The 135,797-nt window shown below is 47.3% G+C and overlaps 21 protein-coding genes and 4 long non-coding RNA genes across 26 annotated transcripts in view; 12 read left to right on the top strand and 13 right to left on the bottom strand.

Annotated features, from left to right (window-relative positions):
• LOC142036375 (uncharacterized) overlaps nt 1–1,562 on the top strand; it is a 4,914-nt gene extending 3,352 nt beyond the window's left edge. Inside the window, exon 2 of the mRNA XM_075039505.1 lies at nt 1–1,562. This exon is cut by the window's left edge and continues 1,218 nt beyond it. The gene's annotated coding sequence lies outside the window, so the exon portion shown is untranslated.
• A 23,180-nt stretch (nt 1,563–24,742) lies between these two features.
• LOC142036373 (uncharacterized) lies at nt 24,743–26,148 on the bottom strand. The gene is made up of 2 exons (XR_012652142.1): nt 26,110–26,148; nt 24,743–25,590 (listed from the first exon to the last, which is right to left on the bottom strand). It is a non-coding gene; the product is annotated as an uncharacterized LOC142036373 (long non-coding RNA).
• Nucleotides 26,149–28,021: 1,873 nt separating this feature from the next.
• Nucleotides 28,022–29,658, top strand: LOC142036374 (uncharacterized). Its single transcript, XR_012652143.1, has 2 exons — nt 28,022–28,062; nt 28,811–29,658. It is a non-coding gene; the product is annotated as an uncharacterized LOC142036374 (long non-coding RNA).
• A 4,035-nt stretch (nt 29,659–33,693) lies between these two features.
• On the top strand, nt 33,694–37,019 carry LOC142036372 (uncharacterized). Its single transcript, XR_012652141.1, has 2 exons — nt 33,694–33,842; nt 35,711–37,019. It is a non-coding gene; the product is annotated as an uncharacterized LOC142036372 (long non-coding RNA).
• Nucleotides 37,020–47,893: 10,874 nt separating this feature from the next.
• LOC142036371 (feather keratin 4-like) lies at nt 47,894–49,327 on the bottom strand. Its single transcript, XM_075039503.1, has 2 exons — nt 49,296–49,327; nt 47,894–48,761 (listed from the first exon to the last, which is right to left on the bottom strand). The coding sequence occupies exon 2, from the start codon at nt 48,739–48,741 to the stop codon at nt 48,379–48,381; it is 363 nt and encodes a 120-aa protein (XP_074895604.1). The 5' UTR covers nt 48,742–48,761; nt 49,296–49,327; the 3' UTR covers nt 47,894–48,378.
• A 13,303-nt stretch (nt 49,328–62,630) lies between these two features.
• On the bottom strand, nt 62,631–64,191 carry LOC142036213 (feather beta keratin-like). The gene is made up of 2 exons (XM_075039336.1): nt 64,090–64,191; nt 62,631–63,555 (listed from the first exon to the last, which is right to left on the bottom strand). Exons 1-2 carry the CDS (start codon nt 64,189–64,191, stop codon nt 63,205–63,207), a joined length of 453 nt encoding a protein of 150 aa, XP_074895437.1. The 3' UTR covers nt 62,631–63,204.
• Nucleotides 64,192–66,070: 1,879 nt separating this feature from the next.
• On the top strand, nt 66,071–66,400 carry LOC142036212 (feather beta keratin-like). The gene has a single exon (XM_075039335.1). It carries the CDS (start codon nt 66,071–66,073, stop codon nt 66,398–66,400), a length of 330 nt encoding a protein of 109 aa, XP_074895436.1.
• A 10,456-nt stretch (nt 66,401–76,856) lies between these two features.
• LOC142036370 (scale keratin-like) lies at nt 76,857–79,411 on the bottom strand. The gene is made up of 2 exons (XM_075039502.1): nt 79,165–79,411; nt 76,857–77,705 (listed from the first exon to the last, which is right to left on the bottom strand). Exons 1-2 carry the CDS (start codon nt 79,313–79,315, stop codon nt 77,287–77,289), a joined length of 570 nt encoding a protein of 189 aa, XP_074895603.1. The 5' UTR covers nt 79,316–79,411; the 3' UTR covers nt 76,857–77,286.
• Nucleotides 79,412–84,196: 4,785 nt separating this feature from the next.
• Nucleotides 84,197–86,342, bottom strand: LOC142036369 (scale keratin-like). Of its 2 annotated transcripts, none has more exons than XM_075039500.1 (2): nt 86,311–86,342; nt 84,197–85,013 (listed from the first exon to the last, which is right to left on the bottom strand). In XM_075039500.1, exon 2 carries the CDS (start codon nt 84,979–84,981, stop codon nt 84,475–84,477), a length of 507 nt encoding a protein of 168 aa, XP_074895601.1. In that variant the 5' UTR covers nt 84,982–85,013; nt 86,311–86,342; the 3' UTR covers nt 84,197–84,474. The 2 variants fall into 2 exon arrangements, with proteins under 2 accessions (XP_074895601.1, XP_074895602.1); XM_075039501.1 differs by having other exon boundaries at nt 84,197–85,001; nt 86,311–86,341.
• A 4,089-nt stretch (nt 86,343–90,431) lies between these two features.
• LOC142036211 (scale keratin-like) lies at nt 90,432–92,859 on the top strand. Its single transcript, XM_075039334.1, has 2 exons — nt 90,432–90,856; nt 92,784–92,859. Exons 1-2 carry the CDS (start codon nt 90,432–90,434, stop codon nt 92,857–92,859), a joined length of 501 nt encoding a protein of 166 aa, XP_074895435.1.
• Nucleotides 92,860–92,973: 114 nt separating this feature from the next.
• On the bottom strand, nt 92,974–93,393 carry LOC142036210 (scale keratin-like). Its single transcript, XM_075039333.1, has one exon. It carries the CDS (start codon nt 93,391–93,393, stop codon nt 92,974–92,976), a length of 420 nt encoding a protein of 139 aa, XP_074895434.1.
• A 3,016-nt stretch (nt 93,394–96,409) lies between these two features.
• Nucleotides 96,410–98,337, top strand: LOC142036367 (uncharacterized). The gene is made up of 2 exons (XR_012652140.1): nt 96,410–96,444; nt 98,150–98,337. It is a non-coding gene; the product is annotated as an uncharacterized LOC142036367 (long non-coding RNA).
• Nucleotides 98,338–101,121: 2,784 nt separating this feature from the next.
• On the bottom strand, nt 101,122–102,162 carry LOC142036366 (feather keratin 3-like). The gene is made up of 2 exons (XM_075039499.1): nt 102,051–102,162; nt 101,122–101,945 (listed from the first exon to the last, which is right to left on the bottom strand). The coding sequence occupies exon 2, from the start codon at nt 101,919–101,921 to the stop codon at nt 101,556–101,558; it is 366 nt and encodes a 121-aa protein (XP_074895600.1). The 5' UTR covers nt 101,922–101,945; nt 102,051–102,162; the 3' UTR covers nt 101,122–101,555.
• Nucleotides 102,163–103,294: 1,132 nt separating this feature from the next.
• LOC142036365 (feather keratin 3-like) lies at nt 103,295–104,432 on the top strand. Its single transcript, XM_075039498.1, has 2 exons — nt 103,295–103,324; nt 103,742–104,432. Exon 2 carries the CDS (start codon nt 103,763–103,765, stop codon nt 104,126–104,128), a length of 366 nt encoding a protein of 121 aa, XP_074895599.1. The 5' UTR covers nt 103,295–103,324; nt 103,742–103,762; the 3' UTR covers nt 104,129–104,432.
• Nucleotides 104,433–106,237: 1,805 nt separating this feature from the next.
• Nucleotides 106,238–107,288, bottom strand: LOC142036364 (feather keratin 3-like). The gene is made up of 2 exons (XM_075039497.1): nt 107,177–107,288; nt 106,238–107,071 (listed from the first exon to the last, which is right to left on the bottom strand). The coding sequence occupies exon 2, from the start codon at nt 107,045–107,047 to the stop codon at nt 106,682–106,684; it is 366 nt and encodes a 121-aa protein (XP_074895598.1). The 5' UTR covers nt 107,048–107,071; nt 107,177–107,288; the 3' UTR covers nt 106,238–106,681.
• Nucleotides 107,289–108,510: 1,222 nt separating this feature from the next.
• On the top strand, nt 108,511–109,558 carry LOC142036363 (uncharacterized). The gene has a single exon (XM_075039496.1). It carries the CDS (start codon nt 108,532–108,534, stop codon nt 109,252–109,254), a length of 723 nt encoding a protein of 240 aa, XP_074895597.1. The 5' UTR covers nt 108,511–108,531; the 3' UTR covers nt 109,255–109,558.
• Nucleotides 109,559–111,363: 1,805 nt separating this feature from the next.
• Nucleotides 111,364–112,427, bottom strand: LOC142036362 (feather keratin 3-like). The gene is made up of 2 exons (XM_075039495.1): nt 112,316–112,427; nt 111,364–112,197 (listed from the first exon to the last, which is right to left on the bottom strand). The coding sequence occupies exon 2, from the start codon at nt 112,171–112,173 to the stop codon at nt 111,808–111,810; it is 366 nt and encodes a 121-aa protein (XP_074895596.1). The 5' UTR covers nt 112,174–112,197; nt 112,316–112,427; the 3' UTR covers nt 111,364–111,807.
• Nucleotides 112,428–113,573: 1,146 nt separating this feature from the next.
• Nucleotides 113,574–114,697, top strand: LOC142036361 (feather keratin 3-like). The gene is made up of 2 exons (XM_075039494.1): nt 113,574–113,589; nt 114,007–114,697. The coding sequence occupies exon 2, from the start codon at nt 114,028–114,030 to the stop codon at nt 114,391–114,393; it is 366 nt and encodes a 121-aa protein (XP_074895595.1). The 5' UTR covers nt 113,574–113,589; nt 114,007–114,027; the 3' UTR covers nt 114,394–114,697.
• A 1,805-nt stretch (nt 114,698–116,502) lies between these two features.
• On the bottom strand, nt 116,503–117,553 carry LOC142036360 (feather keratin 3-like). The gene is made up of 2 exons (XM_075039492.1): nt 117,442–117,553; nt 116,503–117,336 (listed from the first exon to the last, which is right to left on the bottom strand). The coding sequence occupies exon 2, from the start codon at nt 117,310–117,312 to the stop codon at nt 116,947–116,949; it is 366 nt and encodes a 121-aa protein (XP_074895593.1). The 5' UTR covers nt 117,313–117,336; nt 117,442–117,553; the 3' UTR covers nt 116,503–116,946.
• Nucleotides 117,554–118,775: 1,222 nt separating this feature from the next.
• Nucleotides 118,776–119,823, top strand: LOC142036359 (uncharacterized). Its single transcript, XM_075039491.1, has one exon. The coding sequence runs from the start codon at nt 118,797–118,799 to the stop codon at nt 119,517–119,519; it is 723 nt and encodes a 240-aa protein (XP_074895592.1). The 5' UTR covers nt 118,776–118,796; the 3' UTR covers nt 119,520–119,823.
• A 1,805-nt stretch (nt 119,824–121,628) lies between these two features.
• On the bottom strand, nt 121,629–122,679 carry LOC142036358 (feather keratin 3-like). The gene is made up of 2 exons (XM_075039490.1): nt 122,568–122,679; nt 121,629–122,462 (listed from the first exon to the last, which is right to left on the bottom strand). The coding sequence occupies exon 2, from the start codon at nt 122,436–122,438 to the stop codon at nt 122,073–122,075; it is 366 nt and encodes a 121-aa protein (XP_074895591.1). The 5' UTR covers nt 122,439–122,462; nt 122,568–122,679; the 3' UTR covers nt 121,629–122,072.
• A 1,223-nt stretch (nt 122,680–123,902) lies between these two features.
• Nucleotides 123,903–124,949, top strand: LOC142036357 (uncharacterized). Its single transcript, XM_075039489.1, has one exon. It carries the CDS (start codon nt 123,923–123,925, stop codon nt 124,643–124,645), a length of 723 nt encoding a protein of 240 aa, XP_074895590.1. The 5' UTR covers nt 123,903–123,922; the 3' UTR covers nt 124,646–124,949.
• A 1,805-nt stretch (nt 124,950–126,754) lies between these two features.
• LOC142036356 (feather keratin 3-like) lies at nt 126,755–127,564 on the bottom strand. The gene has a single exon (XM_075039488.1). The coding sequence runs from the start codon at nt 127,562–127,564 to the stop codon at nt 127,199–127,201; it is 366 nt and encodes a 121-aa protein (XP_074895589.1). The 3' UTR covers nt 126,755–127,198.
• A 3,393-nt stretch (nt 127,565–130,957) lies between these two features.
• On the bottom strand, nt 130,958–132,491 carry LOC142036355 (uncharacterized). Its single transcript, XM_075039487.1, has one exon. The coding sequence runs from the start codon at nt 132,414–132,416 to the stop codon at nt 131,694–131,696; it is 723 nt and encodes a 240-aa protein (XP_074895588.1). The 5' UTR covers nt 132,417–132,491; the 3' UTR covers nt 130,958–131,693.
• A 1,168-nt stretch (nt 132,492–133,659) lies between these two features.
• Nucleotides 133,660–134,710, top strand: LOC142036354 (feather keratin 3-like). The gene is made up of 2 exons (XM_075039486.1): nt 133,660–133,771; nt 133,877–134,710. The coding sequence occupies exon 2, from the start codon at nt 133,901–133,903 to the stop codon at nt 134,264–134,266; it is 366 nt and encodes a 121-aa protein (XP_074895587.1). The 5' UTR covers nt 133,660–133,771; nt 133,877–133,900; the 3' UTR covers nt 134,267–134,710.
• Nucleotides 134,711–135,797: the final 1,087 nt, after the last annotated feature.

The raw sequence follows: 135,797 nt of genomic DNA, 5'->3' as shown, positions 1-135,797 counted from the left end.
GCTCAGGCTTTGAACTACAGTGTTCGCACCCCGAGAGGTTTTTACTGTTACTGGATCAATTATATTCACTGGTTGTACTGGTCATATTAAACTGAGGTTGCAGCTGGATTCCTGCTCTCTGTCTGACTTATTTTCCATTTTTTAAAACTGTTTCTAATACCTACTACCGGAAAAAACTATTCCCTGTTGTTATACCACTCTTTTGTGTAAAATAATGGCAGTAACCACGCTTTTAGGACTAGATTTACCATCTGTGGGAACAGATCTTGGTGTTGAAAAGTTATCCAGAGACATAGTAAAAGAAGCAGCGCAGGGTGGTATTTAGAAGAAGGCTTGATTTAAGTTATGAGACTCATTAGCAGCTCTCAGGCAGGAGTTTACTGTCTATCCAGGCTTAGCTTGGTTGCACCAGCATCGCAGGGGAGAACAGCCTGTTTGCATATGGGTCACACAGGAGCTTTCAGTCCTGCACCCCAGGACTAGGGCAAGCTTCCCCCAGGTGTCCCATGCTCTGCAATTTTTTCACTGGACAAACCACAGCTGAGCAGATTATGAAATGGGTTGTGTGGGATAGTCCCTGACATAGCAGGAGGGAGAGAGGATGCTGCAGAAGGTCTCTTGTGATGCTGTGACCCTGAGCTGGCCCTGCCTGCATTGGATGGGTGATCAGCATCAATAGTTTGTGGTTATAAAATTGCAGCCAGAGAGAAAACTAACTTTCAATTCCAGCTGTTCCTTGCCAATAGCATTTTTGTAGATAGCAGGAAATCGTGCTTGACCAATATTTTTATTTCCTAGGATATTTATGTAAGGGGCAAAGTCCCAAAGCACATGTCTTGGCACACCTGACCTACACCACAGTATCTCCCAGGAGGTGCTCCTGGGGAAGCACCAGGGAAGCAGAAGCTCTCTGCCACCATCCAGAGGTGCAGTGGGAGACCTGGCAGCTCTTCCCATCACTGCTTCTCTGCCTTGCTCTGCTCAGCCAGCTCCCTGGGCAAATCCCAGCAGGAAAACCCCCTCCTTTCTCCTTGGCTTCCTCTCCAGCGCCCCAAACAGACCGAACGGGATTTCTGTAGACTCTTTTTTCTAATAAAGTGATAGATTTGTCTGTGTCCTGGTTTCAGCTGTGATAGAGTTAATTGTCTTCCTAGTAGCTGGTATAGTGCTGTGTTTTGAGTTTGGTATGAGAAGAATGTTGATTACACACTGATGTTTTCAGTTGTTGCTAAGTAATGTTTAGTCTGAAGTCAAGGATTTTTCAGCTTCTCATGCCCAGCCAGCAAAAAGGCTGGAGGGGCACAAGAAGTTGGCACAGGACACAGCCAGGACAGCTGACCCAAACTGGCCAACAGGGTATTCCATACCGTGTGATGTCATGCCCAGTATATAAACTGGGGGGAGTTGGGGCTGGGGGGGGGATTGCCGCTCAGGGACTAACTAGGCATTGGTTGGTGGGTGGTGAGCAACTGCACTGTGCATCACTTGTATATTCCAATCCTTTTATTATTATTATTGTAATTTTATTATTGTTATCATTATTAGTTTCTTCTTTTCTGTTCTATTAAACTGTTCTTATCTCAACCTACGAGTTTTACTTTTTTTTCTCTGATTTTCTCCCCCGTCCCACTGTGTGTGGGAGAGTGAGTGAGCAGCTGCGTGGTGCATAGTTGCTGGCTGGGGTTAAACCACAACACCTGTAAAACCCAGCAACAGATGCTACCAGCTGTCCTCCAGGATTAGGAGGAGTCTTGCTCCCCGTGCAAATAGAGAATTCATTTTAACTTCTGGTAAATCATTAACCCTGGTGAATCAAATGAAAAAGAGAGGAAAGACCTAAGCAAGTAGCTCCCTCCTGACTACATCCCATGGGATCAATCACTTTCTGATACCAGGTCTATTAAAAACCTGGCTCCTCTCTACCCCTGCTCACCCTAGGCACCAGCATGGTCAGGACAGGCAGTGAGGTCTGGAGGTCTGCAGCCATTAGAGGGAGATGGAGGTTCACAATTAAGGCATGAAGGTTGCACAGCCAAGGCCCAGGGGAAGCTCTCCCACATGCATTTATCCCACTTGCATGGTTTAAAAGGCTCTGCTGATCTCAGTTGCTATTGGTCCCTAAAGGATCCAGACTCCCCTTCAGCTGGCATGGGGAAGATGGCACTGATCAGCAGAAAAGGGTTTCCTTTTAAAAATCTGAGCTTCTGTTGCTGTGTTTTTGCTCCTGATAAAGCAGTTACACTGACATGAGCATATAAAAACCTGATATCTCAAAGCAACCACTAAATGGTGCCTGAACTTTTACTGGCTCTCTGTATGAGGATGGTTTTTATGCTCTCTTGTTCCCTCTCTCCTCCTGCTACCTGCTTTGGCAGCAGACCCTGCTCTCCCTCATTGAATGGATTAGTAGGTGGGATCTGTTCCTGGAGAGGTCAAGAATACTGAAAAAAAAAAAAAAAAAAAAAAAAAAAAGGACCTGGTGCCCCAAAAGGTGATGTGAGGCAGTGCTGCATCCTTGTGGCGGTGACAGCCAACCGCAGGCTGGGCTGCCTAAACCAGAGCATAGCCAGTGGCAGAGAAAAGTGTTGATTCCCCTCCAGCTGGCATTCAGGAGGCCACATCCAGACTTCCATGTCCGGTTCTGGGTGCTCAGTACAAGAGCCATGGACAGCCAGGAGTGAGTCCGATGGAGGCTGCAGGGTGGTCAGTGTGCTGGGTGCAAGAAGAGGGAGGCTAGGAGAGCTGGGTATATTTACCCTGGAGAAGAAAACAGTGAAGGGACAGTTTTTCACTACCTTCACCCACCAAACAAGTGTTTAGAACAAAGATGGTCTCCACTCCGAGCTGGACAGTGACAGGGTGGGCTGCAAAGCAGCTGTTTCTTTTTTGGGCATACTTTGCACAGCCTTTCCACGCAACTGCTGTCCAAAGTGGTTCTGGTGCAGAATTCCCCAGCTGGACAAACTCCACATTGCCCATGTTATTAAGAGGCATAAGTTGTTTGGGGTTGTGTTTCTACTCCCATTTCCAAAGGTGGTTTTGTGCAGAAGGTGTCATAACTTCTAGAAATTAAATGGCAACCTTGCTGTCTTTTCTTCCCACAAGGAAGACTGGGAGGTGTAAATGAGTTTCTGGTTTGGGGTATTTGGATGCTTTGCAGGTAAAGTGGCATAGAAACAGGATTTTCCATTTTTACAGACACTTTTCTCATTTTTAAGGAAGAAGGGTATGATCAGAAATTGGTTCAGAAGTCACCAAGAGATCCATAAGCTCCCTGAAATTAGCAAAGAATATGAAATACAATTTTTAACATAAATTGCCAGCAATCTCTAGTAACAGAGCTCAATGAGGTTAGCCTCCATCATGAGCTATGAATTTGGGGCCTGACTTTTTGGATAACTTTGTGTGAACTTTTCATTGCCTTTTGTGGGAGGATGGGGAAAATAATCCCAACAATTAGAGACTGGTGAGGTGAGGTTTCCACACAACAGAGAATGTCAAAACATTTCAAAAATATTCATTACTGGTTTGTGCATGCAAAGTGTTTTATCATTATAATATTAATAATATGTTATCTGAAACAAACACCTTAGGGCTAATAGCAACTTTAGAATATGCATTTTTTGATGGAAGTGTCTTAGTTGTTCTCATAAACAGGATATTGTTTTCGAGCCTTGACAACTCAAGGCATTTTGCATTTTCATTAAAAAATGCATTTCTGTTTGCATTCAAAAGCAATCATGTCAAAGTGAGTTAAAAGGCAGCTTTGGCTGAGCCTGTGAGAGTTGAGCACGTGACTTTTAATTCTGAGAATCCACCTGAATCCTTGGGAAATCAGTGAGGCTCCACAAAATTCGGCAATTCCCGTACATCAGTAGCCACGTGATTAAAAATTTTTTGCCATAGTTAAGTTTCCCTTGATGCACTTTTAGCCCATGACTACTTCTGTTGTCCTCAGCAGGTGTAAATGGCAGCTAAATTCTTTCACCTTGACATCTACCTTTTATGTGCAGAAACTATTACTTTATCTCCTTCCAGTCTTCTCTTCGTAAGTGGGCATCCTTCAGAGGTTGTCTTTCTTAGCCTTCTGATCATGCATGGTGATTGAAGCCAGTTGGCAGCTGGTCAGTACCTAGAGTAGGAATGGGGATCCCCAAGCAGAATGACATCCTCCAGCTGGAGCTGTGACAACAGTCAGTGAAACAAAGGACAGGAAGCAAATAATGAAATCAGTTTCATTGTGAACAAAAATGGGATATGCGCGGTCTGCAAAATTCTATTCTCCACTCCTCCCTCCTCCAAACCACTTACAAGGATGAACCCTGTGGTCCCTCCAGCTAAATGTACAATGGATTTAGGGGAATGAATTAAAAACCCACACCTAGCAGCAGATATAGCCAATATGTCTGCAATACATCAGTTGCTATCTGTGAACCACTGCTCACATGGTCAATGTTCAAGTCAAAGCTGAACAAACTGGAGTGAGTTGCATCCCCATGTTAATAGAGACAGAAGTGGTAGAGTCACATCAGCAATTATACAGGTTTTTTATACCATAAAAATATAATACAAAGGGAACCCCACAGCATGTAACAGTATGTACCACAGAGAATTGAATAATACCAGTAAACAATGTTAAAATAATTATAGTAATTATAAGTGTTACACATGTGGGAAAAATTGTTTGGAAAATAATTAAGACCTCATGCACAAAGGTTGTCTCATCTTCCTGGAAGTTCAAGAAAGCATATAAAACTCAAAGGATTTAGGGCTCCTCTGGCTATTTCTCTTGAATTCTTCCTGGACGGCTGGTAAGTCCCATTCACCTCAATCTAGTTATACCGAGTAAAACATTGCTTTTACATGAGCTTGGGTTTAACAGCAAGCCACTCTGTGGTTTCTAAAAATATTAATGAGATTCTTTCTCAAAAAGTCTGCTAGAAATTATTTAGTTGTATACTTGGACCATGTGTAGCCTTAAAAATGTATCTATGGGGACTGGCATTCTTATTAAAAAAGGTAGTGCAATTTTGTTTTTATCTATTTACTGTATGGTATCCAACATAAAAGGCATTTTAAGCTCTATTCAGGTAGAGTTTAGATAACATTACCACAGAATGGTTTGGGTTGGAAGGCACCTTTAAAGGTCATCTAGTCCAACCGCCCTGCAATGAACAGGGACACCTCCCACTTGATCAGGTTGCTCAGTAACATTAATATTACTATTTTTTCATTAAAAAATTGGAGAAGACCTGAGATGTTCAAATTAATTTTCCAAAAGTTTTTATTCATAAATCAGCAAGTTTTAGTTTACAAAGGAATAAAAAAAGGACTAAAATCTTCTTGCCTCCTTCCTTTCCTGCCAGAATGATCAAGTTTGCATCCAAACCACAGCTAGAACAAAGAGTTCATTTCACTAAGAAGTGATGTGTCCCCAATTTTCAATTGGTCATTCATATGAGTCTGTCTGTTCATGGCTGAAGCCTCTCTCTTTGGGTTAAGACACCTTTATCATAGCACTACTAGGAAGGAGAAATTCTACAAGGAGAATTGTTTTCACACTCAATGACTTCATGATTTTTCTGATGAGAGCATCTGATGCTGAGTATTGACAGACATAAAAAGCTAGACAAGATAAGTAATGGGATCCCCCTTAACCTTTCCATCATAATCAGTGGACAGAAACAGGCATTTCACATGCATTATTTAAACACCTACCTCTGAATGAGCTTGACTGCACTCTGAAAGTGCCTGTTTTTCTCCAGGGACAAAAATAAAGTGGGTACTTTATAGGTAATCATCACGCAGTTTTTAACTTTGACAGATAAATCCCACAATATGTTTTTGTAATTAGTTCCAGTTGAATGACGTAAAAGATGGATTCAGGGTCTAGGCAAAAAGGTAGGCACCAAAAATCTCTATGATGTTCTTGGATCTGCCACAAATGGTCTCTGAAAACCATGTAGAGGTACCTGGAGGCAAGATTTTCCTAGGATCTCAGGGACTAGCAATGGAGAACAGCACCAAAATTGGGTCCTTCCACCTCCCGCACAGCAGTCTGCAGCTTGCAGAGCTGGGATAATGTTTCTTCCTCCCAGTCCTGCCTGACACGGACTTGTTAGTCTGCACAAACCTCTCAGGACACTGATACAGTGCCCAGCTCAATCTCATCAGAGGCATAGGAATCCTATTATGCATAATTACTCTAACAAGGGCTGGGCATTCTCTATCACCGAGACAAACAAATAATCCCAGGCAAGGCCATTCTCCAATACAGGCATATAAAATACCCATTCCTGTATGACCAGTGGCCTTATGGCACCACCAGTGGCTACGTTGAAGACACTGGCCACAGCTGCAGTACCTCTCCAGTTGTCCTTGGTGGCTGCTCAGACAGGATCTGTAACAGGGAGAGTGAGAAGAGGTACTGCATCGGGGCAGAGGTAGAAATGGCCCATGGGCAATGGATAGCAATGATAAAATGGGATGGAGGTTGGTTAAACTCAGAGGCCTAAGGGTCCTTTTTGGGAGGGTGGAGGCAGGGTGAGAAGGACTCAGGGCGATGGGGTGAGTGGAGCAAGGGGACAAGCCTGTACTGACCTGTGAGCTTCATTTCCTGAAGTCACAGGCACACATTGTCCCTGCTACAGCATCTACATTACCTGCACAGCCCCTATAACTAAAATACCCGAGCTGCACTCTTATCTACTTGCACCTTCTTCTCCACCACAACGTATCCCCAGCTGTGGCACATGCCTCACCCTCCCTACAAGGGTAACAGGAGAGAAGAGCAGGAGTCCCCCCCAAGGTGCAAGGGTCGGCGGGACGAAAGGCAGGGTGTGGGTTGCAAATGCTTTGAGAAACACACCTGTGGTCTCTTACATGCTGCAGGTTCGCCACCTTTTCTGCCAGATGTCCTTCGATGGGGAGCAGGATGCAGGATGGTGTTTCTACTCATGCAATGTGCAGTGCCCCCAGCCTCTTGCTGCCAGCTGCAATGACCCGTGTGTTATATCCTGTGGTGCCTCCAGGGTCATTATATACCCCCCTCCTGTCGTTGTGACATTCCCAGGGCCGATCCTCAGCATGTGCCCACAGGAGACAGTAGTCAGAAGTTCTGCAGCCCTGGAGGAAGGTGCACCAGCCCCACTGACATCTTTGAGAGCAGAAGTCCTGTGCTCAGAGCCACCTGCAGAGAGATTTGTCCCAAAACCACGGTGCTCCTATGTGTTTTCTTCCCACTGGATGCATCCTTGCAGTAGACCCGGCTACAGATGCTATCAACCATCTGAGAGTGAGAGGGAAGAGCATGCTCCAGAGAAAGAGAAGCCAGAAACTGAAAATACAGCAAATGAGGACAAAGAGATCTCGGAAGCATAACATAGTGATACCAATCCCAGTGACCAAGTCCAAAGGCCTTATAGAGTCCTACTGCCTCTCTAAACCAGACTTACTTATGTCACCTTTATGCTTTACCTTAAGTTCACAGGTTTTTTCCTCATGTACATTCTCCATCAGGCTATTAGAGTAATAAAATGCCCCCATCCTAATTTGTGTTAACCTGACCTCTGAAACACACAGCGTCTGATTCTCAAGAACAATTTGTTCTTTTTCCCATTGCTTTCCAGAAAAATAGAAGCAGCAGCTGTTTCAATAACACCACAAATGTGGTCAACTGAGACATGACAAACCTTTCACTGCTAGACCTAATTAGACTGGCCTTAGCATTTAAGAGAATTAGTCTCCAGGAAATTCACCTTTACTTTTGATAACTATATATATATACACACACACACACATCATTTGTTTCTGGCTTTCAGTTTCACTGCAGGAAGGAAGTCTGGGGGAAAAAGAAACAGATCCTTTATTTAAGAAAAGGGAAAAAAGTATTTGATTAAATGTATTACTTGCATATAGAAGTTAAGGCAGTATCTGAGTGACAAAATCCACGTCTGGAACTGTGCAGTTTAAGCTGTTATTTATTCTAGCAGTCTTGCCCTGTGCTTTCCCTTCCCATTAAAATAATTCTGCATTATCATGGTGGTTTTCTCATTTTCTTTCTCTTCTACTCTTGATTTTCAGGTTACCTACTAATAAAATTCAAATGGCAAAGATCAAACCCAAATCTGTCAGTCCTGCTCACCCATGAAGTGAGAAAATAAAGAACCCCCTCTTGCACTCCTCAGCTCTGTTCACATGCCTTTGCACAAGACAGTTTTATTTTCACTTTCATCTCACAGCTTTCACTTGTTCCTCATCCTGTTAAGTACAGCTTGTGGTTTTGAGAGTTCATGGCTTAATATGTCAGCTGAAAAGCAGCAAGTTGATGAAAAGGAATGACACCCTGAGAAATTTTTCTTATTATTTACTTCGGTTCAGGACCAGCCCCCCCCCCCCCAGCTATTGCCTGCTCCCCTCCTCCCCACTCTCAAATTCCAAGCTTCTATTCCTCTAAAGATTTCCACACATTTTAAGTGCAAGCATTGTCCTTTTGGTACCAAGAAGAATATTGCTGCAGTTATGATTGGGCACCTCTGCCAGTCTTTGCAAGCTAAAAGCCCAGTTCAACAGAAGTGAAATAAAATTCATAGGCAAACTTGTCCCTAAATCTGAAATGTGAAAGCTGGCTAAACTCTAATTGCCCATTGCTGGGCTGCTGAGTCTTGAGAACTGCTATTTATCCATTTGCCCTCACCTGTGGAGGCAGATGCCCATGAACATCAGGGTGTGCCCCTTATTCTGCAAGCAGCCCATGCAGCCCCATCCAGATGCAGCTGTTTTCCCAGAGACTTCTTCAAAGAGAAGAGGGATTGCAGAAAACTTTACAGGAATGTTAAAACATCATACAAAAACATGCTAAGCAGCCTGGACTCCTGCCAGTCTCCCTGGAAAGCTGCCAGCCTCTGAGAAGACAGTTTGCCCACGTGCCTGCTGCAGCCCCCCCAGGCTCTCACCTTCACTGTGATTTGCTGTCTGCTCGGCCAGCTCACCCAGACATCTGCCTGGGAGATGAGCAGCCCATACATGCTCCCTGCCCCCTGTAAATCCGCTCTTTCTAAAATGAGGCCCTCAAATATTTGGTGTAAATATATTTAATTTTTTCCCTTTACAGGATGAGAACTCCTGTAAATCTGCTTGTTTATCTTGCAGACATTAGCATGTGCCCTACTTTATTAATCTGATATGAAGATGTAATTACTATATTTTAGAAGATTAGCCTGTGAACTGTGTCTGGGTGTCACACCCTAGATAAGCTGGGAGGCAGGGCAGAGATAGAAGCTTTGTTGACTGCCTGGCTCACACAAAAAGTTTTGTGAAAAATCTGGTAATAAGGTCATCAGCAGGGTGGAGCTGTCAGGAACCTCCAGACCAGAAGACCCAGTCTTGACTCGTTATCTACCCCAGTCCAGCAGTTCAAGGAGTTTAACAATAATCTAGTTGCACAAGGGGATTCAGGAAGTGATTTTTCACCTGCTGAAGATGACTTGCAAATTACTCCTTTTATTAAAAAAAAATAAATTCATGTCTGAAAACCACTAACTTGGTTCTTCTTGAGAATGAAGCAGCTTGCACAAGATAATCCATCCTCCAAGAGCCTTGTTGAGGCTTTTCAGGGAAGAGCCATTAGCCTTCCAGCCTAGGAAGGTAGAGCTTGATCCCTTTTGGGGAAATTTGTGTATAATATCCATACTGTGCACCATAGTGCTCTGCTGTCTGAGGTGCAGGCATGTCATTTGGATCCATTCAGTGTGTATTGACACATCGCATTTTCAAAGAACCCTCAATATTCTCTACTCATCTGCCCAAGTCATATCTTCAGACACTGCATTAACAGCCTAGCAAAACCCTCAGTATTTCTGATAATACTGCATCTTTCTACCAATTTGGCCTTCACTCTTAGTCTTTCCAGCTTTGCCTGCCATTTAAAAATCTCCCACAAACACATTTCACCTGTTTCTTTCACACTGTTTTTTTCAGTGCTTTCCACCCAGACTGCCTTGCATGTGGGAGCCCAGCTGTTCCTCTACCCTTGCTGTTTCAGTCATTATAAAGGATGCCACATTTCATTGTCATCATAACATCCCACATCATCTTCTCACTGCTTCTTGCAGACCTTCTTTCTCTTTACACCTGCATGGCACAGACGTTTATCATCTTATTACAGGATAACTGATGCCCAAAAGCCACCTAACCTGTCTAAGGACACTGTACATAAGGGTGGATCTAAGACTTAGACACACCTAATTATTATTAGTCTTATTACTTATAACCTGTCATTATAATTCCAATATTGCATGCTAGCCAAATTTATGATGGGACCAGGGAGACCAAGACGTGGGACAGACACAGGAGAAGGGGCAGAGTGAATCCTGCATGAGATGCCCAGAAAAGGTGCTGGTGCAGGGCTTCTTTTACTGTTTAAATCCCTTTTCAAATCATGACATGAGTTACTGGGAGCAAGGTAGGAGTACGCTAGCCTTTGTGGCAGCTTTCTACTCAAGCTGAAGTTTTAACTTTGTTGACCCGAGTTGGAAGAAACAGTGCTATACAGGTATATGCAGCAGAAGAGGACCTAGCACCATAATTCAGATATTTCCTCTGGATAGCAGAATTCTGCTTTTCCTTTTGTGAGAAGAGCCTTCCCCGTCTCTAAGCTCAACTATAAATTCACTTAACAGGGTTCTGTACCACCAGATCAGCACCCTTTTAGTCTAATAGCCTTGAGTGAACTGAAAGCCAGCTGCCAGTTTTTCTTGCTGAGATTAGCAGGCTTAAGTAATAAACCAGAATGAAGATTTAATTAATAGCTTTATAATTAATAGATTATTAAATTGGATATTAGCACCACACCTCTGTGAGCCATGAGGTGATACAGGAATATGAATCCACTCCAGCAGTATCAACACATACCATGAATGCTAACAAAGTATTAAAAATGCATTATTTGCAAGGGTGGAACTTCCAAAGCACTCCACTCTAAATAACTCAAAACTTGGACTAACGAGCACCTGTCTTACTAAGAAAGGGGTCTATACACATCTCTACCATACTTGCATTTTAAGAAGACGTAGCTAACCCCACATCCCTTCCTCCCCTTTTGTCACAGGACAAAAGTGTTATTCCAGGCTGTCTTTGAATACACAATTGCCACTCCAGCAAACACACACTACTACATCCTTCTCACCTCTACAAACCTCTTGGTTCTTACTGAGGTCCTTCACCTCTTTTTGCAGCAATTCAGACATAGAGAAGAAGGTACAGTTCTTCTCCTCAGATCCTGGTTCTTATGGGGTGAGGTGGGGTGGGGCAGAGCTGGGCTGGGCTGATTTACGGAGCAACCCAGCAGCCTTATCAATGCTGCTGTATCAGCTTGTCCCACACCTGGGGACTTCAGATGACCCACTAGCCTTCAGAATCCTACAGCCCTGCTGCTGGTCAAGCAAGGTGCCTCTGACCTGGAAAACATGCTTGGGTGATGGGTATGTTGCGTGCAGACTGAGAGGTATACATTAGCCAGCTTCTATACAAAGTGAAATTATACACAGACATCCAAGATGTAGTTACACCTTGGGCTGCAATTTCACATACCCTCAGGTTTTATTGAGGAAAGCAGCACTCATATTAAAGAGCATTAGTTCTGTTTTGTTTTTTAAGATGAAAGATGCCTGGTAAGGTTGCAGTAGTGTAATTACTCCTGAGCTCCAAGCAAATCTCATTTAGTGGTGGGGGAGAATTCTTCAGCTTCAGAATTATTTGTGTGTATAATTATTTAATCCCCACCTTTTTGTTGGACTGTAGCTAGAAAATGTAACCAAACCTACCCATAAGAGAGGAAATCCATATAAAGAGAGAGCTGCATTTTGCCATTAAATACTTAGAGACTAGGTATTTGGGATGCAAATGGGACATGAGTAGACTGAGGTCACTGACTACAAATTCCCTTGGGATCAGGGTGAATTTTGCTGAAAGGGCATTAAGTGAGGAATGTGAAAAGGCAAAAAATTGAAGAAAGTCATCTTAGTGCCAGTGGCAACTGGAACACAGTGGTGGCTGAATACAGGGTGTCCATATCAGTTGAGTTTCTAAATTTCCAGTGCCCTCAAGGGACAGCTAGACAGTACTTTGAAAAGATGGCAGAACAGCTCAATTGATGAAATGCAAGCATTTATGGAAAGGTAAGTGAATGGATAGATTGCCAGGCTCCACCAAATGTGTTTGCTGACTGTAAGAGAAACTCAGATATGCATTTTCAGACACCCAAGTGTAGCTATCTCAATCTGGAACTGCATCTAACCCCTATGTCCTCCTTTCTCCTGTGCCAACCACGTAGTTACACAAACAAGCCCAACTTTCAGGCACAAAGACTTGTTCAGCTTTACTGAGTGACTGACAGGACAGGCAAGCAGTGGTTTTAGGTTCTAAGAAATGGTTACTGGAGAAGATTGTTATAAGATAAAGCCTGAGACATGGAAGGCAGATGTGGGTGTGATTTTAAGAAGAAATGAAGTTTGTTTGATTTTGGGAACTGGTGGAAACATCAGTTTTTCTGGAAAACCACAATACTATCATCAATCTAGAATCTTTTTCTTGTTTTTTTCTGTTGTCTTGTGCTGTGCTCAGCCCACAGTCATGAGGCATCCTATACTTAAAATAGCATAATCTGAGTAAATCATCTCCAACAGCTCCAAATACAGGGAGAGGAGTAGGCTGCCAACAAAAAAAAGATTTTTTTTTTTTCAACAGGGGTGAATAAAGGGAATCAAGTAAATGTAATGCACAACTTACAATGAATATAAAAATACAAAACTGAGATACTGCCGTGGTTTGAGCAATATAATAACACTGAATATACAAATAATGGAAGAGCAGACAGTGGTGATCTAGTTCTTTAGTTCCTTATTCCATCTTCAGTCTTGCAATTAGGCAATGAAAAAGCACTCGGCAATATTGACCCTCCAGTTTGAACGGTTTTGGAAATAGGTTTCCAGCTGACAGGTCTTAGACCACATTGGAAACCTATGCCAAAATGTGGTTATCCAGGATCCAAAGGAGCCTTAAATTTACACTCTTGCACAATGATTCCTGTATTTTAACCTATTTGTTTTGCTGCATGGTGGTGTTTGCTATTCTCTTACAAGCACTATCTGCCTGGAATTGCTATGATAAAATCTGTGGAAAAAAAAAAAAGGTTAAGGATAATGTTTTGCTACAATCTGTGATAATAATATAGGCTATTTCCTTTCAGACAAGAGAGCTTTAAGACCAATTTAGAAAATTATAGCATGGCACAGGTGAGAGCAATAACAATTAAACCAGCTTCCTCTTTAAGATTTAATCTTAGTATGCAAAGCAGCTGTGTAAGGAGTAGAGCACAGTACTGGGATTTCTAAAACTAGGAAATCAATAAAGCTGACAACAACAACATGATGCTAGAAAAAACAAGATGAGGAATCTTTCAAATAAGAAAGAATTACTTTATGTGAGGTGAGTTTAAATCTAAAGCTGTAAGCACCAAGTCTGGGATTCCTCAGCCAGGCCAGATTGCTGGTTTATGTAAGTGTGTTGCTCTGTATATGAAGTAACAAATTCTTTAGAGAAAAACACAAAATCTCTGGTGTTTTTTCTTCATATTTCCAAAGTATTTAGCTTTCAGCTGGTGAGGGAAGGGTATTTGTTTCTCTATCTTTAAAAGAATTCTTTGATGTAAGGTAGCTGAGGTTCAGGTGTGGTGAAAGGGGATGTTGGACCATTGCCAATTACTTTTTTGCATTTTTTATATTTTTAAAAGGATATCTGTAGAGTATGAGGGCTGACTACAGCTTGGGCTTGAAAGATTGTATCTGCTCTTATGGCTTTCTACCTTATGTAAAACATGAGTTCCCCTTACTTAAAGCTAGGGAAAAGCATCAGTTACAGAAAGCAAACTGTATGGATGGTCAAGCCAGTGTGATTTTCTGTAGTGTCTGTTAAGAAGCTGTGTTTTGAACAAGTTTTCTATACATTGGAAAACCTCAAAACCAATGAGGTCCTTACTAACTTTTAAAAAATATTTGGTTTGGTAACTCCTTTAAATTGCTTCAGCTGTCAATTGCTGTAATTATTAGTTACTTCTCGTGCCCACAGATTGTGTGAGTCATACTACTCTGTGTGGCTTGCTGTTGTATCTCTATTGTCTGCATATGTTCCTCTGGTCATTGTATTGATTTCATGGTCATGAAATGTAAACAAAATAATGTGTATTTTTTTTTGCTTTAGTTTTAATAATTTTCCATAAGAACATAGTTCAGAGGGTTTTTTCCTATGTAAATGTGATTATGTGCACCATAGTATAGGCATTTGTCAGGCCTTGTGAACTTATTCTAGCTGAGGTTATTGACCTGTTCTTCAGGTAACCTTTCCTCTGAATCCTGTAGTCCCACAGGTAGTGTATAGTGTTCCTCTCCTTGTATTGGCCTCCAATAAGCACACTCAGAAATGAAGAAATTGAATTTTCCTAGTTATTAGTAATTTTTTGGTGTTTATTCTGAAGGCACCTTGGAAGGGGATGATTCCTTGAAATGAGGAACTGATGATAAATTGTAAAAGCTTGGACAGGTGCCTCTCCTTAGCTGAATTTCTAACTGGATTATTGCACCTGATCCTAGTGCTCACAGGAAAGCCCATGAACCGCTTTGGTATCTCTTACTTTCTACTTACCTGGGACGTGGTATAGTCATGTAGGAGAACATCTGTCCAAAGGACAGTCCCAAGCCATAAACTCCAGTCCCAAAGCCCCTGGAGTGAGTACACAATGGCCATGGACACTAATGGCTATTTAATGTAAAAAGATTTCCTACCTTTAAAGAGGAAAAATCCAGAAGGCCACTGGTTATTACTACCTGAGATGAGAAATGATAAACTGGAATCCTATGCTTACTAGCAGCATGTAGTTTATCCATCTATGAGCTACCTTCACAAGTATTAGCAAGTATTTAAGGGAAAACCAACCTCAATTTATTGTGAGATTTTCAGCAAAAAGACAAAATGGGTGAAGTGCACGCATCATGCTGTGTGGGATTGGAAATTATCTAATAATCATAAGCTGTTATCAAACCAGTTGCAATAAAGGCAGGCATCACCAGGGGAAAACATTCTGTTTCACAAGATGTAGAGAATGGTTGCGTAAAGGTATCTCCCAATTTCTATTCTCTATGACAGCATATAAAAGTGCTCATAACTCAGGTCGCTGTAGCTGCCTCTGCTGACTTATTCTTCTTGGTGACTGGGTAAGTCTGATTTAACTGAATCAGTTCATAATTATAGATGTGGATTTATAGGTAGTGCTAATATGAGGTCATATATCCTACCCTATTTTAGGGTAGGACCTTATTCTCTAAAAACATTTTACTTGGAAACTCTAACTTGCAAACAGGGTGGATATAGGCATTGCCATGTGTGGAGGGGAAAAAATGAATCTGAGTTTCAAAAATGTGGATGATAGCAATTCCTAGGAATTGAACATCTATCTATGAAGTCAGGACACTCCAAAAACATTATCAGGATAGGACTGACTCCCAGACAGCAAAGGCAATGATGTGAGAAAAGGTCAGAGAGACATTCTTCCCAGAACTCATTTTGGGAATAAGCTACAGGGTAATGGAGCACTAGAGAGGAGTGGGAGTAGACTTAGAAGCCTCAACCCAGCCATTCATCTCACTTGATTGGTGACATCTGTAATGCATATGTCTACTTTAGAGTAGAAAGAATTGTGCCTTAGAAATGATGATTATTTTTTATTTTTTTTTTTAATCACTAACTCTCAAGTTTAGTGTAGATGACTCGAACATATGTATCTGCATCTGTTCAGATGAATACCATTCAACACATCTATACAACCCACCTTACTATAACAGTTTGTTCTTTCACTCCTCTGGCTGTAACTCCCAGGCTAGTGCACTGTCTGCCTTTCAGGTTGACTTGCCTTCTGGAAAGATGTCTTCCTATGGACAGATGCTTAGCTCCCGCTGTGCTCCGCCATGTGAAGTGAGATGCTCGCAACCACCTATTGACTGTTGGAATGAACCCTGTGTCACATCATGCGGAGATTCAAGAGCAATTGTGTACGCGCCACCTGTTGTCGTGACTTTCCCGGGACCCATTATCAGCTCGTGCCCTCAGGAAAGTTTTGTGGGAACTGCCATACCTGAAATTGAGGGTCAGATGGGCTCTGGAGGTGGAGAGATGGGCTCCGGAGGTGGAGGAATGGGCTCTGGCAGTTCCTGTGGTGGAGGCAGCTCCTATGGGATGGGCTCCCATGGTTCAGGTGGTTCTTATGGTGGCATGGGAGGGGGCTCATATGGTGGAGAGGGCTCGTGTGGTGGTGGAATCTCCCGTTTGGGAAGCTTTTACCGAAACTCATATTTTTCAGGATTTGGTAGAAATTATCTCCCCTTTTTTTCCAGAGGTTATTATAGGTATCGCTATGGAAACTATGGGCCATTTTAAATCTTCAAGAAAGAGTAATGACTGAAGGAACAATAAAATACAAACTAGTAGTTGACATATAGACCTGGAAATCAGACATGCCAAGCAGCCTCTGCTCCAGCTGATGTCAGTAGGAGCTGGGGTTGCTTGGGATCTTGTTGCGCTTTTTCTAAGGCTTATGATCCCAATGTTGCCTCACTTTGTCATTTGCTCATGTTATGTTTTGTTTTTTTCTGAACCTAAAGAGAGTAAAACAAGTAATGGGACTTGACTGTGAAAGTGTCCAGCTGAAGAAGAACGTTTTGTGAGCCCTGTGCTCCTCTGAATGACTGATTGATTGTAGTCCTTGTTGAAATGGAAATTACATTCTTTGTCTCTGCATTGCCTCATTCTGCAAGAATGTATTCCACTTTTTGTTTGTATTAAAGCCCTGTTGCATCATAGCACCGTCTTCTGGCTCTCATTTCACTGCAGTTTAATAGTTACAAACCAGTCTGAAAGAAGTTAACTTTGTGCATCAGTCGTTATACATTAATTGAGGGATATCATCAGAGAAGAATTAATTCCTCTGTATGGCCAGTGCAATTTGTCAGAAATTCTTGAATAAAGTATTTTTTCCCCTTTCTTATATATACCATGGTATACATACTAATAAATAGAACAGAATCATAGAATAATTTAGGTTGGAACAACCTCAGAGATGGTCTGGTACAGCTCCCACTCAAAACTAAGGTAACTTTGAAGCTAGGTCAGTTACTTGGGGTCATTACCAGTCATTCCCTGAATATCCCCGAGGAAATTGTTCTAAACCTCAGCAGGAGTTGAAATGACTGCACAGGTCCTGACTCCATCAGAAGGCAAAGTTGTGCTATGATTTATCTAGTCTTGTTGGTAAAATAGTTTATCTGATTACAGACTGCAAAGGGAAATGGGTTAAGCTAGATCTGACTACTGTGGGGAGGCAGGGCCAAGAGAAATGGGAAGAAGTTATTTGTATGCAGCTGAGAATCAGACTACAAGTCTTGCATTCTGTGATGTGCCTGGAAGTAAGCTGAGAAATTCACCCCAGCAGCTGTATCAATATTTTTCTTTAGGAGCCATTTCCATTGTGTTGCTGTTTGTGACAAGAGAGGGCTCGTGTGTAGGCTGAGCAAATGCTGCTGTGCCAAGCATAACATTAATTTCCTTCCTTTGATTATCTTAATCCTTGTGGTTTGTTAACTTAATTGAAGCATTTATGCAGTAAATGATCTGAGCTTGTTAAGCATCACCATGTGATCCCTCAGGCAAAAGCTAGATGGATGCCCTTGTGCGCTCTCAGAATTAAGGATCTGGCACAATCAGTGCCAGACCTGCCTGAGAAACAGATTTTTCCACCACAGCTTTGCATGTGGTTTTAAATATTTTTTTAAATTGATATCTTTTACACAGATCTCTAAGATAATATGTCTGCAAGCCCATTGATGAAACAGGTTTTTCAGTCAGAAAATCTTAGGCGAAATATTCAAATAGCTCTAGTCATATTGTGGGTTTATGCATGCAGTGTGCTGCACCACAACATTAACAGAATATTACTTGTATTATATCACCCAGTGGTAATGGCATTACTTTACAAGAAGCCTATCAAGCAAAGCGATGATGTTCTGCTAGTTGGATCATAATCTACAGACTTAAGGAATAATATATATTTTAATTGTTAAAAAAAGCAGGATTGCTTTTATTTGGGTATAAATCCTTTCTCCTAGTGCAGAACTGGTAATCTCTGCCACTTGAAGATATGTGCAGAGATGTGTGTACACACTGGGGTCCTAAAGTACCAAAGGAATTATTTAGCTGTTATGACTCTAGTTTTAGTCTCAGCTCAGGAATATCTGACTTTGCTCTAGTGTACTGCAGATAAGATTGTGGTAGCAATGCCCCAGCGATTTTCACTCTCATTACTCAGTGTTTCATTCCTCAGTCTATTGAGTAAGAACTGTGTGTGGGTGTAACTCTCCTTTGTAAATTGTGAGGCATCACCTTCATTGAAGTCACGTGTGTGTATAGTAGTTTATATAAACATTCCTGGCTCAGCCTCAAAATTGCTGACTGTGGTCCTCTTAATACTGTGTGAGTGCAACTGCATGAAGCTGAATGTAGGTACAATTACCACTCATCCTCTGCAAACCACATTATCCAAAATGTTCTCAAATTGAAATGAGTAGTCAGGAATGACTCCTTCCAGGGTCAGCCACTAAAATGTGTAGAAATACTTCCCTACACAGAAAGAACAGTGAGACTGGTGCTTTCATACAGCCACACATGAGGGTATTGAATTCTACTTCCCTTTACATACATGGAGCTCCACCTCCTATTTTGACACCCACTGAGTTCAATTTCACTACAACTAGTTTGTAAAGCAGAATGGAAGAAAAGGAAAACCAGAAAGCTAGTAATATGATTCAACAAGACTTTAATATGACATGAAATAAGTGCTACGGTATAGAATGGTGCAGTTCGTTGATGGTCTATTCTGTAGTCCCAAGGCAGCCAGACCATCATGTCAATGATAAAAGGCACTGCACATTACAAGGTAAAGCTGAAATCTTTGCAGCAAAGTCTCACTTGCAAATTCTGAAGCATTTCCATTCCACCAGAAAGGACATAGTACAAGACTAATAAGAATGTAAGGAGAGAAGCCATCATATGAAACTGCTATTGATCAATGATGAGGCATAATGTGGAAGAAAGAGGTGTGGGCCCAGTTTTCGGAGGTACTGAGCTAGGGTGACTCCCATTGATGCAATGGGCTTTCGCCATCTCTGAAAGCCAGCCCTGGCTCCGGATCTGGATCTTGCATTTTCATCTCCTAAGCTGTTGTGCGGGTATTCAGGCTGCCTTAGAATGAGCCACAGTTTCCAAGGCAGGAGCCACGGCTGCTGCTGTAGGACCTCCTGCTGTAACAGCCCCCCCATCCCTGAGGAGCCCCCAGAACTAAAGGAGGCCCCAGATCCAAAGGAACCTCCCATCCCATAGAACTCCTCAGAGCTGTATGGGGTCAAAGCACCGTATGGCTGGGGAAACAATGTTCCCACAATGCTCTCCTGAGAGCAGCTGCTGAGAGTTGGGCCTGGGAAGGTAAGGACGACTTACCTTCAAAGGTGGGGGGTACACCACGGCTCTGGAGTCCCCACACGATGCAACACAGGGGTCAATGCTTCTGCTGTAGACACATGGCTGTGTGCACATCACCCTACAGGCAGGCAAGCACTCAGAGCTAATGTTGTTCAACATCATTCTTGGGGAGCAGAGGTGAAGCTGGGAAAGACAACATGCAGTCAGGAAACCACCACAGTCAGGTGCCAACATGTTCCCAGTATGAGCCAGAAGCACCTTGTCCTTCTTCTCCAGCTGCTCATCAACTCCCAGTTGAACCCTCCCTCAGTTTCCTTTTTCCTTGCTATTTCCTTCCTGACTGACCCCTTTTACTGCTTCTCAGTTCTTCTTCATTTGTGCACCATCCATATATCTTATTCTTCTGAATCTCTCAAAAGATATTGCTCTTTTCCCTGGGACTAAATTACCTGATCCTTATACAATTACTTGTTCAGAAAAGTCCCATTCATTCTCTTGTCAAAGTAGACCTACAGGAAGATTTGTCTGTAACTTCAGAAAGTCTCCAGAGGAAAGTAACAGAATCTTCCTTGCTCTGTTCTTCCCTTTCCCCCAGATTTTCTAAGAATTCTTGCTAAATCTACTCTTCTCTTTACCTCAGCTTTTCTAAAATTGCTAGCATTTTGCAAGATAAAGTAAGTTTTAAGCATCCTATAGCTACAAAGAAGTGCAATGAAGTTAGACTTACCCTGTTGTCTTGTAGGAATAAGTCAGTGGACCTGGAAGAATAGAAGATTTCTTAGTTCTCTACCTTTCTATAGACTTTCTTAGACAACAGGAAGGATATGAGGTCATCCATTATTCACTAAATTCTTGTCACCAAGAAAAATGTACTCTTCTAAGCCTTGCAATTGTTTTCATTTCAATTCATAATTAGTGATCCATTTACAGCCCTACTTTGAGTGACATGCCTCCAACATGCAGCAGCTTCCTTTTGTCTCAAATATAATGGAAAAAATCCTTTTGGCATCATTCTGGTTCCAACTGAAACAGGAGATGATCTCTATGTTTACTTCTCTTTAATGGCTTTAAGGAAGGTGGCTTACTGATGCGTCAGTCCCACAATTTATTTGTAAGCCTTAGATTCAGGTATAATACCTCCCAAAAGGAATCATCCAACCCACCTTGGATGGGGGGGTCAGCATTCTTTGCAACCCCTCCTGTGTCTATTGACTGAATGGATGATACAGCACCATGGTAGAATCAGACCTCACAAATTATTCTTGAGCGCTGGCCGGGACAAGGCCCTGCAAAAAGTCTTTCAAAACACAGGTAAATGGGATTGAAGTAACACATGACATCTCCTTTAAGCTCTGAGCCCTCTGAGTAGTTTTACCCAAGTATGTGTCAAATTTCACTTTAGGATGTTATGCTTAGGGCCTTGTGATGAGTGTGCCAGTGGGGCCACTGCAGGGGCATAACCAAAGATCACCAGTTCTTTTTTCTCCAAGGTGGATCTCAAACTTACAAGTGAGGTTGAACTTCAAAATTATCTTATGTTGCTCTCATTAGGATCAGGCCATTCATGAAAGCAGACTTGCAGGATTGATCTTTCTGGGGGTCCCTTCTTGGTAAATCATTAGCAAAAAATAGTAAGCAGGCGTCAATCAGTTTCCATTGTAAATCCAGTGAGTCAGCAGAATGATATTGCATAGGAATTTGGCTATACAATTTCAACACAATAGAAAGCCCAAATTTATTATTCGAGAGTCATATTGTGTAGGTCTGTGGATCATTTACTAATTAGAAACTATGAAAATAATTACAGGTATTAGAGGAGTCAACCAGAAAGAAAACCCCATAGTTTGGTAAGTGCTAGAGATTTTATGAGATGCTTCACATCCCTAGAGCTGCTTGCAAAAAGGTATAAAAGCAGGAACATCTCAGGAGTCTCCTAAAAATTTCTCCTGGCTTTCCTGTCTTGGTGCTGTAGGTGAGTTTGATTTAAGCTAATAATTTTGTATCTGACATGTCTCTGTAGTGGTAGTTTTAAATGAGGACTCTTTCCCGTCTGTATTTTGTGATTTTGGCAATGAGGTAAGATGTCGCAGTGAAATCTTACTTTTCATAGAAGACTCACTGCAGTAACTTGTAGACAGTGGTAAGAATCAATTTTACATTTAAAAAAATTTAAGGGTTACTTTATTTTTTCTTACGTCTTTTAAAACTTGAGATGCAAATATAAAGCTAAACCCTACTGAATAAACAAAGTATTAGGCATCCTCCACAGGGGTAAAAGGGAGGAAGAAAAGGGATCACAGGACAGGAGGCCTTGAGGGAGGAATAGGAAGCATGAACAAGGTTCTAATCTGCCTACCTAACCCCACTGCTGTCATGTGTGATGGGCACCCATTGGCACCGGACTGTGGTGGTTTCCTGACTACATGTTGTCTTTCCCAGCTTCACACCAAACCCTGAGAACAATGTACTGCAACATCAGCTCCCGGTGCTTGCCTGCCTGTGAGATGACGTGGACGCAGCCATGTGCCTACACCAGCAGTCTTGAGCCCTGTGTGGTATCATGTGGGGACTCCAGAGCTGTGGTGTATGCCCCACCGGTTGTCCTCACCTTCCCGGGACCGATTCTCAGCAGCAGCTCTCAGGAGAGCGTTGTGGGAACGTCGTTTCCCCAGCCATATGGTGCTTTGACCCCATACAGCTCTGGGAGCTCCTATGAGATGGGGGGTTCCTTTGGTTCTGGGGGCATGTCAGGGATGGGAGGTTCCTTTGGATCTGGGGGCATGTCAGGGATGGGGGGTTCCTTTGGATCTGTGGGCTCCTTTGGTTCTGGGGGCTCCTCAGGGATGGGGAGCTGTTACAGCAGGAGGTCCTACAGCAGCAGCCGTGGCTCCTGCCTTGGAAACTGTGGCTCATTCTAAGGCAGCCTGAATACCCGCACAGCAGCTTAGGAGATGAAAATGCAAGATCCAGATCCGGAGCCAGGGCTGGCTTTCAGAGATGGCGAAAGCCCATTGCATCAATGGGAGTCACCCTAGCTCAGTACCTCCGAAAACTGGGCCCACACCTCTTTCTTGCATTTTTCACTTTGTCTATTATTAATGACAGCTTCTGTTAATCATCTCACAATGCTAGATCCCTTTTTTCATTGTGCCAATGTAAGAAAAAAAATAATAATTTGAAAGCCCTGACACAGAGATTGTCAATAAAACTGTGACAGGAGAAGAACAACCAGTGGAAAATGGACGCTTCATACGCAGTGAATGAGGTGCCCTTCCCTGGAACTGAGGAAATGTCTGCTTTGTGTTGTGTGCCATCTCATTCTGCAGTGTATTCCATTTCTTGTTTCTATTAAAATCTGCCTGCATCATCAAATTTTGTTCAGCTTTTCTTTCTCTGCAAGACTGTTTTAGTCCTATCCTTTGCACTAGCTCATTAGGCTTCCTAGAGCTGGTTACGTAGCCAGTGAGCAACAATTATGTGGTTTTATGGTAATATGATAGTAATTGTTTAAGTAATAAAGGTGTTGTGAAAGGGACAGTTGAATGAAGCATTCAAAATTTAAGCACACAAAACAGTTCAGCATTGCTTCTCCATAGGGCACAGAGGTTTCTGAAGCTGATGACTCAGTACTTTGTGCTGGTGTATAAACAGATAGCAAACAGAAGTCACTTGCCACAGACAACCCTCAGATAAAGCATTTTTCATCAGTGCAGCTGTTCCGTTTCATGTCAAATGAGGAATGAGATTTAAAATGCCACATGTACAAGACCTTTTCAGAAGAGGTCAGGCTGCTTAATATTATCTCTCTCTGGATGATGGGGAAAAGTGTAGAAAAAAAGAATTGTAAGGGAAGACTGGAAATTCATAAGGTTTTTTATTTTACACTCTGTGGTATAGCCCAACTCTTCACTTTTGAAGGAGTCTGTTTGTTCATCCATTCTGTCACCATATTTCATTTAGAATCTGTTTATAGGAATTATCGTGGTTCCCTGGAGATGTCTGAAGGTTCAGGCAACTTAAATATGTTATCAAGACTGGCTAAAGAATGCAAACCAATATAAAAATACATTTCTCTGGGGATTGTGAATGGTCACCAAAGAAAATCAACAATGTAAGCCTTACTTGATTTCTGAGATTTGTCACATTGAACTTGCAGTGTTAAATACCTGAAGACACTTAGGAATTTCTTTTGACTGTGGCCCCATCAAAGGGCTGCATTTATATGACAGCATAATGTGCTTTCATATCACAAGGGTGTGCAAGAGAGACTTTCATAAGTGATGAGTGATGCAAGACCAGAAATAATGCCTTGTGTTGTTGTTTTCCATAGCTATTGCTGGGAGTAGAAATGTAAAAAGACCAATGGTTGAGTCTCCAAGTCTATTGAATGCTAAAGATGTGTTAAAACCTGGCTCTACTCCATTTGATGTTACTTGGAAAACACATGAGGGAGATCAGGAACCAAAGAAAGATATTTTTTTTTTTTTTCCCTTGCTTCATGTTGAACTACAGAATTGTTCATGTTCAGAAAGTCAAAAAGGATGAACTGAAGCACAGGGACTATTAATAGAGCCAGAACACAGAATGTCCCTGTCATAGATTCCTGGTCCCACTTTGAAAAATCTAACTTTTATCTCTTTGTTAAAACTAAGGTGAAAATGGCAATAACAAAAGTTTTAATTGCCAGCTTTTCTGGAGATAAAAAACCCCCAGAATTTAGAGGATACTCACATGATTAAGCAATTCCTTAAGTTTCCCCATGTTTAAAGAAGTTAAGGAATTTTAATCTGTGATTTATTTAATGACTGTAGACAAGAAAATCATCAGCTCCAAGCAAAATGTTAATATGACTGAAGAAACAGGCTCAATTTGAAAACAATTAGATAATTTGTTTGCAATCATTATGTAGCTCCGCAGGTAGGAGGTATGATAATAACACGTGGTCAGGAAGCAGAGCTCCAGTTCAGTGGCATGAATCCTGAAATATGTCACAGGGTGCAATGTTTTCCACTGCTCCACATTCGTGCTGGCAGCTAAAGGGGACTGACAGTCTCTTAAACACAAGACAGAAAGTTTTCAGCTGTCAGCTGGCTTCCTGGCAACATGTTTCATAATCAAAGTAGTTTATAGGTGAAAATGTGAAAAAGAAAACATTAGGCAAACATACTGATGCAACATAGCTTTAATGACAGGGAAGCACAGGATACGTGGTGAAGAAAGTCACGCAGAGCACAAAGGACATTTCCCTGGGCTTTGGGAGGTGATGCAGCTCCACACATGCCAGCAAAGTCGATCACTTGGCCATCACCGGGTTGCAGCTTCCCCTGCCAGGCTAGCACAGCCCAGGGCTGCTGGAGCAGGAGACGTTGCCCCTTCAGAAACAACTGGAGCTACAGCTTCCTCCGCCAAATCTCCTGTAACTAGAGTAGCCCCCACCACTCTGAGAGCTCCCCCCACCAAAGCACCGGCCTCCTCCCAAGGAGCCCCCACCATAGGAGCTGCCTCCTCCACAGGAGCCCCCAAAGCCCCCACCATAGGAGCCAGAGCCAAAGGATCTTCCGCCTCTGTATGAGCTCCCAAATGACCTGCTTCCTCCATACGAGCCCCCAGAGCCAAATGAACTACCCCCTCCGTACGAGCCCCCCATCCCCAGGGAACTGCCCCCACCATATGAGCCACCCATCCCTAATGAACTGCTTCCTCCATATGAACCCCCAGAACCAAATGAACCCCCTGATTCAACAGAGCCCATTGGCCCCGAAAACCCCCCAATGGGTGATGGGAACGAGGTGCCCACGAAGCTCTCCTGAGGGCAGGAGCTGAGGATGGGGCCTGGGAAGGTGATGACCACAGGTGGTGCGTAGACCACAGCACGAGAGTCCCCACAGGAGGTGACGCAGGGCTGGCTCCAGGCATTAGCACATGGCTCTGGGCAGGTCACCTCGCAAGGTGAGGAGCATCTACTGCTCATGAGCTGGCCTCCTGAAGACATCTTTTGTGATGCAGACAAACCTGCAGCAGCAGATAAAACATAAGTACAATGCCCAAATGCCAGAGTGAAAAAAACTTGCTCTGACGTCTTTCACGAGCATGAAAAACGGGTGGAAGAAGAGCATTTATCTCTTTCATGCATTTTTCTGAACATGCATGCACTGACACTTGATACTTCCCAAAGTACTTTCTGCTGCTCTAGAAATACTGGTAATCATGGAGAGCAAAGCCAAACTCCATGTGTCTTGGGAAGCAGCTTATCTTCAAGATTTTTTTGGATTATAATACATGGCTCTGGAGCTAACTGACATTATTGAATTGATCCATGTTCCTGTGAATATCCAGTCTTATAATTAATCAACTGTGTCTACAAAGGCATACATTTAAATGACTATAAAAATTAATGTATAACAAAAGGCAAACAGCATTGCTTAGCAGAAAATGCTTACATTTTCTGCAGAAAAGTAAGTCAGTCCTCAGTTAAATAATGAAAATATTTTCCTAATGATTCATATAGAGAATGAAGGAGATCCAACTCACCAGGTCTGGAGAAGTGTAGATGAAGAGCTGTCGTTGACGAAACTGAAGCATTCAGAGCGCTCTTATATACCTCTTCAGACCACCAGTGGGATGTGAGCCATGCTTTGTGCAAGAGCTTCCTACGCACTGCCAGACTATGTTTTGCTGTATGCATTAGTTCTTTAATTGTTCTAATTGTTCTCTTAGGTGATGTGATCACAACTTTATTCTTAATTCCAAGTCATGTTACAAGCATTACACACCTTGTGTTTTGTTTTATACTTTGACCCTGACAAAGGGTCACCTGGCAGCTGATATTGTCCCTGGCCCTCACTGAAGTTGAAACTGGAATGAGTATAGATGCATGTGGGGGTTATATCAAGCTGATAAACAGGTTTCATACACAATATTCCACTTTTCTTCTTCAAAATCTCTGTTGCAAACAGTTAGGTGGTTAATAGAAGTGCTACTGCTTGCCAGTGGTGCTGAAATGTGAGAAACAGCAACAGTGCCCAGGGTTCTTCATGTAAATTGATATTTCTCAACCCAACTGTAGGAAACGAGGAAGATTCACATTAATTTAGGAGTTAACGAAGAATTGCTGACTAGCAAAACTGTCAAATCAAGGGCTGCCCACTGATGCCTGACAGAACTCGTTTGCCTTCTGATGCAAGATCTTAACCATATAAGCTCCCTGTGTTCTATTTTCTAATTGGGCTTGAAAACACCAGAAATCTCGTGACATAAATGATATAAACATGAAATAAAGATTATAATGGTATAAACATTAAACATAGAATGATAAGTAGAACAGGCTGAAACCCCAGCCATTTAGATTCTATAGACTGCAGTTGCTTTCCTCCCACAGCTATGACTGAGAGTCAAAATCTAGCATTACTTGAGTTTGCTTTGATATAGAAACAAAACATTTAAGTTGGGTGTTTGATATCACTGACACTAACCTGCATGATGTTTGTCTGTTATAACCGCAAAAATATTGATCACATCTAGTGTTCTCACTACAATTCTGATTATTGATAAAGGAAATTTTGCTTAGAGATATCTCTTCCTATTTATGCACTCTTATCTCTGTCTCCTAATATCTGAGGCTTTTAAGTACTAGTCCAGGAATACTGCTGTGGCTTTCTTGATAAAAATAGTCCTTGCCATTCTTAAGATGCTGTTATTTTGTTTTAGGTTAAATTGTCTTTATACACTCTACATGCATCCATTCCATGTCCAAAAAGACTATTTTTTTCTCAAATGATGCCTCCTGGACAACAGCAGCGTGTCTTGCTATAATACTGTAGGTGTCCTGAAATGTGACAAAAGGAGAAGGATGATAATAAAATTACTCCATGTTCTCACATGGTGCTTCCTTGCACTTACTTGGATGACAGTGGGCATTTGATTAAGCACTTTGGTAAGCAGTTACTTGGGTGGATGTTAAACAGGAAGAAAAAATGACCTCTCCCATCTGAGGAACTATAAATTTGCAGTTTTCCCAACTCTGTGCAATTCTCAATTTAAATGGAATCTGCTGCAGAACAAAAAATATTTCTCCTGACAATGCCAAACTGATGTTTTCATCTTGCTTACAGGAAAGACTGATGCCTTTACCTGGCTAAGTAAATGGAGCTCAATTCACTACCACTGCAATTCAAATGAGGTCAGGAGATGGCACTAGTCATAAAATGGATATAAAAACTATTTAAGGATTAAAGCAAGACAAAGGGCGTGTTGCGCATGTTGTATGATGTGGAGCTGATTTACTAATCATTATCAGTTATCAAAACAATTATTACAATTAGAAGTAGCTTATTCAGCAAAATGTTTTGCTGGCTAACTATTATGCCCCATGTACAGAAGTGTATTGCATATCGTGGTAGCAGTCTGAAGAGGTATATAAAAGCACTGCATTTCCTCTAGGTTCACCAACAACTTCTCTTCAGTCTGTTTTTTTCCGTGAGCCTGGTAAGTGCTTTTTCTTTTAAGTTTCTTTATACTAACTGGGATGTTGCTATCAGTGTTTAACTGGTGAATGTATTCTATGTCAGTACTCTGCAATGATCAGCAATATCAGTTTTGTTTTATTTCTTAAGCAGATAAGTTTTTTGTAGCCATTCAGCAGTAACCATTGATAGATGCAGGTCTTAAAATGTGAGGCTGTGTTCTTCCAAACCACAAAAGGAAAGTGTCAATTAAATCCTGTTAATTTAATAAGGAGGTTACAACTTAACAACATACAGCTTGGCATTTATTAAAATATGCGTGTATATACAGACACACGCTCACATATATGGCAAGAACCACTGTTGATTTCTGTTTATAACTACAGGGTCTGTCAAACCTGTTTCCAAAAGAACCCAATAGCTGAGATGAATAAATTAGTGATTTGTCCTTAACAGACTCGAAGTTAGTGGTGGAAGACAATAACATATGGTACCAGAATGAAGACAGGCTAAAGATGCTTTAGAAAGGTATATTCCTTACTGACTGCAAGAGAAGTTGTATCTGTGTCTATATTATTTAGCTTTAACCTCTCTGAAGAACAGTATTTCAGACTGGAGTAAGGCTAGATATCTCCACAAGAGTAGTTCTTGTATTTATAAGAAAATAATCCCTTCTATCAGGAAACATACAGCTTGTACCATCAAGGAGATTGCATAAAGGCACAGAGCTGCATATACATTTTACTTTTACTCCTTAACCCATGCTGCAGGTTTGTCTGCATCACAAAAGATGTCTTCAGGAGGCCAGCTCATGAGCAGTAGATGCTCCTCACCTTGCGAAGTGACCTGCCCAGAGCCATGTGCTAATGCCTGGAGCCAGCCCTGCGTCACCTCCTGTGGGGACTCTCGTGCTGTGATCTACCCACCGCCCGTGGTCATCACCTTCCCAGGCCCCATCCTCAGCTCCTGCCCTCAGGAGAGCTTCGTGGGCACCTCGTTCCCATCACCCATTGGGGGGTTTTCGGGGCCAATGGGCTCTGTTGAATCAGGGGGTTCATTTGGTTCTGGGGGTTCATATGGAGGAAGCAGTTCATTAGGGATGGGTGGCTCATATGGTGGGGGCAGTTCCCTGGGGATGGGGGGCTCGTACGGAGGGGGTAGTTCATTTGGCTCTGGGGGCTCGTATGGAGGAAGCAGGTCATTTGGGAGCTCATACAGAGGCGGAAGATCCTTTGGCTCTGGCTCCTATGGTGGGGGCTTTGGGGGCTCCTGTGGAGGAGGCAGCTCCTATGGTGGGGGCTCCTTGGGAGGAGGCCGGTGCTTTGGTGGGGGGAGCTCTCAGAGTGGTGGGGGCTACTCTAGTTACAGGAGATTTGGCGGAGGAAGCTGTAGCTCCAGTTGTTTCTGAAGGGGCAACGTCTCCTGCTCCAGCAGCCCTGGGCTGTGCTAGCCTGGCAGGGGAAGCTGCAACCCGGTGATGGCCAAGTGATCGACTTTGCTGGCATGTGTGGAGCTGCATCACCTCCCAAAGCCCAGGGAAATGTCCTTTGTGCTCTGCGTGACTTTCTTCACCACGTATCCTGTGCTTCCCTGTCATTAAAGCTATGTTGCATTCAAACTCAAATCTCTTTTTTTTTTTTCCCCTTGTAACTCTTGTTTTCAAGTAATCTTTTGGGTAATTCAGCAATAGCCCTGTGAAATCTGTGAGTGTCCTGGTGGAGAATCTGGCCTCTTTATCACACTGTCACATTGTGTTTAATGGGGGGAACACAAATTTTGCACCACATCCTTCAGTATTTGCTAGTAGTGTCACCTGGCATAGAATCAAACTAGTAAATCAGCTGACACCTTCCTAGAAATATGACCTAGCGGCAGACATGCTCCTCCTGAAAACAGGAACATACAATATCAGTTTTAATTAATTGTAACATAATAATTCTTTCATGTGAAGGGCTCTGGTTTTTAGATTTTTCTTAAAGAAACACTGAATATTTACATTTGTGTGCACACATGTCCTTCAGCTCTCTCTTAGTGCTCCCTGCTCCTCTTAATTGTTATGAAGATACTTCCCTGTAACATGACTCATCCTTATGAATCTTGTTGGTCTACTCTGCTGACTAACATGAAGCACATAGAGGCATCTGTGTAAAACCTAATGTGAATAAGAGACAAGACAAAAACAGAGATACAAAATTAAGACATATGATTTGCTGCTGTCTCTTCTATGCCTATGAAGGTCTGGAAGGCAATGGAGAGAAAAGCAAGGCAAAAGCAATAAGTCCTTACAGATTTCACCTGCCTAGTGAAAGCAACAGTGGCAGGAAGGTGAATCACAGATCTCTGCACAGATTTTGGGATCATGGAAAGAAAGTCTTTTGATGCCAAAAGGAGCTACACTAGCTAACTTGAAGCTAGGTCTATTGTGTTTATAAGAATTGTAGACAAATTTTTAATGTCAATATAGACATAAACTGTACAGTTTATTACATAATTGTATAGTCTTCAATATATTTTTTTAAAATTTAATCAGAAACCTTGTGATACATTCTTTTCTCTTGGCATGTGTGCACATAGGTTATCTTTCGCCACTATTTGTGGTATTCTATCAATTGGAATGAAAACATGGAAGCGACAAATTTTGAGACTGGGTGCTGGTGCCACATCGCACTTTAAGTCACAACAGATATTTTTTATTCTCGTGCCTACAGATTTTTTGGCCAGGAGGGACCTTCTGGACAATATGAGCCAGAAGATATTACCCAGTACTTTCTCTTAACTCCATAATTTCTCTTTAAACTATCATACACCTTTTGACTGAACACCCACTTTTGATTTAAAGTCAATAAGGAATCACTCATCTCTGCTAAATTATTCCTATAGTTAATTATAGTTATAATTAAATGCTTGCACGTTCTTCCTTCTCTAATTACAGTGTTTCCTAATTAGAGAAATCTCCCCCCACCGCCCTTGCGGTTACTTGCATTTGTTTAAATGTCTTCTTGGTCTTATTTCACAGAAACTATCCAGCACATTTGATTTGTTTATCTTAGAGAGGCTAATAAGAAGGAATCTAAAATCTTAAAACATTACTTCAAGCAGAACGGCAATAAAATCCCCATTATTCAGTGGAAGAACAGGAGATGAAGTCATCATCTTAAATTGCAATAAAGATGACTGAGATTAGTTTTAGGGAAAAATCCACCCCACTTTCCAATTGCAGGAGCAGCCAGGTGTTGACAGATTTGCAAGTAAGATGATGGAATCCCAGTACTGGAACACTTTTAAGAACAGATTAGACAATTTTTTTCCAGGAATAATTCAGAGGAGTCTGTAAGTTGGGCAACCTCACCAATTCTCTTCCACAATGATTTTCTAGAATTCTGGTTTTTTCCCAAATGATTTTTTTTTTTAAGTCTTTGGCATTGATCAGCACTGTTTTTGAAGAATTTTCACCTTCTAAAGCAATTCATATTCATTTCATTTAACTGTTCACAACAGCATTTGCTACTTCACCAGTTTGAAGTCTGAAATCTTTTACCAACAGCAATTGTACAATTAATTACTTATCACTGATTTTATACATGTAAATAAATAAATATGTATAAGAGAATAAATACATACATGCATGTGAAAGTTGGGCTCACTCAAAAGCTCCCTCTGGAGCTGCTCTGGCTAAGCAAGCTCATGCCAGGAGGGTGAGAGTGGCTCCTCCTGCAGCCCTGCTCCTGCCATGGGGCTTCGTGGGAAATGCTTCTGAGTCAGAAACATAGCAAAAAATGAACACCTGAAACTTGAAATGCCTCTTAGACAGCCAAATACAGGGCAAAAGCTATGGGAGGATGCTGCCATGAGACCTGAGCGTTAGCAAGAGTGCAGGAGGAGTCATGGCAAAAATTGCCTGGCAGGATTGGCACTGCTGAAGGGAGCTGGAGATGAATGCCAGCCACTCCACACTTTTCCAAAGCTGATAGAGGTTGATGTGTTGGGCTGCACCTATAAGAACAGCACCTGACAGATACTATTCAAATCAGCTCTCAGCAGCACGTCTCATCTTCCCTGCATAGCTCCAGAACAGTGGGTAAAAGTTAGGTGTGTGGCTCTGCTGGGTAGCAGTTCTGGTTGTCACCATGATCGTTGGACCTGCCAGCCCAAACAATGTGTACATGCACACATTGAACAGTTTCTGGGTTCATTTCCCCTCCCTCATTTCTGTGCATATACAGCATTTTTTGCTTATTATTGTTGCAACTCCTATGCTATCAATTATCTCTTGGAAGCAGAGTGATTTTGGAGGATCCTCTTGGCAAGAACACTTACTGGAAATGTTCTGAGGAAATGCTTTCAGGTAGTTTTGCAAACACCCACTAATGTTTTATATATCCAAAGTATTGTGGCGCTATGATGTTAATAACAGGCTGCCAGTATTAAACTCCACAGTATTGAATCATAGCGTCACTTTAAAATATACATGTCAGGGCCACCCATGTGATTCTCTGAATTAGGCAATGACAAACACCTTGGGAATTTGGATCCCTTTGTTTTTTTTCGATTAAAAGCCAGGTCTGCATTTGTTATCCTGATCACACTATTTAAAACAAGTTGGCCAAATATTCACGTTTCCAAATCAGGGCGTATTTGTTGATTTAGATAGTATTATACTTATCACCTGAGGGTTTGGGTCTGTGCTTCAAACATGGCAAGAATTGCTGCTTCATGACAGCAGGTCAAGTTGGGCAAAAATCGGTACTGTAACTCTCAATCCTCTGTATCACTGAAGCCCTCCTGAGCAATCTTAAATAAATCAGTTGCTCCTCTTTTTCCTGGCCCACTTGTATGTTAAACAGTGAATGACCATCTTTGCTTGCTTTGCCAAAGCATTGTTCACTTACCGTGAGTTTCCCACAGCACTCTTCTCCACGCTCATAAGTATTTTTCTGATGCAGCTGTAACCATAACCACTGTGAAAGGGACTCAGGATAGAGTGATTTATTCCAAACCAGACTGAGCAATTCCTGGATCCCTCTCACGATCCCACTTTAACCAAAATGAGCTTTCTCCCCCTATGTTTCTTTCTGGGCTTGGCCAGGGATCATACTGCAGAGGGGGAGACCTCTCATGCTAAACTGTGGCTATGGCTGCCAGACCAAGCCCTCACACTGTTTTATATTCTTGCCTTGGAAGAGACTGGAACATCGAATGAGGAGCCAGGCCACCACGGGCAATGCTGTACTCTGCTAGGAGTGTCTCTCCAAGGCAATCCTGACACTACAGTCATGCAGTGACTACAGTTTCTATAAACATGTCCTAACAAGCTTTAAACTAGCAAGCACACTTACTTCTAATACTAGGTTAGGCTCTTATGCATTCTTGGAGGTCATGATGTTAAGCAAGGAAAACAAACTCCTGTTTTCTAAGGAACTGCATGGATGAGTCCTGCAGAACCTCTGACCAGCTGCAGCACTGACAGGGCTCCAGTGCAAGCCTGAGTTCAGTCCCGAGGGCTGCCTTCGCACCGTCAGGGCTGCAAGAGAGGGTTTGATGCTTAAAACCATGAAATGAAAGGAATCCAGGGACAGGACTGTGCAAGTCACGTGCTGGTGAGAATAGGGTAATCAACACAAACAGTAAGCAAAACAATTACTGTAATTACATGTCAAATTTTGTTTGGGGAGTAATGGAACCTAACGCACAAATATGACGTTATTTTCTTGCATCAGCCTGGTGGTCCAGGAAGGTATATAAAACCATTCATGATTCAGAAACCTTCCAGCAGGTTCTCTTGACTTCTCCTCGGTGAACTGAGTAAGTTGGATTCTGATATAACTTCTTCTTCCTAAAAAAAAAGAAGTATCATTTTTGAAATATTTGTGTTTACCTCAGGGATGAATTTTGGATTAATATTCTTCGATTCTGTACAATATTGAGGAGTTTATTTTCATGAAAGAGTCATTTGCTAATTATTCATTCAGAGGCACTGATGGATTGAGGTTTAAAAATACATTTGAAATCTAGATAATATTAACAACATCTACTTCCATTACTTTATGGAAATTTAATGCATATAGCCTTTAGGTAACCTTAAAATATCTTAGCCAGCAGTATACATCTGGCAGTGGTTTTCTGACCTTGTGGCTTCCAATTTTTATCTAATCTTGGACAGAGGTATCATGTATAGATAGTGAGATAGGCCATATAAATAATGAGATAGTGAGATAGCTGCAGTCACCTTTCAGACTGGAGCCGGGTATTAGGACACAACGTCTCTGTGGATGTAGCCCTACAGAGTTCCTGGTGTGACTTTGGAAATGCCCCACCTGGGACCCTCTTGGGCACTCGCTATCAATCTGAATGGCCAGAGCTCTGCTAAATCGTCTGTCGGTACAGCTATGCAGAAGAAAAGGGAACCCAGAAAATGTCTACTTAAGGTGCATATTCCTTGGGAAGGTGTTTTGGGTGTTTTTGTTCTCTTTATGCAAAGCAGTGGTCTTATGCAAACATTCCACAGGCTATGTAAGAATATATTATGCCCTATAAATGCTTTGTACTTCAGATTATGTGTTCAGGTCTGTTTTTCAGCTCTTCATTTTCTCTGGCTTTATTTCTGCTGAGGGATTTGCAGGTCAAGTCAAGAACATAGAATTAATTGATGTAGTAGAATGAAAGAGTGGGAACCTGAAGGTGGTGTCTAGATTAGGGTTTAAGGTCAGAAGTTCAGGTGAATAATGAGTATTTTGGCATTGTGTCTAAAACAAAAAAAGAAAAAAAGATCCAAGAAAAATTGCTTGAGTCAAACTGAGCCCCACCCAGGCTTTTCTAATATGTAGCTCAGTTAGACAAAAAATAAGTAATCACCTTGTCTGAAACTGAAATATTCCATTTAATTTGAAACAACAGATTAACTAGCTCCTTCATGTGTTGCTTTGATTTGGAATTTGGATAAGTTTGGAATGACATCCTGAAATGTAGTTTTAAGACATTTTCCAAATTATCTTCCTACTCTTCAATTTATTTCAAAAGAAAGAAGGAAGGTGTAGAATTCAGTCCAGGTTTATGAACAGTTTTAATCCCTCTGAAATTTAAATTTAGGGGGTCTGCTTTCAGGTTTTTGCTGGCCTTCAGCTTTTTCCTTGTGATCTTGCAAAAGGATCTTATTTGTTGACTATTCTAAGCAAGCCTGATACTAAATATGGTGTATTAAAGCCACCTGCTACAAACAAACTGCACTAAAAACCATAGTACTTGGTATGCTTATGGAATCGACTCCCTCATGTACGACATAGGGATTATATACCTCTTTCTGCTCTTTGTCTGCTTAGCCCAGAGAATATGTAAATTTGATAGAGTAAAACCTCTCATGTGTTTTCCATTTCTACAACTCTTGGTGCTGTGTTATCCTAATTTTACTGAATTCCACCTCTGGAGTCCAAACTACATAGAAGAAAGCAGATGATATATAAGCAGTGGCCCTAAAGAGGTTGTTTGCTGTCTGCAGGAAGGAATTGGGTTCTGAAAGGCCCCAGAGGAGAAGAGCAAAGCAAAGCAGAACAGGTTGGATGTCAATCTATCTAACAACTTGTGTCTCTTCAGGGTTCTCCTTAGCTTAGCTCAAGTGTTGATCCTGTCCTACTGGCTCCTTTGGTTTTATATTTGCTGCTTCCTGTACCTTGCAGGTCTACAGCACAGCTCAAAGATGTCCTGCGAGAAAACTCTGTGCACCGAGCCATGCTCTGTCCCGTGTGACGTGAAATGCCCCGAGCCCCGTGCCACTGCCTGCAATGAGCCCTGTGTCATCACCTGCCCAGATTCCCGCGTGATTATATTCCCACCTCCTGTGGTTGTGACCTTGCCAGGACCCATCCTCACCACCTACCCGCAGGAAACTATTGTGGGCTCCACGGAGTCAGCCGAGCTGGCTGGCTCCTTAGAGTCGGCCGTGGGGATTGCTTCGGCGCAGAAGGGTGCTGAGTGCATAGAGCCTTGCATCGATCGGTGTGCCCCACAGCTCACGGCAAAGTGCGAGCCCCAGTGTGTTCCTCAGTGTGCTGCCCAGTGCGCTCCCCCGTGCGCTCCCCCGTGCGCTCCCCAGTGTGTGCCAGAGTGCTCCTACACCTATTCCACCCACTGGAAGCATCCTTGCCAGAGGGGCTTCTGTAAGAAGATCTAATCAGCTTGAAACAAACAATAGTCACGGGAAAAGAGCAAGCAAAGATGTGAAAGAATATGGCATGTGATTTAGAGGCATGGCTACTGGAGAGGGAAGCACCCCTGAAAACCAGGATCCTACATTGAATTCCTATATAGCACTTTAGCTTAGATTAATGCTTTCTTTATTCTTGTGGCTTTACATCTTATGTCTGCGCTTTTAACTTTCTCCACCCAGTTTGACATTGACCATGGTTTTAAAACAAAGCACACATAGGGATTTGACGGTCAGACTCAGCAAGAGTGAGGAAAGTGAACATGTCAATGAAATGTGTCACACTGGAATGGGTAATTGGTTTTAGCTTTTTTTATCTCTAGAAATATGCTCTTTCTAGTCTGCATTATTCTTTCTGCAAATGTTTACTCCACTTTGCATCTACATTAAAATGCTGCTGCATCAAACCATTGGCCTTCTGAATCTCCTTTTTCCTCTGCTACTTATTTGCAATGCTCTCTTGGTGACACTCAGCCTTGTATAGAGGAACAGAAGATGGCTTGGAGACTCTTCCTAGACCACTCAAAACATCATGCTCAGGTAAAATTAAGGATTTGGTTCTGCTCTGCAGGCCCTGTGTGAAAACGGTATGTCAGTTGTAAAATGCAGGTTGCAGTCTGGAAACCAGTGAGCAGAAGCCCCATTCACAGAGAAACATGGTTCTGCATTTTCTAGTTATATACCTCTAGATTATGGCAAAATGTGTATTTTTAGAGTATCCTGTTCTAACTCATAACCAGTCCTATTTGGAGGCCTTCTTTTCTATAAACAAACTGAACTGAGACAGGTTCAAGATATTCTTCATATTTCTGCATCAAAACTTTTCCAGCCTGCTTTTGCAAAGAACTCTTTTTCACATGTAAGTGTTAACAGTCGCATGTGGACCTGGAGCACCAGTTTCTTACTTGCTGCTGAATGTCCTGGTCAAAGCCGCAGGTACCTACGTCTCCCTGGCTGGTGCCAGCAGTGGATCCCTCTAGGTAGACGCCATTTAGGACATCAGGTGTGTCCTGCTGATGCCAAGCAATTTCAGATGCTGTTTTTATGCTAAAGATTATGTTAATTTCATTCTTCCATAATGGCTACGTACATATGTTTGCTTATTTAACTCACGGTCTTTTGGTGCCTAAGAAATACCATGTCATTCTTGCAATTATACCCACCCAGAAATATCCCAAGACTTCCGCAGAACAAAGGGAGTCAGGGTGCTTCACAAACATGCACTGATGTATTACACATATAAAGTGGTATGTTAATATAATGTTAATAGTATATTACTTGGGTTACATTCCCCAAGACTCTGTAATAACTCATTTGGAAAAAAAGGTCATGATTTCACACATGTTTATCTCCATATCTTCTCAGGATATTTTTTTCTAGTAAACTGATGATTTTCACTATAAAGTTGCTTTTCTTTTGTTTTACAATGATACCTTTGATGTCAAAGATCAAGACATAGGGCTGCTTCCAATCAGCCCAAGGTTAAGAGAGGGGCTCACAAAATACATTTGGACCCCTCATCTCAGTAGTTCCAGAAGCGCAAGTTCTCTCTCCAGGTGACCACATTTTAAAACAAGCTGGTTTTTTAACATTTAAAAAACCTAAACAAACTAGTTTTTATCCCTCTGTTGAGTAGAGTTTGGTAGTTCAAAGAGCTAAAAACCCAGCAGCCTAAGTGCTTTATTAGGGAAACCACTCAGATAGCAACCGTGTCAAGCCCCAAGCTATCAGGCTAGAAAAACTTAATGCTGCATGTTCACAACTAGCAACCTTGTCTCCCCAGCTCCCCATCACAAACCCAACTAATCCTAGAGGTTAAACAAATTGGGTATTTGAGGAGAGCGGTAAACACTGGAAAACAGGAAAACCTGATGTATTGGCTTTGTGTGGCAAGGTTTTGGTAGCAGGGGGGTTACAGGGGTGGCTTCAGTAAGAAGCTGCTGGAAGCTTCCCCTGTGTTCGAGAGAGAGCCCATACCAGCCGGCTCTAAGACGGATCTGCCGCTGGCCAAGGCCGAGCCAACCAGCAATAGTGGTAACGCCTCTGTGATAACCTTTTTAAAAAGGAAAAAAGTTGGGACAGATGAAAATGGCAGCCAGAGAGAGGAGTGAGAACATGTAAGAGAAACAACCCCGCAGACACCAAGGTCAGTGAAGAAGGAGGGGGAGGAGATGCTCCAGGCACTGGAGCAGATTCCCCTGCAGCCCGTGGTGAAGACCATGGTGAGGCAGGCTGCCCCCCTGCAGTCCATGGAGGTCCATGGTAGAGCAGATATCCACCTGCAGCCCGGGGAGGACCCCACACCGGAGCAGGTGGGTGCCCGAGGGAGGCTGTGACCCTGTGGGAAGCCCACACTGGAGCAGGTTCCTGGCAGGACCTGCGGATCTGTGGAGAGAGGAGCCCACGGAGCAGGTTTTCTGGCAGGACTTGTGACTCCCTGGGGGACCCACGCTGGAGCAGTGTGCTCCTGAAGGACTGCACACCATGGAAAGGACCCACGCTGGAGCAGTTCGTGAAGAACTGTAGCCCATGGGAAGGACCCACGTTGGAGAAGTTCGTGGAGGACTGTCTCCCGTGGGTGGGACCCCACGCTGGAGCTGGGGAAGAGTGTGATGAGCCCTCCCTCTGAGGAGGATGAAGCGGCAGAAAATAACGTGTGATGACCGTAAACCCCATCCCTGTCCCCCTGTGCCGCTGGGGGGGTTTGGTAGAGAATCCGGGAGTGAAGTTGTGCCCAGGAAGAAGGGAGGGGTGGAGGGAAGGTGTTCTGAGATTTGGTTTTATTTCTCATTGCCCTACTCTGGTTGATTTGTAATAAATTGAGTTAATTTTCCCCAAGCTGAGTCTGTTTTTCCCGTGATGGTAACTGGTGAATGATCTCTCCTGTCCTTATCGCGACCCACAAGCTCTTTGTTATATTTTCTGTCCCCTGTCCAGCTGAGGAGGGGGAGTGATAGAACAGCTTTGATGCGCACCTGGCGTCCAGCCAGGGTTAACCCATCACACCTGAGCAATAAACCAGATCTAGATAAACCACCAAAGCTACCATTGCAAAGATACTTGGCAACAGCCAGGGACCCATCTTTCCATGTCTGGGAAAGTCTGATGGGGCAATTAATAAATGTCTCCATCAGAGGATTTGGAGGTTCCTCTTCATTCCCAGGTCCCTTCCCAGCCTGGGGGGAGGTGCTCTGGGGCAGGCTGGTCTCTCCAGCGGGGAAGGGGGCAAGGTTTGTGGGGCTGCAGAACCCCGCTGGGATGCAGGTCTGGTTGCCCAGCTCCGTGCTGGGGCTGCTGCCCTCCTCTGGAATCAGCTCAGGCTGACTCAGACGCTGATGTGAAGGCAACTCAGCAGGGACTGCAAAACCTATCTGCAAGTCTAGGTGCATGCTCCAGGCAGTCTAGGTACGTGCTCCTGGCCAGGGTCATCATGAACCAGACATTAAAGTGGCCTGGGTTGTTTTCTGGAGCCCTTGCTACCAATCGCAATCCCAGGAGAGCTGCTGGTATGCCACGGCCTCTGCAAAGTCTTCGTCAATGCCTGTTGATGAAGATCAGCCCAGTGATAAGCCTGTGCCAGACCCTTCCCTTAATCTCTTTTTCTGTATACACCATGAGACAGTTCCAAGTCTGCTGCCTATCACTTTCCCAGCTGTTTTGCTTTTCATCACTTTTTTGGCATCGCTAATGTTTTAGGGAAAGTAAGTAATCATTATGTCACTTTTTATAGAAAAGATAATTGCTGCCCTAAAGCTAAATGACTTGCTTCCATGGAGAAGCTTGGATCAGACTCAGCTGTTGCTATCTTTTGAAAAGTCTGATATGAATTATAGTATTTCCTAAACACCATGGCTACGTTTTAATGTTTGTCTGCCCTGATATAAATGAAATAACAGACAGTTTGGACCTGGCAGCAAGAAAAAACTAGAGAAGTAAAGAAAAAAAAGATTGTTGGGAGGAGAATTGATTCAAATTTACAGTTGAGGTAGGGATGCTCAGTAAGTGACAAACTTTCAAAACAGCTTTTTAATGATGAAATCTTTGGAAAGTCTGGGCCCTGTGGATCTGTGTGGGGCCCCACAAAAGCCCCATGGGGTGAGCACAGAAGCCTTCACCTTCATGTTACTCCTCTTCAAGGTTATCTGGCCCTGAGCAATGCACTTGGTTACCCGTGCCTATGTTTATTCTTTAGAATAGCTGTAATAAAATGCAACACAAAGGCCAATACTATGAATGTATTAAAAAGATTGGCAAGTATCAACAATTATTCCATTCTGAGCAAACAACATTTTCAAAGCAGTTAGGAATGTTTCACCACACATTTGGGCAAGTACAGTGCTCACAATGCCATATCCATCATCAAGATTTAATCTTTGCACATGAATCAGCCCTGCAAATCTTCAAGGCAATACTCTTTCGTTTCCAAAACCTGAGTCAGTAAGGCATGCTAATAAACCAAAAGATACTATTTTGCAAAGGTAATGCATAGGAGGTAGATCCTCCCATGATGCAAGTTACTATTCCCTCCCTGTAACAATTCTATGTCAGCCTACAATAGTTAACTACCAGGCTCTAAAGTGGCATAAACAATATATGTATGCCAAATAAGAAAGCTAGAGAGACCTGACTTGAAAATATTCTTTCAAACATGCACATCTGGAGCTGAACACCACCCAAAACCATATCTAAACACAACAAGTTCCGTACATGTGGATCAAACCCTATTTGTGGATGGAGAAAAAGACGGTGTAATTAACACGGAGAAGCCAAGATGGTGACAAAGTTCACGGTGATGGTGGCTGCACTTAATCGGAAAAGGTCAGGATGGAGCTCTGCCCTGGAATTACTCATCACTCTTTGCTATAAAGAATATTTGTGTTTCTACACTTAATCCACTCCTGTTTTTCTCTTTGTTGACCAGTTTGCTGCCAGTGCATCAAAACGACCTCTAGATTATGATGAGTCACTACAAAGATCCCTGGAGCAACAGCCTGGGAAAGTCTTGGGCTTGCTCAGAACAGGCATTTCAGGAGATGTTAACAATGATGGTTCTCTAACTGTGGTGACGTGCAGGGTTATTACCATCCTGGTAATTGCTGGAGTAAGACACCCCAGTGTTGACTAATCATTTTTCTTTAAAACATAACACAAGTGATGTTTCCCCAAGGACGTTATGACTGAAAGCCTTAGAATTGGTGGTCACATTGTCAGTTAAACCAAAACTTTTTGACTTTGTTTTGGGGTCTTTTTTTTCAACTCCATGGGCCAAGCCCTCACCTAGGCATGCAGCTGAGAGGGTGGCTATGGCCAGGAGCCAGCACTGGGGTGGAAGAAGCTGCACTGCATGTCGCTGCTGCCTGGAGGATGCTTCAATGTTGTACTTTGCTTTTCTCTAGCACTTTGGGAGGGTGTGCCAGGGTGTTTGCTTCTCTGATACTGTGGTGTTCTTGAAACTCAGCTAGGAAGCCCATTTAGCTTCCTGGGAATGAGATGAGGAATGGGAAAGAGCTGTGAGACAATCAGAGGCTGAAAGCTCCCCATAATGACAGCTTGGGATCAGTCCCAGTGGTGACTCTATTCGGTTCTAATTGATGGGTGTTTGGAGGACAATAAATATGTTATTACAGAATTCATCAGTTCTGGCTCTTAGGCTTTCTTTAGAAGCCTTTGGTGCTGCACACAATTGCAGCATCTAGCCTGAGCTGTGGGTGTATGCCAGGACATTCCTGGGGTCCTGAGCCAGGGGCTATGCACCAGTGTGCCCATCCTGTCCTTTCCAAGGCATGCAGGGGGTCAGGGAGGGGGAGCTGGTTTGGTCTGATATGGAAGGACAATGCACATGTTCCCCATTATAAAACCAACTTCAGTTTCCCCTGGCAGCAGTCAGCAAACCATCATCAAAACTACTGGAAACTCATCCCTAAAGTTGTATTTTCATGCTATAAATTACTCATTTGTTATTGCTGCTGACTCATAAGTGCTAGAGACCAAACCACTGACCAGAGGAAGCAGGACTGTTGAAGGGAAATGTTAGTAAAGGCACTGCTAATGCTGTTAAAGTCAGCTTTAAAAGGATTGGCATGAGCACTGTTTCTTAATAGCCACTGCTGTTTTTGCATCTATTAATTGTTAATGTAACTATCACTACTAGTTCTATAAATCTGTCTCCTGTAATTTTGCATGCTATTATTTTATGCTTATAGGAAGTAAACCCCCCAGGAAAGGCAATGTCTCATGGCCTGCATTTGTGCAGTATCTGTTCCTTTAGGTTGTCCAAGATAACTGGAGCATCTAACAATTACTGGAATTTACAGGCTACATAATAAGGTAACAAGTCCATAAGTGCTAATCTGGAATTTTCTTCTGATTCCCCAGAAAGGTGTCAACCATATTGAAGAGTGGTCAGGAATTCACTCACTCCTGTCCATTATTTTTACTGCTTTATCATTGCAGCTCCTTGCTGCATGTTTCAGGCTTACAGAGACTCAACTCTCTCTCCCCCAAAGAAGTCTTTCTGTGCTAAGTGAGACAAAATGTGGGAGGGATTTGCTTTAAGCACCTAATTTGGGGCTAAGCCAGACAGCTAGACTCCCTCTGTAGTCCAGTGAAAAGGAGGTTTTGGGACCTCCAATCTCTGGCTGCTCTTCTGCATTTTTGGAGGAATGTCCCACTCTCTCCACTGGCTGCAATGGCAAGTTTTAACCAGCTTGGCAGGTTTTAGGCCAACGAGTCACAGGTCCCTCAAAGCTTCTGCCCTTGCAAAGATCTCTGCCTGCTGTGGTGGATGATTTTGTTACTTCTCTTTTAATTTCTCAGGTGATCACCACAGGAATGAGCCCAGGGCAGTAGCTGTTCAACTTGGGTGCTTGTAATTGGTGATGTTAACACACTCCCTGCACAGCACATGGTACCTCACCATCCTTATCTACTTTAGGGCTGACTGAAGGCAGCATCCCCATGACGTAAGGATAAAGGGTGATAACAAACCCACAGTTGTCTTGGTTTGCAAAAATGACATGCTCACAGAGGCTTTGGTTGTGATAACCATGGTTATGAAGGTCTTGGCAGAGACCTTCCATTTTCCAGACACAAACTCTCCTGTCTTTTTCTCCCAGCCTTTGGATAAGGTCCATTGCCATGGTGGCTGTGAGTTGCACTGCTGACCCTGATGGGTGGGATAATACAGCTTTCTGAGCTGGCATTTTGCCATTTGGTTTGGCAGGATGAAGCAGAATGCCTTGCGTGTAGGCTGGGCAGCAGAAATATGCCTTGATGCAATTCATTCCTCTCCTGTGCTTGTTTACACCCTTAACAATTTAAGCCCTGTCCTTTATGGCATAGGTTATGATTAAATTATGTGGGATGGTTATGACGAAGCTCTAGGCAACACTTGCCTGGGTTGTTCTAATTTTTTTCACAGAATAAAGGACTTCAAAGCACCTCTGTGTGATTAACATGTTGTAGATACAGAGTTCTACTGTAATAAAATTAATGACATGTTGCTGCAGTTTTAGATCTTGATAATGAGTAATAGTTTCACTTTAAAACATGATCTTATTATCCTCCAAAGCAGACCCTTCATAGCTCTGCAGGTCGAGGTTATTTTCTTTGCCATAGAAGACAATTTTTTCCTCTGCTATACTAAAACCAAAGTCTTAAATTTATGAACCTACTGGTCTTTATATGGTGTAAATTTGCTCTGTCAATTGAAAAGATACCTAAGAGGATCACCCTCCATAAAATCTGGGCTTACATTGTTTAAAAAAGTTTGAAAACCAGCCTTGTGTGCTAAATTAAGGTCTCCTAATCAAACATATATAGTACAAATGATATAAGCCCTCCTTTTCCGGTGACAACTTTGCTTGTTATTTCATTGTGTAAAGAAGTTATAATTCTCCATAGAAATGGAGAGTCCACAGATTTATTTAGTCTCCAGCTCTGCTTCCAGCTGGAGGATTTGGATTTCTTCAACACATTGACCAAGGAATTTAAGCCGAAGTTTTCAAAATCTAATGAGGAATTTTGCACAATTTCTTTGAAAAGAAACGTTGTCAGCTACAGCTAGCGATCATGAAGAAGCCTCCGTCAGTCAGTTGTCAGATAGGTCACTGTATGGGGCTCAGAACTAACAGCTAACCCTAAGAAAGATAATTACAGCACTTGAAGGAATGATCCAAGCAACAACATCTGATTTGCAAGTAAATGAGATAATCACCCACAAATAGGTCTTCTAGCCTCCAGGTAGTTGGAGGAATTGTATAAAAGCACTTGCAGCTCAAGGCTGTTTACCCACTTCTCCTAACTTTCTCTTATCAGTAGATCAAGTGAGTCTGATAGGGCTTATTCTTTTGACTGTTACATCTTTAGTTTTGGCTTTGGTGTAAAGCTTTGTTACTCTCAGAATTGCTATAGCTGTCTGCTCTAAACAAGTGTCTACTGCAAGCAGCCTATTGTGGGCTTTTAATGTGGGACTTAGAGACCCATATGGGTTTTAGACACTTTGCATTGAGTAGGTGGGGGTGTAAATTCTCTCCTCTACTTTGTACAGTCTCACTATAGAAATACTTTGATACTGGAGGTTATTTTTTAGGATGGTTATTTAGCCAGATTCTCATCTAACCAAATGTTCATTCTTTCATATTCAGCTATGGAAGTTTAAAATTTTAACCCTTTTTCTCCTTTCACATGTACACAGATTCATGTCTTCTGTGAATGTTTAAGGTCTGGGCAGGTGGAAATACATGGAAAGACTCAGTTTTCAGAATAGGGCACAACTTTGTCCTAGCAAAAGAACTCCATAATTGAGTGCACCAGCACTGAATATTTTTTTTACAGAAAATTAAAAGAAACTAGAATATCTGTAAGTGAGAAAGCAGTAGGCTAGGCTGAGCCGAGGTCTAATCTCAAATAGCAGCTCCCCTTCTTTATAGAACAAGCCATTTTAGCTCCAGAACCTGTCTGTTGCCATTGACCATTTGCTATAGGGGGCTCCTTGACTGCAAATATTTATGTGAAAGGAGCTTCTTATTCTGTATTTAATCTATGACTTGAGGCAAGAAGATGCACTGCAGTCAGTGCCCTGAGGGACTCAGGAACTCACCTAATAAATACAGGACATCCCATCAGAGAGCTCCTGAGGACAGGCTTCTGCTTCTGCACTGGCTCCAGGCATGGCCACAGAAATGTCACACAGTTGTTGCTTAGTTAGTACTTCTGCTGAGCTCTGAAGTAGCCAGAATTTCTAACAGTATTTTAAAACAGAAAGAATCAGGTCTAGCTTGGAATTACGACAAAACTTGGGCGTTTTTTAGGCTGGCTTTTTACAGAAAGCAATCTATCCACAAGCCTTAGCAGAGCACCCAGCTGCCCTCCAAACTTCTCTGTCACTCATATCTTGTGTTCATCCCAGATGCAGGAAGGGACTGGTGGGTAACAGCCTTCACTGAGGAGCTGTGCACCAATTGCAAGGCTTCAGGTGTTATTCTGATCTCCTCCCTGTGTTTCAGACTTATCTGCTTTCCAGAGCGATGTCTTACTGCAGAGACCTATGCATACCATACGGCAGCCCATGTGAGGTGACCTACCCTCAGCCCTTGGCCAATGTCTGCAACAAGCTGTGCATGACATCCTGCGATGACTCCAGAGCTGTCACCTACTCACTACCCATTGTCCTGACTTTCCTGGGACTGATTCCGAGCTCTTGCCCACAGGAAAGCATCATGGGCAGCTGTGGACAACACAGCATTGGCTGCCCATTTGGTTCTGGGGGCTGTCTTGGTTACAGGGGCTATAGAAATGGTGTTGGCTTAAGGGGCTCCTCAAATGGTTATGGGGGTGCATGTAATTACAGCAGGCCTTACAATTCTGGATACTTATCACTGGGAAGGGGAATTTGTAGCCCATATTCTTACTGCTGGTATAGCACCTACAGCTGAGGAAGCTGTAGGCCATGCTAAATACTTCATGGGAGTTCACTGCACAGAGCAACCAGGATGTGGAAAACACAGCAGAAAATCATGAATGGGAAACTGAATCTAAGCCTGAGCAGAGCTGAGAGCTCACTGCTCTGACTGAAGCCAGCAGGAGCTGTGAGCTCTCAGCAGTGCCCCAAAAAACAGGCATACAGGTAGAGCTGGGCAAACTGTATAATTACACACACACACATGCAGATGAAGAAAAAATAATAAAATTAGTCAGGGTCCAGCAAAGAAAAAGAATTTTTCAAGGAACAAGGAGAAAAAAAAAAAAATCTACCCGGAAAACAATTCCTTTCAAAATCTCAACTTTTAAATTTTAAAGCAGAGAGTAAAAGCAATTTTTTAGAGACATGTCAAACAGTTCATAATGTTTTAAACCACTTTTCCTTTTCAAAACTCTTCTTTTCTCCCCACTTTAGCTGAAGATTTTCATTGCCCTAAAGCTCCATCTACAAATAAATTTGCTATTTATTAGAAAAATATAAGCAGCTCAACATATAAGAATATTTTCCCTTTTACACTTTAGGTTTTTGACATCTTCTGTTTATACTTTCCCACCTATGTATTTATTGCACTGTTTCTGGGGATAGGCTGGGTGTTCAGCTACAAAAAAAGATCTGTGCACTGCAAGTATTGAGGTGTCCTCAATACCCTTGAGGTTAAACCATGTTCAGTTTAATGTGTCATAGGAATTTGTACTTTGTTTTGTGGCCTTTCACTATGATACAAGAGTAATGGATACCTCATTTGCCTTAGTATTTCTGCTTTAAAATGAATATATTATAAAGAGGTAGAAATAGGACATATAACTCAACTTATACAGCTGCAATAAGGAAAGCAGAAATTCTCATTCCAAATGCATGATTTAATATCACAAACTTTGTGATATAAAGGGTCCTGAAGCGTCTGTCTTTATTTGCTGTGTTATTGCAACTGTTAGCTCTGCTTCTCATGCCCATTAAAAGCCATATTGCATAACACCGACCTGGTGTTCATTCCACCCCAGTTTTCCACTTACGTCTGTTTCAATGAAACGACTTCTCTTCCTTCTGAGCTCCCTTATTTCTCTTCCAGATGATACAGTAAGTTTCCAGTAGTCACCAAAAGGCAGTTTTCTTTCAGTCACAAGGACCTGGTTGCATTAGAAATAAGAGTTTTGGCCCTTCAGTTTCAGCACAAAGAGAATGCTCTTAATAGCCAGAGAAAATTATGCTGTGTACATACCCACAGCACACTGCACACACCACTGCTTCTGCGTTGTTTGGGTCCAGCTCCATGCAGAAGCTGAAGCCAGGACTTTCCCTGGCTAGAAATGGAAATCTATTCCTAGTACTGGCATTTGCAATTAGCAGAAGACTTTAAGCAGCAAATACACTTTTAAAATGTAGCAAAGATAACTGAGGGCAACTGCTTTCTCTTTTTAAGCTAGTGGGAGGGTGAAGATAACCTCTGATCCAACAGTCTAGCATGATTGTTTGATCCCACTCCTTTCACCACAAATCCTTACAAAAGATTTGAGGGATGTCCACATCTTGTGGATAAGTGGACAACACACATCTTGGCCTTTGCTGTTGATTAATACTCAGAGGAGCCCAGGTCTCAAAAGAAACATCATTTTAGCATCATTGTCCAATAGTTTTAAGCTGAAGAGAAAAAGAAACCAGAAGGCAAATGTTGTGATGCAATATAAGCTTTAATTGAAACAGGACAAGGACTTCATAGCAGCAGAATATAACAATCCAGAGAGTACGGAGTACATTTGCAGTACATTACAATCAAACTGGAGCTTTGGGAAGTTTTTTTCCACTGTACCTCAAAAGCCATGAAACATCAGTCCATATCAGAGGCCAGAATATACAGGATCTAATTTGCACTGATGTTTAGGCTTCTATAAACCACTTGAATTTAAACTAAGCATTTTCTATATTTCTCAAGGAAACAGCCCCTCAAACAAAGAGTTGGGATTTTGTTAGCAGATACCTAATCCAACAGGAAGGGAAATACAGTGTCTGGGCTTGTTTCTCAGGATGGCTGCGTGTGCCCAGCTCTTGAGCACCCCGCTGCAGCCTGATATGATATCCCTCTGAAAGCCATGTCCCTCTCCTCACTGGTGGACTGAGACTTTGCTCTAGTCCTTGCTGGGTCCAGGGAATCCCTGTGGGGCTTAGCAGGGCCCACAGCTCCCACGACGGTAAGTTGTGTACTTGCGGGAATAGCAGGGGTAGGAGTACCTGCCACCCAGGTAGGCACCGGACCCGAAGGAGCTCTGAACATTCAAGGAGCTCCCATAGCCAAAGGAGCTGCCTATCTCCATTGGGGCTGAGGTGCCCACGAAGCTCTCCTGAGGGCAGGAGCTGAGGATGGGGCCTGGAAAGACGATAGACACAGGCGGTGGGTAGACCACGGCACGGGAGTCCCCACAGGAGGTGACACAGGGCTGGCTCCAGGCGTTGGCATATGGCGTGGGGCAGCTTACGTCGCAGGGTGAGTAGCTGCCATAGTTGCAGGCCTGCATGTAGGAAGACATCTTTCTGGCTGGAAGTAAGCCTGAAACACACAGGGTGAGGAGAGCATGAATCAGGGGTGACAGTGCAGGTGCATTTGCAAAGGGGAGCCCTCATGTATTCAAACCATACAATATTCAGAAGGTTCCTCTTCTATAGCTAAGTATAAAGTGTGATTGTAATTCATATGCAGAAATAATGAAGATTAGATAACCTGTTAGAAGTCAGCCAAGCCTCCTTAAGGACAGATGATAATTAACCTAGCAATATTTATTTAAAACTGTTCTTAAAACTAATGTCTTCATTTGCAAAACATTCCTAGGTATAAATAAAATCATTAAGCATTCTTTCTCCAAAACATGCAAACACCTTTTGAAGCCCCATTCTCTCTATATATAAATCCCATACCCTCCAAAGCCTGCCAAGCTCAAAGAAGTTATAGAATCATTTCTTATGAAAATAACATTCTTCCAATAATAGGCAAAGACATATTAAGTGCTCAGACATAAGTATGTTAAAACTCTTATTAAAGTGGCTTTTAAACTCATAGAACAGATTTAGCTGAAGTCAGACTTACTCAGTTCACCACCAAGGAGAAGCCAAGAAGAGTGGTTTGAAGAGCTCTGTGCTCCAAGCACTTTTATACGGTTCCTCAGAGCAGCTCCAGGGTCTGAGCCATGCTTTGGGCATGCAGTCCTTCCTGGTTACAAAACAAACTTTCCTGCATTTGTCATGTCAATGGGTGGAGGAATCTTTGCATATTGTTTGCTGTTAAGCAATTATTAGTTGAATAGTACCACATCTGTGTTGCAGCCTACAGAAATCTTCTATCTCAAAATAGGGATAGTATTCACCCTTAGTTTCTTTCTACTGATTGCAGAAATTAGCTTCCTTCTTCCTCTTGTCCAAGCTTCAAAGCACATAGATCAGTAGAACAGAGGATTGTTGATTTGACAAAACAGACTTTAAAAAAAAAAAATAAATTGATTTTGTCATGCTTGGTGTAAAGGTTTTCAAACCTTTTAGTTGCAAAGGGAGATGAAACTTAGAGACCTTTATACCACCTTGGCAAGATACCTTTCTGGTCCCTTTTTATCCCCACTCTCTTTTTCCTCAATAGGTGGAGGGAAAAAAAAGAAAATAAAAAAATCTATAGACCACAGCCCTCGGGTGCTTCAGTTATGGTGATCATCCTGTTCACAGCTACAGAGAAGCAGCTCTGTGATACAAGGGCTTTTGTAATGTTAGTAGTGAGTTTCTACAGCCTGTTTTGAAGGGGTGGTGGAGAGAGGGGGACTTACAGGCTGTAGAAGTCTTCTTATCCCACTTCATTCATGGTGAATATTATTATATATTGCCCTAGTTAAAAACAATATGAAAAAGGGCAAGAAAACCCTTGCTTAGAAATGCTAGGAAGGAATTAGCCTCATGCACAAGTTACTCTGAACAGTACCGCTTTTAACAACTCCTTTGTTCTGAAACATCATGTTGGACCCTTTCAGACAGTGGATCCTGGTCTAGCTATGTACAGGAGTTTGCAATAAATAAATTTACAATTGGAAAATTGTATCCAGCTCCTCACCTGATGTAACAGACCACAGATGAAAGTGAGTGGTCAAATGCTGGGGTCCTCCTGCACCTATGTATAAATTTGATGATCTTAAAGGATTTATATGTTAAATGCTTACAGCATTTAGTAATTGGAGAGCTGCATTAGATTACATATGATGATTCCCCCTTGACAGGAAAACTCATTTAAGGAACCATATCCCTGCCCTACTGTGAGCTGTAATCTGCCCTCCTGTGGATTTATCAGGCAGGATGGAAATGCTTGGTTTTCTTTGCTATTTATTATAAACAGAGACATTACCCTGGTCTTGCTCCTGAACCTGCCAAGGAAACTACAACATGGAAAATAGAAAATAACATCAAGTGTAGACTCAGGGCAAGGTAAAGATGTCCCAGTTAAGGCACAGTGGTCTGGAGCAGATTTCCAGCATAACCTTTGCCAAGAATTTGGGGAGAGGTTTTTCAACGCCCTAGTTGTCCTGTGTGCATAGGGGCAAGGACAACCTGCCCTCTGCACTTGCTGCAGGAGGCTCCTCCCAGTGGGTATAATAATCCTTCCTTTCACCATACCTAAAACTAGTTGGTTTCGTTTATTGGTTCCTGACAGCAGTGACTGTCTGAGCCCTCTATTTTCATGGTATCTGGGTGCCAACCTCATTTAGATAAGCTAAAGAGATAATACAATTATAATTATAAATAATAACACTAACAAGTACAAGGCATGCCTGAGATCTCCTCCCAGAGGCTCACTTAATTGCCAAGAGACTTTTGGTAAATTATTTGGCCTCTGCTTTAATCATCTCTTCTAGAAATCATCAGTAGTCATTTCCCATTTCATGTGGGTGTTATACAGGGTTGCACAGAACAGTATTTTACCTGCTGGGAAAAATACTTAATATAGCACAAAACTGCAAATGGGAAAGGTTAACTTGGAGGCAGAAGAAATCAGATGAAAATTTGGCTGTAGTGTGCACCCAGAATATGCAGTGATCCATGAGATCAGTTTAAATGAAATGAGTTTCATGGGCAAACCCCCAAAACCCCAGTATCTGTCAGACCTGGAATGCAGTAGCGGGGAGTCCTTACCTTACCCTTACTCTCCAAGTGTTGCAACACACTTTCCTTGGTCCCATGACATACCCTGGAATTAAATCCTTAAAAAGCCAAATGGATGACAGTCAAGGTTGCCAATGCAACACTAATGGTCATCTGAGTTAGGGCATATTCTCAAAGGGATGATGGAAGAATGAGTGATGGTGAAGGATGTCTATAATCCAGACATCTACAATTATTTTCTTTCTGTGTTTATAAGGCAGATACTACCCCATGGAAATGACTGTGAAAAGTGACCATCTGCAAGTCTTTAAGATGCACACTGTATAATACATACTCATGCTGCCATGACACTTGAGGGTCTGAGGAGCATGCAGGGCTTTGCTGACTTCTAGCAGGTTATCTAATCTTCATTATTTCTGCATATAAATTCCAACCATACTTTATACTTAGCTATAGAAGAGTAACTTTCTGAATATTGTATGGAGGGCAGGTCTATACCAGGCATAGGTCTCCTGAGCTGAGTGACCAGTTACCCTTCTAAAAGGAAAGAAATGACCAGGTGGTGACAGACCTGTGCTAATTACTTTTCCTCCAAACTAGGCACTTCTGAATCATTATCTTCTTTTCTTCATCCTCACCCAACAGTCTTCTTCCTCCTCAGACTCTGGAAATGGTCTCAGTCTATGGAGCCCTTTTTAACTCCTTCCCTGGAAATCACATTTGCTTTGTGATCACGCCAGTTTAGTTGCCGCTCATTTTAATACTCCCATCCTCATTTCTCAATCTTAGTCTTTTCTTTTTATATCTCAAGAGAATGCAAAATCTTTGTTTTTTCACTGCTTTATACACAACCACTCATTTTTACAACACACAAACGCATTGGGTAATTTTTATTGTTGATTTCTTGATGGGATTATTAAAAGACTGAGGCTAACTAATGCACTCAGCCACACTTTTTGATCCAGTGGGAGAGCTGGGAGGAGCACTCAGCACACCAAATCCTCATTCTTCTATCTCCTGCACTGTGACACTAAGTCAAGAACCATTGTTTGGAGAACTGTAAGAAACAAAATAGGAGATTGTCCAGCTCCAAGGCACTGACAACCTAAATACACATCTCCAAGACATAATGGGAGAAAAAATTCTGTCTAGGCAACACAGAAGAAAAACTCATTTACAGGAAATTAAGACTGTGCAATCAGTACCCTTGAACATAACTGACCCAGACTTTCTAGCATGTCTCAGTCCAGAAAAATAATAGGACAGGGACATGGTGGCTAACACAGGTTGCTAAGATTTAATCATATTATTTCTGCATTTCTGTTTCCAAATACAGTAAATAATGCATGTTGATGTATGAAATCTTTAGGATTAGTAAAGGCTATTCCCTAAGTCAAGGCTGATCATCAAGACAATGCTTCTGCCTTGTTTCTAAGCCCAGATACATTAGCTGAGAGCTGGATATTAATTTTTATGTTTCATATGTAAAAATTAAGACCTGTCATTAAACAGGGCACAAGCTAGTACTCTGTTTTGCAGTGCTCAGTTCTGGGTATTGTGAAAGTATTTCCCGTCATGACAATTTGTACCTAACAGTCTAACGCTGAAGATGGACTTTGAATTTAAAAAGAAGGATTTACAATCACTGTTTCCAAAACTCAAATTTTCTTTGTCTCTGAATGAATTGCTAGAAAAAGCAAAAAAGTTAAACTGAAATAGTAATAGAAGGTTCAGACAGACTACTGTGGCTTTGGGCAAAGGTCTGAGACCTTGATCTCCAGCTCTGACTTAGTATTTATAACACTGTGAAAGACAAGCAAACACCAATATATGGCCAATTCATACAGAGATACTGGTTAAATTATAAGACAACAACATAATCTGAAAAATTAATTTGCAGATTCATAGCAAAGTCCTGATCTTCCTCTGTCCCCAATAAAGTCAGAGTTATAATGAAGATGGAAATTGTACACCCCCGCCTGTTTGACATCCAAGATATCTAGGGGCTATGAAGTAGATGTAAAACCATCTGAGGTGGAGTTTCGCAGTTAGGAGAAACAATATGCACAACAATTGCCTCGATTGAGTGACATGCATAAAAGTGCATTTGAGTACAAATGAGGGCAAGAATGGTTCACTTCCCCAGGGCAAACTGAGAAACTGTATAAAAGCACCTGTAGCCCAGAGTCTTCAAACCACTTCTCTTGGAGTCTCATTTCCCTTCTGCTGTTCAACCAAGTCAGTCATGTTTCTTGTGGGGCAGGGGAGGGTTTGAACTAACATGTCAGTTCAATTTACTTCTAAGAAATTCAGATAAGGAGTGTTGTAAGAACTATTTCAAGACATGAAACAGAGTAATAGGAAATAGAGTAAAATGCATTTTGTCTTTCTCACCTTTAATTCTAAACAGATTTACCTGTGGCACTCACCCTCTGAATGTGTTCCTTCACTGTCACTGGTTTGAATACATGAGGGCTCCCCTTTGCAAATGCACCTGCACTGTCACCCCTGACTCATGCTCTCCCCACCCTGTGTGTTTCAGGCTTACTTCCAGCCAGAAAGATGTCTTCCAATGGACAGGCCTGTGATGTGAGCTGCCCCGCGCCATACGCCAATGCCTGGAGCCAGCCCTGTGTCACCTCCTGTGGGGACTCCTGTGCCATGATCTACCCACTGCCTGTGTCTATCGTCTTCCCAGGCCCCGTCCTCAGCTCCTGCCCTCAGGAGAGCTTCGTGGGCACCTCAGCTCCAATGGAGATAGGCAGCTCCTTTGGCTATGGGCGCTCCTTGGATGCCCAGAGCTCCTTCGGGTCCGGTGCCTACCTGGGTGGCAGGTACTCCTACCCCTGCTATTCCCACAACTGTGGGATACACTGCCCTGCTAAGCCCTGCAAGGTTTTCCTGGATGGCAAAACCCAGAAGAAACAAGTACAAATTCACAACCTGAGTGACAGGAGGAGCATGGCTTTCAGAGAGGCAGCAAGAGTCCTCAGGAGCCAGGCATGCTCATCCATCCTGAGAAACAAGCCCAGACACTGTATTTCCCACTTGTATTAGATCTCTGCTCACAATGTTCTGGCTCTGTGTTCAACCTCTTTTTACTTTGTTTTCCTGTAGATTTAATTTTATTTCTCTGTATTGTTTCCTACAGTATTGCTGTAGTCTGATAAAACCCATATATCAGTTCCATTAAAATCCTTTCGGCATCACAATATCATGTTTTCTGCTTTTATTTGTATGATTTCTAAATCTATAGCGCACTGATGCTAAAATAATCCTCGATGACTAGTCTTTTGCATTAATTAAGGTGTTAAAAGGAAATCCCAGACCTTGATACAGACCCTAAATGTTTCATAGCCATGGATGTTATACAAGTACTATGTTTTTGCTGTGTTTGATAGCCTTAGGATCCAAAAGAAAATCTGATGCAGGCACATACATAGTGAACTCTACCTCAGCCCCCTATTTCCTGCATTATGGTGCTGCAAATGCAACCATCCATGTGAGCATGGTGAGCCTCAATACCTCACAAGCAAGTGAAGCATCTGTGGAGCCTTTCCTTAGGCCACCTGGCAACAATTATGTCCAAGCCACCATCCCATTTCTCCCAGCACATCCCAGAAGTACATGGGAAAGAAAAGGAAATGAGGGTCAGGCACAGCTACAAAAAAATCAGGGGTAAGGGGAGCCTGGAAGGCGTGGGCATACTTCAGGATTCAGTGTACAGCAAAAGGATATCTATTCACTCCTTGCCACAAGCAGCTCACAGAGGCCTTTTCCCCTGAACAGAGAAATATATGCATCCTGAGACAGCAAGCCTGATGAAGATTACTGACTTCTTCCTCTCCCGAAATGACAGTCAAAATCTCTGATGGTCCGACTTACGCAGTCTTGAAAATGCTGTTTTCCACATGCTGAGGGGCATGAACTCCTGGCTTACCTGGATTTAACTAACCACATTGTTGCCATACTCATCAGCCAAGACAAAAATCACAAGCTGCAGTGGGCTGCAGCTGTGTTTTAAGTTGGTCAGCACACAACAAATCCTTGGAGGCCCAAGACAGCAATGCTGAGTGTAGTGCACTACACAGATCCTGGATAGAGTGGTAGAATTCCAGCATCTTCTCAAACAGGTTTGTCAGACCTGTTGTCCAAACACACCCAGGCCGCTATCCTGGGGCATACGTGCCATTGTGATGGGTAGCCAAACATAGGCAAATGGGATGAACATCTGTCTGTCTCTTGGACACCAGCCACAGAGCAAATCCCACTGGGAAGTGTTCTGAGCACAGCCTTGCTGGGACCTCACCCTGCACAAAGCCAGCAGCCGGGCGGGTGCAGGTGTGGCTTCTCCCGGCCTGAGACTACGTGGTTAAGAATGCAGCTCTCACTTTAAAAGACAGCATTTTCACAACACCCCTGTGGTCTAGGTGGTTGTTACAGGAAAGACAGTTGAGACATCAGAGCAAAGTGTTTGTCTTTGCATCAGTTTCTGATTCAGAGGAAGAGCTGGGAAGGAAAATACAGGTTTGTCTATTCCTGCCATTGTTACGGTTAGAATTTGGGTGGGTTTTGCTTTCAGCAGCAGGTCCTGCCCTCACAGGCCAGCAGAAAGGCAGAAAACCTGTCTCCATCCAGAAGAAATAAAATAAATGTGGAAGGAAAAATAGTGGGCCATGCAATTTTACGGAAGGGTCACAAAGGTCAAGCAGAAGCTGCTGATGCACCTAAACATTGCATGCATCAGGTCTCACTCACGGGAGATGATCTGTTAGCATTAAGTCCACAAGGACCACTTAAGAGAGCAAGACATTCTTTCAGGATGAAGCCAGAAGAAAAGAGCAAAGCAGATCATTTAAAATCCCAACAGTCTGCACCTCAATCACCTTCCTGCCCTGTGCTAATTCTGTTTCTTTTGTTCTTCACTGTTTATTTTTCTACCCTGCATTTCCTTTAAATATTTTGATGAAATCAGTGAAAGAGATAAATGCAGTGGGATTAAGAAAAATAAACAGAGAACATGGGGTATTTATGCAGGGATATCAGTTTTCCTCCTGCCAGTCCACAAAACCACAGCTCAGTAGAGGGCAGGGACAGGACTGTGGCCACTGACTCCCAGCTTAGATTTACTTACTGCAGCTGAGCCACTCTGGCACTTTGCAGATGTAAATAGTATTTCCTGTTGTATAAGCCTTAGCCATCTTTCCATGAAACCTCTGGAGAAACAGCACTTAGATGCACATTTTGATACAGTCTTCCTTGTTCATGTCTCAGCGTCAGCTGAAGATCTGCAAGTGGAGCTGTTACAAGTCTATGACATGGGTCAGACATCTCATCTCTGATGTCTCTGACATTTTCTTTTTTCCCCAGACCGACCCTAAATGGTTACAAACCACCTGTGCACACCTAACACCCCTGAATTGCCTCTGATTCGTCTGAATGGAGTATGGATGTTAAGCAAATGGTTAAACAAGAAGTCTGATAATGTTACACTTCAAAATGGCCATATAGAAATCCTTCCTTCTCCATACACGTAGAAAATTCAGGGGTGGTGCAAATTGTCAGACAGCTGGTAAAGTCTGCTGAGGATACTCACAACCTTGCACTGAAGCTGAACCTACAAAACTGAGGTCACCTACAGCAAAATGCTTTCAGTTTTAGGAATTATGAAACTCTTTAAAGATTATGCATAAAGATTGACCCATGTGAAAATAAGAGTAATAGGGTACCCTGAGCAATCTTCTGCTGTCATAGAAGTCCCTGCCTAATAATTTTTAAACATGTTTTCACAGATTATTTCAAGTTGAAAAGGCAGAAAAGCCTTCCCAGGAGATAGACTCATGTCGAACTCTTACAAGAATCATGGTTTTAGCAGAATATACAGTTAACAACTAAAGCTGTTCTTCTATCTGCATTTCAATATTTGGGAAACTATTGAGTAAATTTAATCTTAGCTAAGTTAGCAGAGGTCATATCACAAGAGGAGCGTCCAGAAAAAAAAAATTGACATTTGAGCACTGTTTTCCACTTTCTTAAACTCCTTGTGTATATGAAGCAACCTTGCTCATGAGGACCTGCTGCTTTACCAACTGATATTTGTTGCATATGCAGCTCATCTTGATGATGCAAAAAATTTTCTGACTTATCCTAATTACTATGGTGTTCCCTGCTTCATCATGGCGTTGCACAATGCTACATCTCATGGTTCATTTCCTTTCAAAACTTCAATGACCAGGTCCTTCCTGGTATCAATCCACTCCCTTTGTTGGTATTGGGTGGAAATGAATCAAGCTCCTTTTCTGTGATTGTTTGACTTTAACATCCTTCTCCATCTTAAGTAGTATTAGGCACCTGGCTTCATTGTCCATGATACCACAGTAATGTCTAATGGACTTTACTGCTGTAATTCATTACTTGCTGAGAGTCTGTGAGCTGAATCCTTTGCATCCCCCCAGATAACTGACCACTGTCAATCTGACTGATTGCTGTGTTGATCAAGGAGTCAATCCCTGATGGCCATCGGGTAGCTGCTACATAAAGTTTTGCCTTGGAGAATCCTGTTAGAGGGCAGTGATAATAAACAAAGATGGAATTTCCCCTCTCTGCATGTCTCCTGTACTGTATGTGTTACAGGAAAAGTTGAGGGCTAAGGCATTTTTTGGTTTCTCAGGACCACTGAGACCCTCCTTAAAGACATCTTCTAGAATAATCATTGATTTTTCTTACTCAAATTGAGATATCTTGAACAAATCCTGATTCCCTCCTGGAAAGTACTCTGTGCCACTGGCTTCTGAAAACAAGGCTGCCTGTGGCCAAGAATACAGATATTGCCCAGTTCTGAAAATACTAATATTGAGACTTGGAGTGAAGATGTGCACTGGAGAGACAGCTAGATGCAAAGTTACTGAGTTGGAGTGTTTTAGGAAAACATTGCTGAAACCATTACAGAGAGCATAATATAAACTGAGACAGACCAGCTAAATTCAGTGGGATCACATTCAGTTGGAGCAGATGAGGGTCTTGCACCAAGTTTGGAAATAATTTTGTCCAAAAGTACACACAGAGCTAATTGTAAAGCAAAGATGAGGGCGGGCGGGGGGGGGGGGGGGGGGAGAGGAATAAACAGCAGCTCTTAGCAGAGTCTGAGCAAAGGCTCTCTTCAAACCATGCATTGCCCTTTGCTCTGGCTGTTCAGGTGACAAGATCTGTACAAGAAATGCATACAGGTCTGAAGTGCAGTTTAAAGTCAGCAGCATTTCTAGTATGCATTAACCAAATGCTCATTTTCTGCTTTACAGTGAATTGTCACAGATTTGCTGGCTTGTCAGTGCCAGCACATCAGACCCTGATTGAGCAGCTGAAGTGGGGATGTGAAGCAGGAAAAATAAGTAGACTTACACCCTGGAGCCTCAAGGTTAATAGTTACAGTCTGTCTCCCATCTCCAAGTGGAGTTTAAAATATAAAAGATATCAAATATAATGCAGTTGTCAACCAGATGGTTTTAACTTAACTCATTACTGCAGAAGGGTAAAGCCTGGGCATTGTTTCAGAGAGGCTGAAATCTGATGAATCTGAACCTGATCAAGTAGTTTAGAGGGATGATGTAGTAAGATGTAAAGGAAAGCTGGGAATTGCCCAATAACTGCAAACAGTGAGCAAAATGATTATATGCTGTGAGGTGTTACGTGTAATCACTTCTGTCTTGAATCTAATCAAACATCATGTGCAAATGGTGCCTCAGATCCTCCAGGCTATCCAAGCAGCAGTATAAAAACACACACTGCTCACATCTCTCCCAACAGCTTCTCCTGACTTCTCCTCTGGGACCTGAGTAAGTTTCTAATTCTTTGTTCCTTTTTGATACACTCTTTTAATGATAATTCTGAATCCTACATAAATGCCTGCTGTGGCACTAATGGGGCCAGTTTCTCTCTAAAAGCAGCTCACTGATCCCGTAGAGAGCTTGGGGCTGGTATTATCCAGCTTCCTGAGGGACTACTACAGTCCTTACTAAATGCTTCAAGGATTTGCGACTTTTAGCTCTTAAAGCTAGTACAGAAAGGAGCTGCAACCTTATCTTGGCTTTAGTAGAGGCTGAAGCTCAGTTTTGAAGCCCTGTGTAACAGATGGTCCTAAATCTTTATTGCTGTAATGCTTATTGGTTTTAATTTGGAATTACCTCATCACCTCACTGGCTTGATAAAAAGATCCAATTCTAACAAAACCTACATTGTGCCTTTGAGTAGTCCTGTGCTGAACTCATATATGCACAGCTACTTCCCTTGCTGTACAACCAACAATTTGATCAAAGGTTTACAAGTTGGTAGTCCTAAAACACTGACAGCTGGAATTGGGTAGATATAACCAGGGGAACAACCACTTCAGGTGTGCCTATAAATCCTGTCCTACAGGTTAACTACCAAGAAAATGGGGCTGGGCGAGATGGCCATTGGTCTCATGAAGTACAGATATGTTTGTGCTCCTTGCAAAAGAACACAACTGAAGCTTACAGTGTAGCTCTTTGGAGATGTTCTGGCACATTATGTATAGACATGTCAACAAGGTAGGTTGTTTGATGTCCATGGGAAGGTTAGGAAATGTTGAGAGTTTGGCAAGGGCAAAAGATAAATACAACTCAAACAGTGTGACTAAAAGGTGGAAGAGAGAGCCAGGAACTATGAAGCCACATCAAGGCCAGGTTGGATGGGGCTTTGTGCAACCTAATCTAGTGAAAGGTGTCCCAGCCCATGGCAGGGGGGTTGGACTACACGATCTTTAAGGTTCCTTCCAACCCAAACCATTCTATGATCATCTCTGTTCAGGAAGCCACTCAGGTGGGTAGCTTCCTCATCAGATATGCCTGAGTGCCTGAAGGTAAATATCTGACCTACCGTTGAATTGCTTTATGCATAGTCTTCTGTCTTCCTGTGTTTCAGATCCACTACAGGACAATGTCCTCCTACAGACAGCTGTGCAGCTACCAGTGCACCACACCATGCGAGGTGGCCTGCCCACAGCCCATCGCCAATGCCTGGAATGAGCCCTGTGTCACATCATGTGGTGACTCCAGGGCAGTGGTCTACCCACCTCCTGTTGTCCTCACTTTTCCTGGGCCAATTCTCAGCTCCTGCCCTCAAGAAAGTGTAGTGGGATCCTCAGCACCAGCTCCTATTGGGACCTCACTTGGCTATGGGGGTTCTTATGGCTACAGAGGTTCTTTTGCTTATGGGGCATCACAGGAAAGCAAGTTCTCATACCCTTATTGCTCTCAGACATTCAGTAGTTATCGCTTTAGAAGGTGTGAGCCCTGCCAAACCCAGCAGGAGTATACTTGCACCAAGAGCAGTCAGGATACTGAATGCAAGATCCAAACTCAAGAGTAAGATGGGGTTTTAAGATGGTGACATAAAAAGGCTGATTCTTGCTAACACTTTATGTTGTATTTGTGCTTGTACCTGCATATGTACTTCTCCTTTCTTAGCTATGAATGTGTTCTTCTATTCTTCTCAGTCCAAATTTTCAAATGATTAATACTCCTTCTACATTCAATCTAATAACATTATACAAGAAGCATAACAGGAAAGTTTGTATACTGTGATTTCTCCCACTTGACACTGCCTGATGTCAATCAAGAGTTATGTTAACAGATGAAAACTGGACTGCATCATCAAACTTACAGCTACAAAAGAAGAAAAGAACACTGTACTTGAAATGAAATTTCCTGAAACAAGAAACCTCATTTGTAAAAGCCTCAAATTCCTCATTTTCTGTATGATCATATTTTGCTTTTGTAAACTTTCCTCCTCTATCACCCATTAAAAAAATCACACTGCATCATAATTTTAGCATTCTGGTTTTGCTTTCTGTCTGTTTTTATGAAACAGCACAATTGAGAGATTCTCCTGTGCAGTGTTGGTGCTTCCATCCTAGTTAAGCCCTGTAGCAAGAGATGAGTGAAGACCTTAACTAATCAAAACCACCCTGTTAGTCCTCTGTTCAGCAATGAGTTTTCCCATGTTGTATGCCTGCTTTAGACCTTGTACTGCACCAATTTGCACTGCTAGGAAATTACTGGAGACAGAAAACAATACAGGGAATGGAAGGGAGGCTTACCATTATTTTTATGGCGACACATACATGCAGGAAGTAAAACATAGGACACTTACTGGAAAGTCACAGCTAGCCAAACACACCTGCAACAGCATACAGCACAGGTAACATCCAGCTGTCTACAGAAGGACATAGCTGGCTATATCTTCATTGCATATTCAATCCTCCCCATTTACTTGTACTTAAAACACTATATGATGATCCAGAATTCCAGAGAGGTGCTGAGAAGAAAGACTAGGTGCTCTGCAGTACTATGCTAAATAGGGTTAATGCAACAGTGAGCAACAGCTGAGGGGCTACTTGGCTAATTGCTCTATTTACCTCGAAGCAATTTTTTATTGCTTCCAGCTGGTCCCTGAGCACTGCTGGATCACTGCTCCCTATTTATTGAGAACTGTCTAGCTCTATTTTCCTTTATTACATTCTTCTTCTGGTTATTTTCTGGTTGCTCTTTGAAATGTGACTCTGCTGACCTTCTGTAGGCTCCAATTTCTGCTTCCCTGTTTCTTAGGATTCTGCCAGGAGGCTCCTTTACTTTGCACAGTAATAAGAAGTTAAGCTAGCAAAAGATATCTGCTCTTGGGCATTTATGATCCCAGCTGAGGCAGTTTTATGATCTTAGAAAGCTAGATATGAAAGTACAGAGTAAGAAGGCAGATTCAAGTTTCCTATATCTCAGACTGGGGTTTCATCACTAGCTAATTTTCTGTCTCTGAATGTCTCTGGGAAGTTCCCTTTGCTGCTGTGCATTGTCTAACATTCTCTTTACTTCTCTGTGTCATATAGAATTATACCATAACCTTTTTTTTTTTTTTATGGTATATGGCATTACAATAGCTCTAGTAAAAAGCCCATGGAAATGTAGGGGAAGTAGGGATGAGCTATTAAAACACTTTTGGAGTGGCTATTTAGTACTTCACACTGGTCTTGAATATTTTATCTAAGGGTTGGGCAGTTCTCACAACTGCTCCCTTGTAAAGATTAAATCAGGCACACAGGCAAGCTCTGCATGTTCTAAGCAGAGTTTCCTGATGAATGAATCGATGGGCATTATATAAACACTGTCTGTAAGAGCATAACACTCATCTACAGATCTCTAAGATAAGGGGATGGTTTGCAGAGGCTGCATTACCACGAAACAGAGAAGAAAGCAAACAGGTAATGTTATTTGGAGGCATTCATAACTGTTTATTGAGAGCAAAAAGTGTACATTTTAAGCAAAGTAAAAGAAAAACACAAGATCGACTTCAGTGTTTTAAAAAAGGACCAACTTAATAGTCTGCATCAAACTGATTTATTTTCAGTATATTGTTCTGCTTTCTTGGTTAAAGTTTCAAATGGACTGGACAAATCACAGTGCAAGGTGACATCTGTGGGTCTTTGCTGTTAGACATATGGGTATCGATATAAACTACTAAAGAAAAAAATTCATGGTCCCAAACAAACAAAACCATACATGGACCAGTTTTGAAGTGACACTACTGCTTTAGTGCTCTAACAGTGAGAAACAATTTTTGCATAATCGGTAATTTGGTTTCTAAGAATGGAAAACACACATTTTGAGAAAACTGACATTAAAAAAAAATAGAACATAAGAAGGACAAGCAGAAGAGCAGTTCCCATGGGTGCTGAGCAGCACCCATAGGTTCCCACTGCTTCAGAGAGCTGTGCTCCACAATTCAGTTGCACATCCAGGTCTTGCCATCAGTTCCCTCGCTGTTTCTCTTGGCATCCACACCTTCTGCCATGCTTAGCATGGCCCACAGCCCCCATAGCGCTGGCTCCAGAGCTGGCTGGAGGAGGAGGAGGAGGACAAGGAGCCCCCATAGATAAGGGAGCCCTGCAGGCCCATGGGGCGGCCCAGCCCCAGTGGGGCTGAGCTGCCCACAAAGCTCTCCTGAGGGCAGGAGCTGAGGATGGGGCCTGGGAAGGTGATGACCACGGGCGGTGGGTAGACCACGGCACGCGAGTCTCCGCAGGAGGTGACACAGGGCTGGTTGCAGGCGTTGGCGATGGGCTGCAGGCAGGCCATCTCGCAGGGTGGGGAGCAGCGGGAGCTGAGCTGCTGGCTGGAGGACATCCTTTGGGCAGGGAGGTGAACCTGCAACACACCGGGGAGCCTGAGTCAACCCACTGCTCATGAGCTGCTGCACAGACCACCCTGCTCTGCCTCGCCAGCAGCAGGGAGGGCTCATAGTGTGCCATATGCTGTTGCTCTGCTAAGGCTCGGGTGCTTTTTCTCTCTCTTTCTCTTCCCCCTTCCGTGCCCTCCTTCCTCCCTCCCAGGCATCTCCTCTGCACTCTCCCAGGCTCTCTGCATGCTGAGCACTGCTCAAGACAGCTGAGAAGCTGTACCCAGGTGCACCAGTCAGTTCACCCTGAGCCCAAGAGTAAAAACACCTGGATTGAGCCCCAACTTGGCTGAACCCCTCTGACCTGTTGTAGCAGCTGCAGTGCAGCTTGGACAGTTCTGCAGCTGCCCTGTTTGCCAGGGAGAATATCAAGGAAAAATTCTTCATGCAAAGCTAGGTACTGACACTATTGAGGTTCAGACTGCATGTGCAGGAGTTGGTTAAAAATAACACAAACCCACCGTACCTAAAGATAAAAGAGAGAATGAAGGGATCAGACTTACTTGGATCAATGAAGAGGAGAGGTGGGGACCTGTGATCTGAGGACTTCTGAGCAAGAAGCCCTTATATACCATCTCCTGGATTGCCTGGGGGTGTTGAGACATCCTTTGTGTTTCAGGTTTAGTTTGTTACAAAACACAACAATGCACATCACTCCCCAGACTTCTATGATAGTTTTATTCATCTTTGGAAAATGATTAGTTTCTTCCAACACCCTCTTGTTTCTTCCTTAAACTTCCTGAAGCAGTTTCACTTCCTGAAACATTTTGCTGATTTTACCAATGTGGCAAAAATGTTGGAGAACTACCTTATTTACGCAATTGCTCCACATAGGCAGTATTTTTCAAGCACACCTCAGTACCACAGGTAGTGCAATGCACTGTGGACTGATTTTCTTCTCTAAATCCCTGCTGATATTGAGCTGAAGCACTGTAGGGCTTATACTTGGAATAAAGATGGGAGATTTACTCCATCTGCCTTGTTCCTTGTCCCAGCTACACACTGCAGGTCTGATACAGCACACTAAAGCAGAGAGGTGATTTGTTTTATAAACTCTTGCAGGTCTTCCGTATTTTCTTTTGCCTCTGAACAGAAAACCACAACTACCCATTCCTTCCCATGTCCCTCTGAAGACTTCACACCACGGTACCAATACATGCAGGCTAGCACATCCTTCTGACTGCAGCAATATTATGATACTGTGTCTGATGTGAGGAAAATCCATCAATAACTATTAAAATAGTGAGGGTTTTTTTTTTACTTGGATGTGAATATACTAAAGCAAGACTATCCTTTAAAGCCACACAGGGGAGCGGGATGCTTTATCCTGTGTTACAGGACATCTGAGGTTGGGGTCTAGCCCCATGTGCTTCCTTTTGTTCTCAAGGAGAGACCCTACTGCAAGAGCAGACCCCAGGGGCTGTGGCTGAAAGTAAAGGGAGCTGAACACGAAAATCCTAACTCCTATGGGAGATGGCTGCAATGCCGCACCTCGCTTGGGTGTTTGCAGCGTCCTCAGTGATTCAGTGTCTCAACACTGACCTGTACCAGGACAGAAAAAGGATTAAAACTTTTGCATATTTCTTGATATTCCCAGAGAAAATTTAATAACAATCCCCAAGAAGGGGATATCCAGAATTAAAACATTGTAATGAACATAGAGTATGAAAACAACTTTGGAAACAGAAGCTTCAGTATCTGTAAGAAAAAACTTAAAATAAATTGACATACTGCAAACCTAGGGAAGTCAGTTGAGTGATTTCTAAAAAGGAAGAACCTGGGAGACACTAGAGGAAAACCTGGGGTGAGTAATACTTGTTAACAGTGAGGAAACTATTTGCATGAATGAGGAGTTGAGGAGTGACATGTAATCTGTGTGTTTGAGAGCTAATTAAGATCTTGTTCACGAAGTGTCATAGGCCAGTGGGCAGCCCAAGAAAGGGTATAAAAAGGACTCACAGCACAGCCAGCCTCAGACAGCTGCTCTTTACTTCTCATCTTTGGTGTCTTGAGTAAGTTTGAGCCTACTTAGTCTTTCTGACTTAAAGCATCACGCTTGAGTAGGTTTAGCTGAAGCTTTCAGAAAAACTCTGCTTGTCTTATGCCCCTTTTTCCTTAAAAATACAGGCCTTTCATAGGCTTTGGTAGATGTAGTGGGTTTTGCTGCGAAACCTGGCGATGGGTGATCTCCAGCTTGTTTGCCACAGGTCACTTTGGGGGTGGCCAGCTTGGGCAGTGCTCAGCATGCAGAGAGCCTGGGAGAGTGCAGAGGAGATGCCTGGGAGGGAGGAAGGAGGGCACGGAAGGGGGAAGAGAAAGAGAGAGAAAAAGCACCCGAGCCTTAGCAGAGCAACAGCATATGGCACACTATGAGCCCTCCCTGCTGCTGGCGAGGCAGAGCAGGGTGGTCTGTGCAGCAGCTCATGAGCAGTGGGTTGACTCAGGCTCCCCGGTGTGTTGCAGGTTCACCTCCCTGCCCAAAGGATGTCCTCCAGCCAGCAGCTCAGCTCCCGCTGCTCCCCACCCTGCGAGATGGCCTGCCTGCAGCCCATCGCCAACGCCTGCAACCAGCCCTGTGTCACCTCCTGCGGAGACTCGCGTGCCGTGGTCTACCCACCGCCCGTGGTCATCACCTTCCCAGGCCCCATCCTCAGCTCCTGCCCTCAGGAGAGCTTTGTGGGCAGCTCAGCCCCACTGGGGCTGGGCCGCCCCATGGGCCTGCAGGGCTCCCTTATCTATGGGGGCTCCTTGTCCTCCTCCTCCTCCTCCAGCCAGCTCTGGAGCCAGCGCTATGGGGGCTGTGGGCCATGCTAAGCATGGCAGAAGGTGTGGATGCCAAGAGAAACAGCGAGGGAACTGATGGCAAGACCTGGATGTGCAACTGAATTGTGGAGCACAGCTCTCTGAAGCAGTGGGAACCTATGGGTGCTGCTCAGCACCCATGGGAACTGCTCTTCTGCTTGTTCTTCTGATGCTTTTTGTGCTTGTGATGTTGTTGCTGTAAATCTGCACTGCTTTCTCAAAATGTGTGTTTTCCATTCTGACAATGTGGGTGAGAAATTGGTTCGTTTTGTCCTTTAGCCTCTCTGTGAACACATGTACTGGTTTTCTGTTTTCATGTTCAACCTAGAAGATGTAAAAAAAATTTTATCAGGGAAGTTACTTTGTTCTTCCATATGTTTAGGCTTTTGTGCTCAACAAAGCCTTCCTGCATGCTACAAAGCAGAACTTGGTTGGCAAAATTAGATTTGCCGTAGGGAAGAAAAAGCACCTTGTGTGAAACATTAATTCCTTGTTGACAAATTGCTTGTAATCAGGTCTGAGAAACTAGAAACATTCCTTAATTTTTTTTCTTTTACTGTAAATGCCATTTCTTGTTCCTAATAAAAATCATGCTGCATCCTAATAATAGCATTCCCTTTTTGTTTTATTCTAGCCTTTCTTCACACCTCTCTCCCTTACATTCCTTTATTAGCTGATGATTATAAATGCACCTACATGCATAGGGCCAGGATATGTCCTGTGCAATGCATAATTCTTCCTTCCCAGCAGCTGGAACCAGAATCAGCATCTTACATGGTTAACGCCATCATAAAAATGCCTTTGCACTGGGAAGTATCTGTGCTTCAGGACACTTCAAAGAATACATACGCACAGTGCTGTTATTAGGGTTAGAATATGCCAATATTTAGCATAGATATATTTTTATATTAAAATAAATATATCCACTTTACTTTTGTCCTCACTTTATATCTGTATTGTTGCTGTGCACAAGGAGCTGGCTGAACCTTGCACACTGTGTTTTGAAGAGAATACCAAAATCGTGTCTTTGGGACATGGGAATATAGCCTAGAAGTACTGTAATAGCAGACTGCATTAAGATGGCATCCTGTGCCTGATTAGGCTCTTAGGATTGTATACCATTTATATCAGATAAAAGAGTCTGCTGTTACACAGGCATATCATCGGAATAATACAAGCAACTCTGATATTTAAGGAAGAGTTTTAAAAAATCAAAGACTCCAAGAAAGGAACTGCTGGATACTGGAGAACCTCTCTGCTACCAAGGAAGCTGGGAACAGTTTGGTGTCATCTCAGAAAAAAAACAACCAACCCTCCCAAAGACACTTTCATCTTGACAACAATGCTATCTCAGGAGGTCCCAGATAGGCATCAGTAATTCTGATCCAGAAATGGCACCACGATTTTCAAGATAAGTTGAGGGTATGCCAACACTTCAGCTCAGAGACATGAATTCACCTTGTCTAGAGGTGTCTGACGTAACTGATTTACTCGGCTTGAGTCATGCTCTCAGCTAAGCCACAAGAGCACAGTGCTGAATCTTGTGTTATCCCTATGAATATTTATTTTATGGTCCCAGCTAGGTTTTGTGGCCATTTCAGCAACAGAGTTTAATGTGTCCACATCAACAGCAGTCATGCTTTTTGGCTTGAAGTATAGCCATACCAAGGCATAAATATTATTTTTTAAGAACTTAGAAATACTGTTCCTCAAACAGAAAATGCTAGTCAACCCCTCCTTGTTGGCAGTTACTAATTTTTCATTGCTATTCTCATGTGCTGTTATTTGACTCCTCCTAGGGTGTAGTAGACATGCCAGTACAACCTGGGTGTGCTATGTTAGCAGATGAGACAAATTCCACCCACACTGTATGAGATACACTCTTGGATGGTTGACTCCACAGCCATCCACCATGGGCTTGGAAGAATTGCACAGAAATACCTGGGCATAATAAGCAGAGTTTGGATTTCAATAACAAACTGAAATGAAGGATGTCCCTTTGCTATTCTTGATTGTGATGTTCGTCCAAGCTAGCCAGGAGGAGTTTTTAGTCACACTTGTAAAGAAATAATCCAAAATCAACGCATGGAAGTTTTTGCAGATACGTTTGAATGTCTTTTTTGATGGTGTTACAATAAAATTATGTGCTTGATATAGATAAAAATATTTTATGTTAATTTAGTAAATCAGTTTGATGATTGTTTGCTTACAATGGGTTCATTTGTGCCACAGCAGTACTGTGATTTGTCACATGAGGAATCTGTGCAAAGGTAGTCCATATGTCATGCTAACATGGCTTTTCATAGAGTTATTTGTCTCTGAATATTTTACTATACCATATTTGCACTGGCAAAAGTGGCTGTGAATTGTTTAAGTCAGTGAAACACATGCAACTTCCATTATATGGGAGGAAACATTAAGATGGCATCTGGATGTGGGTCTGTAAAATTACAAAAGCAAAGCATGTGGCTGTAACCCTGAACATCATGAATCAAAAGAAGCAGTTTGGGGTGTCAGCAGTATTGATACTAGTATGGGCTCCCTTTGCCCTTTCAGGAGGGTAGGATTGTTAGAAGAGGGTTGCATCTCCAAGAATTATGTGATTCATCTGTAGGTACATGTCATCACTGTCATCACCTGCTTCCAATCAAAGTGAAACCAGGTGTGGTTTGGGCAGGAGGAACAGACTGTGTGGATTGTTTCCCCACAACATCTTCTTCCCTTTGTTTCTGTTCCCGTTTCTTGTCTATGTGTATCCTCCACCATAAATTATCAGTAGCTTTAAAGGGTGTCTCCCCAGGCATTGCTAGGAAACAACACTGAGGGAAATCCCGAGTTGGCCCTGGAGAAGAGGCTTCCTCAACCTTCTTGCATGGGTCACCTGTACAGCATTACACTGCAGTTTTGGTAACAGTTACCAAATGCTGATGGATGAACTGAAATAAAATTAGCATTTTAGAACAGAAGTCTCAAGGTTACTCAAAACTAGCCATTCAACCTTAAATTCCCTAGAAGGGGATGGATTTTAGAGGGGAAGAACTCATTTTCTTGAGGTTAAAAAAGCATTTGGAAATTATGCCAACTTGGATACAAAAAATGGATAGACTCTATTGAAAATAGTTTTATCAGTAAATAACTGAAGACAGGGTACTGGATCTAAGGAAGAAATCTACTGAAGTAAGCAGCCAATCTTCTGCATCAGCTGAAACAGCACTTTAAGATTCCAGCCCAAAGTTTTCGTAGGGTGATGCATGGCTTGACTCCCTGACCTGTTTCATCCCAAACCATGAATTGTTCATCACTCAGGAGCCCTGAGGTCTTCAGCAATGATCCCATAGAGTGCCTGACAATGAAAGCTAGACATGAGTTTCTAATTGTCTGAAGCTCCTGTCCCCCATGCCAGGGCTGGATGACAGCAGCTCCCTGCTTATAGGTTACTCCACCTGTACTTTTAAAGCTTGAAGTGGGACATGTCCTTTGTGTTTGTTTCTTGGCTAGGAGGATGGGAACAAATGCTTCCCATTTCCAAACCTACAACTCAGTAGGAAGGTGTCTATGGAGTCTAATGTGCCTCATACCAGAGTCATAGGAATTAATGCGCGTGGGTATGATGGGATAAATTGCACAATGCCCCCTTACTTGCATGACTTCGAAAAGTGGGGTAGTATCTCAGGTATGTCAGCATATTGTGTTTATGGATAAACCTCTGAGCAATCTTTGCTCTATGAAGCAATCAGAGAGATAGGAAAAAGCAATAAAAGAAAAAAAATTACTTTGCCAGAGTAATGACAAGAATGCAACAGTAATCACCATCGCTGAGCAAAATAATTGCATTATCTGGGGCAGTTACAGGTGGAGTGAATTTTTGTTTAATAATGCATTAGGACATCATACATGAAGAATGTTTCATATCCTCCTGGTTGCCTAAGAAAAGGCATAAAAGCGCTTACCATTCTGGGCTGCTCTAACCATTTCTCCTGACTTGCTCTTTGCTGTGAAGGGGTAAGTCTGAGCCTGACATTATTGCTATTACAATGTTGCTATAACAATGCAGGATTTTAACTGAAAGAAAACCGTAAGTCTCAGAAATGTGTGAAATGTTTGAAGCTTTCTTTCAGAAAGAGCTGTTTCCTACGTATTCAGTGGCAGGTTGTAAAAAGGCAATCATTTTCAGAGCAGTTGAAAGTTTGGAATATGCAAACTTATTTATAGGGAGATTTAGTGAATTCCTATTTTCTCCAGCCTGACCATCCTGGCTTTATGAATCTGCCTTGCTTTGTTCTCATTGACTTGTAATGGTGACTACCAAGAAATGTTAACTCTGAGTCTCAGGCTGAACTAGGAAGCCACCATTAGCAATAATATTTTGTCCTATTCTTTGCAATTATTTCTGAACTAATTTGAAGCCTGTCATGCATTACTTTATGTACTTGCTATGGTCAGGACTTTATTCCTTTTCTTTATTCCTAGCCTTTCATTTTATGGGTTTTAGTAAGGCAGGACAGAGATCAAGAGGAGGTGCAAATTGATTTTATGAGTGATCAATTGATCTTATGATTAAAGGAGTCCACAAAATGACACACAGCTCCTAGTTCTGCCACAGTCATCTGTCACCTCAGTCATCTTTAGCAGGACAGCTGGGACCACATTCACGGGAGTCCTAGTTATACTGGAAACCTCATTGATACTGCATTCGCACACAAACATGGGATATTCTGCCAAGAAAACTCTCTTTATGAGCTCTTCAGGGCTGTGGCTGCTGCTCATTTTACCTGTGTAAAGAACATGCAGGGGAGCCTTGGTGCCAGCTGTAGCATCTGAAAGACTGGGGAACAACACTGTCATGATCAACCAGGCTTGCCTGAATTTTAACTCCGTCTGTCCAGTTACCTCACCAAATGGCTCTGGGCAAGGTATTCACTTCTCAGCCTCAGTTACCTCTTCCTTAAATCTGGAATACCAATGACATGCCTCATACAATTGTAATGATTACAGGTGGTGCAGAACCAGCACACGATGTTACTATATAAGTGCTAGCCAGTATTTCTGTTCTTTTCTGCAGTTATTTATAAAAGAAATGGTCAAGTGTCACAGTGAGTCAGATTCAAGAGGGGAGAAATGGTAAAGGATAGGGGGATAGCTTGAGTTCAAATATGCAATTTCTTTGATTGCTAGGGGTGTTTTTATATATCAAATTGGCTCCATAATTAGGAGTCAAAAGAAACAGAGATTGTGCCAGAGGAGAGAAGGAGAGCATGAGAACATGAGAAAATGGACATGGCTGCTGAGACAAAACTGAAATCCTCAGTCTCCTTCTGGTCTGCTTCCTATCTTTTTTTCTTTCTCTTCCAAGCACAATCTCCATTATATTGGTATCTAAGCTTTCAGCTTTGTGTTGTCTCAGTCTCGTGTGTTTCAGATTTATCTCCATTCCCAGAAGATGTCTTCCTACAGACAAATGATCAGCTTCCGCAGCCTTGCTCCCTGCGAAGTGACCTGCCCGCAGCCAATTGTGAATGCCTGGAGCCAGCCCTGTGTTACATCCTGTGGTGATTCAAGAGCTGTGATCCACCCACCACCCGTGGTCATGACCTTCCCAGGACCCATTCTCAGCTCCTGCCCTCAGGAGAGCATAGTGGGCAGCTCAGCACCATCCAGCACTGGGAGCTTGTTTGGATCCATGAGCTCTCTGGGTCTCAGTGGCTCCTCTGGCTGTAGGAGCTTGTACAATTATGGGAGGTCATATTCTTCCTATGGATCCAGTGGCTATGGTTTTGGGAGCTGCAGACCATGTTAAATGTGCAATGAATAAGGAGCAAGGAGCAATCACCCAACATGGGGGAAGATGTGCCTCCACAAACCCTGTTACTGGCATTGCTTTCCTGGACTGTGAACTGTGCATCTCTGAATATCACTTTTATATGTAATTTTCAAGCCAAATTTAGTTTTCTGACTATTCTTTCCAGTGCCTTCTGATACTAATGGCCTCGAACTAGTTATATCAATGATCTTCGGCTGGTTGAAAGTGGGACAAGATTGTGTAAGTCTTCCTATGCCATGAAAAAGAAAGAGTAATGTATGTGGAATGCATAGCCCTGGAGCAATTCTTTGCTTGCAGCCTTTAATGAGACCCTGGCAATATTTTCCTTGTGTATTTCATGCTCAGTAAGATCTTTTACTTCTTTCTCATTAAATTATTGTGCATCAAAACACTGAGCTTTCTTGTCTTTTTTTTTTTTTTGTCCACAATTTTTTGTTTATATACCATTCTGGGTGACTATCAGCCTCTGTAGTGAAATATGACAGTGTTTGCTTTCTTTCAATGCCTAAAGCTGGAAGGTGACCAGGCTCTTTAAGCGGGACTAAGCATAATGACTGCCTTCTGCACAAAAGTAATTTCATCCTGGATAAACATGTTTTGTAACCCTTACAACTAAGTTTGAAATTTCCTCCAGGACAGGTGTGGTTATACTGTGTATTTGCTACATGCTAGCAAAGAAAGTTAAACACACGAGTAACTTTGAAGTTCTTCCCTGTGTCTCACTATTTGCCTGAGGCTCCCATTTAATTACATCCCCATACATCGGTTTTATGATATTTTTCATTGTTTAAAAATAGCATGTAATGATCTGTGGGTAGAACTTTCCTTTGAATAGCCAACAGGAATTTTTAACTGAATGGCAAATCTTTGCTGAAATTTTGTGAGTTCTTTGAACTTTCCCATTAATAGCTCTAAATTCTTGGCAACCCCAGTTAAAATAAATAAAAGAATAATTCTTTAAATCTTCCCTGCAGAGCAACACATGTCATTTAGGCCAAATAATATTTTCCATCTCAGGAAGCTTACACCTAAATTTCAGGCTACTCACAGATGATTGTGGATACTGGGCATATTCAGCACTTCTCTTTGTTCAACAGCAACATGGTTCCAGGCTACTCAGTATGTCCTGTAAAGCTGTTTTTCTAGTGATGCAATTTGCATACAATTAGTACACCTATTAAAAGTCATTCACCCCATCCTATGCTTGCAATGCATACCAGGACTCTGATAGACCAAACATCAGACACCGCTCAGCACTTCCCTGTGTGAAGGTGCTGTTCCTAGGAATACCAGCAATGCACTGACAAACTTCACTATACTTGTGCAGGCTAATTCCAGGCAAACCCCAGTCTCATGCTGCAGAAATTTGTTTGGACAGGATCAAGTATGTGGTAATAATTTCAAACACTTTAGAGCTGTGACTTCACTTGTCAAACTAGCTGAAATGAGATGAGGCTACAATGAGGTAGCCAGGCAACACCTCTGTCTTGTTAGGATGTGTCTGAAGGCTTTGTCTTGTTTTCATGTTTCTTCTGTCTTGGTGCAATGCATGATTCTTCTTGGAGTCACTAGGATGCTGTCAAAAAAACAGTACTTATTTGTGTAGGTATGTGAAGAACTAAAGCAACCAAATCAGGTATTTTCAAGACACTATGGTGTTGATCACTACAGAATTCTTCTTTTCAAGATTTTTGTTTTCATTGCATAGAGAACAGTAGAATTACATCAATCCTCTTCTCAACCCATCTTGCTGCACCTCTGTAATGCACTTGAAATAGCAGCCAGTTTCTCATGCTGCGGTGAAAATGTGCAGTCAGACATCCTTCAGTGTGGATGTTGTCAGCATACCTGGGTGAAGCTGCTCTGCATACATACTTGTTATACTACAGAAAAGGCACACATGGGAGCCAGAAGTTAGAGCCGGACTATAAACAGAACACTGTCGTATGTATTAATTGATCAATGGACTCTACTGAATTTGAGTTGTGCTTGAAGACATAGCACTCCACAACACCATTATTTGTTAAAGTGACCTGCACAGACTGCCCCTTGGAGAGCAGGAACTGCAAAATTTGCATTGCTGATTCTAATCTGCCAGCCTGAATTTGCATGTTATGACCATAGACCAGAGCAAATGCCAAAGGGCAGTTCTTTAACTGCTTTCCATTGTTCTGTACTGCTCCTGGCCATCAGCAATCTGCCACTTCCCAAATGCACATCAGGCTGAACTTGGATGACACTTTCATGCAAGTGTAATCACAGATGAACACAGTAGAACATAAGAGAACTAATTTCACTGGCAGACCCAATACATCTCAGGTCACACCACATGCAGATATGAGATGGGAGGAACACCAGCTGCTGTTTATCGTGCTAATCTGGAAGCAGTGCTGAGATCTTGACAGGTTGCTGGCCACAGCAACATGGGGACCATATCTGACTGCGAGGTCTCCTGCAGTTCTTCGTCAGCCATGGAAAGTCCAGGCTGTTGACAGTTGGCACCAGCAACTCAGACTCCTGTTCCTCCTGTCAGTGAAACAAGTAATTACCAAGAACAGGAAGCAACAATAAATGAAATCACAGTGTCTCATCTTGAACTACAGAGGTCACTATACTCTCCTCTCTCTTGTCTGAACATGCTCTGAGCATATGTTTATATCCTAGTACAAGGTAACAGTATTGGTAAATGACATGCAATCAGAAGTTGATTCATGAAGATGTTGTAAACACAGCCTGAAGTATATGTCCTCTCCACGCACTAAATTACAGCTCAAGACAGATATCTGTGGGAGTTAGGGCTTTCATGTTTGATCTGAATTGGTGGATTCACTAAATATTTAGTCACTACTAGAGCCTAATGGTTTTTTCTGTGGTTCAGACTCACACCACTGGTAAATAGCCTGCAGGCACAATGGCTCAACATAACAGAACCAGAAATATGCCCTGCTGAATGCCAGCTTCCTTCCAGGGTTTGATTTGTGAGGAATTAGCAAAGTGACTACTTGCAGTCTACCTTTTAACAATTTTGCAATTGGAGGATCTGAACTTGACTGTTTCAGATGTTTTAAATAAAATGTTCTATCAGAGAAACCTGAAGAAAGGAATATTTTTTTTATCTCATTCTCCCCTTTTACTTAGAAAACAAATTATGTAATAATCCATGTCTTGAATCCTTCAGTCACTGTTTTTTGGAAGTTTTCAAGGTCAGGTTGGATGGGACTTTGAGCAACCTGGTCTAGTGAAAGTTGTCCCTGCCCATGGCAGAGGGGTTGGACTAGATGATCTTCAAAGGTCCTTTCCAACCCAAACCATTCCTTGATTCCATGATTCTATGATCTGTTAAATTTCCTATGTCCTGTATACTACTGGCCATACCATATACCATCTTTCAACTAAAATAAGCAGAACTCCATGGAAACATGTCAGTTGGACTGATTATCTCATTTTCAGAGTCCTGTCTTAAAACAAAAGTAATCAGGATATTTTTGATTTTAAACACCAGCATTATTGACTTACACATAGCAGTCAGAGTACTGACCTAGATTACAGACAAATTTCAATATTAATATGGAAATTAGCAGTACTGAAATTCTCCCTGTCCGAATATTTGTCACTGTTCCTCACACCAGAGGAAAGAGACAGACAGGAATATTACATGCTGTGCTCCTTATCTGCTTATTTTCCTGTTTTCCTAAAGGAGATGAGAGTAGCAACGAAAAGCAAACCTGAAGCTAACCAGTGGAATAGAAAACTGGAAACCAAGACCCTATGTCAATTGTTAGATGGAGATATTGGAGAAAGGAATTCAGTTCTGGGCTTTGCCAAGCGATTCCTTTGTCACCTGGGGAAAATATTTACTAATGTTTTTATCAGTATGGAAAACACAGCCTTTAATGTCTGTATAAAAGATGCCTATCTGCAAAAAAGGGAAAAGAGCAATGATGCTCATGCTTTGCTTGTCTTACCTATTTACTCTGAAAGCACTTGAGGGCGGGGATTAGCTTTATTCTTTGTTTGCACAGCACTGAACCTGCCTCATTTTCAGCTTCATTACAATTTGAATTGGCTATATTACCAGAATCTGAAAAGCCCTGAGTCTCTGCTGCTCCTGATACTGTACAACAGTTATTTCTTAGAGGGAATAGGGATTATTCCTCTTTCTTACTGAGGTGGAAAGGCTGATGACTGCAAGAAGGAATAAGTATTAGCTGCTTGGGATGTTTGGAGTTTAAGTACTGCTGAGCAATGTTAATGCTGTGCATTGTGTCTGTGAACTTATAGGTGCAAATTTACATTTGGAAAGTACTCTGCGGGGCACCACCTTGGTGGCATTTGTGGTCATGCTGAGATCAACATGGAAACCCGCTCTCTGTTTGGATGCTCATGGAAAGGCCCCACAGAAATAATGTTTAAATAACAGGAGTTAAGATACTATGTTATTTTAAACTTTTCATAACTTCAAATGATGGAAAGCTGCTACTCAGGAGTGTCATTACAGAAACATTTGTGACACTGTGTAAATTCAGTCTGTGCTAAAATATTCTGCAGTACTACTGCTCAGTTAGTAGCTTGGTCCTGCCTGTGCGAAGATATCACCCAGGACAGGCTGTGGATGAAGGGAGGAAGGGAAACCAGAAGGCTGCTGTGTGATGCAACAAAATTTTAATGAGCAAGAAATGCCTATGTTTGCAAAGAGAGATATCATAGAATATGAAAAATCTGTTTCCAGACAATTTCACAGAATGTTCAACAAATGTCCTGCTCTGAGATATTGCTGTCCTCAGCTGGCTTTCTTCTGTCTGTTGTGCAACTACTGATGAAGATACTTGTCATTATGAGTGATGTTCATATGGAATACGCTGCTCCATGATGGTTAAAAAAAATGGGAAAGCTGGAATAGGCAACAATAGCAAACAACAGATGAGAAACTGAAGGGTAAACAAAAAGTAGAAGAAAGATCAGAAATGCTAAGTGGCAGTAGCTCCATTGCAGGGCTGTAGGAACACTGAACCCCCATCCTCATTGCTCTGCATTTGGGCCTTCACGTGTGGCTCTTCTGAGAGCTTCTCTGCTGCCTTTAGCAGGGCCCACAGCTGCTGCGGAGGAGCCGGCTGTACCGGCGGGATGAGTATGGGCTGCAGTAGCCACTGCTGAGCGTGGAGAGGGCTGAACTCCCATATCCACATTGGGCGCCATATCTCAGAGAGCCCCCATAACCGTAGAGGCTCCCGGAGCTGTAGAGGCCCCCCAGGCCAAGGGACCCCCCAAAGGCGGGTGCTCCGGAGGAGCCCACCACGGCTTGCTGAGGGAAGGAGCTGAGGATGGGGCCGGGGAAGGTGACGACGACGGGGGGCGGCTGGATGAAGGCCGTCGAGTCGGGGCACTGCCGGACACATGGCTCATTACAGCTGTTAGCAATGGGCTGGGGGCAGGCGATGTTGCTGGTGGTGGGGCACAGGTCGTAGCAAGACATTTCTGTCTTGAATGAAGGTGATCCTGGAACACAGAGCACAGAGCTGTGTAAAAACAAAGCACACGATCTACTGGAATGACAGGTCAAGGTTTGGTGCTGGGTTGCTGGGGAACAGGCAAAATGATCACCATATCCATTAGTAAAATTGATGACGTTGTTCACACACTTTCCTGTCAATCAGCATTGCTCTGATCTTCCCCATCCAGTAATCCCTGCACTTGTCACATTTGCCAAGCCTTCTGAAGCGGCTGCTGCTTTTTTTTTTTTAACTCGCATTCCCTCCCAGAGGAACAGAGTGTTAGCAGCACATTTTTTACTAAAAACCCAGCACTTGTCCCTGGTGAATGCAGATTGAAAACCAAGAGCTGCAGGAGCTACAGCAGAGCTGACCTCCTTGTTACACCAAATGGGACAGAAGCAGATTTTGTCTTGGGAGAGATGGGATGGAGTCAAGAACCCAGTACTGCTTTAACCATACATTTCCTCCTCCTTTCCTGGTCCCTGTTTCTTTTTAAGCTCTTTGGGGTAATATACTTTCAGTTGTTCCCTTTTAGTTCTACACTCTCTTAATCTCTGTAATCTCTCTGGTAAACCCCAAAGCATTTGAGCCTGAGGATAGATTCATATACTTGATGTAATATGTACATGTACCCTATAAAATATTTCTAACCAATACTTGTTGGCATAGCAGTGTAATTTCATATAGAGTGTGGAGCAGGTTGGTAAAATGTAAGGAGCTGATTTTCTTCATCAGACAAAAATGCGGTTTGCAAACTGCCATTTCAGCTAAATGTCTGGTCACAAAAGCTTGTGGCTTAGCAGTTTTTCCAGTTAAAAAAAAAGGAAATATTATTTTGTTTATAAAGTAGCCCTGAAATGCAGAGAATCAAATCATTGAACTCAGTTAACTGAACAGCTAATCTGGATCTGGATTTACAAACGGACATATACCAAACACACTGGATCAGACCACTAGTCTATTTCCCTTATTATTATCTCTGGTGAAAATAACTAGGGTTTAAAATAAGCAGGATTTAGTTTTTACCTATCCATAAAAACTAAATACAAGCTAGGATTATTTTGCAATATAATCCCCATGTAGATAATGCTCTTTCTTCAGCTGGGTCATTAAACAACTTAGGATATGGCCATGTGTCTCTGATTCAGTCATAAACTGAAATGGTACAGGAGAATTCTGCATTTTAAAGTTTATGCCATCCTACATTCTCAATCTGCTAACAGTACAAGAATGCCCAAATATGAATTACAATGAAATAAATGCCTCAAACCCTGGTCTTGTCTTCTAAAGCCTACCAGTAACACAACTTGCCAATATACTTAAAAAAAAAAAAAAAAGAGAAAAAGAAAGAGAATTAAAAAATAGTCCTAAAAATTCAAATATAACAGTAGTGAACAGTATTCTAAGCTCCAGTGCAAAGGCATTTTGGCATTTAGAAAGAAATGAAACGGCATCAGACTTACCTGATGTAGAGGAGAGTACACAGGAGAGGGAGATGGAATAGGTCTGTGTACCTGCTCCTTTTATACAGTGCTTCAGATTGCCTGGGGGGGGTCTGAGGCACACTGTACACATGAAGTCATAATCACCAACCAGCCCAAATTTAAAGCACATAGAACTTCCCAAAGTGATGAAACTGTTTTCGCTTGCAGTTTGCAAAATCACCCCAAATCTCTGAATAGCATGATATGCACATTCCAGCTCCTAGTTCTCTTTCATCTTGAAGCCTAATTGACCAACTTTATTGCTGGTATCATTCCACCCTGCTCACTGGCATTGCAGGAGGTTTTAAACTGGTTCTATTTATTTAGCACTTCCTTCATTAACTTCCCGTAATGATTTTAATCAGAGCTATAACCTGCTGTCATATACATGTTTGTATTTAAGTGTTCTAGATCTAGACTGTAATCTAATCTACTCACACATTTTGCAATGAAATGTTCACTGAGATGGAAGACACCTTCTGATCCTTTTCCCACCCACAGCCACAAAACATGAGAGAGGTCCTGTACTTACAGTAATCACAGACGTTGTCTAATGGTCTTTGATTTAGAAATTCTGAGTTTTCTTTGCTGCTTGGCCAGACCTGCAGAAAACATAGTATTTTAGTACCTGAAACAGTGTTTAAACCAAAGGCTAAAGTTTTCTCTGAAGGGATAACTATTTTTTCCTTATTTTTCACCTGGAATCTGCAAAGGCACAGAGATTATCTCACAGGTTCAGCAATATAAAATGGCTGCAAATGCACAGATTAATAGTTACTAGCTACTCTGTATTGACATTGCACAGCTCTAAAGGAGGAGGTAAAACAAGATAGTGGTGAAGCAAGTGCAAATTTCTCAGTTTCTTTGTGAAATCGTATGTTTCTGTCTACCACTGCATTCATTCAGTTTCTATCTTCTCTTTCTTTTTGTTCATATGATGGAGTGTAGTTTGCCCTTAGATCTACTCCTTCACCTTACAAAGGAATTGAACCAACGTTTCGCTGGAGGATGTCACAGAAACAATTTTTGAGTGCTTCCTTCCCAGAATTACTGGGTAAGTGGCAGGAAAAGCAATGGAATTATCCAAGGAATAGTTATTGCAACAATGGATTCTTTTTTTCCTCTTCTTTCTTTCCTGACTAGCAGGACATCACCTGCAGAGTGCATATTGTTGCAGAGCCCTTGCCTGCCAAAATTTCAAGTGATTTGTCACTTGAAATTACTCAGGCTTCCCCAATACTTCATGGGGAGGGACAAGAATTTCTGCAAGACAATTCATCTTGTCTCAGATATTTACCTTACCAGAATTGGTATCACCCTTAAAATATAACTATTTTGCTTTCATTAAGTATGGAGACAGACAACAAGCTCAACTGATAAGGAAGGTTTGATGAGATGTGTCCCACCCATATTCCCATATTCTAAAATGCTGTGTAATAAACAGTGCCTGGTCCAGCCTCAGAAATCCTCATTTGCCTATGGATGGGTTGTTTGTTAAATAATAAACACTGCAACATTTCTACCAGAAGTTACACTCAAATTATGAGGTTCTTTTTTCTGAACTTTGAGATAGCCCTAGGGGATCACAAGAGCAATAATACAAAGGTTCTTCAAATATTTTTTGTGTGTGTTTTTAAGCACTTCCCAACCCTCCTTAGTGGTTTATGCATGAAGTGGTGCGTCATTATTATAATATAAATATGTGGTTGGATTCAAGCAGCCCAGCATTTTGAAACGTATTTATTAAATTGTACTGGTCAAGAGCACTCTTCCTGTTCCCTTTACCAGTTCATGATTTCTAACCTTAGGATTTCAGTTGATTTTCTTTTATAATTTAGGTTTTCATTTATTTGCTTAAGTTTGTTTATAAGCTCCTTCAGTGTTGATGTTGTATTAATTCATATCCCCTTCAGTGTCTGTAGCACAAAAATCTGCAATATCTGCCTCTGTCCTCACGTTTTGAAAGCTTTTCCCAGGACTTTCCTAGCCTAACTGTGAGTGGTCTATCTTTCTTCTCTGTTTTAAACACATGCTTATCTTCCTAAAATAATATATTTAACAAGTTGCCTGTAGTCTGGCTAAAAAACTGTTTACCTTTGTTGTGACCAGTGAATTTACCTCTAAAATGTGAAGAAATGGTACAACTGGGTAGGGAGACAAGGCATGAGTCTGGATTATTTTAAAGGTACTTTGTAATGTATTTTTTGATTTTTCCCTTAAATGAGCAGGATGGTCCTGTTGAAATCTTAATTCAAACTTCATAGATGGGTTGCTGATTTCACAAGAAAGACATCATGTTTTATATCAGTTATACTTTATCTACCATGGGTAAGGAAGCATGGAAAGAAAACCTGCATATGAAAGCAGATGGCAATTATGATTAACATTTGAGCCACCATCATTATGTCAACCAATAAAAGAAGAGGTAAATAAATGAAGCCAACATAACTCCTCCTGTCATTCTAATGTATTTAATGGAATGTTACCAGGAACGAATCTCACCAATTAAGTGCTAAGATGAAAGAAATATTTGTTTTGTAATTTGCATTTCGTGCAGCATGAGAATTTGAATCAACTAATAAACATAAATATTGAGCAAAGCTGTTTCAACATTTTGAGGTGAACCATGTGTGATAAGCATGGGTTGGTGTTAATGGGAGTCTCAGGTTCTTCAGGCAGTTTGAGGAAATGTATAAGTGCCTCCTCAAAACTGCCTTTTATTTACTTCTCTTGCCTTCTTCTTCCCAGAGCCAGCTATTTTCTAGATATCAAACTGTTCTTTTTCCATAAATTTAAATTAGTCCTCTTTTGTCATTTATGAGGAGGCAGTATTATACACAGTTTTAAGGTCTAAGCTGGTATTTTCCACAATGGATTGTATAGGACCTGTCACTCTCCACTAGTTCCGAACTCAGGGTTATAATCTGCTAAGCAGATACCAAAATCCCAGACACCAAAATCCCAGACTGCAGCCCTACAAACTGCTTTGTACTCCTGCACCACAAAGGCCTCGGTCACAGCCATGTTTAACAGAGGATATGTCCTCTTGGTAGTTAATTACTTGGTCTTCCAGCTGCTGTTTCAAATTAGTTTGCATGGAAGAAAGCCAAAGCTTGAAAGGTATGTAAGCAAAGGTTTCTTACCCACAGCAAAAAGGGCCTCCAGGGTGTTAGGAATTAGGTGAGCCTTTGGACAATTCATTCAATAATGCATAGCATCAGGATTTTTACACTAAACTTCAGACCATGTGGAACTGACTTTTATCAGAGGCAAGGCAGAGTATAAGAGCTACCATTTGTCTGAGGAAGCATGTGACCTCCTATATTCCTGTGTTTCCACTAAGCAGTGATTAACCATCACTTAAAAGTCATTTTTCTTACAGGGCTTATACAAATTTGAGGAATTACATCCACAGCAGCAAGTAGATGTTGACGGGGTAGCTACAATTAGGAGGGATGGATCTGGAACTAAATTAGTGTTGCAGAGGATCCAGACTTCTGTGCCTTTCCCACTTCCATGAGATCTAAGCTTTTCTTCCTGCTCCAGGGGAATTTGTGCTGTATTACACTTATATTTAGTCATGTTTCCACTCGGCCAATTCATGTCCAGCACCAGTGCCCATAGCTGCAAGGAGCTGACTGCCCTGACCTGAGGGCAGTGGCTCAGCCACCATCCATTGTCATCACCTTACCAGCCCAGGTGCTTAGTTCCTTCCTTCAGGACAGGATAGTGGGATCTCTGTTAGCACCCATACTTAAGGCCTCCTTTTGTTATGGGAGCTTTTGTTATAGTAGTCTTTATCACAACAGATTTTCTTACAGGTTTTTAGGACCTGGCAGCAAGTAGAACATCCCTTCTGGCTGTTGTTTTGATACTGGATACCGCTGTGGAAACTGTGGCTCTTGCTGGAAAAGCTATTAAATTTACCAGAGACAACTAAATAAAAACAAATAAAAGGAAGATTTATAGCTGACTTTTTAGGTAACACGTGCTGAGAAGTGTGCTTTAAGCACTGTCCAGTTACAGAGAGTGGAGCTGGGCATGCACAGCAGATCTTGCCTTTCTTTTTTCATATTCTGCCTTCAGTATTTAGTTGGATGTTCTCTGAACATTGTTACGTTATGCTTAGCCATCCTTTTTACTGTAGTAAAATATGTAGCCTAAGATCTTTTGGCAGCTGAACCACATAAAGAAAACTATCTTGCGAGATAAGCATCTGCTTGAATCAGAAGATGGTTACATGCTTTACTGATAACTTAAAAAGCTATGCCATGTACAGTGCAGTATTTTTGTTCGTTTTTAGGCTACCTATATAATATTTACACAAATTTTATTTATATTTAATGTATACATAACTTAAACAGAACCGAAGAAGTCCCAAACCCACAAACTCAATCTGATATACTGTGAAATTATGCACATGGTCCTTATTGTGGTTTTGAGGAAGCGTCATCTGCACACAGCCAGAATTTTGGAGAGTGAGACAATTTAATAGCATGGATCTAGGCTGGTCTGTGCTAGAGAAACACAGAATCTGAAATTCACTTAATATCAGTCACCAATCTTCCATTACGAGCGGTGGAGGTGTAATTACATGTACGACATTGGATTAGAAGTCTGCAGTGGAATAAGTAAGAGCTTAACTTTCAGAGTGTGAATAGTCACTTGTAGTTCAAAGAATTATCGCACAAACTCATGAATGGGGAGTCTAATAAAGTATTTGTAGAGAAGGCTGCTGTTCATCTATGGACAGCACGTTGTGACCATGTTGTTGCAATTCAGTGGTGAAACAGGCCTAGCAAGGGCTCCTCATGGAGACTTTCACTATGTGGGCAAGATTTGCACAATATTATCACAGCCATATGTACAACAGGCAGCTTTATCCAGAAAAGTTGGCAAATTCAGAATGGATGAGAACACAAAACCATAACACACTTATTTTAAATGATGCAACAGAATTTTAATGAGAATGGAAAGAACAAAAATACATTGCAATATTAAGAATGTGTATCCAAGATGTCAGAGACAAACACATTTTGAAAGACACTGTTAAAAGTCTCACTGCATTCAGTCACAAGTATGATAAAGTAGAAGATAGTAAGGAATTGAACCCATGATGATACCAGGAAAAAATTCAAAGGGAAAAAAGGAGAGGTGCAGAGCATGCAGAAAGCACTGCACTGAACAGGGTTTGTGAGTGCTTTAACAAAGCTGTCACTCATCTGCTCACTGGTGAATCTGCATTTTGTTTTTTACTTGTACTTTATTCAGTGGATTTTCCTGTTGTGTTTAGCAGGGCCTGCAGCTGCCATGGCTGTACCTGTTGGACCAGGAGGAGTAAGGGTTGCAATAGCCAGAACCATAGGGTCTACCATAGTCATATAGACCCCCGTAACCAAGAGAGCCTCCACAGCCATACAGGCCCCCATAGCCCAGGGAGCTGTAGCCTCCATAGCCATACAGACCCCTATAACCCCTGGAGCCATAGCCCCCAAAGCCATACAGACCCCCATAGCCCCGGGAGCCATAGCCCCCAAAGCCATACAGGCCCCCATAGCCCAGGGAGCCGTAGCCCCCATAGCCTCCAAGGACAGGTGCTCCAGAGGATCCCACAACTGAATCCTGTGGGAAGGAGCTGAGGATGGGGCCTGGGAAGGTGACGACAACAGGGGGTGGCTGGATCACAGTCGTGGAGTCAGGGCACTGACGGACGCACGGCTCGTTGCAGCTGTCAGCGAGGGGCTGGGGGCGGTTGACGCCGCAGGCAGGGGTGGAACACAGGTCGTAGCAAGACATCTTGCAAGGATGGAAGTAAGCTGCAACACACACTGGGGAGTAAACGAAAGACACAAATTCGGTGGGAAAAAGAGTTTGAAATTTGGACACATGGACTAAAATAATGGCTTTATCTTTCAGGTCTTGATTGTCCTTCTTTTCTTCAGTATTTTTCATGAGGTCTCTCTCCCTCTTGTAAATCACCATTGCCCAGATTGCACACTGATCAGTCATCTCTTTTATGGTCTCATTCCTAATTTCTTCTACTTGGTTCCCTTTATGAAGTAGTTCTTTGTTCTACGCCCCTGCCAAACACTGCAAAAATATTAACTTTACTTGGCAAATTACTTCCACTATACTTTGCAGCCACTCTTACAACGTCTGTATCTGAAAGGTCATTTCATGTTTGTTTTATACTAGCCAAAACAGTGTGACCTGACAACCAGCAAAACTCCTGTGGTAAATTAATGGGTAGCCGGAAGAACAACTCTGTCATATTGACTTGCAACGTGCTTCCAGAAGCAGGAGCTAAAGTCATGCTGCCAGTATGCTGAACCTGCTATAAACACAGATTAAATAAGGCATTCCCTGCCCTGAAGCGGTTGCAAAGTAGCTTGGGGGCCACAGTGTGGGTGAAAAGATTATTTGTCTGATTTCCCAGATGGGAAACTGGTACACTCAGATAAGTAGGGCTAGGTTTCTATTGCAGATAAGTATGTTGGGATCTGAGCTCTTCAGAAAGACTTTCACCATAGGATCCCATGGAAGGACTAGGAATACTGCCTGTAAACAATTTTTTTCCCCCATTAGAACCAATAAAATATTAGATTAGAAGAGACTTCTGGAGGTCATCTAGTCCAACTCCTTGCTCAAAGCATGGACAAAGTAAAGTTTCATCTCTGTTTCATCTCTGTTTCATCAAGTTTTCATCTCCTAGTTTCATCTCTGTTTTCCAATACTTCTTTAGGCAATACTTCTATATTCTTTCTGGTTAAGCTTGTCCCCTCAACAAACACATGCATATACATAGACACATATCAAAAACTCACATGCAAAATCTTTAAAAAATTCCTAGTGATTGAACAAGCTTTCTGATGATGCTTTGGAAGCTGCTTTGATAGCTCAAATTTGTATTAACAGGAAACAATAATTTTTGAAAAACATAGTTTTACCATTTTAAACCCGAATACATGGATGTCCAACACCAAGTAAGAAAAATAAATTCACAGTGAAATAATCCAACATTACTAAGAATCTTTGAATACTTATGGATTATTCTGACCTTAATTAAAACCAGCAGAAAAGAGATACCAGAATTTTAGGAAAGAGATCACATAGAATGATACTTACCCTTTTCACAGAGATGAATAAAGCAAGTAAGGTGGAATGAAGAGCCCCGAGTTGGAAGAGCTTTTATACAGTTCCCTAGATCATGGGGATCACCTAAGGTGCAATTTGTTCATGTGCATAATTGGGGCAAACATGAAACTAATATGACACGTAGGTCCTCAAAGTTTTGCTGACTATTTGTTTATTTGTTGGTTCAAAGTCTCATGAAATATCATAGATGCATTTCATCACAGAAGCCTCTTTCACCTTGAATGGTTAAATGTCATATTCATTCCTGTTATCATTCCATTCACATCCTTGGCGTTACAACAACAATTATACTAATGCTCTTCCTTAGCTTGTCCATTATTAATGGCAAAACTTGGCTGCTCACTGCATGGCTGTTGTCAGCTGATGTGCACAGATTTTTCCATTAAATCCAGGCTGTAAGATACCTGCAGATGAAATGAAGTTCCATTAAAGCAACTTTGGGGTCGTCATTTTTATCTTTATCATTTGCACTCTCAGCTACTTAATATGAGACCAATGCTGCACCCAAAGGAAGCCACAGAAAACATGCTATGGTCCTTAAATGGTTTTCTATTGTTCGGCTTTTGCTTCTGAACAAAATGCTGGCCCCGTCTAATGAATAAGGGACTTGGGGAAATAACTCCTACTTTCTTTGTTGTGCATTCAGCTGTGGATTACTCTCCCTGTCCTTTTCTCAAACGCTGGCAAGTCCTTTGAACAATTTTAAGCAGAAGGTGGAGGTAGAACCTCCTTTTAAACTACTCATTTTTTTCTAACAGGTCTCTCATTGTATTTCAACGCAGGTTGGAGTCTAGAGGCAAACTAATACTTACCCTTTCTGTACCCAAGATTACAAGGCACTTTCTTTGTGAAGCGTTTGTCACCCACATTTTCCAGTTTTCCATCTCCTGATACAAAGCCTTCAGGGATCCATTTATATGTCCATCTTCAGATCAGGCAATATTGGAGACTACTGAGAAATGAAATTAAATGAAACATGATGAGTAGCAACTTGCTAAAGCTCTCTGGAGATATGCTACGATAGAGACAGAGAAATCATTTACACAGATAAAGGATGATCATTGATAGAATTGTAACATCTCAAGAAAATAGTTGCTCTGATGTGCAACTGAAAATTATAAAGATACACTGATTATACAGCTTATGAAATGCTGGATTTTATTTAAAAGTTTATATTTCATTCTATACTTCTACACTGAAAAAAACTGAAGATCCACAAATCCCCAGTTTTCAGCCATTAACTGATTATACCAAGGACACAAATACCTTGACTTACATATTTTAATGTGTTGTCATTCCATAATTGCTAGGCACCTAAATCCAGGCACATGTCTTTAATCTGATTGTAAGAACTCATTCTCAAACCATTAGTGAATAGTTCATGGCATTTGAAAAGACTTGCTCTCTGGAAGCTTGAAAATATTACTGTCCAAAAAAACTTCTAACCACCTCAAAGGCTGAGAAACCCACCTCATAATTTAGAGATAATCTATGGCACAGAGCCTTCAGTATTAAAATAATACATCTGTAAACAAGGGAAGAACCAGCCTTTGTTTTGCATGGTGCATTCCAAGTTCATAATTGTTCCCTGTTCACAGAAACTGTCAGCTCAGCCCTGTTCTGGGTTTATGGCTTGCAGCAACAATAGTGTATTACAGGAGGTCATAAGTCCTGAGAATCAGTCAGTGATTCAAAGCACTTCTGTCACATTTCAATTTTTGCACCAGAGGATCTATTTGTACTGAAAAAGCTTAGGTTTCCTCAGGCCTATTAGATATTCTTAAGTACCATCTTTGTACTGACAACATCAAACCAACAATACCTAGAAAAAGTCTCTTTGGGATCTCCAATCCCTTAGTAGCTTTAGGTAACTTCAGAAATTCATTCCTTGTTTATCTCTTAAAAAAACAAAAGCAAGCCTCAGGAAGATAAAGGCTTCCTCTCCATCTGCTATGTGAAATTCTACAGACTTAGCCCTACACATTTTTATAAGAGAATACAACTGTTTATGTGACTGATGAATGGAGAAACTGATTCAGCTCACATCTGCATGAAAAGAGTTCCCAGCACTCCAAAACAAAGGATTTCACCATTTTTTCTGTCAAATTTAAATTTCAATTTCCACATAAGCCCTATTTAGAGACTAAAGCACATGTTGCAGGTCCCGGGAGTTGCTGCTGCTCTTCTGAGCTGAATTGTGCCCATTACAGCCAGTGTCAACTACTACTGGAAAACATAATTGACTCCCAAGGGTGCTGTGTCCCCCAACCATTGGTGGGGAAACTAAACATGCAGAAACCACCCCCAACCTTCCTGCATATCATATTGACAGTTTTTAACTTCTGTCCTGGCAGGTTGTAATGTGAATTATATGTACTCAAACAAAAATCCTGCCCATGACAGCAGTTTGTAATTCTGATAAACCCATGAGACACTCTCCGGTTGTTAATACAGGAGGACCTGGCTTAATAATTTCTGTTGTAATTTCAAGGAAGTGGCTGAAATAATGCCAGGTATTAATTTTCCCCAAGTCATCACAAAATGAAAGAATTCTCTATAAGCTAAAGTGATGTTTAGGTCCTTATTACAAACAAATTTGAAAGGACTCATAAACTCCAGTAATGAACACAGCAATTTCAATTTCATCACCTTGATGAGTTACATGTGTCTGAAATGGGGCTGGACAACCAATGTTCTTCTTGTACCTCCAGCTGCTGCAATATAAAAGCTCTTCTATCTCATAGCTCTTCCAAACACTTCCCTTGACTTCTTGGTGACTTGGGTAAGTCTGATTCTTCTCTGTTGCTATCAATGTATCTTTTTATTGCTGGTTTCAACTTCAGTTGATGTCCACCAACCATACTGTCGAGTGTATCTGCATTGCCTTGGGACAGAGATTCTAATGCTGCCTCTGTGGTGGCAGATACACCCCTATTTGGTGTGTGGGGCTCTGAGGAGTTCTCAGTGTCAGAAACACTGGACCCTGGAGCAACTGGACAATGCTTTTAGTCACCTGGTTTAGTTTTAGGTAGTCCTAGGAGGAGCGGGGAGTTGGACTCAATGATCCTTATGGGTCCCTTCCAACTGGAGATATTCTATAATTCTTACTTCAATGCATTTAACCTATTCCAAAGTTTGTGTATGAGGTTCAACATTGAATAAGGGCATCACCACTGCAGCCATTCATGCAACCTGAGATGAACAAGCAATACATTCGAGAAAGTTGTGTGTGTTGTCCCAGTACAGCAAATCTTCTGGCTGTCCTTTACTTTCTTGCTTTCACGTTCTTTCTCAGAACCCGTCTAAGGACTTCCAGGACATAATGAGTGGAGAAGAGTAAAATCACCCTTGGAGAAAATAACTAAATTTAGAGGGGCGAATATAGGCTGAATTCTTGGGTTTATCAAGGAGTCCTGGTTTGTCCTGGGAAGAATAATCTGAAATTAGTTTTTTGAAAGACATTAGGGACTAAAACACTATTTATATTGAAATTGTCCAGTCTGTATCCATACAGTAGCTGCATAGGTGGGAATTGGGATAATAATGCTACCATCTGTCCTTTGTTGTCTTGTCAAATGGCTTTCTGAGCAATCTGGGCAGTCACAATCCTATAATCTGTTGTTCCTACAACTCTCAGCAAAATTGGGATGAGTGGGAAGAAGAAGCTACTGTAATTAAGTTATTCATGAACTACATCTCATGTAAACCTCCTGAACCCAAATCCAAGTTCTCCTACTGACTCATCAGATGACCTTGGACAAAGTCACTTTGCTCTCTCTGCTTTTGCTTCTCAATGTTCAGTTTAACGTGTAGAAATATATCTAAGTTCTTTGCAGGATATTCATGAGGGACACCACTTTCAGAGGTAGGCATAACATTTCCCATATGCTTCTGTATGCGTAGACATCTTCTAGAGAATTTTCGAAAATCTGATTTTTGAAAAAAGAGGATTATGATTGCAAAGTGGGAAATCAATTTATTTACTTGTACTTGACTCATTATTTTAATGTAAACTGTTGAATTTTGAAGTCTTTGTCTTCTACTTAGTCTAATCAACAGTGTGTGTTGCAGCTTATCTCCATCCTTGCAAGATGTCTTGCTACGACCTGTGTTCCACCTCTGCCTGTGGCGTCAACCGCCCCCAGCCCCTCGCTGACAGCTGCAACGAGCCGTGCATCCGTCAGTGCCCTGACTCCACGACTGTGATCCAGCCACCCCCTGTTGTCGTCACCTTCCCAGGCCCCATCCTCAGCTCCTTCCCACAGGATTCGGCTGTGGGATCCTCTGGAGCACCCGTCCTTGGGGGCTACGGGGGCTATGGGGGCCTGTATGGCTATGGGGGCTATGGCTCCCGGGGCTATAGGGGTCTGTATGGCTATGGAGGCTATGGCCCCCTAGGCTGTGGGGGCCTGTATGGCTATGGAGGCTATGGCTCCCTAGGCTGTGGGGGCCTGTATGGCTATGGTAGACCCTATGGTTCTGGCTATTGCAACCCTTACTCCTCCTGGTCCAACAGGTACAGCCATGGCCACTGCAGGCCCTGCTAAATCCTACAGAAATACCCCCTGAGTAAGGACTAACCAGCAACTGAGAGATACAAACTTGATCCACAGCAGTGGTCTCAAGGGAGCTGTTGTGAAGTCCTGATCACTGCCACCCCACTGCAACAGAGCTGGGAGCACACTGCACATCCTTAATTTCTTCACCCTCTACTCATGCTCTTTTCCATCTATGTGTATAATGGGTAGGATAAAACAAGTAATTTATATTCTTATGAAATGGCACTTCACTGTCCAACTGAAGAAGAACAATTACAGAAGGAACTGCCTCCACTCTGATGCATATTCTTGATATTCTACAATGCTTTTCTGTGAATGTTTATTTCTCATTAAAGTGATTCTACTCTGCATCAAACAAATCAACTTTTAGTTTTAATTTCTTCTGCTATGGATATACAACTTTCCTCTCTGCAAATGGGGAAACTCAAATCCTTACGTAGGTTGAAGCTCAGACTTCAAAAAAACAGCTGAAATGGCCCAGCTATCAGTGAAGTCAATCACTCTTTGTTGCACTCAGTGCACCCATTTGGGGCAGGAATCCTTCCTCCACAGCTGATCTGGGTTACAGCAATAACATTATGTTTAGAAAGAAACCACACTAAACCTCCATTCTCTAATGAACTACTTGAACATCTTTGCGGATCATAGCAGGAGTAGAGCTGGTGGCTCAACTGAGGCTGGATTCAAAGCAAATTATGGGCAAAAGGGTGGCTGATGAGGCCCTCAGGTGGGAGGGATGCTCCTGAGTCAGAAGGGATTTAGGGAGGTGGGGAGAGGGTGGTGAAGGGTATTGGCACGGAGCTGCTGAGAGGGAGAGGATTGGAGCTGCAACAAGGAAAAGAGCTCTTCAGGGGTGAGTAGACTATCTAACAGACCTTTTAGATGAGGACTATTGTGGGAGAGGCTGAAAGTTAGAGCAGCTGAAAATGGGGGTTTCTGTTGTAAGGGTTTCCCAGGCAGAAGGAATTGGGAAACACAACAACAGTGTTGAGGATATGTATAGAGGGTTATGACTTTTTCTACCTTTTAAGCTTTCCAGGCGCTATAACTCTGTTCTATCTCTTCCAGCTGTTCTTGCTGGCATAGATGAATTAGCCCTTGGGGTAGCTGTATGGAGTAGCTGTTTTTCTATCAAAAAACATCCAACACCTTAGATTTCATTATTATACGGAAAGACCATTACCCACACTTCAGATGTAAAAGTTCCCTTGTATGGCCCAGAAAACTTTCTTTAAGGAGTTGACAGAATATTAATTCAACTTTCTGCAGAGACTATTACTGAGGATGGAGTTTAATTATTTGAGTGAGATCCTGAAGTTCAAGGAGATGAATCAAAGACTTACCTGGAAGAAATTCTTACTAAAGTCTAATGTTTTTTAGGAAAGGGTTTAAAATTAGTAATCTACCATTTCATTTCTCTACTACTACTAATCTGTAACCAGTGAATGTACCACCAAGAAGCCAAATTCTTCAAAAATGTCAAGAATCTTGATCTGAAAAAGGGGGACGGCAGGACAGTAGTTCCTTCTGTGCTGAGGGCTTTGTGCTGCTTTTGTACACTTAAAATCCCTGATTTTTTGGGGCACGATGTTCAACTTCATAGTTTAAACTGTTATTGACAGCTGCACAGGTTAGATTTCTCCCAAGACAAATAATAAGGGTGAAAACATGAGAAGAGAATGCCAGAACATGACAACTTTGATGCAGTAAACTTTTAATGATAGTGAGAAAAGAAATACATTTTCAGAATCTCCAAGTACGGTTCTCCAGTCAGGGATACATTCACAGGTGATTGATTTTTTTTTTTTTTTCTTCCTGAGTCTTAGCTGTTGATTTGAACAGACAGGAACTGTTTTGAGCAACTTTGTTACATGTTTACCCTAGGCAACATGGAAATGTCATGGGAAAAGCATTAAGGCAGAAACTGGAAGTAGAAGAGGAGAAATTCAAAGGGGGCTGAAGGGATACAGCTCTGTGGTCTTGGAACAGAGCAGTGGAGGTTCAGATCTCTTTAGCTGTGAAACCATCACATCTCATTTGTTGTTATAGCTCACTTGGGATATTTCTGTAGGATTTAGTAGGGCCTGCAGCTGCCACGGCTGTACCTGCTGTACCTGTAGGAGTGAGGGCTGCAAGAGCCAGAACCATAGGATCTACCATAGCCATACAGGCCCCTGTAACCCAGGGAGCCCCCATAGCCATACAGACCCCCACAACCCAGGGAGGAGCCCCCATAGCCATACAGGCCCCCATAGCCCAGGGAGCCGTAGCCCCCATAGCCTCCAAGGACAGGTGCTCCAGAGGATCCCACAACTGAATCCTGTGGGAAGGAGCTGAGGATGGGGCCTGGGAAGGTGACGACAACAGGGGGTGGCTGGATCACAGTCGTGGAGTCAGGGCACTGACGGACGCACGGCTCGTTGCAGCTGTCAGCGAGGGGCTGGGGGCGGTTGACGCCGCAGGCAGAGGTGGAACACAGGTCGTAGCAAGACATCTTGCAAGGATGGAAGTCAGTCTAAAACATGGTCATTTACGTTAACATTAAAGAAATATCAAACATTAGGTTATGATGAAGCAGTCCAACAGGTTCTCAGTAACAAATCTGGGAAGTAAACATATTTTCTATTACTGTTCTTCCTAGCAGTGTAATCTGGAGGCTAGTTTTGACTTTAGGATGACAAAGTAGTGTACTTTTCAATTGTATCTTTGGTATTTCCAGATGAGCTATTTTTGATAGTATTACATTGTTATTAGTTGATGTTTTCTACTTGAGAAGTTTGATCTTTCCTGTTATAAACTCAGCAGAACTCTGCTAAATGCAGCCATATACAACCATGCATATGAATTATTCTTTACTTCCTAAAATAGTCAAGGAATTCTTTGGCACACTGAAATGTTACAAATTTGGGATTTAAAACTGCTTGATATACCCTTCTTCTGCAGCCTATCTTTACAGGACCTAGTAACAAATAAGAAACCAAACATTATTTCCAGCAGCAAATAATCTAGAGATCACTGCCAGCCTGGCAGTAACTGGAGATGACTTGGTCCTGAGTTAAAATCAAGAGTTCTTGACAACAAGTTAAGTTTAGCGAAGTTTGAGACAAATCTGACTTACCCAATTCACGAAGGTGAGAAACGTGCAAGGAGTGGATAGAAAGACTTAATGCAAAGAGCTTTTATACAGCTGTCAGTTGCCTGGAGGACATTAGGCATCCTATGCGTGAGTTCATAATTAGGTACCAACCCCAAATTGTAGAACAGGTAGTTCCTCAAAGTGCTGAAATTGTTTTTGCTTATTGCTTGTGCACTGCAGGCACTTCAAACCCACACATAGCGTGACATGCACACTCCACCACAGACCTCTCTATTATCTCCAGGTTTATATGTGGAATTACTCTTGTATTCCATTGCTCTCTTTAGCATTAGGGGAGGAAGTAAGCTGACTTGATTTAAGAGTCCTGCATAATTAGGATGCCAGGAGGACAGTAATTTCTTTTGTCCAGTTACAGATCTTTTAGTGTAATCAACATTATACCTTGAGACAAAATGGAATATATTTTACTATCTCAAATGAAGGCTGGAGACAAATAACAAGGTTAAAAACATTCTTTCTGCAGACATAGCGCACTTCTACCTCCAGCTACTCAATGCAAACACAATAATCTGAAAGGTCCAAAAAGTGTAATAAGCAATGAACTGATTAAAGGAAAGATCCAAGTAACCTTAACTTACCTATTTTAATGTGATAATCTCTTATAATAGGGGGGTGTATGCATCCAGGCATACTTTTATATAATTATGACACAGTATGTACAAGCTAGTAATGGGTGCTCATGAGGTATTTGAAAATCTCTTGGAATGTTCTTGTAAACCTTTGAGATGGCTTTTTTCTGTATTATAGCTCAGGAAATCTGCATATGTATCTCTAGATTTGGAAAAGCTCATAATTTAGAAATAATATGTGGACTGAAGTTAACCATGTTGACGATTATGATAACCATGATAATGATATGGTATTACAATAATGGCATAAACAAAGAAAGAAACCTCAGCAAAAGCCAGCATCTGCCTTTCCCAGCAGATTCCCACCTCATAATTGCTCTCTCTTGCAAGATGCCATCAATGATGGGGTTAGCTGCAAGATCGGTTGTAGACCAGGATCAAGGATGCCTGAGGAGCAAACTAGAAATTAAAGGAAACTTCAGGAAAATGCACCCTCCCAAACTTGTGGATCAAACTGAGCTGAAAGTTTTGAGTATCCCTGACTGCTTATGATTTCAGAAATTCACTGGGCATCTGTCCACTTTTTTGATGTCACTTGGATGACACTTTAGATACTTTGATGTCTAAAAGGTTGCTTTTATCTATCGGATACACAGGTGAAACAAGACCTGCAGGAATCCTTTAAGACCTGTGAATGGTCTTTGATTTAAGCAGTAGGTCTGAGCGGTTTTGAACAGCCAAAAGGAGCCTGTTCAATGTACCTGCAGGCATGCCAGAAGAAGGGCAGAGATAACACATAGAAGATGAGCAAGTGGGACACCAGTAAGAATTGCATATTCTGGGATGAATTTATTGAGTTGATAATGTTATTAGACTGTGGCTTAGCCTGTTACTCTGAAATGTCACTTCACAGCTCTCCTTCCTTCAAAAAAGAAAGGTGGGTTTTTTTTCCTAATACAGTTAAATTTGGGAGTTCTCCTATATAACTTCTACAAAAACACACGTCTATCTCAGTAAATCACAAATTTAGATATTAATTCAATGTACACTTTGATTATTTTGAGCTTTTGATCTTGAGCATGAAAAATATAAATATCTCTCCTTTCAGAACTAAATTCACCTTTAAGCTGTAGTTTGGGGGTGAGATAAAACCTAAGGCTGTTTTGGACATCTGCGACTGTGTGTTCAGGAATGCTCACAATATAATTTGATTCACAGAGTACTGAGAATCCTCCATGGACTCCAATATGAATTGTATCACATCTCAGAAATAAACCTAATCACACAAAAAATATTGCCCACCTTGCTGAGGATTTAACGATAGACTGTATTTTGTCTTTAAGAAGAGACAAAACTTATGTAAGGGACTTCAAAAGAAACACCTCACAGCAGGTTATTTCTGATAAATGTCTGACTATCTTTGTCATATAATACAGCAAAAGAAGAATATCTATGTATAAGCAGCTTACTACGTGGTGCAACTCCAAAGAGAATAGAAAACTGATATTAATTTCATGAATCATGTTTTAGGATGAAAGATGCATTAATTTCACCCATGACTCTTAGATGAAAGAACCTTGCATGATGTAATGCGTGTGTTATGTTACATGATAATTGAAATCAAGTAATAAACAAAAACAAAGTGAAACAATTTCATCGCTTTGCGGAGCTATCAATAGAAAAAATGTGCTGTGTCAACTAATTAGATCCATGTTCACAAAACCATCTTCTCATGCCTCAGGCAGTCTGAACTGTATAAAAGTTCTCTCCACTCAGGGTTCTTCCAACCTCTTCTCTTTGCTTGTTCTCAGTGAATTGGGTAAGTCTGAATCTGCTCTTTACAGCTATTGGAATTGCTCTTTGCTGTACAATTTAATCTAGGATGGTATCTTCCATTAAGAACTAGTGGGTAAAATTTTAGGTGAAAAGATGAAGCTTACAAAAATGATTAAAAGTATTATGGACAGCTATTCTCTGCATTCAGGGTTGGCATTTAATTTCAAAGAAAACTGGAAGTTTCTTGATATGGCAGAAAATTAAGTTCATTGTTAGGTTACTTCCAACAGCTGAAGAAATTATGTGACTAGTTCAATATGCATTCCTCTTCTCTGTTTATATGGGTAACTGGAAAATATTTGAAAAAGTTTAAATCTTTATGTTTCACAGGGAAATGCTGAGCTTAGAAGCAGACCTTCTCCAGTTTATTCTATTACAGATCACTCAAAGTGCTTTTACATTAATTCAAGATAAATGGGCATGAATACTACAAGAGATCAGGCACTGGCTTAGATACAGTAGGGCACAGAGAGGAATTGAGAGCTGTTGACAATGCTCTGTAAGAAATTTATTTAATTAAGAGAAAGAGGGATCATGGAGGCAACTTAAGGAGCTGACAGGCAAAGCACTGGGTTTTTCATGTTGATGGGGTCAAGTTGTTTGGGGTGAGACTTTTTCAAAAGAGTTCGGGGCCTGCAATGAACACACTGTGTTGTTAAGTTAGTCATAAATATCTCATTGCCCTGATTAAATGTTTGGAAACTGGGGACAATAATCTTTGCAATTCCCTTGTGATGGTCTTATCAAACAAGTTACTGAGCAAATCTTAATACACAATGATTTATAATCCCTGTTCTGACAAGGCTCAGCACAAAGGAGATCAGTGGGAATGGAAAGTCAGAGTCGTGAAATCATGCATAACAGCACACACCATTCTTGGAGTTCCAGTCCTTGCTGATCCACTGACTCACCAAAGCATCTGAGCAAATAATTTGGCTGTTCTGCCTCAATTTTCATTTCTAATAGACATGGGCAAATTCGTGTACTTCAAAGCACTCTTCTCTGAAGAAAGTCAGTGAACTCTATAGCACTTTTATATATGTAAATAATGTCTTGTACTTGGTAAAATCACCTTTTGTATATTGACTTCCACCCCTGCAAGATGTCTTGCTATGACCTGTGCTCCACTGCTGTTGGTGGCATCAACTGCCCCCAGCCCCTTGCTGACAGTGGGAATGAACTGTGTGTCAGTGCCCTGACTCTACAACTGTGATCCAGCTACCTCCAGTCATCATCTCCTTCCCACAGGATTCAGTTGTGGGATCCTCTGGAGCACCTGTCCTTGGAGGCTATGGGAGCTCCCTTGGCTATGGGCGTTATGGGGGTCTGAATGGCTATGGGGGCTCCTCCCTGGGTTGTGGGGGTCTGTATGGCTATGGGGGCTCCCTGGGTTACAGGGGCCTGTATGGCTATGATAGATCCTATGGTTCTGGCTCTTGCAGCCCTTACTCCTACCGGTACAGCAGGTACAGCTGTGGCAGCTGTAGGCCCTGCTAAAATAGAAATATCCCTTGACTAAAGAATGACTGGCAAATGCATGATACATTCTTGATCCTCAACTGAGCTCCTAAGTAAGGGCAGAGCATCAAAGACTTCCACTTAATAGAGTGGAGTCAAAATAGCTCCATAAATTAAACTTCTCATTTCCTTCTTCATTTGTTTCATCTCCCCTTCCTTGCTCCTGCCAGTGCCCAAATGTGGAACTCCACCATTGTCCCACAGGACACTTGCTTCTCCCTGAAACTGCCACTGCCTGGGAGAAGCCTGAAAGAAGACCTCTCTTGAAGCCCAGGGTGACATCCTGCCTGCCTCTGCCTTATGTGTCTTTCTCCAGTGGGTATTTTCCTGCACTGCAATAAAACAAATCTGCATCCAACACCTGCCTCTCTGCCTTTCCTTTCAAAGCCCCACATGGGCTGCAGGGCTCCCTCACCCTGCACGTGTTCCCTGCCAGCCAGGCCAGGGCAGTGTCTCAGCCCCAGCAGAGCCCGGCTGAACTGCCTTTTGGGAGACCCCACAGCCCTGGCCACACACAGTTCTGCTGTTACGAAACCTATCTGCCCAGTCTCTCATTGCTACTGAGCTACAATTATTGTCTCCCCTACACTATTTATTCTAGTTGCCAGACTTCCAGGCATTAGTCCATTTTTTAAACTAGTTAGTTTAGTGCTGGAATTACTTTTAATTTTATATCTTCCAAGATGGTGTACTAGAAATCATCAAGTTGTGTTCAAACACAGTGTAAAAAAAAAATGGCCTGAAGCTCTGTCAAAGCATATTCTGAAAAGGAACAATAGGAGGAAGGTAAACAATGGGAGACAATTTTTAAGATAGGTATCTGATGAGCAAAGATCAAATTGTACCTCTTTTTTTTTTTTTTTTTTAATCACTGCTGTGATAACAATTGCCTCAGGGAAGTTTTGGCTGAGTGTAAGTCAGCTGGGTGAAGTAAAAAGAATATGAACTAATGCATTACAGAGGATTTACCTATTACTTCACTGAGATTCTTTCAAAGAAAAAGTCTGTGCATGAATGTACAATTTCTTTATCTCAACCCTCTGTCAGTGTCATAGACTAACAAGTCTGATTTTAACAGGCAATTTGATGTTCCACTCATGAATCTCACTTTTATTTCAAGAAATTACTATTTAATTTTTACTGATTAACAAATACTTATTGAAAATATTTTCACCAAAAAAAGCCCTTCCCTGAAAGGTTCTCCTCTCTCTGCCTGCTTTATCCTCCCTGTCTCATCACTGCCTGCCCTCATCGCCCTTGGATTTTTGGGAAGGGTCTGGGTGGGTCTTAGAAGGGACTGGAGATTGCAGGGCCCAGCTGAGAGCCCTGCACCATGAGTGACTGGGATGTGTGAAGAGCCCAAGCAGCTGAGGTGGAGAAGAAAGGTTCCTGCCTCTTGGGTACAAGGAAATAGCTTTCTGTCCCTGCTGTTCCTCTCCATCCTCACGTGGCTTGAGGCAAGGACACTGCTGCCATTCCCAGGAGCTCAGCAACCAACCTCCTGGCTTGTGTCACAAGCGCCCTGCATCTCCTTGGCTCAGGTAGCTCTCTTGTGCTAAGCAAAGCCCTCTTTCCTCCCAGCTAGTTTAGCCCAGTCCCAGGCAGTTCCTGGGACAGCTTTACAAAATGAAGATGCCTGGTTTCATCTCCATTTCTCTTCTGCTCAACACCAGGGTCCTTGCTTTCATGCACAGCTTGTAAGAAGTACTTCAGTGTAAATCATACATGATCAGAGCTGAGCACCTGAGCTCCAACTGCCAACTTTTCTACTGATACTCTCAATGAGGCAGTGCCAGGCAGGTACCAGCCAGCACCCAATTAGATGTGTATTACGTCAGACAGCAAGTGCCTAGCCCAATATAACAAGATTGGTGAGAGCTATTAGCATCCAGCTAACATGATTATGTAGCTTCTATTTGAGTTGGATGCCTGTTCAGGGTGAGCTCATGTCTGATTGCAAAATAGTACATAGACATACCCTTTCTGTCAGTGTCTAATGTTATATGGGAATTATAGGAATGGAGGGGTTTTACTACATTTGTTGCTCAAGGATCAGTCTCAGAAAACCTCAAATTATTTGTTTTCATTAATGGCATTGGCACATAACTTGGGAGCACTCTGTTTTATGTGCTGATAACATAAAGCTGAGTGGCATTAAACAGGAGGGATCAGACTTTAAGACAGGTAAAACAAGATGGCTTAACTGATGGGAGTAACAGTAATGGTATGATCTTCAGTAATACAGAGCAAAACCATGCACCTGCTGACTATGGAGAAAAGATCTGGTGTAACACAGGCCATAATCAGAAAGAAGTGACAGAATAGGAAAAATTCACTGAGTAGCCCCACATATGTGATGGTAAGGAATAGGGAGATTGTATGTTCTTGAGTGAATACACTGTAAATAGAGAATACAAGAGAGTAGTGGTAGTATAAGCAGAACCTGTAAAAACAAGGGGAAGAGCACACCCAATTTCCCTTTTACTGCCAACGTGGGACTACTTCTCTAAAAAGACAGGGTGAATCCAAGAAATTTGAATGGCACTAATCTTAAGTCAATTACTCTCACACATACCACAGTAAGGGGTAAAAATCATGTTGTTGGATGGGTCATCTTGATTAAAACTAAGAAACAGATGAACTGTATTTGCTTTTGACCTCTAGCAAGCAACAAATTCCCTGAATATGATACAGCAACAGTTTTGTCGAAGTACAAAGTTTTGGAGAGTGAGAGAGCAGCATCACACCTTCTTCTGAAAGACTGTGAACAGTAGCTAAGATACTACCCTCTAATATATGAATGTTATGGCCCAAATATATATCTATACACATATTTATATATAAGTATGCATGCATTTCTTGAAGAGGCATCTGCAGTCTAACCACGTGAACCCAAATCATTCCAACAACTATGTAAGTGAAAAATTCCTCTCACAAATTAGAGAAGAGAAAATTTTCCCTGAGATCAGCACCACTCATCTGAAGCTGGAGAAGGAAAACTAGGAATCGCAAATTCTCTCCTAGGAATGACAACAGATATGATATGCCCAGGTGAAATATGGAGAAAACAAAATTTGCCATCCCACAGCTTCCAGGGACTGAATGTGGAAAAAGGAGGGAGGGACAAATGACATGGAAGCAGGAAACCTTTATTGTGCCCAGAGGAGCAGGAGAGACTGTCAGAGAGACGGTGGGCAGGACCCAGAGAGGCCGGTCGCCACGTGTTGGGGGAAGCAGAGGGATCTTCTCCAGGGCATCGCCTCTCGCTCCAGATGCCCCCTTGGCGCGGCATGCCAGATCCCGAGGACTTGGCCCATCAGCCTCGCAGGGCCTTTCGGGTCCACCTCCTGCCCCATCCGACAGCTGGGACGAGAGGGGAGGGGAGGGGAGGAGAGCAGAGGGCAGGAGAAGAGGGCAGGGAAGGGCTGAGGGTGGGTGGCACTGCCGGCTGCCCAGGCGTTGGCTGGGGCTGGCGATGCTCAGCTCTCCTCAGTGCCCCGTGCCCGCCAGCTCAGCCCTGCTTGGGTGGTGGTGTTGGCGTTTGGGCTGGGGGCAGCGCCTGGGGCTGAGCTGGGTCTAGCAGGGCCCACAGGTGTCCCACAGCTTCTTGCTGTAGCGGGGCAAGGCACAAGGGCTGCAGGCGGGAGAAGCGTAGGGTCTGCCAAAGGTGCAGAGGCCCCCCGAGCCCAGGGTGGCGCCGGCGCCGTAGAGGCCTCCCAGCCCCAGGTTGCCCCCAAAGGCGGGTGCTCCGGAGGAGCCCACCACGGCTTGCTGGGGGAAGGAGCTGAGGATGGGGCCGGGGAAGGTGACGACGACGGGGGGCGGCTGGATGAAGGCCGTCGAGTCGGGGCACTGCCGGGCGCACAGCTCGTTGCAGCTCTCAGCGATGGGCTGGGGGACGGCGACGCCGGTTTTCGGTGGGCACAGGTCGTAGCAAGACATCTTTGCGCAGGATCGGACGGTGCTCTGCAAGAAGGCAGAGATTGCAAGAGAGCAGCAGAGGCGAGCGCCCGAGGCGGAGGGGCCGGGGCCGGAGCAGGGGGCCGGGAGGAGAAACGCTCACAGACTTACCCTGTTCCCAGAGGCAAAGGTGGCCAGAGCAGTGCTTGGGGGAGCCTGGCAGAGGCAGAGCTTTTATAGCAGCCCCGCCATTGCTCAGCACCACCTGGGCCAGTCTGCAGAGGCGGCACTCCCTCCTGCCAATGATGATGGGGCTGTCCAGCTCCTGCCCCTCCCTGAGTCAGCATCCCCTCGCCAGGCCAGCACCTGCCACTTCCGAGGCTTTCCTCCCCTTTCTGGTTCGAGGGCTAAATGATAGCAGGCATCTCCCTGCTGGGGTCTGCGCACAGCAGGAGAGGGCTGTGCTTCTGCAGCTCCCCGCTGCCTGCCTCGTGCTCTGCCCGGGGAAGACATGTCTGCCCCGTGCCCGCAGCCAGGCTCTGCTGGGAGGAGAGACACCGCGAGCGCCGGCGGGGCCGAGCCAGCCGGGGGCTGCTGCGGTCATGCCACCAGGCAGAGTTCCCATCTCCCCAGCACCCCAAGGGCAGCCCCGGCCCAGCACCGTCCCCCAGCAATGGGGCTCCCGGGACACTTGCGAGGGGCTGGGGGAGGGCTGGCACGAGCCTGTGCCGTGCGGGCCCAGGTGGGGTCTGTGCTCCTTGCACCATGCACCTCAGGGAAGAGCACGAGGGGGTTTTCTCCCCCAGAATTGCAGAGGTCGATGGCTAACGCCTTCAGGTGGATGGAGACCGGCTCCTTTGGGCTGCTGAGTGATGCATCGTGCTGAGCAGGCAGTGCCCGAGAGGAGTGCCTTTGATTTGGCATTTCGTAACCTCGCGCCTCTGCGGATAATAGCCACACGGCGCACGTCACGCGGTCACTGGCATGCGGGAGGCCTTTGCAAGGCCGCCTTCCTGGCCAGCACCAGGACCCTGGTCTTCCCTGTGGCTCTGCAAAGAAAGCAAGGGGCCGCCCCGAGCCCGAGCCCTTGGGCAAGTGCTATGGCACGCAGGGCGCTCGCAGTCAGCCTTTGTCACGCTGCATGCCCTCTTACACACCGAGATAATGAAAAGACAGCTGGGCTCATTCGGCCCGTGAGGTGGCAGCTGGCAAGCATCCAAGCGGGGTAATTGCAGGGGCTGATAGAGCAGGTTGGGGCTGGAGAGGAAACAGCATCAGCAAAACAGCCCCATGCCACGCAGGGAGGAGGCAGGGGCTCGGCCGCTGCGGGCCACGTGCCCCCAGCGCGGCCAGCTCCTCCCCGCACTCGCCAGCCCGGCATAAAAGCGCTGCCCTCGGCAAGCGCTGGCATCCGCCGCTCCTGCCTCGCTCTGCTCAGGAACAGGGTAGGTGGGTGCCTGCAGCTCTCGGCCTCCTCTGGCAGGGGCTGGCGTGGGGACTCCGTGGCCAGGAGAGCACTGCTGGCCATGGGCGTGCTGGCAGCAGGCTTGGAGGGCCAGGGCGGGCTGAGTGGCGGAGGGAGGAGGAAGGAGCCCCGTGGCCCAGACGCGCAGAGCCAGGCCTCGCACAGGCTCTCGGGGAGGGCTTGCGTGCCCTCTGTGTGCAGAGAGGGCAAGGCAAGGGGTGCGGAGAGCAGGGCGCTGAGGGGGGCTGGCTGGGCAAAGAGCAAGCGGCAGGCAGTGCGGGCAAGGTGGCGGCTCCGGCCCCTCCAGCTCCAGGGCAGCCCTGGGAACAGGGCACTGCTCGGCCACGGGATCTCCTCCTCGCTCATGACACCTGTCCTTGGCTCCCGCGTGTTTCAGGCTCAGCTCTCTCGCACAAAGATGTCTTGCTACGACCTGTGCCCACCGAAAACCGGCGTCGCCGTCCCCCAGCCCATCGCTGAGAGCTGCAACGAGCTGTGCGCCCGGCAGTGCCCCGACTCGACGGCCTTCATCCAGCCGCCCCCCGTCGTCGTCACCTTCCCCGGCCCCATCCTCAGCTCCTTCCCCCAGCAAGCCGTGGTGGGCTCCTCCGGAGCACCCGCCTTTGGGGGCAACCTGGGGCTGGGAGGCCTCTACGGCGCCGGCGCCACCCTGGGCTCGGGGGGCCTCTGCACCTTTGGCAGACCCTACGCTTCTCCCGCCTGCAGCCCTTGTGCCTTGCCCCGCTACAGCAAGAAGCTGTGGGACACCTGTGGGCCCTGCTAGACCCAGCCCCAGAGCCCCCAGAGCCCCTGGGCCTCCTCAGCCTCACACCTCCTCTCCTTTCTCCCCTCCGTCCCCTCTCTCCATCTTGCCTCTCCTCCTTGCTCCTGCCCATGCCCAGGTGCATGGTGCAACTCCACCATCGTCCCACAGGGCACTTGCTTGTCTCCACAACAGCCACCGCCTGGGAGAAGCCTGAAGGAACACCTCTCTTGAAGCCCGGGGTGACAACCTGCCTGCCTCTGCCTTGTGTGTCTTTCTGCAGTGGGTGCTTTCCTGCACTGCAATAAAGCAAGCCTGCATCCAACACCTGCCTCTCTGCCTTTCCTTTCAAGGCCTAGCGTGGGCTGCAGGGCTCCCTCGCCCTGCGCGTGTCCCCCTCCAGCCGGGCCAGGGCAGGCTCAGCCCCAGCAGAGCCCGGCTGAGCTGCCTTTTGGGAGACACCCCCCCCCCCCGCCACGGTCCCGCGGCTGAGCTCCAAGGGCCCTGCCTGAACGCAGGTGGCTCCCCTGCCTGCACGACATGCAGCCCTGGGGTGTTTGCAGGCCTCCAGCCTCCCTGCGCGTGAGCACGGCTGCCCCAGGGGATGGGAGCCAGCCAGGAGCAATTCCTGCCGCAGCTCCAGACCTTTGTGCCTCCTTGGCTCAGCTTGAGGCCCTGGGAGAAAAAGGAAACGGGAGGCTTCCCATTCCCTTCCTCTTCCCTAACAACGTCCAGTGCCCTTTCCTCTTCTTTGTACCCTTTTGCTACTTTTTTTCCGCTTCTCCCCCTTCTTCTTCTCCTTCCCCTTCTCCCTCCCTTTCCTCTTTCCCTACCGCTTCTCCCTCCCCTTCCCTTGCCTCTTCTCCTCCTCCTTTCCCTTCCTCTTCCCTTCTTTTTCTACTCCCCCTTCCCCTTCCTCATCCCATTTCCCTTCCCCTTCCACTCCCCTCTCCCCTTCCCTCTCCTCCTTCACCTTCCCTTTCCCCTTCCACTTCCCCATCCCCAGCACAGACCAACACACGCCGTGCTCCTCGGTTCTCTGCCGCAGACGCCAAATCACAGAAAACACAGCCTGACTGTTGTGGCAGGAGCCTTTGCAGGGCATCTTGTCATGCTGCCCCCTCAAGCAGGGTCACCCCGAGCCGGCTGCCCAGCGCCGTGGCCACACGGCTTTTGCACGTCTCCAAGGACGCAGGCTCCACAACCTCCCGGGCCAACTTGTGCCAGGGCTCGTTCACCCTCACAGTGGAAAAAGGGCTTTGGGATGTTGAGGCGGAGCCTCCCGTCTTTCAGCTGGTGCCCATTGTCTCTTGTCCTGGCACTGGACACCTCTGAAAAGAGCCTGGCTCCATCTTCTTGATGCCTTCCCTTCAGCCATGGGTGCACACTGACGAGACACTCCCCCCACCCCACCCCGAGCCTCCTCAGCGCCAAGAGGAACAGTCCCATCTCTCTGAGGCTCTCCCCAGAGGACACGTGCTCCCTGTCCCTTCGGCAGCTGTGTGCGGCACTTTGCTGGACTCTCTCCAGTAGCCCCACATCTCTCCCGTGCTGGGGAGCCCAGCACTGGACACAGCAGCCCAGGGGTGGCCTCGCCAGCGCCGAGTGGAGGCCAAGGATCCCCTCCCTCCACCTCCTCCGCATGCAGCCCAGGACACCGCCGGCTGCCTTTGCCCCAACGCACGTTGCCGGCTCATGCTCAGCTTGGCGTCCACCAGCACCCCCAGGGCCTTTCCTGACAAGCTGCTCTCCAGCAATCGACGGCCATTTCCCGGGCACGGGGTTTAACGCTGGCTCTCCTCCAGCCTCCTCTGTGCAGACGCCCGGAGATGCTGCCCTGCTTCTGCGGAGCAGCGGGACCTGGCGGAGCTGCTGCCGCTCCCGGGCTGAGAAGACCGGGCAAGGGAGCACTGCCAGCGCCTGTCCTGCCTTCTGCCCTTTCCCCAGCTCCTGCAAGGCCCACCAAAGGGCTCTCTCTCCCCTGCCTGCTGCCTGCATCCTCCCTCTCCCACCACCACCCACCCTCCCCTTGCCCAGGCATCCGAGGACCACTATTTGCCCTCCCACAGCTGCCGGGAACCCACCCACGGGGTCCTCCCAACATGGCACATGGAGGGAGGGAGACATGACTTGAATGCAGGAAACCTTTATTGTGCCCAGAGGAGCAGGAGAGACTGTCAGAGAGACGGTGGGCAGGACCCAGAGAGGCCGGTCGCCACGTGTTGGGGGAAGCAGAGGGATCTTCTCCAGGGCATCGCCTCTCGCTCCAGATGCCCCCTTGGCGCGGCATGCCAGATCCCGAGGACTTGGCCCATCAGCCTCGCAGGGCCTTTCGGGTCCACCTCCTGCCCCATCCGACAGCTGGGACGAGAGGGGAGGGGAGGGGAGGAGAGCAGAGGGCAGGAGAAGAGGGCAGGGAAGGGCTGAGGGTGGGTGGCACTGCCGGCTGCCCAGGCGTTGGCTGGGGCTGGCGATGCTCAGCTCTCCTCAGTGCCCCGTGCCCGCCAGCTCAGCCCTGCTTGGGTGGTGGTGTTGGCGTTTGGGCTGGGGGCAGCGCCTGGGGCTGAGCTGGGTCTAGCAGGGCCCACAGGTGTCCCACAGCTTCTTGCTGTAGCGGGGCAAGGCACAAGGGCTGCAGGCGGGAGAAGCGTAGGGTCTGCCAAAGGTGCAGAGGCCCCCCGAGCCCAGGGTGGCGCCGGCGCCGTAGAGGCCTCCCAGCCCCAGGTTGCCCCCAAAGGCGGGTGCTCCGGAGGAGCCCACCACGGCTTGCTGGGGGAAGGAGCTGAGGATGGGGCCGGGGAAGGTGACGACGACGGGGGGCGGCTGGATGAAGGCCGTCGAGTCGGGGCACTGCCGGGCGCACAGCTCGTTGCAGCTCTCAGCGATGGGCTGGGGGACGGCGACGCCGGTTTTCGGTGGGCACAGGTCGTAGCAAGACATCTTTGCGCAGGATCGGACGGTGCTCTGCAAGAAGGCAGAGATTGCAAGAGAGCAGCAGAGGCGAGCGCCCGAGGCGGAGGGGCCGGGGCCGGAGCAGGGGGCCGGGAGGAGAAACGCTCACAGACTTACCCTGTTCCCAGAGGCAAAGGTGGCCAGAGCAGTGCTTGGGGGAGCCTGGCAGAGGCAGAGCTTTTATAGCAGCCCCGCCATTGCTCAGCACCACCTGGGCCAGTCTGCAGAGGCGGCACTCCCTCCTGCCAATGATGATGGGGCTGTCCAGCTCCTGCCCCTCCCTGAGTCAGCATCCCCTCGCCAGGCCAGCACCTGCCACTTCCGAGGCTTTCCTCCCCTTTCTGGTTCGAGGGCTAAATGATAGCAGGCATCTCCCTGCTGGGGTCTGCGCACAGCAGGAGAGGGCTGTGCTTCTGCAGCTCCCCGCTGCCTGCCTCGTGCTCTGCCCGGGGAAGACATGTCTGCCCCGTGCCCGCAGCCAGGCTCTGCTGGGAGGAGAGACACCGCGAGCGCCGGCGGGGCCGAGCCAGCCGGGGGCTGCTGCGGTCATGCCACCAGGCAGAGTTCCCATCTCCCCAGCACCCCAAGGGCAGCCCCGGCCCAGCACCGTCCCCCAGCAATGGGGCTCCCGGGACACTTGCGAGGGGCTGGGGGAGGGCTGGCACGAGCCTGTGCCGTGCGGGCCCAGGTGGGGTCTGTGCTCCTTGCACCATGCACCTCAGGGAAGAGCACGAGGGGGTTTTCTCCCCCAGAATTGCAGAGGTCGATGGCTAACGCCTTCAGGTGGATGGAGACCGGCTCCTTTGGGCTGCTGAGTGATGCATCGTGCTGAGCAGGCAGTGCCCGAGAGGAGTGCCTTTGATTTGGCATTTCGTAACCTCGCGCCTCTGCGGATAATAGCCACACGGCGCACGTCACGCGGTCACTGGCATGCGGGAGGCCTTTGCAAGGCCGCCTTCCTGGCCAGCACCAGGACCCTGGTCTTCCCTGTGGCTCTGCAAAGAAAGCAAGGGGCCGCCCCGAGCCCGAGCCCTTGGGCAAGTGCTATGGCACGCAGGGCGCTCGCAGTCAGCCTTTGTCACGCTGCATGCCCTCTTACACACCGAGATAATGAAAAGACAGCTGGGCTCATTCGGCCCGTGAGGTGGCAGCTGGCAAGCATCCAAGCGGGGTAATTGCAGGGGCTGATAGAGCAGGTTGGGGCTGGAGAGGAAACAGCATCAGCAAAACAGCCCCATGCCACGCAGGGAGGAGGCAGGGGCTCGGCCGCTGCGGGCCACGTGCCCCCAGCGCGGCCAGCTCCTCCCCGCACTCGCCAGCCCGGCATAAAAGCGCTGCCCTCGGCAAGCGCTGGCATCCGCCGCTCCTGCCTCGCTCTGCTCAGGAACAGGGTAGGTGGGTGCCTGCAGCTCTCGGCCTCCTCTGGCAGGGGCTGGCGTGGGGACTCCGTGGCCAGGAGAGCACTGCTGGCCATGGGCGTGCTGGCAGCAGGCTTGGAGGGCCAGGGCGGGCTGAGTGGCGGAGGGAGGAGGAAGGAGCCCCGTGGCCCAGACGCGCAGAGCCAGGCCTCGCACAGGCTCTCGGGGAGGGCTTGCGTGCCCTCTGTGTGCAGAGAGGGCAAGGCAAGGGGTGCGGAGAGCAGGGCGCTGAGGGGGGCTGGCTGGGCAAAGAGCAAGCGGCAGGCAGTGCGGGCAAGGTGGCGGCTCCGGCCCCTCCAGCTCCAGGGCAGCCCTGGGAACAGGGCACTGCTCGGCCACGGGATCTCCTCCTCGCTCATGACACCTGTCCTTGGCTCCCGCGTGTTTCAGGCTCAGCTCTCTCGCACAAAGATGTCTTGCTACGACCTGTGCCCACCGAAAACCGGCGTCGCCGTCCCCCAGCCCATCGCTGAGAGCTGCAACGAGCTGTGCGCCCGGCAGTGCCCCGACTCGACGGCCTTCATCCAGCCGCCCCCCGTCGTCGTCACCTTCCCCGGCCCCATCCTCAGCTCCTTCCCCCAGCAAGCCGTGGTGGGCTCCTCCGGAGCACCCGCCTTTGGGGGCAACCTGGGGCTGGGAGGCCTCTACGGCGCCGGCGCCACCCTGGGCTCGGGGGGCCTCTGCACCTTTGGCAGACCCTACGCTTCTCCCGCCTGCAGCCCTTGTGCCTTGCCCCGCTACAGCAAGAAGCTGTGGGACACCTGTGGGCCCTGCTAGACCCAGCCCCAGAGCCCCCAGAGCCCCTGGGCCTCCTCAGCCTCACACCTCCTCTCCTTTCTCCCCTCCGTCCCCTCTCTCCATCTTGCCTCTCCTCCTTGCTCCTGCCCATGCCCAGGTGCATGGTGCAACTCCACCATCGTCCCACAGGGCACTTGCTTGTCTCCACAACAGCCACCGCCTGGGAGAAGCCTGAAGGAACACCTCTCTTGAAGCCCGGGGTGACAACCTGCCTGCCTCTGCCTTGTGTGTCTTTCTGCAGTGGGTGCTTTCCTGCACTGCAATAAAGCAAGCCTGCATCCAACACCTGCCTCTCTGCCTTTCCTTTCAAGGCCTAGCGTGGGCTGCAGGGCTCCCTCGCCCTGCGCGTGTCCCCCTCCAGCCGGGCCAGGGCAGGCTCAGCCCCAGCAGAGCCCGGCTGAGCTGCCTTTTGGGAGACACCCCCCCCCCCCGCCACGGTCCCGCGGCTGAGCTCCAAGGGCCCTGCCTGAACGCAGGTGGCTCCCCTGCCTGCACGACATGCAGCCCTGGGGTGTTTGCAGGCCTCCAGCCTCCCTGCGCGTGAGCACGGCTGCCCCAGGGGATGGGAGCCAGCCAGGAGCAATTCCTGCCGCAGCTCCAGACCTTTGTGCCTCCTTGGCTCAGCTTGAGGCCCTGGGAGAAAAAGGAAACGGGAGGCTTCCCATTCCCTTCCTCTTCCCTAACAACGTCCAGTGCCCTTTCCTCTTCTTTGTACCCTTTTGCTACTTTTTTTCCGCTTCTCCCCCTTCTTCTTCTCCTTCCCCTTCTCCCTCCCTTTCCTCTTTCCCTACCGCTTCTCCCTCCCCTTCCCTTGCCTCTTCTCCTCCTCCTTTCCCTTCCTCTTCCCTTCTTTTTCTACTCCCCCTTCCCCTTCCTCATCCCATTTCCCTTCCCCTTCCACTCCCCTCTCCCCTTCCCTCTCCTCCTTCACCTTCCCTTTCCCCTTCCACTTCCCCATCCCCAGCACAGACCAACACACGCCGTGCTCCTCGGTTCTCTGCCGCAGACGCCAAATCACAGAAAACACAGCCTGACTGTTGTGGCAGGAGCCTTTGCAGGGCATCTTGTCATGCTGCCCCCTCAAGCAGGGTCACCCCGAGCCGGCTGCCCAGCGCCGTGGCCACACGGCTTTTGCACGTCTCCAAGGACGCAGGCTCCACAACCTCCCGGGCCAACTTGTGCCAGGGCTCGTTCACCCTCACAGTGGAAAAAGGGCTTTGGGATGTTGAGGCGGAGCCTCCCGTCTTTCAGCTGGTGCCCATTGTCTCTTGTCCTGGCACTGGACACCTCTGAAAAGAGCCTGGCTCCATCTTCTTGATGCCTTCCCTTCAGCCATGGGTGCACACTGACGAGACACTCCCCCCACCCCACCCCGAGCCTCCTCAGCGCCAAGAGGAACAGTCCCATCTCTCTGAGGCTCTCCCCAGAGGACACGTGCTCCCTGTCCCTTCGGCAGCTGTGTGCGGCACTTTGCTGGACTCTCTCCAGTAGCCCCACATCTCTCCCGTGCTGGGGAGCCCAGCACTGGACACAGCAGCCCAGGGGTGGCCTCGCCAGCGCCGAGTGGAGGCCAAGGATCCCCTCCCTCCACCTCCTCCGCATGCAGCCCAGGACACCGCCGGCTGCCTTTGCCCCAACGCACGTTGCCGGCTCATGCTCAGCTTGGCGTCCACCAGCACCCCCAGGGCCTTTCCTGACAAGCTGCTCTCCAGCAATCGACGGCCATTTCCCGGGCACGGGGTTTAACGCTGGCTCTCCTCCAGCCTCCTCTGTGCAGACGCCCGGAGATGCTGCCCTGCTTCTGCGGAGCAGCGGGACCTGGCGGAGCTGCTGCCGCTCCCGGGCTGAGAAGACCGGGCAAGGGAGCACTGCCAGCGCCTGTCCTGCCTTCTGCCCTTTCCCCAGCTCCTGCAAGGCCCACCAAAGGGCTCTCTCTCCCCTGCCTGCTGCCTGCATCCTCCCTCTCCCACCACCACCCACCCTCCCCTTGCCCAGGCATCCGAGGACCACTATTTGCCCTCCCACAGCTGCCGGGAACCCACCCACGGGGTCCTCCCAACATGGCACATGGAGGGAGGGAGACATGACTTGAATGCAGGAAACCTTTATTGTGCCCAGAGGAGCAGGAGAGACTGTCAGAGAGACGGTGGGCAGGACCCAGAGAGGCCGGTCGCCACGTGTTGGGGGAAGCAGAGGGATCTTCTCCAGGGCATCGCCTCTCGCTCCAGATGCCCCCTTGGCGCGGCATGCCAGATCCCGAGGACTTGGCCCATCAGCCTCGCAGGGCCTTTCGGGTCCACCTCCTGCCCCATCCGACAGCTGGGACGAGAGGGGAGGGGAGGGGAGGAGAGCAGAGGGCAGGAGAAGAGGGCAGGGAAGGGCTGAGGGTGGGTGGCACTGCCGGCTGCCCAGGCGTTGGCTGGGGCTGGCGATGCTCAGCTCTCCTCAGTGCCCCGTGCCCGCCAGCTCAGCCCTGCTTGGGTGGTGGTGTTGGCGTTTGGGCTGGGGGCAGCGCCTGGGGCTGAGCTGGGTCTAGCAGGGCCCACAGGTGTCCCACAGCTTCTTGCTGTAGCGGGGCAAGGCACAAGGGCTGCAGGCGGGAGAAGCGTAGGGTCTGCCAAAGGTGCAGAGGCCCCCCGAGCCCAGGGTGGCGCCGGCGCCGTAGAGGCCTCCCAGCCCCAGGTTGCCCCCAAAGGCGGGTGCTCCGGAGGAGCCCACCACGGCTTGCTGGGGGAAGGAGCTGAGGATGGGGCCGGGGAAGGTGACGACGACGGGGGGCGGCTGGATGAAGGCCGTCGAGTCGGGGCACTGCCGGGCGCACAGCTCGTTGCAGCTCTCAGCGATGGGCTGGGGGACGGCGACGCCGGTTTTCGGTGGGCACAGGTCGTAGCAAGACATCTTTGCGCAGGATCGGACGGTGCTCTGCAAGAAGGCAGAGATTGCAAGAGAGCAGCAGAGGCGAGCAGCAGAGGCGAGCGCCCGAGGCGGAGGGGCCGGGGCCGGAGCAGGGGGCCGGGAGGAGAAACGCTCACAGACTTACCCTGTTCCCAGAGGCAAAGGTGGCCAGAGCAGTGCTTGGGGGAGCCTGGCAGAGGCAGAGCTTTTATAGCAGCCCCGCCATTGCTCAGCACCACCTGGGCCAGTCTGCAGAGGCGGCACTCCCTCCTGCCAATGATGATGGGGCTGTCCAGCTCCTGCCCCTCCCTGAGTCAGCATCCCCTCGCCAGGCCAGCACCTGCCACTTCCGAGGCTTTCCTCCCCTTTCTGGTTCGAGGGCTAAATGATAGCAGGCATCTCCCTGCTGGGGTCTGCGCACAGCAGGAGAGGGCTGTGCTTCTGCAGCTCCCCGCTGCCTGCCTCGTGCTCTGCCCGGGGAAGACATGTCTGCCCCGTGCCCGCAGCCAGGCTCTGCTGGGAGGAGAGACACCGCGAGCGCCGGCGGGGCCGAGCCAGCCGGGGGCTGCTGCGGTCATGCCACCAGGCAGAGTTCCCATCTCCCCAGCACCCCAAGGGCAGCCCCGGCCCAGCACCGTCCCCCAGCAATGGGGCTCCCGGGACACTTGCGAGGGGCTGGGGGAGGGCTGGCACGAGCCTGTGCCGTGCGGGCCCAGGTGGGGTCTGTGCTCCTTGCACCATGCACCTCAGGGAAGAGCACGAGGGGGTTTTCTCCCCCAGAATTGCAGAGGTCGATGGCTAACGCCTTCAGGTGGATGGAGACCGGCTCCTTTGGGCTGCTGAGTGATGCATCGTGCTGAGCAGGCAGTGCCCGAGAGGAGTGCCTTTGATTTGGCATTTCGTAACCTCGCGCCTCTGCGGATAATAGCCACACGGCGCACGTCACGCGGTCACTGGCATGCGGGAGGCCTTTGCAAGGCCGCCTTCCTGGCCAGCACCAGGACCCTGGTCTTCCCTGTGGCTCTGCAAAGAAAGCAAGGGGCCGCCCCGAGCCCGAGCCCTTGGGCAAGTGCTATGGCACGCAGGGCGCTCGCAGTCAGCCTTTGTCACGCTGCATGCCCTCTTACACACCGAGATAATGAAAAGACAGCTGGGCTCATTCGGCCCGTGAGGTGGCAGCTGGCAAGCATCCAAGCGGGGTAATTGCAGGGGCTGATAGAGCAGGTTGGGGCTGGAGAGGAAACAGCATCAGCAAAACAGCCCCATGCCACGCAGGGAGGAGGCAGGGGCTCGGCCGCTGCGGGCCACGTGCCCCCAGCGCGGCCAGCTCCTCCCCGCACTCGCCAGCCCGGCATAAAAGCGCTGCCCTCGGCAAGCGCTGGCATCCGCCGCTCCTGCCTCGCTCTGCTCGGGAACAGGGTAGGTGGGTGCCTGCAGCTCTCGGCCTCCTCTGGCAGGGGCTGGCGTGGGGACTCCGTGGCCAGGAGAGCACTGCTGGCCATGGGCGTGCTGGCAGCAGGCTTGGAGGGCCAGGGCGGGCTGAGTGGCGGAGGGAGGAGGAAGGAGCCCCGTGGCCCAGACGCGCAGAGCCAGGCCTCGCACAGGCTCTCGGGGAGGGCTTGCGTGCCCTCTGTGTGCAGAGAGGGCAAGGCAAGGGGTGCGGAGAGCAGGGCGCTGAGGGGGGCTGGCTGGGCAAAGAGCAAGCGGCAGGCAGTGCGGGCAAGGTGGCGGCTCCGGCCCCTCCAGCTCCAGGGCAGCCCTGGGAACAGGGCACTGCTCGGCCACGGGATCTCCTCCTCGCTCATGACACCTGTCCTTGGCTCCCGCGTGTTTCAGGCTCAGCTCTCTCGCACAAAGATGTCTTGCTACGACCTGTGCCCACCGAAAACCGGCGTCGCCGTCCCCCAGCCCATCGCTGAGAGCTGCAACGAGCTGTGCGCCCGGCAGTGCCCCGACTCGACGGCCTTCATCCAGCCGCCCCCCGTCGTCGTCACCTTCCCCGGCCCCATCCTCAGCTCCTTCCCCCAGCAAGCCGTGGTGGGCTCCTCCGGAGCACCCGCCTTTGGGGGCAACCTGGGGCTGGGAGGCCTCTACGGCGCCGGCGCCACCCTGGGCTCGGGGGGCCTCTGCACCTTTGGCAGACCCTACGCTTCTCCCGCCTGCAGCCCTTGTGCCTTGCCCCGCTACAGCAAGAAGCTGTGGGACACCTGTGGGCCCTGCTAGACCCAGCCCCAGAGCCCCCAGAGCCCCTGGGCCTCCTCAGCCTCACACCTCCTCTCCTTTCTCCCCTCCGTCCCCTCTCTCCATCTTGCCTCTCCTCCTTGCTCCTGCCCATGCCCAGGTGCATGGTGCAACTCCACCATCGTCCCACAGGGCACTTGCTTGTCTCCACAACAGCCACCGCCTGGGAGAAGCCTGAAGGAACACCTCTCTTGAAGCCCGGGGTGACAACCTGCCTGCCTCTGCCTTGTGTGTCTTTCTGCAGTGGGTGCTTTCCTGCACTGCAATAAAGCAAGCCTGCATCCAACACCTGCCTCTCTGCCTTTCCTTTCAAGGCCTAGCGTGGGCTGCAGGGCTCCCTCGCCCTGCGCGTGTCCCCCTCCAGCCGGGCCAGGGCAGGCTCAGCCCCAGCAGAGCCCGGCTGAGCTGCCTTTTGGGAGACACCCCCCCCCCCCGCCACGGTCCCGCGGCTGAGCTCCAAGGGCCCTGCCTGAACGCAGGTGGCTCCCCTGCCTGCACGACATGCAGCCCTGGGGTGTTTGCAGGCCTCCAGCCTCCCTGCGCGTGAGCACGGCTGCCCCAGGGGATGGGAGCCAGCCAGGAGCAATTCCTGCCGCAGCTCCAGACCTTTGTGCCTCCTTGGCTCAGCTTGAGGCCCTGGGAGAAAAAGGAAACGGGAGGCTTCCCATTCCCTTCCTCTTCCCTAACAACGTCCAGTGCCCTTTCCTCTTCTTTGTACCCTTTTGCTACTTTTTTTCCGCTTCTCCCCCTTCTTCTTCTCCTTCCCCTTCTCCCTCCCTTTCCTCTTTCCCTACCGCTTCTCCCTCCCCTTCCCTTGCCTCTTCTCCTCCTCCTTTCCCTTCCTCTTCCCTTCTTTTTCTACTCCCCCTTCCCCTTCCTCATCCCATTTCCCTTCCCCTTCCACTCCCCTCTCCCCTTCCCTCTCCTCCTTCACCTTCCCTTTCCCCTTCCACTTCCCCATCCCCAGCACAGACCAACACACGCCGTGCTCCTCGGTTCTCTGCCGCAGACGCCAAATCACAGAAAACACAGCCTGACTGTTGTGGCAGGAGCCTTTGCAGGGCATCTTGTCATGCTGCCCCCTCAAGCAGGGTCACCCCGAGCCGGCTGCCCAGCGCCGTGGCCACACGGCTTTTGCACGTCTCCAAGGACGCAGGCTCCACAACCTCCCGGGCCAACTTGTGCCAGGGCTCGTTCACCCTCACAGTGGAAAAAGGGCTTTGGGATGTTGAGGCGGAGCCTCCCGTCTTTCAGCTGGTGCCCATTGTCTCTTGTCCTGGCACTGGACACCTCTGAAAAGAGCCTGGCTCCATCTTCTTGATGCCTTCCCTTCAGCCATGGGTGCACACTGACGAGACACTCCCCCCACCCCACCCCGAGCCTCCTCAGCGCCAAGAGGAACAGTCCCATCTCTCTGAGGCTCTCCCCAGAGGACACGTGCTCCCTGTCCCTTCGGCAGCTGTGTGCGGCACTTTGCTGGACTCTCTCCAGTAGCCCCACATCTCTCCCGTGCTGGGGAGCCCAGCACTGGACACAGCAGCCCAGGGGTGGCCTCGCCAGCGCCGAGTGGAGGCCAAGGATCCCCTCCCTCCACCTCCTCCGCATGCAGCCCAGGACACCGCCGGCTGCCTTTGCCCCAACGCACGTTGCCGGCTCATGCTCAGCTTGGCGTCCACCAGCACCCCCAGGGCCTTTCCTGACAAGCTGCTCTCCAGCAATCGACGGCCATTTCCCGGGCACGGGGTTTAACGCTGGCTCTCCTCCAGCCTCCTCTGTGCAGACGCCCGGAGATGCTGCCCTGCTTCTGCGGAGCAGCGGGACCTGGCGGAGCTGCTGCCGCTCCCGGGCTGAGAAGACCGGGCAAGGGAGCACTGCCAGCGCCTGTCCTGCCTTCTGCCCTTTCCCCAGCTCCTGCAAGGCCCACCAAAGGGCTCTCTCTCCCCTGCCTGCTGCCTGCATCCTCCCTCTCCCACCACCACCCACCCTCCCCTTGCCCAGGCATCCGAGGACCACTATTTGCCCTCCCACAGCTGCCGGGAACCCACCCACGGGGTCCTCCCAACATGGCACATGGAGGGAGGGAGACATGACTTGAATGCAGGAAACCTTTATTGTGCCCAGAGGAGCAGGAGAGACTGTCAGAGAGACGGTGGGCAGGACCCAGAGAGGCCGGTCGCCACGTGTTGGGGGAAGCAGAGGGATCTTCTCCAGGGCATCGCCTCTCGCTCCAGATGCCCCCTTGGCGCGGCATGCCAGATCCCGAGGACTTGGCCCATCAGCCTCGCAGGGCCTTTCGGGTCCACCTCCTGCCCCATCCGACAGCTGGGACGAGAGGGGAGGGGAGGGGAGGAGAGCAGAGGGCAGGAGAAGAGGGCAGGGAAGGGCTGAGGGTGGGTGGCACTGCCGGCTGCCCAGGCGTTGGCTGGGGCTGGCGATGCTCAGCTCTCCTCAGTGCCCCGTGCCCGCCAGCTCAGCCCTGCTTGGGTGGTGGTGTTGGCGTTTGGGCTGGGGGCAGCGCCTGGGGCTGAGCTGGGTCTAGCAGGGCCCACAGGTGTCCCACAGCTTCTTGCTGTAGCGGGGCAAGGCACAAGGGCTGCAGGCGGGAGAAGCGTAGGGTCTGCCAAAGGTGCAGAGGCCCCCCGAGCCCAGGGTGGCGCCGGCGCCGTAGAGGCCTCCCAGCCCCAGGTTGCCCCCAAAGGCGGGTGCTCCGGAGGAGCCCACCACGGCTTGCTGGGGGAAGGAGCTGAGGATGGGGCCGGGGAAGGTGACGACGACGGGGGGCGGCTGGATGAAGGCCGTCGAGTCGGGGCACTGCCGGGCGCACAGCTCGTTGCAGCTCTCAGCGATGGGCTGGGGGACGGCGACGCCGGTTTTCGGTGGGCACAGGTCGTAGCAAGACATCTTTGCGCAGGATCGGACGGTGCTCTGCAAGAAGGCAGAGATTGCAAGAGAGCAGCAGAGGCGAGCGCCCGAGGCGGAGGGGCCGGGGCCGGAGCAGGGGGCCGGGAGGAGAAACGCTCACAGACTTACCCTGTTCCCAGAGGCAAAGGTGGCCAGAGCAGTGCTTGGGGGAGCCTGGCAGAGGCAGAGCTTTTATAGCAGCCCCGCCATTGCTCAGCACCACCTGGGCCAGTCTGCAGAGGCGGCACTCCCTCCTGCCAATGATGATGGGGCTGTCCAGCTCCTGCCCCTCCCTGAGTCAGCATCCCCTCGCCAGGCCAGCACCTGCCACTTCCGAGGCTTTCCTCCCCTTTCTGGTTCGAGGGCTAAATGATAGCGGGCATCTCCCTGCTGGGGTCTGCGCACAGCAGGAGAGGGCTGTGCTTCTGCAGCTCCCCGCTGCCTGCCTCGTGCTCTGCCCGGGGAAGACATGTCTGCCCCGCGCCCGCAGCCAGGCTCTGCTGGGAGGAGAGACACCGCGAGCGCCGGCGGGGCCGAGCCAGCCGGGGGCTGCTGCGGTCATGCCACCAGGCAGAGTTCCCATCTCCCCAGCACCCCAAGGGCAGCCCCGGCCCAGCACCGTCCCCCAGCAATGGGGCTCCCGGGACACTTGCGAGGGGCTGGGGGAGGGCTGGCACGAGCCTGTGCCGTGCGGGCCCAGGTGGGGTCTGTGCTCCTTGCACCATGCACCTCAGGGAAGAGCACGAGGGGGTTTTCTCCCCCAGAATTGCAGAGGTCGATGGCTAACGCCTTCAGGTGGATGGAGACCGGCTCCTTTGGGCTGCTGAGTGATGCATCGTGCTGAGCAGGCAGTGCCCGAGAGGAGTGCCTTTGATTTGGCATTTCGTAACCTCGCGCCTCTGCGGATAATAGCCACACGGCGCACGTCACGCGGTCACTGGCATGCGGGAGGCCTTTGCAAGGCCGCCTTCCTGGCCAGCACCAGGACCCTGGTCTTCCCTGTGGCTCTGCAAAGAAAGCAAGGGGCCGCCCCGAGCCCGAGCCCTTGGGCAAGTGCTATGGCACGCAGGGCGCTCGCAGTCAGCCTTTGTCACGCTGCATGCCCTCTTACACACCGAGATAATGAAAAGACAGCTGGGCTCATTCGGCCCGTGAGGTGGCAGCTGGCAAGCATCCAAGCGGGGTAATTGCAGGGGCTGATAGAGCAGGTTGGGGCTGGAGAGGAAACAGCATCAGCAAAACAGCCCCATGCCACGCAGGGAGGAGGCAGGGGCTCGGCCGCTGCGGGCCACGTGCCCCCAGCGCGGCCAGCTCCTCCCCGCACTCGCCAGCCCGGCATAAAAGCGCTGCCCTCGGCAAGCGCTGGCATCCGCCGCTCCTGCCTCGCTCTGCTCAGGAACAGGGTAGGTGGGTGCCTGCAGCTCTCGGCCTCCTCTGGCAGGGGCTGGCGTGGGGACTCCGTGGCCAGGAGAGCACTGCTGGCCATGGGCGTGCTGGCAGCAGGCTTGGAGGGCCAGGGCGGGCTGAGTGGCGGAGGGAGGAGGAAGGAGCCCCGTGGCCCAGACGCGCAGAGCCAGGCCTCGCACAGGCTCTCGGGGAGGGCTTGCGTGCCCTCTGTGTGCAGAGAGGGCAAGGCAAGGGGTGCGGAGAGCAGGGCGCTGAGGGGGGCTGGCTGGGCAAAGAGCAAGCGGCAGGCAGTGCGGGCAAGGTGGCGGCTCCGGCCCCTCCAGCTCCAGGGCAGCCCTGGGAACAGGGCACTGCTCGGCCACGGGATCTCCTCCTCGCTCATGACACCTGTCCTTGGCTCCCGCGTGTTTCAGGCTCAGCTCTCTCGCACAAAGATGTCTTGCTACGACCTGTGCCCACCGAAAACCGGCGTCGCCGTCCCCCAGCCCATCGCTGAGAGCTGCAACGAGCTGTGCGCCCGGCAGTGCCCCGACTCGACGGCCTTCATCCAGCCGCCCCCCGTCGTCGTCACCTTCCCCGGCCCCATCCTCAGCTCCTTCCCCCAGCAAGCCGTGGTGGGCTCCTCCGGAGCACCCGCCTTTGGGGGCAACCTGGGGCTGGGAGGCCTCTACGGCGCCGGCGCCACCCTGGGCTCGGGGGGCCTCTGCACCTTTGGCAGACCCTACGCTTCTCCCGCCTGCAGCCCTTGTGCCTTGCCCCGCTACAGCAAGAAGCTGTGGGACACCTGTGGGCCCTGCTAGACCCAGCCCCAGAGCCCCCAGAGCCCCTGGGCCTCCTCAGCCTCACACCTCCTCTCCTTTCTCCCCTCCGTCCCCTCTCTCCATCTTGCCTCTCCTCCTTGCTCCTGCCCATGCCCAGGTGCATGGTGCAACTCCACCATCGTCCCACAGGGCACTTGCTTGTCTCCACAACAGCCACCGCCTGGGAGAAGCCTGAAGGAACACCTCTCTTGAAGCCCGGGGTGACAACCTGCCTGCCTCTGCCTTGTGTGTCTTTCTGCAGTGGGTGCTTTCCTGCACTGCAATAAAGCAAGCCTGCATCCAACACCTGCCTCTCTGCCTTTCCTTTCAAGGCCTAGCGTGGGCTGCAGGGCTCCCTCGCCCTGCGCGTGTCCCCCTCCAGCCGGGCCAGGGCAGGCTCAGCCCCAGCAGAGCCCGGCTGAGCTGCCTTTTGGGAGACACCCCCCCCCCCCGCCACGGTCCCGCGGCTGAGCTCCAAGGGCCCTGCCTGAACGCAGGTGGCTCCCCTGCCTGCACGACATGCAGCCCTGGGGTGTTTGCAGGCCTCCAGCCTCCCTGCGCGTGAGCACGGCTGCCCCAGGGGATGGGAGCCAGCCAGGAGCAATTCCTGCCGCAGCTCCAGACCTTTGTGCCTCCTTGGCTCAGCTTGAGGCCCTGGGAGAAAAAGGAAACGGGAGGCTTCCCATTCCCTTCCTCTTCCCTAACAACGTCCAGTGCCCTTTCCTCTTCTTTGTACCCTTTTGCTACTTTTTTTCCGCTTCTCCCCCTTCTTCTTCTCCTTCCCCTTCTCCCTCCCTTTCCTCTTTCCCTACCGCTTCTCCCTCCCCTTCCCTTGCCTCTTCTCCTCCTCCTTTCCCTTCCTCTTCCCTTCTTTTTCTACTCCCCCTTCCCCTTCCTCATCCCATTTCCCTTCCCCTTCCACTCCCCTCTCCCCTTCCCTCTCCTCCTTCACCTTCCCTTTCCCCTTCCACTTCCCCATCCCCAGCACAGACCAACACACGCCGTGCTCCTCGGTTCTCTGCCGCAGACGCCAAATCACAGAAAACACAGCCTGACTGTTGTGGCAGGAGCCTTTGCAGGGCATCTTGTCATGCTGCCCCCTCAAGCAGGGTCACCCCGAGCCGGCTGCCCAGCGCCGTGGCCACACGGCTTTTGCACGTCTCCAAGGACGCAGGCTCCACAACCTCCCGGGCCAACTTGTGCCAGGGCTCGTTCACCCTCACAGTGGAAAAAGGGCTTTGGGATGTTGAGGCGGAGCCTCCCGTCTTTCAGCTGGTGCCCATTGTCTCTTGTCCTGGCACTGGACACCTCTGAAAAGAGCCTGGCTCCATCTTCTTGATGCCTTCCCTTCAGCCATGGGTGCACACTGACGAGACACTCCCCCCACCCCACCCCGAGCCTCCTCAGCGCCAAGAGGAACAGTCCCATCTCTCTGAGGCTCTCCCCAGAGGACACGTGCTCCCTGTCCCTTCGGCAGCTGTGTGCGGCACTTTGCTGGACTCTCTCCAGTAGCCCCACATCTCTCCCGTGCTGGGGAGCCCAGCACTGGACACAGCAGCCCAGGGGTGGCCTCGCCAGCGCCGAGTGGAGGCCAAGGATCCCCTCCCTCCACCTCCTCCGCATGCAGCCCAGGACACCGCCGGCTGCCTTTGCCCCAACGCACGTTGCCGGCTCATGCTCAGCTTGGCGTCCACCAGCACCCCCAGGGCCTTTCCTGACAAGCTGCTCTCCAGCAATCGACGGCCATTTCCCGGGCACGGGGTTTAACGCTGGCTCTCCTCCAGCCTCCTCTGTGCAGACGCCCGGAGATGCTGCCCTGCTTCTGCGGAGCAGCGGGACCTGGCGGAGCTGCTGCCGCTCCCGGGCTGAGAAGACCGGGCAAGGGAGCACTGCCAGCGCCTGTCCTGCCTTCTGCCCTTTCCCCAGCTCCTGCAAGGCCCACCAAAGGGCTCTCTCTCCCCTGCCTGCTGCCTGCATCCTCCCTCTCCCACCACCACCCACCCTCCCCTTGCCCAGGCATCCGAGGACCACTATTTGCCCTCCCACAGCTGCCGGGAACCCACCCACGGGGTCCTCCCAACATGGCACATGGAGGGAGGGAGACATGACTTGAATGCAGGAAACCTTTATTGTGCCCAGAGGAGCAGGAGAGACTGTCAGAGAGACGGTGGGCAGGACCCAGAGAGGCCGGTCGCCACGTGTTGGGGGAAGCAGAGGGATCTTCTCCAGGGCATCGCCTCTCGCTCCAGATGCCCCCTTGGCGCGGCATGCCAGATCCCGAGGACTTGGCCCATCAGCCTCGCAGGGCCTTTCGGGTCCACCTCCTGCCCCATCCGACAGCTGGGACGAGAGGGGAGGGGAGGGGAGGAGAGCAGAGGGCAGGAGAAGAGGGCAGGGAAGGGCTGAGGGTGGGTGGCACTGCCGGCTGCCCAGGCGTTGGCTGGGGCTGGCGATGCTCAGCTCTCCTCAGTGCCCCGTGCCCGCCAGCTCAGCCCTGCTTGGGTGGTGGTGTTGGCGTTTGGGCTGGGGGCAGCGCCTGGGGCTGAGCTGGGTCTAGCAGGGCCCACAGGTGTCCCACAGCTTCTTGCTGTAGCGGGGCAAGGCACAAGGGCTGCAGGCGGGAGAAGCGTAGGGTCTGCCAAAGGTGCAGAGGCCCCCCGAGCCCAGGGTGGCGCCGGCGCCGTAGAGGCCTCCCAGCCCCAGGTTGCCCCCAAAGGCGGGTGCTCCGGAGGAGCCCACCACGGCTTGCTGGGGGAAGGAGCTGAGGATGGGGCCGGGGAAGGTGACGACGACGGGGGGCGGCTGGATGAAGGCCGTCGAGTCGGGGCACTGCCGGGCGCACAGCTCGTTGCAGCTCTCAGCGATGGGCTGGGGGACGGCGACGCCGGTTTTCGGTGGGCACAGGTCGTAGCAAGACATCTTTGCGCAGGATCGGACGGTGCTCTGCAAGAAGGCAGAGATTGCAAGAGAGCAGCAGAGGCGAGCGCCCGAGGCGGAGGGGCCGGGGCCGGAGCAGGGGGCCGGGAGGAGAAACGCTCACAGACTTACCCTGTTCCCAGAGGCAAAGGTGGCCAGAGCAGTGCTTGGGGGAGCCTGGCAGAGGCAGAGCTTTTATAGCAGCCCCGCCATTGCTCAGCACCACCTGGGCCAGTCTGCAGAGGCGGCACTCCCTCCTGCCAATGATGATGGGGCTGTCCAGCTCCTGCCCCTCCCTGAGTCAGCATCCCCTCGCCAGGCCAGCACCTGCCACTTCCGAGGCTTTCCTCCCCTTTCTGGTTCGAGGGCTAAATGATAGCAGGCATCTCCCTGCTGGGGTCTGCGCACAGCAGGAGAGGGCTGTGCTTCTGCAGCTCCCCGCTGCCTGCCTCGTGCTCTGCCCGGGGAAGACATGTCTGCCCCGTGCCCGCAGCCAGGCTCTGCTGGGAGGAGAGACACCGCGAGCGCCGGCGGGGCCGAGCCAGCCGGGGGCTGCTGCGGTCATGCCACCAGGCAGAGTTCCCATCTCCCCAGCACCCCAAGGGCAGCCCCGGCCCAGCACCGTCCCCCAGCAATGGGGCTCCCGGGACACTTGCGAGGGGCTGGGGGAGGGCTGGCACGAGCCTGTGCCGTGCGGGCCCAGGTGGGGTCTGTGCTCCTTGCACCATGCACCTCAGGGAAGAGCACGAGGGGGTTTTCTCCCCCAGAATTGCAGAGGTCGATGGCTAACGCCTTCAGGTGGATGGAGACCGGCTCCTTTGGGCTGCTGAGTGATGCATCGTGCTGAGCAGGCAGTGCCCGAGAGGAGTGCCTTTGATTTGGCATTTCGTAACCTCGCGCCTCTGCGGATAATAGCCACACGGCGCACGTCACGCGGTCACTGGCATGCGGGAGGCCTTTGCAAGGCCGCCTTCCTGGCCAGCACCAGGACCCTGGTCTTCCCTGTGGCTCTGCAAAGAAAGCAAGGGGCCGCCCCGAGCCCGAGCCCTTGGGCAAGTGCTATGGCACGCAGGGCGCTCGCAGTCAGCCTTTGTCACGCTGCATGCCCTCTTACACACCGAGATAATGAAAAGACAGCTGGGCTCATTCGGCCCGTGAGGTGGCAGCTGGCAAGCATCCAAGCGGGGTAATTGCAGGGGCTGATAGAGCAGGTTGGGGCTGGAGAGGAAACAGCATCAGCAAAACAGCCCCATGCCACGCAGGGAGGAGGCAGGGGCTCGGCCGCTGCGGGCCACGTGCCCCCAGCGCGGCCAGCTCCTCCCCGCACTCGCCAGCCCGGCATAAAAGCGCTGCCCTCGGCAAGCGCTGGCATCCGCCGCTCCTGCCTCGCTCTGCTCAGGAACAGGGTAGGTGGGTGCCTGCAGCTCTCGGCCTCCTCTGGCAGGGGCTGGCGTGGGGACTCCGTGGCCAGGAGAGCACTGCTGGCCATGGGCGTGCTGGCAGCAGGCTTGGAGGGCCAGGGCGGGCTGAGTGGCGGAGGGAGGAGGAAGGAGCCCCGTGGCCCAGACGCGCAGAGCCAGGCCTCGCACAGGCTCTCGGGGAGGGCTTGCGTGCCCTCTGTGTGCAGAGAGGGCAAGGCAAGGGGTGCGGAGAGCAGGGCGCTGAGGGGGGCTGGCTGGGCAAAGAGCAAGCGGCAGGCAGTGCGGGCAAGGTGGCGGCTCCGGCCCCTCCAGCTCCAGGGCAGCCCTGGGAACAGGGCACTGCTCGGCCACGGGATCTCCTCCTCGCTCATGACACCTGTCCTTGGCTCCCGCGTGTTTCAGGCTCAGCTCTCTCGCACAAAGATGTCTTGCTACGACCTGTGCCCACCGAAAACCGGCGTCGCCGTCCCCCAGCCCATCGCTGAGAGCTGCAACGAGCTGTGCGCCCGGCAGTGCCCCGACTCGACGGCCTTCATCCAGCCGCCCCCCGTCGTCGTCACCTTCCCCGGCCCCATCCTCAGCTCCTTCCCCCAGCAAGCCGTGGTGGGCTCCTCCGGAGCACCCGCCTTTGGGGGCAACCTGGGGCTGGGAGGCCTCTACGGCGCCGGCGCCACCCTGGGCTCGGGGGGCCTCTGCACCTTTGGCAGACCCTACGCTTCTCCCGCCTGCAGCCCTTGTGCCTTGCCCCGCTACAGCAAGAAGCTGTGGGACACCTGTGGGCCCTGCTAGACCCAGCCCCAGAGCCCCCAGAGCCCCTGGGCCTCCTCAGCCTCACACCTCCTCTCCTTTCTCCCCTCCGTCCCCTCTCTCCATCTTGCCTCTCCTCCTTGCTCCTGCCCATGCCCAGGTGCATGGTGCAACTCCACCATCGTCCCACAGGGCACTTGCTTGTCTCCACAACAGCCACCGCCTGGGAGAAGCCTGAAGGAACACCTCTCTTGAAGCCCGGGGTGACAACCTGCCTGCCTCTGCCTTGTGTGTCTTTCTGCAGTGGGTGCTTTCCTGCACTGCAATAAAGCAAGCCTGCATCCAACACCTGCCTCTCTGCCTTTCCTTTCAAGGCCTAGCGTGGGCTGCAGGGCTCCCTCGCCCTGCGCGTGTCCCCCTCCAGCCGGGCCAGGGCAGGCTCAGCCCCAGCAGAGCCCGGCTGAGCTGCCTTTTGGGAGACACCCCCCCCCCCCGCCACGGTCCCGCGGCTGAGCTCCAAGGGCCCTGCCTGAACGCAGGTGGCTCCCCTGCCTGCACGACATGCAGCCCTGGGGTGTTTGCAGGCCTCCAGCCTCCCTGCGCGTGAGCACGGCTGCCCCAGGGGATGGGAGCCAGCCAGGAGCAATTCCTGCCGCAGCTCCAGACCTTTGTGCCTCCTTGGCTCAGCTTGAGGCCCTGGGAGAAAAAGGAAACGGGAGGCTTCCCATTCCCTTCCTCTTCCCTAACAACGTCCAGTGCCCTTTCCTCTTCTTTGTACCCTTTTGCTACTTTTTTTCCGCTTCTCCCCCTTCTTCTTCTCCTTCCCCTTCTCCCTCCCTTTCCTCTTTCCCTACCGCTTCTCCCTCCCCTTCCCTTGCCTCTTCTCCTCCTCCTTTCCCTTCCTCTTCCCTTCTTTTTCTACTCCCCCTTCCCCTTCCTCATCCCATTTCCCTTCCCCTTCCACTCCCCTCTCCCCTTCCCTCTCCTCCTTCACCTTCCCTTTCCCCTTCCACTTCCCCATCCCCAGCACAGACCAACACACGCCGTGCTCCTCGGTTCTCTGCCGCAGACGCCAAATCACAGAAAACACAGCCTGACTGTTGTGGCAGGAGCCTTTGCAGGGCATCTTGTCATGCTGCCCCCTCAAGCAGGGTCACCCCGAGCCGGCTGCCCAGCGCCGTGGCCACACGGCTTTTGCACGTCTCCAAGGACGCAGGCTCCACAACCTCCCGGGCCAACTTGTGCCAGGGCTCGTTCACCCTCACAGTGGAAAAAGGGCTTTGGGATGTTGAGGCGGAGCCTCCCGTCTTTCAGCTGGTGCCCATTGTCTCTTGTCCTGGCACTGGACACCTCTGAAAAGAGCCTGGCTCCATCTTCTTGATGCCTTCCCTTCAGCCATGGGTGCACACTGACGAGACACTCCCCCCACCCCACCCCGAGCCTCCTCAGCGCCAAGAGGAACAGTCCCATCTCTCTGAGGCTCTCCCCAGAGGACACGTGCTCCCTGTCCCTTCGGCAGCTGTGTGCGGCACTTTGCTGGACTCTCTCCAGTAGCCCCACATCTCTCCCGTGCTGGGGAGCCCAGCACTGGACACAGCAGCCCAGGGGTGGCCTCGCCAGCGCCGAGTGGAGGCCAAGGATCCCCTCCCTCCACCTCCTCCGCATGCAGCCCAGGACACCGCCGGCTGCCTTTGCCCCAACGCACGTTGCCGGCTCATGCTCAGCTTGGCGTCCACCAGCACCCCCAGGGCCTTTCCTGACAAGCTGCTCTCCAGCAATCGACGGCCATTTCCCGGGCACGGGGTTTAACGCTGGCTCTCCTCCAGCCTCCTCTGTGCAGACGCCCGGAGATGCTGCCCTGCTTCTGCGGAGCAGCGGGACCTGGCGGAGCTGCTGCCGCTCCCGGGCTGAGAAGACCGGGCAAGGGAGCACTGCCAGCGCCTGTCCTGCCTTCTGCCCTTTCCCCAGCTCCTGCAAGGCCCACCAAAGGGCTCTCTCTCCCCTGCCTGCTGCCTGCATCCTCCCTCTCCCACCACCACCCACCCTCCCCTTGCCCAGGCATCCGAGGACCACTATTTGCCCTCCCACAGCTGCCGGGAACCCACCCACGGGGTCCTCCCAACATGGCACACGGAGGGAGGGAGACATGACTTGAATGCAGGAAACCTTTATTGTGCCCAGAGGAGCAGGAGAGACTGTCAGAGAGACGGTGGGCAGGACCCAGAGAGGCCGGTCGCCACGTGTTGGGGGAAGCAGAGGGATCTTCTCCAGGGCATCGCCTCTCGCTCCAGATGCCCCCTTGGCGCGGCATGCCAGATCCCGAGGACTTGGCCCATCAGCCTCGCAGGGCCTTTCGGGTCCACCTCCTGCCCCATCCGACAGCTGGGACGAGAGGGGAGGGGAGGGGAGGAGAGCAGAGGGCAGGAGAAGAGGGCAGGGAAGGGCTGAGGGTGGGTGGCACTGCCGGCTGCCCAGGCGTTGGCTGGGGCTGGCGATGCTCAGCTCTCCTCAGTGCCCCGTGCCCGCCAGCTCAGCCCTGCTTGGGTGGTGGTGTTGGCGTTTGGGCTGGGGGCAGCGCCTGGGGCTGAGCTGGGTCTAGCAGGGCCCACAGGTGTCCCACAGCTTCTTGCTGTAGCGGGGCAAGGCACAAGGGCTGCAGGCGGGAGAAGCGTAGGGTCTGCCAAAGGTGCAGAGGCCCCCCGAGCCCAGGGTGGCGCCGGCGCCGTAGAGGCCTCCCAGCCCCAGGTTGCCCCCAAAGGCGGGTGCTCCGGAGGAGCCCACCACGGCTTGCTGGGGGAAGGAGCTGAGGATGGGGCCGGGGAAGGTGACGACGACGGGGGGCGGCTGGATGAAGGCCGTCGAGTCGGGGCACTGCCGGGCGCACAGCTCGTTGCAGCTCTCAGCGATGGGCTGGGGGACGGCGACGCCGGTTTTTGGTGGGCACAGGTCGTAGCAAGACATCTTGCGGAGTGGATGTGGGTTTGTTACAGACAGAAATGGTAAAGAGTAAAAACAAGGCAACGGGCTTATGAGTTATATTTCAAAATGCTGATATGAGAGAAATTATTATTATGTGTTATCCTGGTCTATAGCTTATGTTTCAGGTGCAGCCTTGATCAACTTAACTAACAGTAGCTGAACACCTGGATCCAAAGTTTCTGACTGTGTAAGACCACCACGCAAATGACCTGACCCTAGAGATGGTTTTTTGTTTTGGAGTTGCATGGATGTGTCTGACACTTCCTGCAAACACACACCCTGAAGAACAGTGTAGAAACCTCAGTGTCATTTGCTACAGAGTTCCCCCAAGTGGGTAAAGAGCTCCAAATTAGATGTTGCTTTGCTTGAAATAAGAGAATTTATTAATGTCTCTCAGAATGCAGCTGAACACAGTTGAAAAGATGGCCATCTATTACATTTATCTTAAATTTTATAAAGTATGAAAATAATTATCTGAGATAACAGTATTTTCATCTGTGTTTCTTAAGTTTCTAAATGTCTAAGAACACTCAAATTATTTTCTCATAGTTTCTGCAGTCACACCCAGCCTCCCAAATCCTGCATTTACTCGTGCTTTCGCTAAGAGTAGTTACAGACAGAAAGTATCTAATGCTTCTCAAAATCTGAGCATACCTATAGGAATCTTCTACTTTGATTTAGGTTCTGATTAAGTAAATAGAAAGAAATCAAAAAATCATACTCACTAAGCTCAGCAAGGCGAATAAACCGAAAGATGTGTCTGGATGAACTCAGGGCCTGGAGCTTATACAGTTTCTCAGCATTCCTAAGGGGTTGGAATCTCGCTTGGTGCTGGCTGTTGCATTTGGCTGCCAAACAGGAATTGTTTAACAGCTTTGAGTGCTGAAAGTTTTGTGTTTATCGTGTTTATGATTTTATTCAAATTCTCACACCGTGTGACGTCCATGTTACACCATCATGATTTCTTTAATCTTAGGTCTTAATTGGCTAGTGTAATTCCTGGTATCATTATAGTGACCTCACTGGAATTACCACATGCATTAAGCTGACTCAACATGATACTTCTTCCTTTACAAAGTTGCCATAAGCTTGTCTGCTCAGAGATTTTGTAAGACTCATCTTTGGCTGATTTATTTTTCCTTAAAAGCCCTTTAACATTTTTCCTTAACAGCCCTTTAAATTTGCCTGGTAAATTAATTGGACACAGAGTGCAGCTTATCCTAGCACTACCCAGGAATTTGTCTTTTCCGTTCCTAACGTAAATATACCTCATTGATCTAAGATGGATTTCAAGTGGCCATGAATATCAGCTGAGATCATACAATACACATGACAATTCCCCAAGAGCTTTTCATTGAGAGGAAGTCTTTTGAGTTGCAACTCAATCCTACATAAAAATTATTTTGTTTCACTAGAAGAGTTTAAGTGGGAATTGAAATTCAGCTTTAAAGGGGCCCATGGTTCTGCTGACAGTGATTTGAGCTAGGAAGTCAAAGAAATCACCATTGAGAAATGTATGAAGTCCCAGCCCTGCCCATGATCCAGTAAAACAAGTACAATTTTGAGGAAAAATCAAAGCAGCAGATAGTTTTTTTTGTTAGATGTTGTGAGCGTTAACTCTTATCAGGTATGTTCTGGGGCTTCTTGAGAAAAAGGTACGTTGTAATGATTTCACAAACATTCATTAGTTGGTGTTCAACCCAGCTAATGTTTGGTGTTGTGTTAATGTATGAAAATGTGTGAGTGATTTAGAAGCTTCAGTGTGACACAATCACATTTGCTTTAATGTACAGGAAACAAGGTGGTGCACGCCACTACTTTAATTACATAATGATTTGTGCTATTGGAAGTCATGGGTCAATGTTAATGTAGCTCTTCTTTTCTTTCATTAAAAAAATCCTTTCAACATTCTTGATCAAAATCTCTGTTAGTATGTCACATTTGCTATATATCAGGTGAAAATATGTAGTTATTTCAAACTATACTTTCTAGAAAAAATGCTACATACATTTGTGATTATTTTACCCCTTTTCTGTGCTTTTTCAGAGGACAGTCAGTATCTTTTATTCCAACTCTTAAGTTTTTACCCATGTCCAAGGCATTTTACAGACCCTTCTCTTTGTCATCCCTGAGAAGACCCCCAGAGCTGAAATATCTGGTCTTAATTCCTGCAATGCCTAAGCTGAATATTACTTGTTGTGATACAGCTTTACCCTGATCTTTTCCTTTTCTCTTCAGCTGATAAAGGAATTGTGTTTAGATTTCTGGTTTGGGTTTTTTTTCTGATGTATTGTTGCAGTTTGGGAGGAGTTGTGGCTGGGAAGGTAAGTGGAAAGAACAGCTGGCTAAAGCGACTGTTTCCCCAACAAAAACTGCCCTGCATTTATTGCAGGGGAAGACAAAAAACACTCTCTAGGCATAGAAAGTGAATTACTGCAATTCACACCTCCCAGCTTGGGGGTGACTTTTTAACCTAGATTTACATTTTACTGCAAAGTCTGCAAGTCAGAGCAAGTTGTGCCTCATTACTCGGTCTCAGGACAACAAACCCTCTCCACATCAAAGGCCTCTGTTTCCTCTCTCCACTTGGTAGCTTACTTTGTATTTAATAACATTGTGATTTAAATGCTCTCCAAATTACAAAATCTCTTTGGGGGGTTCCCGTGGGAAAAAAAGTGCTTATTGCATATTTTCTCAAGCAGCTCAAGAACAAAGGGTATCAAAGCACCTTAGAAACACTGACTAATGATTTCTGCATGCTGTTTTGTTGTTACAATGTGACTTACATGTCCCAATGGTGAATAATAGCATCAGTCTAAACAGGGAGACACTGTCAGTCCTATCACTCCCCTAATCAGGTGGTTGTTCATAGCCGCTGGGGCTGGCCAGCTCTGTCCCTGTCCTGCTTTCCCTTCTGTGTCATCCAGAGTAGTCTGCTCCTTTCACAGAGTGTCTACCACTGTCTTCAGCAGGAACCTGGTGGACTGTGATAAAAACTTCCTGTTCTTTCCAGTGTCTCTCTAGAAATTTAAGCGACCAGAAAGGGTGAAGTTGAAAAGCTGGATGTTAAATCCAGGAGATTAAAAGAGCTGAAAAGTGATATTTTCAAAATTAATCATAATTTCTGCATTTTAAATGAGAGACAGGAGTATGTCAGTGATTTGAAGATATATTAGTGTCTCAAAGTACGTCTTAAAACTAAGGAAGTGTGACAAAATCGACCATAGGAGAGAATTTAGAATATATTTTCATGGAAGATAAAGAAAGTGAAAGTCTTATACCATAACAGTAACAGCATCAACCAGAGAAAATCTGTTATGTATTTTAAAAAATTATTGATAATCATATGCTAATGAATATCAAATAAGCAGAAGAAACAAGAAAAAAACTTATGGGAGATAGATGCAGGAGATAATTTCTGAAGTTAAATAAAAAACTTAAGAGAAAGGAAATATGTACGGGATGGAAAGAGCCATTTTTAAACGTTCATGCTGTTGCTTTCTCTACTAATTGGCCATGAATGAAAAATACTGCACAAAATAATCAACAGTAGAAAATAGATAATAAGAGGAAATATACCACATCATTGGAAGTAAACAGAGAAAATGGACTATGGCAGTGCAGCACAACACGATCTGTATTATGAATAGGTATGAACTCCGGTGAACCCTCAAAAATGTTTAGAATAAAAAATAGGTTTAAAAACCTCTACAGGTTTGATGCATAAAAGCTTTATTGGGAAATATAAGTTGAATAAATTAGAACATAAAAAAAAACATAAGAGGAAGAAAAAGAAATGAAAAATTAAGCTAAAAATTTCTGCTCAGAGTAGTTAAGCTAAACCTTACACATCAGCTAAATGTATACAATAATTTACATGAGGATCACAAAAAAAACAATAAAGATAATAATAGAGTGAAAGAATCCTGACAACAAAAAGCATACAAAACAGCACATAAAGGAAGAGACCTGTGAAACTGAAGAATAAATGGAACATTCAGAACAGCAAAAAAAAAAAATTTAAGAAAATATTAGACGCTGCAACATTTAGGATGACCAGATTCTACTAGGATCACCAATTCTGACAGATATGAAGGCTCTGGGGTGCGGTCTAGCAGGGCCCACAGGTGTCCCACAGCTTCTTGCTGTAGCGGGGCAAGGCACAAGGGCTGCAGGCGGGAGAAGCGTAGGGTCTGCCAAAGGTGCAGAGGCCCCCCGAGCCCAGGGTGGCGCCGGCGCCGTAGAGGCCTCCCAGCCCCAGGTTGCCCCCAAAGGCGGGTGCTCCGGAGGAGCCCACCACGGCTTGCTGGGGGAAGGAGCTGAGGATGGGGCCGGGGAAGGTGACGACGACGGGGGGCGGCTGGATGAAGGCCGTCGAGTCGGGGCACTGCCGGGCGCACAGCTCGTTGCAGCTCTCAGCGATGGGCTGGGGGACGGCGACGCCGGTTTTCGGTGGGCACAGGTCGTAGCAAGACATCTTTGTGCGAGAGAGCTGAGCCTGAAACACGCGGGAGCCAAGGACAGGTGTCATGAGCGAGGAGGAGATCCCGTGGCCGAGCAGTGCCCTGTTCCCAGGGCTGCCCTGGAGCTGGAGGGGCCGGAGCCGCCACCTTGCCCGCACTGCCTGCCGCTTGCTCTTTGCCCAGCCAGCCCCCCTCAGCGCCCTGCTCTCCGCACCCCTTGCCTTGCCCTCTCTGCACACAGAGGGCACGCAAGCCCTCCCCGAGAGCCTGTGCGAGGCCTGGCTCTGCGCGTCTGGGCCACGGGGCTCCTTCCTCCTCCCTCCGCCACTCAGCCCGCCCTGGCCCTCCAAGCCTGCTGCCAGCACGCCCATGGCCAGCAGTGCTCTCCTGGCCACGGAGTCCCCACGCCAGCCCCTGCCAGAGGAGGCCGAGAGCTGCAGGCACCCACCTACCCTGTTCCTGAGCAGAGCGAGGCAGGAGCGGCGGATGCCAGCGCTTGCCGAGGGCAGCGCTTTTATGCCGGGCTGGCGAGTGCGGGGAGGAGCTGGCCGCGCTGGGGGCACGTGGCCCGCAGCGGCCGAGCCCCTGCCTCCTCCCTGCGTGGCATGGGGCTGTTTTGCTGATGCTGTTTCCTCTCCAGCCCCAACCTGCTCTATCAGCCCCTGCAATTACCCCGCTTGGATGCTTGCCAGCTGCCACCTCACGGGCCGAATGAGCCCAGCTGTCTTTTCATTATCTCGGTGTGTAAGAGGGCATGCAGCGTGACAAAGGCTGACTGCGAGCGCCCTGCGTGCCATAGCACTTGCCCAAGGGCTCGGGCTCGGGGCGGCCCCTTGCTTTCTTTGCAGAGCCACAGGGAAGACCAGGGTCCTGGTGCTGGCCAGGAAGGCGGCCTTGCAAAGGCCTCCCGCATGCCAGTGACCGCGTGACGTGCGCCGTGTGGCTATTATCCGCAGAGGCGCGAGGTTACGAAATGCCAAATCAAAGGCACTCCTCTCGGGCACTGCCTGCTCAGCACGATGCATCACTCAGCAGCCCAAAGGAGCCGGTCTCCATCCACCTGAAGGCGTTAGCCATCGACCTCTGCAATTCTGGGGGAGAAAACCCCCTCGTGCTCTTCCCTGAGGTGCATGGTGCAAGGAGCACAGACCCCACCTGGGCCCGCACGGCACAGGCTCGTGCCAGCCCTCCCCCAGCCCCTCGCAAGTGTCCCGGGAGCCCCATTGCTGGGGGACGGTGCTGGGCCGGGGCTGCCCTTGGGGTGCTGGGGAGATGGGAACTCTGCCTGGTGGCATGACCGCAGCAGCCCCCGGCTGGCTCGGCCCCGCCGGCGCTCGCGGTGTCTCTCCTCCCAGCAGAGCCTGGCTGCGGGCACGGGGCAGACATGTCTTCCCCGGGCAGAGCACGAGGCAGGCAGCGGGGAGCTGCAGAAGCACAGCCCTCTCCTGCTGTGCGCAGACCCCAGCAGGGAGATGCCTGCTATCATTTAGCCCTCGAACCAGAAAGGGGAGGAAAGCCTCGGAAGTGGCAGGTGCTGGCCTGGCGAGGGGATGCTGACTCAGGGAGGGGCAGGAGCTGGACAGCCCCATCATCATTGGCAGGAGGGAGTGCCGCCTCTGCAGACTGGCCCAGGTGGTGCTGAGCAATGGCGGGGCTGCTATAAAAGCTCTGCCTCTGCCAGGCTCCCCCAAGCACTGCTCTGGCCACCTTTGCCTCTGGGAACAGGGTAAGTCTGTGAGCGTTTCTCCTCCCGGCCCCCTGCTCCGGCCCCGGCCCCTCCGCCTCGGGCGCTCGCCTCTGCTGCTCTCTTGCAATCTCTGCCTTCTTGCAGAGCACCGTCCGATCCTGCGCAAAGATGTCTTGCTACGACCTGTGCCCACCGAAAACCGGCGTCGCCGTCCCCCAGCCCATCGCTGAGAGCTGCAACGAGCTGTGCGCCCGGCAGTGCCCCGACTCGACGGCCTTCATCCAGCCGCCCCCCGTCGTCGTCACCTTCCCCGGCCCCATCCTCAGCTCCTTCCCCCAGCAAGCCGTGGTGGGCTCCTCCGGAGCACCCGCCTTTGGGGGCAACCTGGGGCTGGGAGGCCTCTACGGCGCCGGCGCCACCCTGGGCTCGGGGGGCCTCTGCACCTTTGGCAGACCCTACGCTTCTCCCGCCTGCAGCCCTTGTGCCTTGCCCCGCTACAGCAAGAAGCTGTGGGACACCTGTGGGCCCTGCTAGACCCAGCTCAGCCCCAGGCGCTGCCCCCAGCCCAAACGCCAACACCACCACCCAAGCAGGGCTGAGCTGGCGGGCACGGGGCACTGAGGAGAGCTGAGCATCGCCAGCCCCAGCCAACGCCTGGGCAGCCGGCAGTGCCACCCACCCTCAGCCCTTCCCTGCCCTCTTCTCCTGCCCTCTGCTCTCCTCCCCTCCCCTCCCCTCTCGTCCCAGCTGTCGGATGGGGCAGGAGGTGGACCCGAAAGGCCCTGCGAGGCTGATGGGCCAAGTCCTCGGGATCTGGCATGCCGCGCCAAGGGGGCATCTGGAGCGAGAGGCGATGCCCTGGAGAAGATCCCTCTGCTTCCCCCAACACGTGGCGACCGGCCTCTCTGGGTCCTGCCCACCGTCTCTCTGACAGTCTCTCCTGCTCCTCTGGGCACAATAAAGGTTTCCTGCATTCAAGTCATGTCTCCCTCCCTCCATGTGCCATGTTGGGAGGACCCCGTGGGTGGGTTCCCGGCAGCTGTGGGAGGGCAAATAGTGGTCCTCGGATGCCTGGGCAAGGGGAGGGTGGGTGGTGGTGGGAGAGGGAGGATGCAGGCAGCAGGCAGGGGAGAGAGAGCCCTTTGGTGGGCCTTGCAGGAGCTGGGGAAAGGGCAGAAGGCAGGACAGGCGCTGGCAGTGCTCCCTTGCCCGGTCTTCTCAGCCCGGGAGCGGCAGCAGCTCCGCCAGGTCCCGCTGCTCCGCAGAAGCAGGGCAGCATCTCCGGGCGTCTGCACAGAGGAGGCTGGAGGAGAGCCAGCGTTAAACCCCGTGCCCGGGAAATGGCCGTCGATTGCTGGAGAGCAGCTTGTCAGGAAAGGCCCTGGGGGTGCTGGTGGACGCCAAGCTGAGCATGAGCCGGCAACGTGCGTTGGGGCAAAGGCAGCCGGCGGTGTCCTGGGCTGCATGCGGAGGAGGTGGAGGGAGGGGATCCTTGGCCTCCACTCGGCGCTGGCGAGGCCACCCCTGGGCTGCTGTGTCCAGTGCTGGGCTCCCCAGCACGGGAGAGATGTGGGGCTACTGGAGAGAGTCCAGCAAAGTGCCGCACACAGCTGCCGAAGGGACAGGGAGCACGTGTCCTCTGGGGAGAGCCTCAGAGAGATGGGACTGTTCCTCTTGGCGCTGAGGAGGCTCGGGGTGGGGTGGGGGGAGTGTCTCGTCAGTGTGCACCCATGGCTGAAGGGAAGGCATCAAGAAGATGGAGCCAGGCTCTTTTCAGAGGTGTCCAGTGCCAGGACAAGAGACAATGGGCACCAGCTGAAAGACGGGAGGCTCCGCCTCAACATCCCAAAGCCCTTTTTCCACTGTGAGGGTGAACGAGCCCTGGCACAAGTTGGCCCGGGAGGTTGTGGAGCCTGCGTCCTTGGAGACGTGCAAAAGCCGTGTGGCCACGGCGCTGGGCAGCCGGCTCGGGGTGACCCTGCTTGAGGGGGCAGCATGACAAGATGCCCTGCAAAGGCTCCTGCCACAACAGTCAGGCTGTGTTTTCTGTGATTTGGCGTCTGCG

The sequence above is a fragment of the Buteo buteo genome, chromosome 11 (genome assembly GCF_964188355.1).
Source record: "Buteo buteo chromosome 11, bButBut1.hap1.1, whole genome shotgun sequence".
Lineage (NCBI taxonomy): Eukaryota > Metazoa > Chordata > Aves > Accipitriformes > Accipitridae > Buteo > Buteo buteo.
This window is presented reverse-complemented; position numbering and strand designations above follow the sequence as displayed.

Excerpts from the sequence above, each read along its gene's own strand:
- LOC142036357 (XM_075039489.1), top strand. The coding sequence starts at position 123,923 with ATGGGCGTGCTGGCAGCAGGCTTGGAGGGCCAGGGCGGGCTGAGTGGC.
- LOC142036211 (XM_075039334.1), top strand. The coding sequence starts at position 90,432 with ATGTCTTGCTACGACCTGTGTTCCACCTCTGCCTGTGGCGTCAACCGC. Across the intron at positions 90,857-92,783 it reads TACTCCTCCTGGTCCAACAG|GCAACATGGAAATGTCATGG; the intron begins GTACAGCCATGG and ends TGTTTACCCTAG.
- LOC142036355 (XM_075039487.1), bottom strand. The coding sequence starts at position 132,416 with ATGGGCGTGCTGGCAGCAGGCTTGGAGGGCCAGGGCGGGCTGAGTGGC.
- LOC142036361 (XM_075039494.1), top strand. The coding sequence starts at position 114,028 with ATGTCTTGCTACGACCTGTGCCCACCGAAAACCGGCGTCGCCGTCCCC.
- LOC142036363 (XM_075039496.1), top strand. The coding sequence starts at position 108,532 with ATGGGCGTGCTGGCAGCAGGCTTGGAGGGCCAGGGCGGGCTGAGTGGC.
- LOC142036369 (XM_075039500.1), bottom strand. The coding sequence starts at position 84,981 with ATGTCTTGCTACGACCTGTGTTCCACCCCTGCCTGCGGCGTCAACCGC.
- LOC142036210 (XM_075039333.1), bottom strand. The coding sequence starts at position 93,393 with ATGTCTTGCTACGACCTGTGTTCCACCTCTGCCTGCGGCGTCAACCGC.
- LOC142036364 (XM_075039497.1), bottom strand. The coding sequence starts at position 107,047 with ATGTCTTGCTACGACCTGTGCCCACCGAAAACCGGCGTCGCCGTCCCC.
- LOC142036365 (XM_075039498.1), top strand. The coding sequence starts at position 103,763 with ATGTCTTGCTACGACCTGTGCCCACCGAAAACCGGCGTCGCCGTCCCC.
- LOC142036213 (XM_075039336.1), bottom strand. The coding sequence starts at position 64,191 with ATGTCTCAACACCCCCAGGCAATCCAGGAGATGGTATATAAGGGCTTC. Across the intron at positions 63,556-64,089 it reads TCTCCTCTTCATTGATCCAA|GTTCACCTCCCTGCCCAAAG; the intron begins GTAAGTCTGATC and ends GGTGTGTTGCAG.
- LOC142036212 (XM_075039335.1), top strand. The coding sequence starts at position 66,071 with ATGTCCTCCAGCCAGCAGCTCAGCTCCCGCTGCTCCCCACCCTGCGAG.
- LOC142036366 (XM_075039499.1), bottom strand. The coding sequence starts at position 101,921 with ATGTCTTGCTACGACCTGTGCCCACCGAAAACCGGCGTCGCCGTCCCC.
- LOC142036371 (XM_075039503.1), bottom strand. The coding sequence starts at position 48,741 with ATGTCTTCCTACATGCAGGCCTGCAACTATGGCAGCTACTCACCCTGC.
- LOC142036358 (XM_075039490.1), bottom strand. The coding sequence starts at position 122,438 with ATGTCTTGCTACGACCTGTGCCCACCGAAAACCGGCGTCGCCGTCCCC.
- LOC142036354 (XM_075039486.1), top strand. The coding sequence starts at position 133,901 with ATGTCTTGCTACGACCTGTGCCCACCGAAAACCGGCGTCGCCGTCCCC.
- LOC142036359 (XM_075039491.1), top strand. The coding sequence starts at position 118,797 with ATGGGCGTGCTGGCAGCAGGCTTGGAGGGCCAGGGCGGGCTGAGTGGC.
- LOC142036362 (XM_075039495.1), bottom strand. The coding sequence starts at position 112,173 with ATGTCTTGCTACGACCTGTGCCCACCGAAAACCGGCGTCGCCGTCCCC.
- LOC142036356 (XM_075039488.1), bottom strand. The coding sequence starts at position 127,564 with ATGTCTTGCTACGACCTGTGCCCACCAAAAACCGGCGTCGCCGTCCCC.
- LOC142036370 (XM_075039502.1), bottom strand. The coding sequence starts at position 79,315 with ATGTGCTTTAAATTTGGGCTGGTTGGTGATTATGACTTCATGTGTACA. Across the intron at positions 77,706-79,164 it reads TGTACTCTCCTCTACATCAG|GATCACCTTCATTCAAGACA; the intron begins GTAAGTCTGATG and ends TCTGTGTTCCAG.
- LOC142036360 (XM_075039492.1), bottom strand. The coding sequence starts at position 117,312 with ATGTCTTGCTACGACCTGTGCCCACCGAAAACCGGCGTCGCCGTCCCC.